The sequence below is a fragment of the Cupressus sempervirens genome, chromosome 7 (genome assembly GCF_028749045.1).
Source record: "Cupressus sempervirens isolate cs-2001-9-10 chromosome 7, ASM2874904v1, whole genome shotgun sequence".
Lineage (NCBI taxonomy): Eukaryota > Viridiplantae > Streptophyta > Pinopsida > Cupressales > Cupressaceae > Cupressus > Cupressus sempervirens.
Window position 1 is genome coordinate 791278040 of NC_143124.1, and position 144179 is coordinate 791422218.

Here is a 144179-nt window from a genome sequence, read left to right on the forward strand (position 1 = left end):
CTTTTTAGGCCTACAAATAGTTGCCCAATTAACCAAGCTCCATTTAGTACTACACAAATTACCACTCCAAAGGAATTGTCGAGAAAGAGCATCAAACTCATTGAGAAAGTAAATAGGTGCAGCGTGAACCATGCTTCTATAAGTAGGAAGAGCTTGGATAACAGCTTGAAGAAGAGTAACCCGGGCAGCAGTAGAAAGCCATCTATGAGTCCAATGATTTACCTTATCCTAAAGCTTGGTAATCAAATTTTGCCAGAAGAGACATGGCTACCTGGAAACAACAATAGGAATGCCAAGATAAGTCAAAGGAAGTGATCCTATCTGAAACCATAGGATACCAACAATCCTGTGCTGAATAGAATCAGGAGTGTTAAAAAAGTAAATGGAAGATTTGTGCTCATTAACTTTCTGGCCTGAAGCTGCCAAATAAATGTCCAAAGCATGTCGAAAGGCTTTAGCTTCCTTGATCCTAGCAAGATTGGCAAGAGCAGAATCATCAACAAATTGAAGATGGGAAAGAGAAGGTAAGCCATTACCCCACCGCCAGCCTTGAATAGAATTTTGGGACACCTGATGCTTAATGAATCTGCCCAAGCCTTCAGCCATGATGATGAATAGATATGGGGAGAGAGGGTCACCCTGGCAGAGGCCTCTAGAAGCACCAAATAGTTGAGAAGGTTGACCATTAATAAGAACAGAAAAAGAGGCAGAAGTAACACAACTCATAATCCAACTCACCCAGTCAGAGCTAAATCCAAAAGAAAGAAGAATACTCCTTAGGAAGCTCCATTTAACTCTATCATAGGCCTTAGCCATATCCAGCTTAACAAACATGGCTCTCTCCCTTGAAGTAGCCATAGAGTGAATAGCCTCAGTAGCAATAACCACCCCATCCAAAAAATTTCTGCCAGCAACAAAACCACCTTGTTCTTCTGAGATAATAATGGGAAGCCACCTTTTCAGTCTCTCAACAATCAACTTAGTAATAACTTTGTAAACCACATTACATAAGGCAATTGGTCTAAAAAACTCCAATTGATTAGCACCCTCTCTCTTAGGAATAAGAGTCAAGAATGTAAAGTTCAAAGCTCAAAGCATCTGCTTGCTAGCATAGGATTCTTTAACCACCTCCAACAAATCATGATTAATGATGTCCCAAAATTCTTGAAAGAATTCAACTGGAAAGCCATCAGGACCAGGAGCCTTCCCCTTAGGCATGCCAAAGACCACCTCCTCCAGCTCTTCCAAAGAGATAGGACGCATGAGATAATCATTCATTTCCTAAGTGATAAGGGAAGGAATACAAGACAAAATAATATTTTCTTCATTATCAGCAGGAGGAGAGTCCTCAGAGAAGAGGGTAGAGAAGTACCAAATAGCCTCTTGGAACAAAGCTGGCAAGGAATTCAGTTGGATACCTTGAGAATTAACCAAAGAAGAGACAGTGCTCTGATTCCGGCGAGATTGCACTATTTTATGGAAAAAGGCAGTGTTTCAATCACCTTCCTGGAGCTAATCAACTCTAGCCTTTTGCTTCCAAAAAATTTCCTCTCGAAGTTCCCATTCTTCTAGAGCTCTAGAAGCAAGGGATTCAGCCTTGACAAGATCCTCTGAGAAACCTCGATCTCTAATCTCCCTTGTGATGACATCAAGATCTTCTTGAGCAAGCCTCTTCATAAAGTGAAGGTTCCCAAAGCATTCCCTATTCCATATCTTGAGCTGCCTTTTAACATATTGAAGCCTTTTAGAAAATGAGAACATTGCAGTACCATATGCAAGAGCACCATCTTTCCACCAACAAAAAACAAAATCATGAAGAGAGGAGTCACGAAGCCACATCAACTAGAACTTAAAAGGAGGATGATTCGGAACATAAGCCCCTATAGCGGAAAATTTGATTGGCCAATGATCTGAACCCCTCCAATCAAGGATTTTTGAAGAGATAGTAAGGGTGCCACTAACCCAGAAGCAAGAAACAAGAAATCTATCCAGACGTTTTGAGATAGCAGCAACACCAGTCGTGTGATTATTCCAGGTATAGAGACCATTAGAAGGCTTAACATCAAAGAGATGCAAAAGAGATATGTGTTGCCGAAGAAGAGCAGAAGAAGGCCCCAATCTAGCCAAACCACCATGCTTCTCCTCCAGACTTAAAACTGAATTGAAGTCCCCTGCTAACACCCAAGGATGATAAGGATGACAATTTCTAACATATTGAATATGTTCCCAAAGTTCCTCCTTTCCCACAAGATCAACAAGTGCATACACATTAGTAACCATGATTACCTCTCCTAAGTCTAGAGCAGAAGCTACCATAGAGAGAGCTGAGAGAGAAGACATCCAGCCAAGAGGAGAAATTTTTTGAGGATCCCAAAATATAGCTAAACCACCAGCACTGCCTGTTGCCCCAACACACTGACATTGGCCACGAGACCAAATACTAGAGGCATGTTGGACCATAGACTCCACAAAGAGCTTAGTCTCTTGGATACAAAAAACATCGGGACTATGATCAACCACCAAGTTATGAATAGCCTTTTGTCTAGGGATGCTATTCAACCCCCTTACATTCCATGAGAGAATAATAATCATTGGGTAGAATTGGGAAAATGAGAATCCAAAGGTTTCACTGAACCAGACTCAATCAATATATCTCCTGTGAGTTTAATCTTCTCTTGGTCTGTTTTGCGCCCACTCCTTAGAGGGGGAGTAGAAGAATCCCGCTTAAAGGGTCGAGGCATCAACCCCAAGGGGAGAGGAGATCCCTTGTCCTTACTTGATGGTAGCACATCCTTAACCAAGTCAGCCAAAACAACATCATTATCCTCCAACACTGCAGGAGTCACCAGAGCCTCTGTCACAGGAGCTACAGGGACCTCACAATTCTGATATACTACAACTTGGGATGCCCCACAAGCATCATTAGGAACAGATCTCTCATCTAGGCAAACTAGATCAGAAGAGATAGGAGGAGGAATACCCTCCTCTAGAACCATACTATCCAGCACCTCAAAGAGGTTAAAACCTGAATCAGATAATCTTTCTTTCAAAGGCCTCTTTTGACCACATCCCTTAGCTCGAGGGCGAATAGGGGTAAATCCATCCTTATCCTGCATTTGAGCCTTACCCTTACTTGTAGCATCTTGTGGATTCATCCCCTTGGTAGTATTAGCCATTTGAGATTGTCCTTTCCCTGTAGTATCTGCCAAACCACCAGCATTGCCAGCTGTAGAACCATCCACTCCTTTGAAACTTGAGTTACAGGGGCACTAACGCTGTAAATGACCATACTCATGACAAATACAACAACAGAAAGGGAGGGATTCATAATCTAACTGCTGCACCCAAGAAGAATCCCCCAGACAAATTTCCAAAGAATCTGGTAATGGGTTATTCAAATTAATTTCAACACAAGTTCTAGCATAAGAAATAACCTTTTTATCGAGGGATTGATGTGCGATCGCAGCCGGCTTCCCCAACAAAGCAGCAATTTGTCGAAGGATGTCTTCACGCCAAAATTCCAAGGGAAGACAAGGCAAGCGAATCCAAATTGGCACCGTTGAAGGGAGATCCTCAGTAGAATTAAAACCTAAATGCTAAGGTTTGACAAATAACCCCACATGGTTGTAGAAATAAGGGCCTCCTTCAAAAACACGATCACAATCAGACATGCAAGAGAATACAAAAAAAAAAAAACTATTCCCTGCCAACATAATCTCCATATCGCCTTCCACCTGCCATGAGCGGCGGATCCATGCCTCAAGAGCGGATAGGGATCCCGGATTCCAAGAAATTTGCATATCAAAGCATGCTTGGTCCAATAATCAATGTCCTCCAATACAGTCGTTGGAGGAATAACCAGAACAGGGTGATCATGGCTACGTGAAAAACAACCATTAACTTTTTTCAGCTTGGAGCTCTCCCCTGAATAAAATGATTCAGATCGCATTGCATGCATAGTTGGAGAAGAACCATCTATTCTCACCAACGCAGAAGAAATCCCAGGCCCTACCATGCAAACAATAAAACCCCAATCCAAAATTGACTGCAGAAAATTTCCAAAAACACCCACGCAAATTATGTCCAGTAGCTAGCAATCCAAACAGAATAGAAAAAATAGTAAAGATCAAACACCAAGAACAGGCTAGGGGAAAAACCCTAGCCCAGCCGACAGCCAACGCTTCTCCACCATAGACACCATATCACTATGCTCAGTATTATTCAAAAATATGTATGTGATGACATTGTAAATGTCATCATAATTAAAGATAAAAATAAAAAATAGTCCTCAAACATCGTTACCTGAGGTCAAGCCTCCAAAATTATCCTACCAGGACCTGTGACAAATCCTAACCAAGCAGCTCCAAGTTCCTCCATGCCCAAGTACAACTTGGTTAACCAATTACTCAAGACTCCAACCCACATCTCCATTTTTGAACTATTGCAAATCTCCCCAGAGCATAAAGAGATACTCACCAAAGCCTTAGTTCCAAATGACCTAGATGTGAGTAGATGTTAAAACATGGTCAACAATCTAGTTGCCCCTCATTACGTGTCTTTTTCAGCTCAAGGCAACATGTCTGTCATCCAGCCACAAAATTCTCCTTTGCACATTGAAGTATTCATCAATAGGAACAGAGTTAAGAGAGCATTAGTCAATGGTGGGGCTGGTCTCAATATTTGCACACTCAGTTTAATGAAAGCCCTCGGGTACACAGAGGATGTTGTTGCCCCAAGAATAAAGATTACCATCAAGGCTTATGATGATGAAGAAAGATCCTCCAAAGGCATGGTCCTATTACTAATCAAAGTAGGATCACTTATGAAAGAAATTGTCTATCAAGTCTTAGACCTACAATTAACTTATAACATCCTATTGAGAAGACCATGGATTCATGACATGCAAGCCATTCCCTCCACCTACCACCAGTGCCTTAAATTTCCTTACATGGGTCAAGAGGTGACCATACCTGGAGATCAACACTTCGCCCAGTATTGTAACTCACTTGTCCCTCATAACAGAGAATAAGCTGACACACTAACAGATAACATCAGCTAGTCCACAACTACAAACACTTCACACTCCACTAACCAAATGAGCAACCACTTATCAACATCAACTAAGGGTAAAGAGAAAGTGGTTCGTTTGGGTCGTTCCGCTTCTCCACCGCCATCATCATCAAAAGATCCTAAACAACTACACTACAAAGAAATGGATAAACTGATGAAAGAATTTGATAGAAAGTGTAAGTTGCACCGTAAAGGGATAGGTGAGTACTCAGTCTCCCTATTTGATTCCCTACTTTCTCCGAGGTCTCGTGGAAAACCGTCACCCGCCAAGCCATATCATGCACATTTTATCAAAGCAAGTAGCGCACCTCCAAACTCAGTGGAAGACATCAATCAATAGAACATTGACATCTCCTCCCACCTACACGAGAAAGGCTTTGACCTAATGAAAAAGATAGGATACATGGGAGATGGTCCCTTAGGAAAAGGGACAGGCATCATCGAACCTATAATGGCACAGTGTAGGTCCAATAATTCTAAAATAGGGGTAGGGTATGATGGACAAGACTAGGCACAAACCTCTTCTGAAGCTTGCCCAAAGAATAATGATCCTTCCTCTTCTACCTTGGTGTGGGTACCCAAACAAAAGGATAGTTATACCCCAGCAACAACTGGTATCATAAATGTGAATTTGTCTTTCTCAAGTTCACATTCTGCAGGAGAACCACCCATAAATACCTCCAATAATGAAGACGATGATGATTCTACTAAATGGGAATTTGAGTCACTATTAGAGGAACCTCTCCATGATAAAGAATGTGATGTTGTCCACATACCCACCCCTGACAGTTTGGCTACACAAAGAACAACTCATAGTTCAAGAACCACTTCACCAACAAACTGAGTACATCAGGGTGGCTTAGAAGATGATGAACATGTTGAAGGGTTTCATTTTCAAACCTTATTCCCTGACTTCTTTCCAGTAGAAGTCGAAGATGATTACTACAAGTCTCTCACAAGCTCTACTTTCCCTGACACTCTAGAAGAAGTCCACATCATAGATTTGATGGATACAATGAGCCATCCAATGAAGTTATGTCTTTAAACCCCGTTGAACCCTTCCCATACTACAAATCTCTTTCCCTAGTCCATCCTAAACTCATTAACTGGGATACAATTGAGCCTCATCACCTCCCTCATTTTGACACTAACTGTGAAGTTTTCATCTACCTTAACGCAGTTGAATCATGTCATCAACAAAGAACGAAAGAAGAGCATATGGTTGGGTTAGGTATCAATCACCTCAATCACACTAGAGCAGGGCAAGCATCCCGCAACCTTATTGGCCACCACCAAGTTATGGCTAATCTTGATATAAAAAAATGGAAACAAATAGAAGTGACACATCCCAAGGGGAAAACCCAACTGTGGCACCCGCGGATGGGGTAATTGATACCTTACCTGAACATTCCTAGGAGCGATCTTCTATTTTGATTGAGTCGACAGAACCAATCAACATCAACACAGAACAAGAACCAAAGGTCATTTATTTGGCACAATCCTTGAACCTAGAAGAAAGGAAGGTATTCATCAAATTCTTCAAAGAAAGAAAAATAAACTTCACATGGTCTTATGCGGACATGCCTGACTTAGATCCAACCTTAATCCTCCACCATCTTAACATCTCTCTAGAGGTCAAGCCAATAAAACAAAAACTCAAAAAGATGCATCCCCATATAGCCCTATTAGTGAAGGAAGAATTGGAAAAATTAATCAGTACCAATTTCATCCGGCCCCTAGTGTATGCATCATGGATATCCAACATTGTCCCCATATCAAAGAAGAATGGTAGCATACACATTTGTATCAACTTCCAAGATTTAAACAAGGCCTGTCTTAAAGATGACTTTCCCCTCCCTAATATCGACACCATTGTTGATCTCACAATAGGTCATTCCATGTTTTCACTCATGGATGAGTTTTCAAGGTATAATCAAATGAGAATAACACTAGAAGATCAAGAGAAAACAACTATTACTTGTGCATGGGGCACATTTTGTTGGAATGTAATGACCTTTGGGTTAAAGAACGTTGGGGCTACCTATCAATGGGCCATGACCACTATCTTTCATGATATGATGCATATCTTCATGGAAGATTATGTGGATGACATTCTTGCCAAATCCCATAGTTGAGAAGAACATCTTCCCATACTGGCCAAAATATTCACCCGCCTAGAATCCTAAGAAATGCGCTTTTGGCATCAAATCAAGCAAACTCCTAGGATACATTATTTGAGCCAAAGGGATAGAAGTTGACCCTGAGAAGGTACAAGCCATAATTAGTATGCAACCTCCAAAGAACCTAAATTAATTATGCTCTTTGCAAGGTAGGCTTCAATTAGTTCGTTGGTTCATTTCTCAATTGGTGGAAAAGTGTATACCTTTCACACATTTGCTACATAAAGACATAAATTTTAAGTGGAATGATCAGCGTCAAAAGGCTTTTGAAACACTTAAAACCCATTTGATGAATCTACCTATATTGGTACCTCTGATATCACACAAACCATTACTATTGTATATTTCTGTAATGGATAAGTCAATCGGAGCCCTCCTAGCACAAGAAAATGACCAAGGAAAATAACGAGTCAATTACTACATCAGACATACCTTGGTCAACTATGAGTTTAATTACTCTTTCATTGAAATGGCTTGCCTAGCCGTAGTTTTTGCTTCCCAAAAACTACATCATTATCTCCTGATACACAAAGTCAAGCTCATCTCCAAAATTGATCCTCTCAAATATCTTCTTAGTAAGACAACATTAATAGGTAGATTGGCTAAATGGGTGATGATCCTAAGTGAAATTGACATTGAGTATGTTGATAGGAAGGTGATAAAAGGATAGGCCATTGTCGATCAATTGGTAGATGTGCCTATAGAAAGTTCCAATCCTATCTTAGTTGACTTCCCTAATATTCACATCCTTCAAACAGAGCCAGTAACATGGAAATTTTATTTGGATGGTTCGTACACACAACATGGGTTGGGCGTCAGTATTTTGTTCATCACGCCACTTGGTGTTACCATCCCTAAATCTTACAAATTGCTCTTCCCTTGCACCAACAACATGCTCGAATATGAAGCTTTGGTCTTGGGTCTCAAGTCGACTTTGGAATAGAAATTGACAACCCTAGAAGTTTATGGAGACTTCTAGTTAATCATCAATCAAGTTACTGATACTTATCAGACAAAAGATGAAAAATGGTTGCCTTATAAACATATAGTCAATACACTCAAGGCATGTTTTGTCCACATTACTTTCGAACAAATTCCCAAAGAAAGGAACAGAGCAACAGATGCTATGGCCACCTTGTCCTCCTTGATTCATCTCCCAGAACATCATGAGTGGTATGAGTTCCTAGTGGAAGAGGTGGTTCAACCCATGTTTACTCAACTCGATTCCCTTATCGTTTGCCACCTAAACACTCTTGATTCCCTTTGGTACAGTCCCATTATCACTTACCTATGTGATAACACCATTCCATCTAACCTCTCACGTAACCAAAAAAAAATTTCATTTGCCAAGCCTCCCATTACACCTTGGTGGCTAATATGCTGTATAGGAAAGGTCTTGACGATACTTTATTTAGATGTCTTGAAAAGGATGAGCCTAGAGCCGCTTTGTAGGAAGTCCATGCAAGGATTTGTAGGTCACACTCTAGTGGGTTCGCATTAGCAAAGAAAAGTCTTAGAATGGGCTGTTTTTGGCCAACCATGGAAAAGGATTCCATTGACTATGTCAAAACCTGCAAGAAATGTCAAATCCATGGTAATCTTGTTCATGCACTAGCCCAAGAGTTAAACCCTTTGGCCACACCATGGCCCTTTTATCAGTGAGGTTTTGATTTGATTGGAGCCATCCATCCACCCTCCTCTAGTGGGCATAAATGGATTATCACCACCACCAAATACTTCACCAAGTGGGTCAAAGTGGTGCCACTTGCCGACTCTATGGGAAAACAGATCTCCTCTTTTATTCTCAACCATATCATTTATCGATTTGGCATACCTCATGCCATCCTTACAGATAATTCCTTGTACTTTAAAACCTGAATAATTGATGATTTATGTGAAAAATTTCACATTATACACCATTCTTCATCAATTTACTATCCCCAAGGCAATGGCTAAGCAGAGGCTACCAACAAAACCATCATCAACATCCTCAAAAGAACCATCAATGATATTGGTAGGGATTGGCATTTTAAGTTGAATCCCACCCTTTGGGCCTACAGGATGAGTGTTAGGATGTCTACAGGTGCGACACCCTTCTCCTTGGTTTATGGCTATGAAGTTATTCTCCCTTTAGAGGTTGAGATCCCATCTTTGAGAGTTACTCTTCAAGACATCCTATCAAATGAGGATTACAGAGTGGCCCGTCTAGGACAACTAGAGTTGTTAGAAGAACATCAACGTACAACACATGAACATCTCAAAGTGTATCATAATAGATTATCAAGGAATTATAACAAAAAGGTCAAACCTCGTGTCTTTCAAATTAGTGACCTAGTGCTTAGAGAAAACCCTAAGAACCAAGCAACAAGGGAAAATAAAGGAAAATGGGAGACCAATTGGATCAGTCCTTACCTTATCACAAAATCCTTTGGGACTGGTACTTATTGACTTTCAGATTGTGATGGTACAAAATTAGCAGAACCTATCAATAACATCCATCTCAAATGGTTTTATGTCTAAAAAGCTTTGAGAAAAACATCAAAAATACCAAAAAAAAACCAAAAGAAAAAAAAAGTTTTAAAAAGTTTTTAAAAAATTGTACAAAAGAAGTGAGAATGCCACTTTTGGTTTGAAAAGAGGTGAGAGTTAGTGCTTTTGGACTTCCCTAAACAACACAAGTCCTTTAATGCTGAAAAACAATTAAGATAGCCCTCAAGCAACTGTCTCTGGACATATTTTTCTTGTTTCAAGTATCGTCGAGTTAATTTCACACATACGCGATTGAGAAACACTTGTGGGTTATAGCTTTGAGGTCTTTTGGCATCAAATGTGGTTCATAGCAACAAAAATAGCTAGTATGACAATAGTAGTAGAGCACGAGAAACAAAGCTCACAATAGCAATAACAATAACAATAACAAGGGCAAATCAAATCCCTTTTCCTTGATTGAAGTGGGAGTAGTAAGATTCAAGAGACACTTGTGAGTCACAATTCCATGGTTCTCTTGCATCAAATGTAGTTCACAGCAGTGGAGACAACTAGTATGACAACAACAAAGGTGAGCACAACAAATTCAACAAAACGAGGAGTCTGATTAAGTATTGAGATACCATAGACATAAATTGCAGGAAAATCAATGCACATCTCCGCTATCCACCTTGGCCAATGATCTCCAATATTTATTTTAGCCCTTAGTCAACCCATTTGACTTCATAAACTCCCTTCATTGCCTATTTAGGTACCTCACATGGTCCTAGTTACCCCAGTATTCCACCAAATCTCACTCACATACTCCATTTCACCCCCACAGACCCAAAAATCATCCAATACTACCAAAAAAATTCAAAGGTCATCCAAAAATGCCAAAAAAATTCAAAAACTGCCTAAAATTATAAAAACAAATTCAAAATTTGACAAAAGTTATCAAAAAAATTCAAAAATCATCCTAAGCTTACCAAAAAAATTCAAAAATTGCCTAAAATTATCAAAAAAAAATTCAAAAATTGCCTAAAATTATCAAACAAATTCAAAATTTGCCTAAAATTATCAAAAAAATTCAAAAATTGCCTAAAATTATCAAAAAAAAATTTCAAAAATTGTCCAAAATTATCAAAAAAATCCAAAAATCATCTAAAAATAGTAAAAAAATTCACAACTAGCTCAAAGCATTCAAAAGGGGGTCAATAATTGCTAAACATGGTCGTGAAAGCTCGAAACATTAACAACACCCCAAAATTCCTATCAATTCCTGCCTTACTTTCAGATATTTGAACCCAACATGCCCCGTTGATATTAAGAAGAAGTGTAGTAATGCCCTGAAACATTTTGTGGGACTTTGGAAAATATGACACAATGTGGATAGCGCAAGAGGTGCCCCCATTTCCCTTCTCTTGTCAAGAGCAACAATTTCCCATGAATCATTAGTCTTATTTAAGTTGCAGTGGCCACAATTAGTCTAGCCCCCTTCAACAAATATGTCAATGCTATGTTGAAAGCCTAGATATATGTTGGACTCTTTCATCCTCACTTAACTAGAGGCATAGAATAAGTAAGCATAAGTGTGCGAGCTTGGCTTCCCCCTTTAGCACCCTTTTAGGCCCCCTTTAGCGCCATTTTCAAGGCCCACGCATCCTTTTCAGACCCCTCTAGTGCTTTTTTGGGCCCCTTTATCGCCTTTTTTAGGCCTAAAGTGCCTTTGTAGGCCCCTTCAATGCCTTTTTAGGCCCAAAGTGCTTTTTTTAGCCCCTCTAGCACCTTTTTCAAGGCCCAAGTGCCTTTTTAGGCCCCCTTTAACACCTTTTTCAAGTCCTACGCATCCTTTTCAGACCCCTCCAGTGCCTTTTTAGGCCACTCTAGCACCTTTTTCAAGGCCCAAGTGTCCTTTTGGACCCGTCTAGCACCTTTTTCAAGGCCACACGTCCTTTTCAAACCTTTGTAGTGCCTTTTTAGGCCCAAAGTGCCTCTTTTAGGCCCTCAAACGCCTTTTTAGGCCCCTCAAACAACCTTTTTGACCCAAACACCTTTTTATAGGCCCCATTTTGCCATTTTTTTTTCAAGACCCCCGATGTCCTTTGGGTCCCCAGCATGTCTTGCTCGAGTTAAAGCACCTTTTCAAGGCCCTATTTCACCTACTTGAGACCCAAGTGTCCTCTTTTGGGCCCCAAACGCCTTTTCATAAGCCTCAAAGAATGTTTTTCTCATCACACACCTAGAGAAACATCCCCACGTAGAACATTCTCACTTACCGGTCATGGTTATCCTCACTCTATGGATGATATTGTTCCCATTTTTTACAAGAGTCAAACCATTCCAACATTTATCACAAAAAGAAAACATTCAAATATTAACCAAACATCCCAAAAACATTTAAATATTCGACAAAACCACAAAAACATCCAAATATATTTCAAAAATACCAAAAATACACATGATAATACATTACATTCAACACCAATTGCCACAACAACAAGCCCAAACTTTTTATTCTCCTTTGACGACAATGACTACATTACATCCCAACAATATCTAGTGGATTATTTATTCTAGCCTCTTGAGGGAGGTGGCACAATAGGGTTTTTGATCAAGGGTGCTTCTTCTAGCCTAGCTCTAGACAAAGAAGCCCCTTGCATCAACACCCTATGGGTCCACACCACATCCATAGGAATTGGAAACCTTCCGTCGTGTAATTGTGTGTTCAATAGATGTGTAAATTTCTTATCTATAAATTGTGTCTCTCATCGGTCCTCATTTGGGAATGCTTGATAATAATGTCCCATCCAATAAGTGGCTTCCCGATGTACCCTTACCGTTTGGTGCATTTCCATGAACACATTCTCTACTAGCTTACTTACCCCCTGTGTAATGATCGCTCATTAGGTCGCATCCCGCTCTTGTTGCATTTGATCAGTCATCATTCACCAACATTCTACATCCACTTTTGCCTCGCCCAAATGTTGTTGCAATTGCCTCACCTTCTCCTCACTTAACACTAACCAGTCCTGCAACTTCAACACCAAGGAGCTTGCCTCTGCAATCACCTCCCTAAACAACTCATACTGCAACTACAATAACACTAGCTCATTTTGCACACTCACCAAACCCACCTACGCTATCTTCATTGATTCTTGCAACCATTGACCGCTTGATCATTTGGCTTGCATTCCTACATCGCTTCCCTCCATTCGTGCAAGTTCCACGTGCAACTCCATCTATGGTGATTACACCCACGCCCACTCTGCATCTACCACCACCTGCAGTCATTTTGCCTCCGTTTGTGCCCTGTCCTCTTGAGCCTTCTCCATTAATCCCAGCAAAAATGTGACCTCCTGTTCTGCGTTCTCTACTCATACTGTCTCTATAGCTAATAGTTTTTGTAATCCTTCTACATCCCATGATGATTGATCACTATCTCCCACCTCTAGCTATGGCTCCCCCACATTTACAATGCTCATTCCCCCTTCTATTGAACCTCGTCCTAGCATCCTGAGGCTAATCCACTACCGCGTCCCACTCCTAACTTCACCACCACTAACACCCCCCACATCCTTCACAGTTTCTCCCATAGACTTTTTAGGAGATTTTATTTCCCCCACTTCCTCTTCTACTCCTGACATACTCTTTGTCTTCTCAGATGGACTATCCTCCACATGCGTCATTGGCCCGTCATCTGCTGCCACTTGCAACACCTATTGTGTTGTAGTCCTGGATAACATCATTAAAGCCAACAAGGGCATTTCTTCTACCTCCATTCCCACCTTTGCAGGTTACGTTGGCCCTTGCCCTGGCTAGCTTGCCTGATTTGAACCCAAAGCTAACACTTGGAGTTTTGATGCATCCACCCACTCCTCAAAAGTTTTCCTAGCACATTTCGCTCTTCGCCCTTCCCTCATCCACCTTCCCTAGTTAACGTTACTCTCCCACTGCGACTAATCTGGTGAGCCCAACATACTTGCACTTGCACAATTCCCACAACTTCTCACTGTCTCTAATAATCACATTCTACTCCTCACTTCACCTTGATTCATTATCATACTATTTGCCTCCTTATAGCCATCATTCACCCAAGCCTCATTCTATACTAGTCTTCCATGTATCCACTCTCTACATCTTGTCGCACTGGTACTTGGTACACTTGACCCTCGACTTTGACATTCAGCCACCCAAATTTTCATCTATGCAAACTGACCACTGGATCCTGCTGCTAAATCACTACTGACACATCCCATGCATTCCCATCCACCTGGTAAAACAAGTTACTCCCTGATAGACCTAAACAAAAATATTGCACACAAGTGGAAGCACATCTAGTTCACACATAATGGTTTTCTAGCTATCATGCACTTTTAGTACCTTGATGATGTGCTTGACTAGAGGTACCGAGATGAAGTCATGATGTTTTTTGGTTTTTCATTGTTTAACTCCTGTGATCCTTTGGTTTCACACATTATTGGTGTCCACCTATAAGAGCCTCCTCTTGGATGGAATGCCATGTGTACTTCAACCAATTTTGTGCGCTACCTTAGGTGAGGTCTTTCATTTGACTTGGGACTGATTAGCATGCCTATTTTTATTCTATAACTATAGCTTCTGTTTCTTAGTGGTTGTCATGTTTTCTTGTGCATTGTTCTGCTTTGCTAGTACTTCTCGATGTGACACAATATTGATATCACTATAGCTAAGCTAGTGGTGGTTGTACTTAGTCACTTTTATCATATGCTCTATGATGACAATTAGTTTGCATCTCTTTAAAAAAGTGACAATTAGTTGTATTCATCTAGTCTACATTTTTCATCTTGGGTTCCTTGCAAAACAACGGGTTAGCACATTAATTAGGATACAAGTCACTGACATTAATCAACAATTCCACAAATGGTTATCACCAAAATAGACAACAACTTCAATATCAACCTCAAAGCGAGCCTCTGAGCACTCAATTATCATGGACTTTGTTTCTTCATCCCATCCACTCCAGCATTACACTTCATGAATTCACCACTTCGTCCCCCTCATTGCATTATGTGGCCTTTGAGTCTCTGACACTTTTCGTCACTATTAGATTGCACCACCTCATCTACTGCCTTACGTGGCTTTTGAATGGCAAACAAACTCATTTAACCACCTTCCATTTCATTTGATTCATTGCATCATATTTTCTCATCTTTCATCTCCTTCATTTTGCCATTTCATCCATTAATTTTGTGGCTTTTGAATCTCAAAAGTTGACACTCCACCTCAGAGCCTTTGAATCTCAAACAATTTCATTTCCTTCCATTTTTCACCTTCACTCACACTTCATTTGTCTCTCATTAGACGTTTGATTACATTTTATTACCTATTTCATTTTAGTCCTTTTCATTACCTATTACATTTCATTTCACTTCATTTCATTTCATCCCATGTCATTTCATTCCCTATTTCAATCCATTACCTCTTACTTATCGTATCATTTCATTACATTTCATTTTGTTTCATTGCCCATTTCATTTCATTTCATTTCATTAACTATCATGTCCTTATATATCATTTCACTTCATTACGTTTCATTTCATTTCAATACCCATTTCATTTCATTACATTACATATCATGTTATCACATCTCATTTCATCTCGTCACATCTCGTTACATTTCATTTCATTTCATTTCTTTACCTATCATGTTATCACATTTCCTTTCCTTTCAATGCCCATTTCATTTGATTTTCTTACCTATCATGTTATCACATCTCATTTGATTTCATTATATTTCATTTCATTTCATTACATTACGTATCATGTTATCACATCTCAGTTCATTTCATCACATTACATATCATGTTATCACATCTCATTTCATTATCCATTTCGTTGCATCACATTACATATCATGTTATCACATCTCATTTCATTTAATGTCATTACATTCATATTATCACATCACATTTTCATTACATCATCAGTAACATACCATCTATTCTAAATCATGATCCATCTATATTAATCATTCACATATATATACACATCTACATCCACTACTGCCATAATCATCAAATCAAACAATCACATGCAAGCATAAGTCCATGATATATCAAGTGCATAAGTTTGAACATCAAAAAGCTCAAATATCTCATATATCAAAAAGATCAAATCATCAACATCAGGTCATCAACATCAAAGTGTCCTCATCATTGATGACATGCATGATACACCAATAAACTGAACACAAAAGCTCCACAAATAAACCCTGTGTCTGATCTGAAGGTCCCTACTCATTGGGGGCACTCAACCCATCTTGAACAATTGAACACCGAACACTGACATCAATTTTTCATCATGAGTGATCATCCTACATCAATCAAATCTCAACATATATCTATTTAGCTAATGGTTTTATCTTGAACCAATTAGTTGTCCTACTCTATATCCTAAGATGGACATGTTAGTTTTCCCTACTCTGTATCCTGAGGGGGGCACTTTTTCTATCTATCAACATTACCTGATTGATCCTACACATCACTTTGTGACTACACATTCCCTATTAACTGTTCTCATCAAATATTTTTAGAAATAAAATTGGAAAATCCCTATTTTGCACATCCATTTTTTCCAATTTGATTTATGAGGGAGCAGTATACTAGGACATCAATATTTTTTGAAATATCAAAAATGTCCTACCACAACCAAGCTGGGGCATCAAAATTTCCTAAAAAAAACATCCTACCCACACCAAAATTTTCAAACATCAAGTCTACCAAAACCAGGACATCCAAGCAAAAATATCGCAACACCAAATCAACATCACAATCCAATCATCAAATCAACGACAGTCAAAACATCAAATCATCAATGATCAGAATCAAGCCATCAATAGACAAAGACCACGACAATGGTGAAACGTCAAAATATCATCGAACAAACATCCAATCATCAAAATTTGACCTAAAATCAAAAAATCAAGATAGTATTTGAACTAATATGCTTTGCATATTAGCTCAAAGAGGGGCATTTGTAGACACCCAAAAATTGGCAAAGACCTGAATCACACAATTCCAATCAATCAAGTCCAAATTAAAGAGAAAATTAGAAGAAACACAACAGACTTTCAAATCAAAAATCACATCAGGTCATTAATCACCTTTCAAATCAACAAGACCTAAATCAACTTTAAAAAAGGAAGAAAACAATTCAAATTCAAAAAAATGGAGGAAGAAAAAGACAAAGTATTGAAAATAAATCATTTATTAAATCAATAAAATCATTTATCCTCACAAGATTAAAAATCTCACTTTTACCATTTAAAAGAATTTGAAAAATCTTCATATTATCCTCAAAACCAAGTCTGTTGGACTCTTCCTCCTGGCCTCTTATGAGATATTTTCAGTTTCACTTTCACCCCTAGTCAAAAATGAAAATCCTTATTCTTACCCCAATCCTTTTTGAAATCCTATAAATAGGAGGGAAATCTAAGAGGCAAGGGACCTAAGTTTTTATGCATCTACACTATAGGCATATTTAGACTCATTGCTTTAGCATTTTCATTGTAGCAAGTTCATAGCATTTTTAGCATCATTTTGTATCATTTAGCATTATTTATTGCATATTAGTTCATGGCATGATCATTTTAAGAGCATTTCTAGGAGTTGTATTTCACATATAATTTGCATTTTAGTCATAGATCTTGCATGTTTTCATTGTAGATCTTCATTTTTAGCACAATCCCATTCTAGAACTGTCACTAAGATGCTGGTCTGAGAGCTAATTTAGAAGTTTTAGTTAGGGAAACATGAGACACTTGTAGAGATTACATTATGATGATGATGTCTTGGGTCTAGTATAGTTCGTCATCAGTCCATTTGCATTCTACACTAAGGTTTCACGAATATGTGTACAACTCTAATACCACTAAAAAAATTCTTTATACACGACCTCTTCCATAATACTAACTAATTTTTTTTTGCATGGAAAGAAATAGAATTGATTAACTATAATAACTATTCATTGAAAGTATATAATTAAAACAAAGCATTTTCTTCTTAAATACGCCCAAGACTTGGCATTCCTTAATTTGCACTCCTGAAGTATTAGTAGCCAGAAGTTTCAAAGCAATCTAATGGTCATTAATTGTAACAAAACAAACACATACGACAAGAATGGAACCTGGTACTGTTTACGGTTGCCATTTTTTTCAAAGCTTGTTTCCCAACCTCCTTGCTTTTCTAGAGTCTCATTCCTTCTCTATCTTCTTGGTTTCTGCCACTTATGTCTTCTCCAACTCAAATCTTCAGTGGGTATCTAGCTCCTAAGTATTCTTTGAAAAGGCATCTCTCAAACAAGTCAGATGTTTATAGCTTTGAAGTAGTAGTGCTTGAAGTCATCAGTGGTAGAAAACACATGGACATCACCTTGGAGGAAAAGGGACTTATCTTCTTGAATGGGTAACCCTCGCTATTCAAACAATTTTTTTACAATACAATGTGGTATATTGTAATCTAATTAATGTGATAATATGGCTTAATGCAATCTTGGTATTTATATGAGGAAAATAGGATGCTCAACTTTAGTAGATGTGAACCTGATGCAATTGGGATTCAATGAAGAAGATGTGTTAAAAATTATTCACATCCATCTCTTGCATACTCATGTTAATCCCAATTCAAGGCCTACTATGTCAATAGTTGTTGAAATGATGGAAGGGAGTATGGAAACACCTATTCAATAGTCTGGGTTGGGATATCTTACTCAGTTACAAGCTTGGGAGTTGGTTGCTAGCATCTTCCATGTTCAGGAACAATCCTCAACAACCATCATAAGCCAAAGTATCTCACTCACGACACAATGGAAAGACATAATATTAAGGGTTTTTTTTGGAGAAAAGCTTCAAAATTGCATTAGAAATACCTTCTCCCACCTTCCAAGAATGTTTTCGAGTATATTTAACTACCCCCAAAATGGATGTTATATTCTATTATGAAGATAGTTAAATCCATGCCTCCATAAAAATTGATATTGCTATTATTTGTTTCATTAAGAGAAGAAAAAAATATATTACCAAAAATTAAATTCACTCATCTACATGGCAAATGAGATGCCAATTTGTTCAGACAAGGGGAAAGTGAGTTATGACATTCTTCCCCCACTTAGAAAATGCATCATACATGATGATATGTTATATATATAGAAGTTGCAATCATAGCCAAAAATTCTAAGAATTTCACAACATCATAAATTTAACTTGCATTCTAATATATTATCACACAACATTTGAAAGATAGCACTAACACAAAATTGGTGTAAACATAGTTAAAAGAAAGATAAACTCGCACTTGAAGGAAGTACATGTAATAGCTAACTATTTTAAGTACCTTTTCTAGGTGAGTGTGTGAATTTGATTGCCATCCTTTAGTTTACAAGGTTAGAATTACCTCTCTCAAACATTATTCCCCCTTTCTTATGAAGTGTCGCTCCCTCTGTTGCATTACAAGAACAACACTTGATGTTAGTCCATCATATAAGTCGAATCAATTAACCAACGAAATGTCAATCAAATACTTCTTTATCTGAAAGGTTCTCAAAATTAAGTAACATATTACCTTTAAATATCACATGATATCATTCACATACATGTGCTTACTTATCATATCTTGGCATCACATGGATTTGATCATGCTGGTAGATGTTTCATATCCGCTTCCTGCCATACTCATACATATACACTGAAAATACTTTTAGCTCATTCCCAATGTCATTAGTACAAGAAGATAAGTATTTAATTATAAATATCGAGAGTCAATGTTGTCCCTTAAACTCTTATTTAATCACACCTTAACAATGAGTATCAAATAATACACAACATATACAATCTAACATGTGGTGTTTGCTAAGTGAGCAAGAATCCACAACATTAGGTAAATATCCACAAACATAATTAGATAAAGCAATCATATTATATCATCATCAAATAAATCACCATGAACATTACATCCACAACATCATCAATGTACTCATGAACATTTGATCATCATTATGTATACAAATGATTGCATAAGTTGACATTCTACATCAATGTGCATCATTTAGCTCAAAATTAAAAACATATACATAACCAATATAATGAAGATGGATGATAGAAATCCACATAATCAAATGTACAAGCAATATTGACCCAAAAAAGACTAGGAGTCCAAAAAAGACAACTCAAGACAACCAAATCATCGGTAGATGTTCATCAACCAAGTTGACTAAGTCAAATGTGTCAACAAATTTCTATAAGTCTCACAAGGTGGATCATGACATAAACATAACACCAATGCAATATTTTCTCAAAAATAGATAACAAAAGGATCTATACATACCCTTTTGCATTCTCGTACAAAGATCACATTTCCATTCACTTGCCACATAGGCCCAAAAGTCAAGTCAAGTTAGTCAAAAGTCAACTACACATAGTTGAATCAACAAGTAGATAAGATATATTTCAATTAATTGTGTAACTTCATTCTAGTTTCCACTTACATGTCAAAATGAGAGGTATGCTAATAATTACACTTCATAAGCCAATTATCCACCAAATTATCGAACACAACATCTCGTCACATGGATATGCCATACATGAATATACTGAAGAAGTTGACCTACATGTCAAACTCTATTTCATCACATGTAAGAACCGTGTCCTACTAAGCAATTGCCACATCATCAATTGCAAGAATATAGAAATACGCAAGCGAAACCCTAGTTGAACAATCAACAACTATTTCATTCACTATAATCAAATGTTAGCAAATAATTGTCCATTTAAGAATCTAACACATGACATTATCTAGGGATGATGATCTACACGTCATCCATCCATCAAAATACATGATTTAATAAATACATGGAGTATAATCTATAGTATCATCCTACCTCAATGAGAATTAGAGAAAATGTCGACCTACATGTCGGGCATGGAACAATAAGCACATCATACAAGTGTAAAACCATCTACTATATGATATGCACCATTAAGAAAATTATCTAGGTATGCTTACCAATCACCTACAGGGATTAGTAAACCCAATTTTTATCATTTCTGTGACCTAGGCCCTCAAGCCCATCTCATCACCATAGTGTGCTTAACCAACATATACACACAAGTTATTATGTATGGCCTTCATGTCATTCAATAATAATGCAAAATATGGTTGAAGTGCTTTCTTGTCCAACCATGAAGCCTTACACTTCCTTGGGATCCTAATTAATGCATAGAATACCCAACCTTGCAATGCCCTTGAATAATACAAAATGCACTTCGTTGGGATCCTACCTAACATGTAGAATTCCCAATTTGGAAATTCCCACACAATAAAATAGGTACTTTCTTTGGGATCTTACCTAACACATAGAATTCTCAACCTGGCAATGCCTAACAATGCAAAAAATAGGAGGTATCTAGTGCAGCCATGAAGCATATTACTTCCCACATATGTCCAAGTAGCCCTAATCATGGATGTGGCAGGGAGATAAAATATGGAAAAGCATATCAAATAAACATATGCACATAGCTTTGGCCAAAGCATTATTTTTTTAGTACCAACATTACACCAGTAGGTAGAGTGAAATAGGAAAGCATCACTTCTACCCTTCCCTATCTGTCCACATTCGACACCCACATCGGAAGGTAAGCTTTCCAAAAATAAATTAATAAAAATATAAATAAATGCAAAAGGAAGAATGACATGTTCTTAACAATCTACTCCCTTATACATTATATCATTGCTCCACACTAAACATGATAGATGACATCACTTTAAAACACAAAACTAGCATCATAAAAGTACATACCCTAGCCACCTCAAGATCAAAGAAACCTTGAAATCGAGATTCACAATTCTCGAATCAAATTCCAAGAAGGAGGAACAACACCAAAAAAACAAAGGTGAAAAAGATTCAAACTAGATAGGTCACATGAGAAATCAACAACTAGGTGGTCACAAGGAAAGTTTTCAAGCTAGCTCCTCATTACATCAAAGTTCATGAAACTGAACATAATCAATGAAAACCAATTCACATAAAGCACAATGACTTTAACTAATCACCACAAGTGAGTAGATCTTTAACAACACCTTGTGTCCAAGGACCGTTAAGAACATAACCAAACTTCACATGCAATTTATCTTGATGATCGCACATTTCTAAATGCATAATAGAATATGCAATACTTTTGCAAATTAAATTCATATTCCTCCTACTTATCATACTATGTTACTCAATGAACCTCATGAATTTGGCATAAAAAATAATAATTCTTGCACCACATGAGCATGACATGTTATTTACACAATAAAATACATTTTTCATTTCTATCACAAGCCAAGTCTTGATTTGATAAGCACTCATAGCCTGGTGCAAAAGTCAAGCATCATTTGACTATCTCAATAGTTAATAAAAATTCACACCCTCCTTGCATCACACATGCAAGAAATAAATAATTCAAGTACTATACAACAATATGCATATTATATTATCACATAATTTAAATGAAAATATAATCATAACCATATGAGGTATGTAAATTACCAATCATCCCATAAACTTTCCATGTTGACAATCTTTTAAAAAAAATGCAATGTCAACCCAAAACCTTGACATATATAAAGAGCATCACATCCTTCTATGTCAAAGTAATCATAACTGGAAGACACGCCATGCAACCCATGTCATCAACTCATTTAACATAAATTAAGCTAGTTGACTTACAGTTCTATGTCCATTGTAGTGAACTCAAAGCCTGAGTGTGAAACCAAGAGCTCTGATACCATATGTAAAGATTGCCCCTGCAAAACCAATGCCACATCAATAATCCCCATAATATGAAAAAGTCAAGGAGAGCCAAAGTCATTTGAATATTGACCAATCAACATTAGCTGATTAATTATCATTAAATTTAACAAAAATGATACAAATACATATATGCTCAAATCTAAAAGAAACCATAATTCAGTTACCAAAATACCAAGATGTACTGATTATGTCAATCTTTTTGACAGGAGCTCCAGAACTTGTCTAAGAGCATCAGGGTGAGAATATTGTAGGAGTGCTTTACCACCCTACCATGAAGTTGTTAAGCTTCCCCAGAATCTTTCTTAACATGAAAGACAACCAAACTGGCATCAAGGAAGACTAAACAAGAAAAACTAAAAGGAGAGTAATGGAATTTTGTACACATTTTCTTTAATATAATTAGAAATTTTCTCTCAAAGTTTAGCAAGGGAAGCAACACAACTTTTTAAAGCCAATGAAAAATGACACATTTCAATCAATTACCTAAGAAAAACATTTTTGACTTAATAATTTCCTTCTCATATGTCCATCAGGAAACATATCACAAGATAAGAAAAACTTGTTCTAATATTATAACTTCATCAGGTAGTTCAATCTTCATTTCATAATAATCAGGTAGTAGAGCCCCGCCCTGACCCATGGCTCAATTCAATGTATGTCAGAATAGACCTAAATGGTGACCACACTCTCAATAAGCTTTACAAGGCAAAATTTTTTATGCATTATTTCCAATTATCTCATCCAAAGAAGATGAACACCACTATGGGTGCAAACAATAACATCTATTGATCAAAACTATGCAAATTGCATTCTTATAAATTGGACCTTTACTTTACAAGAGAAAAAAATAAACAAAAGTATACTTCTTCCCTTTTAATTTCACATTCTACACAAAATTTCTCATACAAGGAAATTTAGTGAGTAGTGAAGACACGTCTCATAATCCTTAATTTGTAGGAATAAATACTTCTTCACCTCTAAAATCACAAGATGGCATTTTTTTTTCAAGATACTTCTAAAATGCAACATTCATCACCCATATAATGTCACAATTTCATTTAAGAACCAAAGAGTTATACAATGATGTCTCTTGAGGGCATATAAAAGATACTTTAGCAATATGTCAACTCATCAAACACCACTCAATAAGGTAGCAATAAAGTTTTCAATTTCTCCATTCTAAATGAGCTAATTGAAAGAAAATCTCCTACTCATGCACCTGTCACAAAGATCATATTCTAGCCATTCATTTTCAAGCTAAGTGAGAATAATAACACCAAATGTTGATATTTAAAAATAATTCCATGAGTCCTAGTGTATTCATCCAAGGAATATTACACAAAGATGTCAAATTTTCAAAGGCATTCTCTCCCTCTTTAACACAATCATTTAAAATATTTAGCTTTCATGTAGACAATTTTGGTCACTAATGTTCTTGCTAAGAAGAGTTAATGCACCACCAGATAACTATTCTGATTAAGCAATTTTTACTAACCATTCCCTATCTAAGGAGGTGTGAGGTACTTTGATAGAGCTTTTGTTAAACAATATTAATTTGTAAGCATAGCATCCGATTACTATCAGAATAATAGTAAAAATGAGTCAATGGCCTGCATAGTTTAGAATCAAAGAATGAAAGAGTGGATAGACAACTATGCTGATTTAATGGAACTTTCAGGGATTACGTTAATTGTCCACTACAATAGAAATAAACATGATGTATATGCCAACAAGATGGATTTATTTGATCATGTATCACTAAGTTCAGAATGATCAATACCTGAGCATTTATAGTGGTTTTCTATTCCATTAGTAATCTAAGTTATTGAAGTATGCACACTATTAAGGTTTTACTCAATACTTTTTTTATTTTTTCAACCGATACTCTAATACTAATAAACAATTTCTTTATACATGACCTCTTCCATAATACTAACTAATTCATTTTTTCATGGCAAGCAATAGAGTTGATTAACTATAATAAATATTCACTAAAAGTATATAATTGAAACAAAGCATTTTCTTCTTAAATAAGCCCAAGACTTGGCATTCCTTAATCCGCAATCCTAAAGTATTAGTAGCCAAAAGTTTCAAAGCAATCTAAAGGTCATTAATGTTATCAAAACAAACACAAAATACAAGAATGAAACTTGGTACTGTTTGCGGTTGTCATTAAAAAAAAAAGTTTGTTTCCCAACCTCCTTGCTTTTCTAAAGCCACGTTCCTTCTCCAACTTCTTGGTTGTTTCTACCTATGTCTTCTCCAACTCAAATATTCAGTGGGTATTTGGCTCCTGAGTATGCTTTGAAAGGGAATCTCTCAGATAAGTCAAATATTTATAGCTTTGGAGTAGTCGTGCTTGAGGTCATCAGTAGTAGAAAACATACATACATCACCTTAGAGGAAGAGGGGGCTTATCTTCTTGAATGGGTAACCCTCGGCGTATATATATATATATATATATATATATATATATATATATATATGAGGAAAATAGGAAATCTAGCTTGGTCCAGTCTTGGTATTTATATGAGGAAAATAGGATACTTGAATTTGGTAGATGTGAACCTAATGTAATTGGGATTCAATGAAGAAGACATGATTAAAATGATTCACATCCATCTCTTGTGTACTCATGTTAATCCAAATTCAAGGCCAATTATGTCAGTAGTTGTTGAAATGATGGAAGGGAGTATGGAAACACCTATTCTGTAGTCTGGGTTAGGATATCTTACTCAGTTACAAGCTTGGGAGCTGGTTGTTGGCATTTTCAATGTTTAGGAACAATCCTCAACAACTATGATAAGTCAAAGTAGCTCACTCATGACATAACAGAAAGACATAATCTTAAGGTTTTTTTTGGAGAAAAGCTTCAAAATTGTATGAGAAATATCATTTCTCCCCCCTTCCAAGAATGTTTTTGAGTATATTTAACTACCCGCAAAATGGATGTTATATTATATCATGAAGATGGTTAAATCCATGTCTCCATAACGATTGATATTACTATTATTTGTTTCGTTAAGAGAAGAAGAAGAAAATATTATCAAAAATTAAATTCACCAATCTACATGGCAAATAGGATGCCAATTTATTCAAACAAGGGGAAAGTGGGTTATGACAAAATCAAAGGATGGACAATACAGTGTAAAGAAAGGATATGAGATCATTACCTCATCACAAAGATGGGACAAGATAGATATACCTCGAAAACTTTGTTGGGACTTAGCATGCCTTCCCAAGGTAGGAATCTTATAGGCTGCTATGCAACAAAAGAATATTAACAACTAATAGGTTCATAAGAATGAGATTTGAGGGCCTGTCCACATGCATTTTATGCAAAAAGAACTCTAAAAGTGTTGAACATCTCTTATTTCAATGCCCCTTTATAAGAGAATTTTGGTATTGGCTTTGTCAAAAACTCAACTGGAGCATGACTCTACCTGAGAATTTGAATAGTCATTTAAACAGCTAGCTAGCTAGTGGAGGTAAGAAAATATACAACAAATTTGAAATGTATCACCATCTATCCCACTATGGGAAATTTGGAAGGAGAGGAATCAAAGAATTTTTAAGGAAACTGAAACGACCAAGCCTTCCTTCTTTAACAAAGTCAAGGCAAGTATAATAGAAGTAATAAACAATCATCTCAGAAACACCTTAAAAGAAGAAGGATCATTTACAGATTGGGATGTAGATATGCGAAAAAATTGGAACAATCTTATTAATACCTCAATGACATATGCACAAAACAATAGGTAGGCTAGAACCAAGTGTAGATGGGAGCTACCTCCAACATGTTGGGTTAGATCAAATTTTGATGGAGCCGCTTAGAGAAATCTAGCTAAAGTAGGACTAGGGTGTATGCTTTGTATGAAATTAGGAGTTTGGATAGTTAAACAAACAAACCACTAGGAATTTCAACAAATAATGTAGCAAAAATGGAAGCATTAAGGGAAGGACTTAAAATAAGTTTTGAACTAGACATAAAAAATTTAGTCATCAAGGGAGACTCTAAAATCATTTTGAATGCAATCTGGAAAAGACAAACTCCAAACTAGAGATTATGATCCAAGCTGGAGGAAATTCTTCCCCTTCTAGATAAATTTGAGGACTTTCGAATTCAACATATTTTTCAGAGAAGGCAATAATGATATTGATATTTTAGCCAACCTAGGAGTTGATGATGAGAAAATCTTCCTAAAAAACCAACCATAAATCCCCTTCCTTTTAGATCTTATACATAAGCTCTTAACTTAACACTAGTTATAATCACCTAAAGTATATTAACAACTTCCACTTTTCAATCTCTCAAGGTGATTGTATTATCTTCCTATTTCTTAGATTTTCTCCTAGGTTGTCTAACCTTTTACCTGATCAAGGATTTTAATATCTAATTGAGATTAGTGTTATGTATTCAAGATTTGGTTTCATTATTCATCTACAAGCCTTTGATCTTTTTGCCCATAATGAGGCCTCCATATTTTTGAGAGTAGCAAGCACATCCCATCAATGATTATTCTTCTACCTTTCTCCTGTGTCTTAATCACTTTTCTCCCTAGTATTTGGGTTGCATACTTTACTATTTATTAGCCTTCTTCCTCTTACCCAATGTATTTTAGGAATGTTAAAATATAAAAGAATGGTCAGATTATCATGAAATTAAAAACCTAAAGTTAAATTATAACACCCATCTTAATTTTATTATTCAACAATTCCCATACTTTAATCATATCTATCAAATTAAAGACAATTTTATAAGTTTAAAGAATTCAACCAACAAATAAATCAAAGTTCTTAATCAAACTATTATTTAGGAATTGCTCCTCTAGGAAATTCAATAACTCTAACTCTTTCTCCTGGGAAGTTTCATAGCTAACATAATCCTAGAGGTTTGATACTAACTTGTAAAAATGAATTGGAAGTTTGTTGTGAGATGCAAAGCTTCAAGGGAGATCTTTTGATCACAACAAGAAATCCTCTACAACCAATTATTTAAATTTGCAGAAGATTTTTAGAATGCAAAATTGGATCATGAGTCAAAAGACTATTATCAAACTTGAGGAATATGTAAAGGAAGAAATTCCTTCCTAAGTCCCCATGTATAAAAGGGATATATGTATATATCTATTACAAATGTATTGAACTTATGAAGATAATAATGTAAAACTAGTGCCCCTTTTATATTTGTAATCCGTATATGACTTTTGTCCTGGGCAAGACTGGAGGTTTTCTTCTCCATTCTTTCCTACCCCCGTTTGAATGGAGGTTTTGTGATATTTTGTTATTAATAAATTTAAGGCCTCGACCTTTTATAGATTAAAAAAAAAAAACCAAAAAAATATATGCATGAAACAAATGATGATATTGTCAAGACATACCTATAAATCAAATTATATATCGCGTTGTCCTATTAATAATAGTCTCTCCCACAATGTTAACAAATTTCAGAATTGGTTTCCTTCCTTTCTAGTTGTAAAGATTACACATTTTAAAGGGTTAAATAACTTGTCATTGATGTGGAGAGATGAAAAAATTGTTAAAATCTATAGATGTTGGTTACAAGAAAGTCATTGGAATTTTTTTTAGAAGTTTGATCAAATCACATATCATTTTAAATTTTTTTTTTAAAGACAAACTTTTAAAGAATATGAAGAATATGGTTCCAAATATTTTCAAACCAAAATACAATTTGCAATTATTATTTTGAAACTACAGATTTAGTTTTGCAGAAGAAATGGACCAAAAATCATACATAAAAGAAAATGCACGAAAGCATAAATCCATAAAACTCTCACATTAGCCAATAGGACAATGCAAACCCCAAAGCTGGGTGATTAGACCAAATTACAATTGGAGAAAATTGAAGACCTTACATAATTGACAATGATAAATCACTAATCGTATAAGCTATACCAAACATTAAATGTTTTTTCACAAGAAAAGTGAAAATTGTGAAAGAACATAGGCTCAAAACAATATATTGTTATTTTAAACCAATAGTTACGAATGATTTCAACTAGAATAAAAATAATTATAAATTGAAAACCATTTAAAAATGAGTAAATGAAGTAGCAAACATACAAAAGATCTTACAAACTTACACTAGATTACCATTTTTGTGAAAATGTTTCAATCACAAACAAACTAAGACTCCAACTATCTTTAGTTGCATATATCAATGCAAGTATCAACTATAAATGAAATTTAATTACAATTTTGGTTATACACTATTAGTTATTTACCATGTCAACAATATAGTTGAAATGAAAAATTGAATGCTACTCATAGATTATTTAATGAAATTTTAAACTAAAGCTAATTGTCTTGAAAAGTTTCATGATTCTTTGAGTTTCATGACTTTTCAGAGTTTCACATACTTTAGGATCCATAATGAGATTGTAGAGCCTTTGGACTAATAATTTAAACATATATAAATGGAAAGAACTCAATTCTTAGTTTTATAATTTCTAACATCATAAAATACTAAACATATTTAAATTTGCATAGCAATCATTTATACTTTTCAAAAAGATATAATTCTTTATATATAATATCATCTTAATTTGAAAATAAATGATTATAATCCTTTTATATAGATTTTTAATTCATTTTCTTAGATTAAAGTTAAACTTGTTATTTTATGAAGAGGAATTTTTAAAATATTTCAATACAATTAATTTTCTTTTTAAAAGTTTGATAAATAAGGTGATTCTTATAATAATGAAAATACTTAAAACTTAAATCTAAATTTTTTAACAAATTAGGGTCTTTAAGTTTTATTTTTATTTTTATTCTTATAGGTAGCAAGTTTTTTGTATTGATTATAAGAAGATAATACTTACATAAGTATGCCATAGTGTAAAGTGGCCAAAATCTCAAAAGTCTTCCTAAATAGCTTCCCCCATTGACATTAAAGTCAAAACATACATACCAAGGGCATTAACACTCACAAATATAGCCCATCCCAATACAAAAAAGAATTCACATTCCATTGAGAAGCTACTAATCATCCAAAAAAGGGTCCAACACACTCAATTCTTAAACCAATTTACAACATCCTCCTTTGTAAAATTTGGGATGGAGCGATTATCCTCCACTGGTTGCCTCTTCTTGCTAGTTTCACTCATGCCCACCTCCCTTGCTAGAGACATATCCATCCAAACTCCTTCCCTCGTGGACTCCCCTACAACACCACATCCTTCCCTTAAGAGCTGATGTCTCAATGGTTCTCCAGGTGGTCACACTTTTCCTTGGTGTCATCTTCATAAAACCCCTCCTCTCATCGTCCATCACCTAGATCTTTTTCTGCAAAAAAATTCCACCTTCCTCCATCCTTTCATTGCTTTTGGTAGGTGCACCCCTTGAGGAGCTGTAGAAGACCAAATGACCGAAGGTTGTAGTGAGGAATCACCTCCCACAATCAACCTCTACGGTTCCTGCCCAATTTCCAACTCGACATCCATAATGACTCTGTCAATAACATCACCTATCCCCAATAACCATTGCGAGTCTAGACACTCAACAATGACCCTGTAGAATTCCTCTTTCGTCTCTCCAACTAACAGAGCCAAAGCCACAAAGAGGGACACTATATCCAGGTTGGACCTTCTCCTCCAATAGGTGTCCAAGTATTTCGGGCCAAACATCTCCATGATCCCCTTGTGAATCCCTAGTCATCAAAAAGAAAGATGCTCTTAAACTGCCTCGCTATGATCCTCCCTTCATTTGCCTGAGTCTGATTGTCTGATTCCAAAGTAAAGTCGGCCTACATCTCTAGTTACTCTACAACTTCCCTTATAGAAAAAAAACCCCACCCTTCTTAAAATCACGCCCTTGAAAGATCTAGAAGCCCATACTTCGAGAGTTGTTGATGAATGATTGTAGGACCTCTGTCACATGCAAGGGATAACTTCCTTGTGAGTGTCCTCCAAATTGGGGGTTAAAATTCATAATTGAGAGGTACTCCTTCAAAAGGGATGCATTCGCTTATGAAGCCACTTCAATACACTACATCCTTATTCCAAATTGAGAAATCTAAAGTCTTTGAAAATTTCATGTTGGTTTCCAAAAGAAACATTCACTCCCAAGTTGGCCAACTTATCTGCCACCTTGTTTGCCTCTCTGTAAACATGGGGTATCTTGAAGTCCTCAAACTCTGTCCACAAGCACTTTATCTGGATAATGTGCTTGTCAAGATGCTAAGACTCCATCTCCCCTTTCTTGATTCCATTTATAATAATCTCTGAATCTCCTTCCAAATGCACTTGATGGATACCCAGTTTAACTCCTAACACTAAAGCCTCCTTGGCGGTTTCACATTCTGCCACATTGTTGGTTCCATCTCTTAATCGTTTAGCCACAAATGCTACGGAGTTACCTTCATGATCTCATGCTATGCATCCACAACCAGATATGCTCGGGTTTCCTCGAGCAACCCCATCAAAATTTATTTTTATTCGTCCTTCCTCTGGTGGTTGCCAACAACATTTTTCCTTTCTTTGTTAGGGATCAACCCTTGAAGGCCCATTAGCAGGTAGGGTCTTTAAGTTTTTAACCAAGTGAAAAATTGAATCTTAAAAATATTTATATTAATAAGTATATTGTAATAAAGTCTCATCATGCATAGTTTTTACATGAATTTTTTTTTCCAAAAAAGGGTTCATATTGGTGTAATGTTTATGCCAATCAAATTATATATATATATATATATATATATATATATATATATATATATATATATATATATATATATATATATATATATATATATATATATATATATATATATATATATATATATATATATATATATATATATATATATATATATATATATATTCTTTCAATATGGTTGATTAAGAAAATTGTATTATAATTTAGTTAACTAAACATTGACTAGTTAAGTTTGTGTCCTTTCTTATAACCTAGACGAGTAACTAATAAAAATATATTTTTATAATTAAATCATAGTTTTCTTGCATATTAATATGAAAATATTAAGATACATTATATTCATTTCAAATATAGACAAGTAATATTTTAAAGTTAAATATTTATTAACTATTACATTCAAATATCACAACCAATATTAACATTAAATATTCCTTAACAATTACTTGGAGCGACCATAAATGTTTTGTTGTCTGTGATGAATGGGCGGTTAATGTTGAGGCAAACACCATAATCAAGGTCGAGCTAGACACTTTGGACATTAGGTAAACTAGATTGGCCACCTATGCACTTAGGGTTATACATTCGACTGCTACTACTTTACGCTTGATGCAAGTAGAAAATGATAAGGATGACTAGGACAATGATGCGATGAGCAAGCTATTTGCCTTCCTTAGTGAAGATTGACTCTAACTTTTGTTGACTAAGTCCAAGGAGAACAGAAAATTGAAATAATGATTTTTAATTTGTTTTTGGTGTTTTATTCTTTGACAAGCCTTAGGATCTAACTTTACATTTTTTAATCTGGCCTTGCACAACATAATACTCTAGTTACTATTATTTTGGTCTGAACTCCTTGAATAACCACAATGACTTAGATACTGGTTATAGTAGGAAGTTTGATAGTTGTTACTTTTTGCTTTCAGTAAATATTTTGCTTAGTAATAATGAAAAAGTTGTGAAGTTTCAATGAAAGATATATAGATGTACTTTAACTAGTATAAATTTCTTAAATAAATCCATCGAAAGAAATGTTAAGAAATATAAATAATAAAATATTGTAAATTTAATAACTACACTAACATATTTATATTTATGTTTTTATATTGACTCAATTTTTTAATTTTAATATTTTAATTTCTTAATTATTTATATTTCTAAAACTTATAATTTTTGCAGATATTAATTTAAATTTGAAATGTAGATAATTGTCAAATTTAAGTTAAAAATATAATTGTTAACATTAACACACCATCACACTCCCTTTCTACCATTGTAAAATCCCTATCAAAATATATGTGTAAAAGTAAATATAATACTTTGTTGAATTATAGAATGTCTATCAATATTAAAAATACATGTATAAAAGTAAATATAAAATGTTACGAACCCTTGATGTTAAGCTAACGTGTTCACTTCGGATGAGGAAATACCGTCGGTGGAATAAATACTGAAAACGGCCAAACGGCCATCAAATTCAACTCGCAGTTAGGAACATACGCTGCACGAAGATCACTCGAAAATCCTCGCGACTTTCGTGAATTGCCCCCGTCTTCAGTCTCTGATCTCTGCATCAAATTGAGCTGGTAAACCAGTAGCCATGGCGACAGCCTCGGGTACGTGGTCCTGTTCAATTCTCTTTTCTATTCGAATTCTGTATTTTTGGATTTGTCGTCTGCAGGGTTTGATGGCGAAGTTTATTATATGAACTATTCATATCTGATCTATTCATTAGCTTTTGGAACTCTCAATCAAAGTTCTTTCTTCAGGGTTTTTACGAGTGATTTATAGCTAGAAAATTGGAATTAGGGTTGAATCCTGCCGGTGTTTCTTCCTTTTAGCTATTTCCACCTTTTTGACGTGTTAAGAATATATTTAAATCAGTTTTTGTTTTCAGTTAATCTGTTTTTTATTTTTATTTTTTGTCTGGCGAACTATCCATTTGTGAGATGGTAGACAAATAAACGGTCCAGGATCTTGGAATTTGCATTTAGGAGAGGATTTTGAATTCGCAATCGTGTTGCCCAAATGTTGACGAGGACACGCTTCTCGAATTTTTTTCAACCAATTCAAATTCACTTAAGTTTTTCCTCGATATTTCAGCATTTGTAGACCTTTGCACATTCTGTTAACTGGTGATATGGCTTGTAAAACTGGAATTTATCTGTATGACTTATGTGCTGAACAAAACGCAGATCCGTAAAACAGAAATTGTCACCGCAGACCGAAATTATGTTTATCAAACAGAAGACTCAAAATATTTTGCAAGAATGTAACAGAATATTACTACGCTGAAATTTTAAGAGGCACAGGGTTAGAATACTATAATCTTTGCCCAAGAATATCTGTATAACAGAAGATATACGTGCGCTTATAATCATTGTTTGTGACTTTTTAATTGGCAGATTGTCTTGATTCCACAGTCTTCTATGTGTGCTCTGTAACACCAATCCCATTTTCTTTAACTGTTAAACTCCCATAAAAATGACAAGGAACAAATTCTCAAAACAATACAATACCCTTAATTCCTGTTGGATTAGCTGCAGTTTTCACTAGATATGCCGTTGTTCCGAGTCAGATTTTCCAGGGTTCACAGCCCCAGACCTGATGTCTTGGGGATGGGGGAATAGGGATGAAATTTTCCCCCACCTTGCCTGGATCCTGGTATCCCACAGGTTTTTGTCCCTAGGATGCTCCAGCAGAGCAGATATTTCTCTGTTTTTGGGGGACCCCTCAAGTGTCCTGGGGATGATAGGGGGTCACCATTGCGGGAAAAACCATCAGTTAAAACTTAAAATAAATAGCACAAAATGAAACATAGAGGACTTACCTTTTAACATGGACCAAAAAGTGGTAGCACCAAGGTTTTGAACCATAGAGAAAACTTTTAAAATCCTAGCATATGCTCTTTTGCAATGATTAAAAGAGAAGAAGAAGAAGAAAAAAGAAAAAAGAGGAAAACAATAGGAGAGGAACATGAAGATCACCAATAGCAACTCCTCGAGGTATGTCCCCAATTTCTATTGATCATTCTTTGTTATATTTTCAAGTTTCTATTCAATATAAATCACTCACGAAGCCACTTTTTTTGGTTCATTTTAAATTTGTGTAATATTAATAATGTTGAATGAGATTTCAATTTCTGTATATCTTTTGCTTGTATGCATCATGTGATGTGAATTAAGAGCACAAGGAATATCGCTGTGTTTGTAGCAATTACAGTTTTTTTTAAATTTAATATTTTTTAAAATTTTACATTGTCTTTATAATTTTAGATGATTGTTACTTCTGTGCTTTGTGCAGGCTGAAGTAAGAAAAATATAAGGAAAAAGTTTGTGTTTGTAGCAATTAGTTGTTATTTTTCAAGTTGCATTTGGTTGATCAAATAACATCACAAGAGGTGTAGATAACTCAAAGATGGATTGCAAGATTTGTTTATTCTCTACTATTGTCCCTTTTACAAGTTGATGTAAGAAAAATAGAAAGAAAATTCTTATACAAATTTAGAAACTGAGTCTTTATTCCTTATTTTATGCAGCAAAAGGTAAGTTTTACTTTGTTTTAGCAATATTCATGTGTAAGGAAGCAAAGGTACGCAGAAATACTTCCTACGCTAATCTTGAGATGCAAATTTCGACTTAACTATTACAAGGATTTCAAGAGACAAATAAGAGCATAAATGAAATAACAATAAACATATAACATAGTGATTATGGTGAGGAAACCCTTACGGGAGAAAAACCTCACTCTAAAACTCGCATAATGTATTATCAAATCAACAAGAGATTACTACACACCTGCAAGGCAAGTTCTTACAAGATTATCACCTCAACACAATCTTGGAGGAACTTCACTAGCATGCTTCTAGCACCTGATCTTGCAAACACAACTCAATGCCCAAACTCCTCTCTAAGCCCTCATTTTATAGGCTTCTCACAATCTGGGAACCGTTTGTGGTTTTACAATAGCATGTGCAAAACCTCCTTGATAGGTGTTGCTTATCCTTGACTTCTGTTGCCCAAGATAGGTATGAACCAAGTTAAATATAGTCTCTCACGTCCAAAGTCCCATCCCCTATTTTTGACTCTTACAGTTGTCATGCAATGTGTCATATAATCTCTAAAAATGGTCCTCCTATAGTGTACCATGGACAAGGTATTTTTGCCAACTAAGTTTACCTTTTCCAAGGCACCCACATGTAGATAACTGCCAACTACATTTTTTTTGGAAATATCTAGAAAAATTTGCAAGGTTGAGATGGATGTTTCTCAACAATATGAGTTCTTTTAGCCTGATTGTCAATGAGGAGGAGTTTGACTTGTTGGAGAATCATGAAAATGGTAGTGGGAGTGGTATTGATGTGTGTTTTATGACCTACCAAAAGTAGAATAATATATTGGAGTATTTTATTCTCTCTTGATCAAAATTCAGGGCATGCTATGATTGCAAGTAAGATCACATGAGTGATTTCCAAGGTTCCTTTTAGGTTGGATAAACTCAATGGTAAATGTGATACGCTTGTGTAATGAGGGGCCTTACGTTATGTTCTTCAAGTCAACTTCAAACAATACTAGCTATTGGAGCTTTCAAATGGTATTGCAATAAGAGTACTTTTTTGGCCTTTTCATGAATATGCATAAAGTAATAGAGAGTAGGGTTGAGGAATTCTAGTCTACCCCTAAGAATTTGAACGATGAACAATGCTATGATGAAGTGTACCTAACATTGTTTTGCCAAATTCAACAACTATGTAAATTTGGTGCAATTTTCAAAGGTTGTGCAAAGGATTTTCATATACCAATGTATACTATCATGATGAGTAGCGTGCATCAAAGATAGAAGGAAAGTATCGACATAAGGACTTAGAAACAACCTTTTACAGTGCTTAAGCATTACTTTAGAACAAAAGACATGAGTAATGTGATTCCACCGTGACAATATTATCAATCACATTCATCTAAGTACTTGAAAGCAAATGCTAAACTAAACGAGGGAACAAAGAGAACATATAAGCACCAAGACACATCAAGAAATCAATGAACTTCAACGACAACTTTATTATTTTAGTAACCCATAGCAACAATCTCCACATTCTGTCTTTTACAAACGAGAAATGAGGCCTCTATATAGGTCTCCAATTACAATGAGTGACCTGGGTTGAAACAAAATTCATGCCTATATTTTGCCACCTCAGCCCTAATTAGGGGTAGGGCAAAGAAATAGTATCTACAAATAATGCAGGGATCTACATGGACCAATCATGAGAAATCCACCTCCGTAGTGGGGTAATAAACACCCACTATGCTAGCAGCTAGCCCATTCAACAGGAGAGTGGGGGACATGAATTCCCACTATGCATTAAATGCTTATTAGCGGAGAATAGCCTGTACTTGATTCTATTCCCTAGATGCATAGTTTCTGGAAAACATTGTCTCCAACTTATCTATGTTAATGCTATAGCTGTGGTCAGAAGCCAGAAGCTAGATAATCGTCTAATTGGCCTCGACCTTAGACGATTATATGAAGTGGTTTATATGTAATGACTTATACTCTTATTAATATTAAATACGTTTAATATTTGTGTTTGACTGACTAAGCATAGTCCGCCACCTTTTGAACAAATAAAATAGCAGATCGACATACATGAAGAGATTTACTATTGAAGTCAGAGCGATAATCAATGTCAGATCAACTGATACATACACGGCTACAGACCGATTAATATAGGCAGAGTGATATACACATATTCAAGGACAGATCAATATATGTGTACAATTTAAGAGTAAAGTTCGATATATATGCAGAGATATATTTTTACAGCAACAGTCATATAACAGATCAAAACATATATATGTGTGTGTGTGTGTGTGTGTGTAAGTATATATGTATATATATATTTACACAGAGATCAATATCATATCAGGTGAATCATCACATATGTATGCAGAGACATACTATTATTAAGGGTGATCAATATTTAGATCATTCATATGCAGCGGTTCAATATATATTGTTTTTGGCATTATCCTTACTGTTACAGATCAGACTTGTGAATGGTCTTGAATTAGACCATATTGTAATCAATTACTTCTATACATATTGGAGATATTTGTTGCTGGGTTTTTCACCTTCAAATTGGAAGGTTTTCCCATGATGCATGTTGTGTTTATTGGTTTAATTTGTCTCATATTTACATTGCTACTAATCTGATCATAAAATCAACAATCTATGCCGATACTTTGTGCAAATTCCCGATTGAACTCCAGAACATTCATTTCTTGTTCACACATTTTGAAACTGTTCTCTGAATCTGGCAATGAGTCTTGGGTCGTGTGTGCGATGTTCAAGAATATGGAAATGTTCTCAAAGTCATCCTTCGTGTAGAAATTTAATTGAAAGAACTCCAATTTACTCCTTAGGTTATCTACATTTATATCATTCTTGGTCAGCCTATGCATTCATAAGGCTGCAACTGTGTTGAAGGGTCCTTGCTGAATATTTCTGACAACCTTTCTAAATCGAGTGGAATCCTCATTGAAATTTCCAAACATTTCCCTTGCTATGGTTACTGCGCTGTACCTGCTTGCGAAACTATATGCTTCTCTTTCCCTTATCACTCCACCATCGATCAATACCTGCCGGGTAGTAGCTTATAGGTGTGAGTACTTCATCTTGATAAATATTCTCATCATCCCATGACTCATCTATGCATTGTATCTTGGAAAGAATGGTTAATGCCCTTTCGTATATTTGCACGTAGTCAGCAAATTTGTACGCCTCTTTCTAGAAGTCCTCTATCCAAGCCTTAGCACTTCGAGAAATTTGTTTCATTTTCTCAATGTCTTTCACTGACTTAGCTAGAGGAATTGTAGGAGGAACAAAGGCCAAACTTTCTTCTTTTACTGGATTTATAAGTTGTTCAGATATTTACACAAAGCCACGTTCTTACTATTTGGCTTTTGGTATTTTCCTTCTAGCTTCTTCTTTTCTCCTTCATTGCTTGGGAAGACTCCTCAAATTCTTCAATGACTTGCTTCCTAGAGACATGTTCCAGATCCTATTCTATCACATTATAATCATCTGGAGCAATTTGGTCCTTAATTTTGTTGATTGTAGGCACATCAATTTGTAGAGTTCTAGATCTCGATTCCCCCCTGATGAACTTTGCAAACTTTTTCGTCTCACATTTCTCTTTTGGCCTATTGACTTGGCCACGATTTCTTGTAATTTCAATGCCAGGTCAATTTCCTTTTCATGTCTCCTATACATTCTTTGCCTTAACCAATCTGGATCGACAAGACACTGATCATGGACTGACAAATGTTCCGTTCTTGGAGCATTCTTCCATTAATTTCTTCCTCAGTGATAGGACTTTCTTGTAGGAACTTTTATCTCAATCATTTCCATTTCTAATATGGCCCCTAGGCTTCCTCAGGGACAACCTCTTGCTCTTTATCTCTTCCTTGGGCAGATTCTTGATAAGTGTTGAGGGTCTCTCTATCTTTTATCAGCATAGTCATCCGATCTTCCTGTTGCATTCTTCTCTTGCTTGTTTCAACCTCTCCCCTTGTCAAATGTCAATCTTTGTAAGTACGGAGTCCCAGTGGGCGATGATGGAGTTGTAGCTGATCTTTGACTCTTTTGCTGGGGTTCTTTACTGTGCTGGTCATGCCTATTTCTTGGTTGCACCTTGTTGTGAGGTTTTCACTTCATCACCCCATTGCAAATTGGAACCCCCTCTTTTTGCTTTAGCAGGAGTAGTTGTCTTAGTGGTAGCAGTTTTCAAGCCTCCAAGTCAAGGAAGTGATTTTTTTGCAATTTTGCGTGTTGGGAAGTCAAGTGTTAGGGACATGCGCGGAAGCTAGGCTAAGCTATCTAAGGATGTGGAGTTGAGAACTTGAAACCAAGTGATTTGCGAGGAAATGAGCTAGAGTCATTAGAAAATCTTTGTTCCAACTTCACTTTGACTTTAGAAAGCTAGGATAGGTTATGGGAGGCTAGAATGTTGAAGGCATGCTGAATCCTAAAATTTGGCTAAGTCTGGATTTTTGTTGAGAAGGCCCAAAATCTAGTCTTTACTAGAACTCCCTGTGAAGCCGAAACCTATTTCAAACATCCTAACATTATTTATATAAATATAAGTTAAAGTAACCTATACTTAAATGTTATACCCCTGCCTTTTGAGCTGAAAAAACGACTAAGTAAAGGAGGAGTTTTCCTCTGAGGCAGATTCTGCCACCCAAAGAGGAATCTCAATTCCTCTAACATGTCTAATTTCTGCGCTGTTGGGTGGGGTGGTGGTGGTGGGGGTTGGATCCAATAAGAGCGGAAACTCTGAATTCTAAATTCCATTGCTTCCATTATTTTTTGCTAAGTATTATGAGATGTAAACATGGGATGGATTCTTCAAAATTGAAGGATGATCGACAGGTAGATTCTGCCACCCAAAGAGGTATCTCAATTCCTCTAACATGTCTAATTTCTGCCCTGCCTTGTAGGCCTTCCAAATAGAGATTGAAATTAAGAAAATTTGCAAGGGGATGGTAATAAGAGATGGTGTGAGGATTTGAGGGCATGAAAATGAAGAAGGAAGAAATTTTGATACTGAAATTTTTCCTCTTGGAGTGGCGGATTCTGCCACCCTAAGAGGAATTCTAAATTACCCCCACATAAAAGCTCTGCCCCTATGAAGAGGCTCAACTAATATGATTAGAAGGTAATTTCATTAAGGATCATTAAACATTAAGATCACCCTTTAATCTATGATCAAGTTGGCCTGCATGGGTGGAATGTAGCTTTTCAAGTTTAAAACATCTATATAAGGGGAGAGAATGAATTCATTTTCACACCAAATCAAATGCAGTTCTACCTCTGGTATGTAAAGATTTTTCCTCCTAAGGCAGCGATTTCTATCATATTTTGGACAGTGAGTTTCATCATGGAAGACAGCAGGCTGTCTTGTGAAAACAACAATCTCATCAAGTTGAGACATCAAAGCATATCATTCTTGGGTCATTAAGACAGATTCTCTCTTAAAGATCAAAGACAAGGGGCAGATTTCTTCGAAAATCAGAAGTAAAGATGGAAATAACTTGTCTATTTTTCCAGATTTTGAGAGGGATTCATGTCAAAAGTTAGAACTAGAGACAGCAAGCAGAATGGAAACTTAGTTTTGGGCTTGGGGAAACTTATTTTATCCTCTCTTGCTTGAGGAAAGTCTCTTTTTGTTTTGTTTATCCCCTATCATCTCATGAGCTTAATGCTTTACTCCTTTATTTTGTAAGGTGAATTCAAAAAGGATCTAAGAAGGCAAGGAGGATATTGAAGACTTCAAGTGGATCCAGGGAGAGCTCATGCTCGAGGACTCCAAATGAGAAGAAAGATCCAAGTCAAGTTATTAAAATGCATGTTCAAAGCAAGTTCAAAGCAAGATGAAGATCAAGTTCATGAAGATGCAAGTGCAAGTTCAAGGGAAAGCAATGAGAAAACTTTCAAGTAGAAAATGGAGAAAATTTGAGAAGATGGAGCAATTCGGGAATATGCCATCACTATTAAAGGCTTTCCATTGTTGAGAATCAAGAGATATTTTCCAATCACCAAAGATTGATTAAGTTTGCAAGATGAGGATGATGAGGTGGCACCTAGTTGTCATCTACCAATCAAAAAATTCCAGTTTCTAGCATGTTCAATCATATTATGCCAAGTGTCCAGTTTTTCTCATTGGCTATCAAAAGCTATGTAGTTTCCTTATTGGCCCACGAGGTGGTACCTTCATGTAATTGGCTGATATTATGGCAACCCTATTACGGTTTATAGGGATGAATCTTGGCGCTTGATCTTGAACCGATCTTGGTGCTTGATATTGAAGACTTCAAGTGGACCCAGGGAGAGCTCATGCTCGAGGACACCAAATGAGAAGAAAGATCCAATCCAAGTCAAGTTATATAGAATGCAAGTTCAAGGCAAGATGAAGATCAAGTTCACGAAGATGCAAGTGCAAGTTCAAGTGAAGGCAATGAGAAAACTTTTAAGTAGAAAATGGAGAAAATTTGAGAAGATGGAGCAATTTGGGAATATGCCATCACTATTAAAGGCTTTCCATTGTTGACAATCAAGAGATATTTTCTAATCACTAAAGATTGATTAAGTCTACAAGATGAGTGTTACCACACTCATATTTTTCTTGTGACATAAAGCGTCTCATGCATGAGTCATTTCTTGATCGTGAAGTTGAACTTGAAGCTTCAATTGACTTCAAGTTCAAGTTGGCATCCTCCCATTGTCTTTCTTGTATCAAAATCCACATTCACTGCCCTGAGTTAGTCCTTACGAAGTTGAAGTTGGAACAACTCAAACTTCAACTTCAACTTCGATGTCGTTTTTGTGTACTAACCTAATGTTTTCATGTAGGCATTCAATCTTTGAAGTGAAAAAGGGCGAAAATGGACCCCAATGATGACATTTTTCAAGGCACGCGAAATAATAAATAAGGATGTTAAGGAGGCACGTGTCTTGATACGGCAAGATTTGGGGAAAAGGTAAATTTGTCATTTCATGATGACATGGAGCATTAATAGGCGTGCGGATCTGACGGGCATTAATAACAAATCACTTAGAGGGTCTTTTCGGGTGCGCGGCACATGAATAGTGATTATTATATTTACTTGCCATATCTGTACTGAGATTTTCTTCATAAGTTATCCCTTAAATGCATTGCTTAGCCATTCCATTGCTTATTCCGCCATTTGCAAAAGAAAAATCTCGATGTCATCTAGTAGGGAGAACGTGTTGCAGGATAAGCTTTGTCAAACTGTAAGTGCACCACCATTTCCCTCTATAATTTTACTTGTGCTTGCTTTTGTTTTGAAAGGTTTTAATTTGCATCTTCTAGACCCTGTCACCCCATAGCAAGCCATGACATTGTTTCGCCCCAAAATGCCCAAATTGGAAAAACCATGTCTCCTTAGCTCTTTACTTGAGATTTGTGACACATTCTTGGTTAATAAGAGCTTGACCGATGTAATTGAAAGAGCTAGAAATGCCTAGTCAGGTCCTATATATCAAAAACTGGTTAATAGTGGATTACTTGAAGCCGCCACATTTCCTGCAGCTATTACATGTCCAGAGTTAATCATTGAATGCGCAAACCACTATGATCCTAGCACGAGATGTGTCAAGAAAATTTCAGGGGAAGTGGTAGTCAAAATCCACAGGACCAATGTTTGCTCAGCCCGTAGGATTCCTCATAAGGAACCCTATGAACCATGGACATTTGAGGAGGCAGAATGCCTTTATGCTGAAAGGAGAAACAATGACAATAAAGTAGCCCGGTCTTGGCTCCTAAAACCAGTAGAAGGTGGTTCAAGGTTGCCCAAACCTTTAACCATTGAACATTTCATCAAAGAAATTGCAGACATTGTGCTTTTATTGAGCAGGGTCAAAGGAAAGGAGCATGCATTTCATTGGGAAACATGGATGTATTTCTTCATCCAAAAGATTGTTGAAGGGGATAAGTTCATCGATTGGGCTGACCTAATTGCTGAAAATCTGCACAAGGGTTTAGTGACTGTTAACTATTTTGGTCCATTCTTCCTATCCTCCTTTTTAGTCTACGTCTTGGCAGCATCTTAAGAATGGGAAAGCCTTCCACATTTGCCATGGACAGAGGAAATGCCTATTTACCAATACTATAGCGATTTCCAAGAGACCGCTATGTGTAAAGAGTTTAGAAGAGTAAACGATGTCTTTCTGGGAAAGCTAGTTTTTGAGCTTCAGGGTCATGAAAATAATAGACTATTTGAGGAAGCAATACAGGCTATACAAGTCTATGCCTGTTTTTATATTCAATTCCCTAAGTTCACATACCTCAGAATGGGTGGTTATTCAGGTGAACCATTAAAGCTGCCTTGTTATTGCTTAGACCCTGTTGTTTTACCTGAAATGTGTAGACAATTTGTCTCGGTGGTGGAGTCTTTTGGAATTACCAAGAGGTCTTCTTATGTTTTCTTTCCCATTGAAATTGGCCACTACAGATGTCCTAATCTAAAGCAAGCCATGTTGACAAGAGAAGCATTGACCCGTCTGTGTTTCAAGCCTTTTTTCCCTTGAGAAAATTTTGATTACACAGGATTTATCAGGAATAATTTTAAAAATGCAGTTTCTTTTATTCACATTCCACATTTAGAGGACTATTGGGCAAATTGTCTTGATGAGTTTGAAGTAAGAAAAAGGTTATGGTCGAGGTTAACAGTCAAGCAAATTAATACGTTTAATGTTGATCTTGACACATACGGGTTAAAAGAGGAAGATTCAGAAGAAGTAATTGATCCATTTTATATTGACCAAATTGAATGCATTGCCTATTCCTGAGATTGATTGGGGAAGAAGAGAGGAAGATGATTTGTTTTCTCGCACTAAAGATGTGTTGACTAGGACTGAAAATTGGCTAAAATCAAAAAATGTTGTTACCCTTGATCCGTCAGGAAAATCTTCAAAAGCCAAAAGAAAAAAAACCACCTAAAAGCAAAAAGCTACCACTAAACAAGGTTTTCATGGTCCCATTGCAGGTTCAGTTGAAGTTGAAGTTGAAGCAATCCCACAATCACTTCAACTTCAAGTTCAAGTAGAAACTCCTAATGCTAAAAGGGTGACTCATTCCAGTACAAAGAAAACATTATCAAACAAAAGCAAAGATACGACGACAGTTGATCTTGAGGCTACAGAAGTCAAGTTTGAATCACCAATGGCGGACAATGTACTAGAAACCCAGAAGTCACCAGAAAGCACTAATAGTCAAGAGGGTAACCTCGCCTTGACTAGGTTTTCCCCTGCAGCTGATAAGGAACCAGTTACATGGTTGGAGACCTTTGTTGAAAGGAAGCAGAGTATGGTGCCTCTTTCAATGCCAGTTGATGATTTGGTTAGTAAATGTTTGGGGAAAACATCTAAGGTAAAGAAAGCCAGAACAAAATCAAGAATCAAGTTTGATAAAAACTCAGGGCACTGGTTAGCTGAAATAGCCATGCCACTAGATGGAAGCTCGCAGGAATCTCTAACCCCTCAGGATTATCAAATAACAAAGGTTGACTTGGGAAAAGGAAATTGTGCAGTGGATATGGAGTTTTTTGAAACTTCTAATAAGAAAATTGCAAACAGGGTGTGGAAGGATGCACAGGATAAATGAGAGATGGAGGAGGCAATGAAGAACATGGCACATTATATCGATGAAATGTCAGCAATTGTAGATGTGACTTCTGCAACCAACCAACAATTCCTTGATAATCTACAGAAGTGCAAAGTAGTTGCAAAGACAGTAGAGGAGTGGGTGCAGTGTGTCTTAAATGACACTGTGAAACAGATAAACCTCTTGGATAAGGCTTCGAAGGAAATCTTTGCCATCACCACAAAGGTAGAGCTGAGCAATGAAGGGTACGAGAAAGAAAGGAGCAATTGGGCAAAGGTGGTAATATGGTTGGAAGATATCCAAGAATTCGGACTTCAGAAATTTCAAGTAGAGTGTCTTGTAGCTGGTTTGGATGAGAAAACCTTGTATGTAATCAAAGATTGTATTGAGTGGAGGAATGAAGCATTAGTACAAGGTATGATTGAAATCAAAGAAATCCTGTAGAGACTCAAAGTTATACATGAAATCATTCAAGGAGACCTCAAATGGTTTATCAAACATTGCACAGGTAAAGAGGATGACTTCGTTGCCCAAGCAGAGGAAGTGATTAAAGAAGTCTAGAAGAAATTCTAGGAGCTCCAGGATAAGAAAATACCAACTAAGCAGGACTTTTCAAATATAGCCCACATTGAAGCCATGCTGATAATCAACCTGAGACACTTGGAAATGCATGAGGAAAAGATAGCGGAACTAAAAAAGGAGAAAGAAATCTGGAAACAACGACTCGCGTAAATTTGCTTGCCTCATCAATCCGTTATCTCTGCATTTTCAACCGCTTATGAAGCATGGAAAGCGATGAGGAATGTGGCTGGCGTGGATGGTGCTACTTGATTAGGATGCATAGTTATAAATAGTTGCTTAGTTGTTCTTTCTGGTTTTTACTTTCATGCATTTCGGTTAACATAGTTGTGCTAACTAAAAGACTATTTTACTCCTAGCGGGGTAATTTTGGCAACTGTCCAACCCCATGCCATATATAAATGTAATAATTAGTATGGCATAGGGTTAATCTTCAGCAGACGGATAAGCAAAACTATTTTTGTTTTGGTTTAATCTTAAGTTTTCGAAGATAGCATTTCAGATTATCAGCAAACATAAATAGAACTCTACAGTTTGATTTTGCTAAAGGCTTTTTTGGAGGTAGATATTATTGTTTGCTTCTTTGAATCTGTATTCTTGAGAATACTATTTATATCAAAAAGCTTTTGCCGTGTTTGTCGTTCATTCTAAGATTGCCTATTTAAAAAATTTGAGAAGCTGTGAGAAGTGAATTTCATTTGATCTGCTTGCTTGTTTGTTTAACTTTCAATTATGGGGATAATATTGATGGTTAAGATCAAGTGGTTCTTTAGCATTCAGATCTACTTTATATTGATGAAATAGAATAAGCTGATTCAGTATTTTCAGCAAATTGTATTTTGAAAAGATCTTTTCTTTGGGGTAAAAGATCAAATAATTATTCTTTTCAATAAAGGTAGCTGCGCCTATTTTATTGAAGAAAACTTTTAGGCAGAGAATTCCTTAACATTTTGTAGGAATTCAATTTGTTGGTATGCATTTTTCTCTACTTTGAATATCAAATCATTTGAGAAAAACTGTTTACTAACAATGAGGATGATGAGATGGCACCTAGTTGTCTTCTACTAACCAAAAAATTCCAATTTCTAGCACATTCAATCATATTATGCCAATTGTCCATTTTTCTCATTGGCTATAAAAAGCTATGTAGTTTCCTTATCGGCCCATGAAGTGGTGCCTTCATGTAATTGGTTGATATTATGGCAATCCTATTAGCGTTTATAGGGATGAATTTTGGCGCTTGATCTTGAACCGATCTTGGCCCTCCATTGTATTTGAACACCTTTAAAAGGCCAAGGCCTTCTCATTTGTAAGAGTTAGTAGAGAAAATAAAAGGTTGGAGAAGTAGAAGGTTAGACTTGATTAGGCTAGCTAAGGGAGAGACTTGATCAAATTGTTGTCATAATGCTATCAAGGTGATTGATAATTCATTTTTGGGTTTTATGATGGATTACTTCATGTTGCTTTGAAGTTTCATGGTTTTTTCAATCCTCTCTTGGATTAGATTTCATTTTATGTTGAAGTAGTTTGGCTGGATGAAAGAAATTGTGGATGCTTGCTTGCTTGACTTGAACAAAACTAGGCCACTAGCCTCTTGTTGATGATGGTAGGAGTGCATTGTCGGGTGAGCTAGTAATTTGTACATAATATCAATTGATATTGAACCTTTAGTTTGAATCTATTTGATGCGATTGAAGAGGAGATATTAATTTGAAAACCATTTGAGTATTCATTAGAAGTTGACTAGGTTGGCAGAGTCGCTGATGAAGCTACATCTAGTAGAGTTCTAGTTCATCCATACTTCCTTGAATTCATAATTAAAAGTAGAGTAGTAGAGGTTAAGTTTGTGTTGAAGTGGAAAAGTTGAAGTTTAAAAAATATATTTTCATTGCACATTGTGAAGCCAAATCTTTAGAAGTGCAACTGTTGATATCCATTGGATGAATAATGTAAGTGCTCTAAGTCATTACCAACAAATCACATTATTTCATTGAGTGTGTATCCACAGTTGAAACTTGAAGGAACCTTGGAGTCGTTTCATGATCTTACTTTGCAAGCTTAACATAAGAGATGACCTTATTCAAGAGAGGATTGAGCATTTGGTGTCTCACCTAGAAACATTGAGTATTTGTTTCTGTATTGTGGAATAAAACTCCCATCAACACACCTCTCGAGCAATACTCTTACCTTTTCCTTGTTTAACACTCTTTGGTGGAATTTCTCCTTTGATTCTCACTCTTAATGATTGCCTTGGTCTATATTGCCGTAATGGTTGATGTCTCATTAATTTATGAGTCAGGCTATCCTTAAATAGCTTCAAACTGCTAATTTTATGCTTAATCCACCTTTTTTGTGAATTCTAGAACTGGTCTAGATATTGAATTGAGATCAAGTATTTCTTTTATGGAACTATCATACGACTGAATGGCGTTCTCCCTTCTGATTTCGTATTTAGACTGGATCACATTTATATCTTCCTCCACTTGATCTGGTACTTGGATGATTTTATACACTTTGATTATGCTAAGTGGCAATCTAGAAAACATCTTCCTTTTGATCTTGTACTCATCTACAACATTGATCCAACAGTCTTGAAGGTGTGCCTTGAGTTGGTATTTTGCAGGAACCATCACTTTGATTATATTGTAGGGATCATAATCTAGTCTTGTTGGATAAAATGCCAAATGATAGAAATGTAGCCCGTTTGCTGATTTTTCAGTTGCTTGTAGGCAACGACAGATTCAACTCCATCTCCTATGGCAATTGGGAATTCAAGTCCGAACTTGCCTTTTCTCTTTTGAATCTTATCAAATGTTGTCATTTGCGTGGTGACTTCTAGTAGGGCCATCTTGTCAGTTGGATGCCTTGGGAGTCTATACTGTGTGGAAGAAAATCCCTGGAGTGTAATATAGAAGGTTAGGAATTAGAGAACCACTCCATACTTCTCTATCAACTTCGTTACCTTGGTTGACAACCTCATGGGTAATCCACATTGTTGAGTCCTGGCAATACACATGGCATAGAGCTGTAATTGAGTGTAGCACTTATGCACTTTCAAATGGTGTGAACCACTTTCTATCGCTCCTTTGCTTCCTAATTCATCATACCTTTTCATCCTAGCTAGTATATATGGCATACAAACTCATGTGAATTTCTCCTGATTGCTCTAGATTTTGAAGTTGCTTATTCAGATTATTGCTAGTCATTCTAACCCTATGCATGGTGTCGAATCCCTCAATCACTTGTTCAACAAAATACCTCATCCATGGTTCAAACGCATAGGACTGTGGGATCCCAAATATCCTGCTCAACGTCATGATCAAATCACTGTACTCTTGTTGGAGCTCTAACCAAACCAATTGTTTGGGAAACTTGGAATGCTTAGTCCTATTCTCTCATAGCCACTTATGATTAATCACCGCATCACAATGGTCAATCCCAACTATATAGACTCTGAGTGCCTGCTCCTTTGATTTCAACAACATTGGTTTGTACATTGAGATTATGGAAGCTTCCAAAATCCCTAGTGGAGAAAGGTTTGCCATCACTTGGCTAGCTAGATCTCTATTTGTTTTGTCTTATAAATTGTAATGCCTCGAGTAGTCCATGGTCATCTCTGCATGTTGGAAGGTTGGAAGAAAGCTAGTTGTAGCCACAATATTGCTTTTGACGATTTGATTAGCCGAGTATGTTGGATTGCGGTCATTATACCCGAACATTCATTTGTTGAATTTAATCATGTCAAAACCTCCTAGATTTGTGTCACCCACATTTTTCTACTTGAATAAAATCCCCTCTACTCATTCTTGATTAAGGCTGAATTGGACAAACTTGCTCCTTTGAGTTCCACAATATCTCCTTCTTGCAAAACAAAATAAACAACATAAGAGCATTGGAAAAATAAAAAGCAGATTCAATTTCTCCTCTCTTAGAATGACAAAACTTCAAAATTTAGTAGAGGAATCCCTCACTCTATAAAGAGACTTTTCTCTCAATAATTTCTGCCTTTTCTCTGTTTTTCAAACTTACTCTAGAATTACCCCTCTACGAATTTCACAATCTTGACTCATTAGTGCAATGCAAGTTCAACTCCTCTCAAAAGAGATTTACTCTCTCCTGAAACTTTTCTCCCTCCCTTTCTCTTCAAAACTCACACGCTTCTTGAAATTTCTCACCTCTTCACAAAGCTTGCAAAATCCTTTGCTCTTGGCTCTCTAATTCTTGAATGTGAAAATGAAATAAAAATCCATCTCTTATATAGACATGTGATCTCAACTTGCTAAATTGGTAGATTTAATTTTAGGCAATTGCATTAAATTTTCTTCTATGTTGCCATCGTGGGGGAGATTCTCTTACGAAGATTGCGAACTTGTCTCTAAGTTTCCAATATTCTTGAAAGATGCTATTTTGAGCATTTTGGTTTCATCCACAAGCTTCGTCATGGGTGTGTGGTTGAATGAGTTGGAATTGGATTACTTTGGTCATCACATTATTTCAAACATTTTAATTAAATATTGGACATTGAAAAATTCCAATATTTAATTATTTTCCCAAATAACTTCAATATTTATTTAAAATTTATATGCTTCAAAAATTTCTTCGTAGCATTTCAACACTTGATTAAATCCATTTTTTCGCAACTTCTTTTCTCTTCACGCTCAACACATTTTTTTTATAAAATCTCCCAATACATTCTTGCTATTTCCAATGTCTTGTAAAAGTGCATCTTCAAAACCCTGTCCATTATATTTGTGAACTTTTGAAATTTGCATGGCTTTAAAGTTTGGAGACTTTAAATTTTACTTTTTCTTTCCATTGTGGTCTTGGGCATGAATATGCCATAGTTTCAGATTTTTAATTATTTATCCTTTGGTGCCAGCTTAGCATTTGAAGAAGATTTTAATATTTTAGACATTCCTTACAACCCATATAGCTCATAGAGTGCATATAAGATACATTTAGAGACTATTGTTTATAAAATTTCCATTTTGATGAGTGCGTATGAGCCATGGTAAAGGATTGACATAATTTAAATTTTTCTTGGACGTAAAAGTCGTGCTCTGAGTGCAAATGGAGTCTCCCTACACAATTTCTTGCTTGGATGAGATACCTTGATATGGGAGAAATAGTGCAAACAGTGTATATGGAGGCTCATTCTAGATTTTTCGTAGGAGTAGGCACAAATGCATAGAGAATTTGCACTCAGAGCATGATTGAAGGCATATGATGGATTTTTAGTTTAGAACGGGTTTCTAGATGCACAAAAGGAATTGCACTCTGGGTGCACTTCGACATAGAGGATGGGTTTTTGAAATCTATTCTACTTCTTCCTTTTTTGGCACTCAAGAGAGCATATTTGCTTATGTTGAGGGACTTTCAAACTTGAATAAGTTTCAATGGCACCACATGAAGTTTGCCTTTGTGTGCATCTATGCCCTGACTAGGGATTTCCATGTTGAAGACATGTTCCTTGGTGCTTTGGAACTTCTTGTGAACCCATATGGGCTACGTTAAGGATCCTCTTCCTTTTTGCATCTATAGAATTGTTTTGGCTGACTACGTGTTCTTGCTTCACACATTCTGGCCGTGTTCTTGCTTGACACATTTTGACCATTGTAGATGACTTTGAAGTTTTTAAAAACATTTTAGAGTGTTAAAACTAGAGCCCAGAAACTAAAGATGAAATACAATAATAAAGAAAACATTAGAGAGAAAATCAACACCAGAAGGTACCTTGGGAAAACCCTTCTAGAATGAAGGGAAAAACCTAGCCACAGAACAAAAGATCATTTTATTGATAATAAAAGTTCAAGTGTACAATGTCCTTTGCTTGATGCGAATATATAACAATAGGAGAGACTCTTCACATTATAACCGAAGGTCTATTGAGATTCCCATAACTCCTATAATTAATTATAAGTATTCAAGTATTCATGCCTCAATGCATGTGAATGACACATGTAATTTACATTTAATATTACAATTCAACATAAGTGTCCTTTTTAGCTAAAGGTGACGATAACGGTAATAATGTCCATATTTTTAGAGATAAAGATCTCTATCACTGCTACAATCTTCAACTCTCCCTCTTAGCCAAAGAGAGGTCTTTAGCTGAACAATCATACAAGACTACAACCAAAATGTCAACGATAAAATCTCATCATATAGAGCCATTAAAATTTACGGAATTACTCAACATGAAAACTTGAAACAATGGAATCACTCAACATGAAAACTTGTAACAATTACTCATTGTTAATAGTCACTGACTCTCTCAACGTGAATTGTTATGGAATCTCTCAACATGACATCCAACTCCCATCACGAAATCTCTTAGCACACTTTCTCAACATGATGTTCACTATCACATAGTGAAAGAGTTAGCATAGCTGATCTTACAATCTCAATTATTCACACAAGAATAGAAATAGGTGTAACAAAATAAGACTTGGTTCCATTTAAGTTTCAATTTTACAAATACCACAAGTATTACAAGCATATATGAAAATGATGGAGATTTCATAAGCACTCCCTCTCAATTATGAAGCCTCCCTCTGAAGGCTAGAAACATCTCCCTCTTAATATTTACTTTTCTTGTTGCATCTTGCAACAAAAATTAGTAAACCAATCTATCATATAAAGAGATGAATAGTGAAGGAAAACACTATCATCAACTTTATATTCTGATGTATTTCCATCCTTTGGAACTTCATTAGAATTTATATTCTTTAATTAAACTCACAAAATCATCTTGAAAAAGTCAAGTCCATAGTTCTCTTAATGACTTCCGTCATAAGAGTTCTCCAAAGATCCTCTATCAAAATCCCGACCTACATAATCCTGGCATCAAACATACTTAACACATAGGGATAAGCATGGCAAGAAGGAAAACAAACGATAACCAAGATTATTTTCAACCATCGTTCATGACGGGAAATGAAGACAAAAACATGCGTCAAAAAAAAAAAAAAACAATCGGCAGAAGTAATGAGATATGTGCAAATACAAACCGATGCACAATGCTAGCACATATGCATTGCCACAATCATCGATAAGAAAGAAATCTTTAATCCGTTCAATCTTGCAAGAAATCTTGAATCACTTTATTTGAAGGATTTGTCGTTCTTCTAACCTTAGTAATAATTCTCCAATCAAATTGTTGCAAATTCTTACTTTGACCAACATTGAGCCCATTGACTTTTCCCATTGACATTGAAGTTGCCTCAACATTCGATCAGAATTCTACCCAAGCATGCATCAAGTCATCAAGCCCCCATCACATCCAACATTTCTGCTGTGCTTTCATTGATTCTCTTCTTAGCGCATAAATCAGAGCCCTTTCAGAAGTCCAAACTAGTATACACCAGATTGAGACCCAATATATTTTGATTCCAGGCTATTCGAAGTAGTCTACACGCCTTGCAAATACATGCACTTCCCATTGAGTCGCAATAATGCACTTTTCAGATGTCATTCTTGTGCCTCGGCCTTCCATATCTCCTACTAGACTTAGCCGCTTCGCGCCAATGACTCTGCATGCATTGAATATTGTGGTCGCTGGTCCATGAAACAATCATTATGAATAATGGCGCAAAGTTGACTATATTTCCTTTTGGATGCCGACACATGTTCATTGCTCGCTTGATCACACTAACAGACTTATCTGATAAAGATAATCACAATTACTAGACACGTTTCCTGATACACAGAAAGGAAATAAAGAAACAAATCAAGTGGCATCCTCCATTGAAAGGTGAGAGATATGCCTAAATACAGAAGAACCAACAAACGATCAAATTACAAAATGACGAATACTTATTTGTTAAAAAATCATTGCAAAACGATTCAATCCAATTTGTGCATAACATGAGAGATTAATGCCATCATCCCACAAAACTCCAGACTTCTAGCGATGATAAAGAATTTTTTACAGAGATAAAAAGATAAAGAGGTTTACATAGTCTCAGCCTATGATCAAATTGTAGAGAACAAAAAACAAAAGATGTCGCAAAATACAATGTGCAAGCTGAGAGCTTTATGCTGAAGGAATCCAAATAATATATCAAAATATCAAGAGATATGAGGACATGATATGCAAAACACACATCTAAGAAAACACAAAGATTTGAACATAACAAATCAATCTGATACCAACCAGAAATTGAAGAAGATTCAAGGGTCATAAACAACAAAAGCCAACCAAAAGCATGAACAAGAGGAGCTCCTATAAATGTTGTTATTTAACCTGGCTTTGATACCATGTTAAAAGTAGAGCCCAGAGTCTAAAGATGAAATACGGTAATAAAGAAAACATTAGAGAGAAAATCAACATCGGAAGATATCCTAAGAAAACCCTTCTAGAATGAAGGGAAAAACCCAACCACACAACAAAAGATCATTTTATTGATAATAAAAGTTCAAGTGTACAATATCCTTTGCTTGATGCGAATATATAACAATAGGAGAGACTCTTCGCATTATAACCAAAGGTCTCTTGAGATTCCCATAACTCCTATAATTAATTATAAGTATTCGAATATTCATGCCTCAATGCATGTGAATGGCACTTGTCATTTACATTAAATATTACAATTCAACATAAGTGTCCTTTTCAGCTGAAGGTGATAATAACTGTAATAACGTCCATATTTCCAGAGATAAAGATCTCTATCACACCTACAATCTTCAACACAAAGTACCTATGAAGCATATTTCCTTGCCATGTATGGTTTTCTTAGTCCTTGACACCCACAACCTTGTGCTTTTGATGAAATGGGAGAGTTTTGAGCAGAATGAGACCGTTTGATGCCTGCCTGTGGATTTTAAGTCTCCAAAATGCCCTCTTGACACACGTCTGAGTGCTTATGAGTGCATTCCAGTTAAGATGAAGATTTTTCAACTCTTCACGACACTTGTGATTCCATGCCACTTGGCACAATCACATTTAAAAGGAGGGTTTTGGCAGTCTCATACATTTTGGTTGCCATGAAATGATGTCTTTGACTTCTAGATACATTCTTTGGCGCTTGCATTTGAGCACATAAACAAAAGATCTCTAAAGTGCTCAAGCATTGTTAGTTAGTATTTTTGAATGCACACTTGATCATGCGAAGGATTCCTTGGGCACATATGATCTGTTCACATGAGCTCATCTTCATGATGATTAAAAATTTCTCAGTAATTTTTGTTTAACATTTTCCCTTCTTATTGATGATCTTGAATCCCCTAAAATTAGTGAAATTTGGTGCCCTTTTCTTGCTTTTTCTTTGCCTCTTTAGTGCTCCTTTCATTTTTGATGCTCTCAAACTTTACGCCATTTCAATGTTTTTGTGTATTTATACTCAGCATTCGACCACTTTGATGAATTTTCTGCTTTTGGACCCCCTTGATGTATTTACTCAAACTTATTGAAATTCCAATATTTTTACTTAATTGGATCACAAAGAAGTTTAGGAGATTGACGCTAGAGCTGCTAAGAACCAAAACTAAACAAGCCAATCAGACCAAAAAGAAGGGGATTCCCATTTGCAATAGGACAATATGTGAAAAGGTCACAACAATGGGGAGGGTGTAATGTCACTTATTGCTATATTCCTATTTTTTGCCCTAAAGCAACAATTCCAACTTAAGATGAGGACTGCAATATATTTATAATTTTTTTTTTCAAAACTAAAAACATTTCATTATAATATTCAACCTATAATTCTAAGGATTAGAACTTATCTCCATTTTTCGTTCAGTTTGTCTTGTCAAAGATCAAATACTCAGTTCAATAATTCATGGGATCATTAATAATATTAGGATCATTATGTCATAGGATATTCCTTATAGCAAATTATATTGTGAATTTCTTATAAATATTTGAAAATAACAATATAAAAGTTGGGGGTCATCCTAAATATTGATGAGAGCATATGGGGGGGAAATCCTTACAACTCCCAGTCTACCTTGGAGGGGAACCATTCTCCAAGCTTAAGCCCATGGACACAAAATTTTGGTCATCAATTCTACGTCTTGGTCTGTGAGCATGTAAGGTTGGTCGTTGTCCATCTTTAGGTGGCATACTTGATAAGTGCATGAGAGGGAGACATCCTCTCATGTCTTGTAGATTTGGAAGGGATGTCTTGGTTTGTGAACATGTAAGGCTGGTCGTTGTCCATCTGTAGGTGGCATACTTAATAAGTGCATGAGAGTGAGGCATGCTTTCATGTCTTGTAGATTTGGAAGGGGGTCCGTCCTTCCTATTTACAAGATACTTCCTAAAATGCGAGATTGGTAACTCAAGGAATTTTCTAGAGTATTGCCAATTGCTTTATTTCTCTTAGTTGTCATTTCGTAAAGCATTGAATGGATGCTTAATTGATGCTTGTTTGCTTGATGTCTTAGTAATTGATATTGGAATGATTTGATGCTAGAATTGATGTATGAATAGTTGATGTTGAAATGATTGTTGGATTGATTTGATACTTGATGATTACTTTTGATGGATTCGTGAGTGAGTACTGATTTCATGTATTGGTGACTAATGATTGAGTGATTGCTGATTTAAGGTATTGGCAAGTGATGATTAATAAGTGATCCTTGAATGGTGGGGATGTTCTCTCTTGTATAATTGATTGGTAAAAGGGTGGCCACCTCTATAAGGCTCGAGTTACCATCCTCTGTTGTTTCTTTTGAGAATAATAAATTATTTTTCTAAATTGATCTCTCTTGCATGTCCTCTTCAATGAAGCCTTCTTTCATGTATTTTTTTCCAATGTGAGGGAGGTCACACATCTTCATCATATCCAACCTTTAAGTCACAACCTTTCACAGTTAACTCTCTTTGAAAGATTACATTATTTCATATTTTCTGCCCCTTGAAATAGTCACTTCCTTATTTTCTTCCCATTCTTTTCTCTTAATCCTTCCTTGATTCATGCGCTTCATTTTTTATTCCTTCCTCCATATCCCCTTTCAAATGAACTCTTCTTTCTTTTATATCTCATTCTTGAGGGAATCACAACTCTTCATTTCATGCTTTTTGACCATTCATTAAATGTAATGAACTGTTAATGATAATAATTTAATAAATTTTATTTACTATTAAATCCTATTTCTATAAAGGGACATTACAAAGAGAGTAAAGGCAACTGATTGGATCACTTGAAGTGGTAGCTAGTAGGAATCACTATCAATTTTAATTGCCCTTCTAGTTTCTCGGAAAAGATTGCCAAAGTTTTATTAAATAGGTCTCAGTGATGATTTGTAATGAGATAAGATGTAACAAAAGTTTTAATCGAGGGAGGGGGTTTACGGAAATGACATCTTTCTTCCTTGATTGCAATGACACCATTTTTACTGTCCATGTCAAATATTTACTAAGTTGCCGGTGTTAGAGTAAATAAATAATTATTAATTATTTATTCTATTTACTTATGCTTACTTAGGTTAATGCATTTATTTATTAGTTGTAGTCTAGGAGTTTGTTATAAGTTGTTGACAATACGGGAGTTTGTTCTCTCCTAAGTCATATTTATCCTCTCACCTTGTTCGAGGACTTTCCACCTCATGTGGATGTATGCTTAGTTGTCACACTTATCTCCTAGCATCTTCTAGCTTGTTTTAGGAGATTCCCTGAGGCCTTTATAAGCGGTCTCTCCCTCATTGTATTTTCATCACAATATCACTTCTTGCATATTGTAAATACATATTTTCTTGTGTTTGCATATCTTGTTGTCTCTCATGTCCGCTTAGGGTTTTTCCCTTGCTCCACGCTCTTCCTTCCTTAGCTTCTCTTTGATAGGTTTTCGCATCTAGGTGATCTTGGGCGTCTTCGGAGTTGGATTTCATCAACTCCAACATGGTATCAGAGCCTCCTTGTTGCTGCTTTGTTGAAAGATTTTTGAAGCCGTGATTTGGAGTCACAAACCCTAGTTTGTTTGTGCATTTTTTCTTTAAATCAGGGGAATAGTGATTTTTCGGAGCACTTTTAGCCCAAACGGACGCTGCCATTGGATTCGAAGGCGCTTTTTAGCTAGGATCCATATAAAACTTTTCATTTTTGGAGACAGGGCTCCCGGAGGCAAAATTTTTTTACTTGCAGGAGGTTCCATAAAGATCGTACGGATTTTTGAGCGAAAAAAATATAAAAAGTGGGCCGCCGCTGCGGTGCCATCGCGGGGCCACCACTGCGCCACCTGTGCGCCGCTGCAACAGGCAGCGCAACCTCACTCTCCACTGCGGCCCAGGCACCGCTGGTTTCGCCGCCTCTGCCAGCGACTGCTGCTCTTCACCGTTCAGTGCTGCTCATCTTCGTCGGCGCAGAGCTCATTCTAGCCGTTCTGCCCGTGAACGCAACTCCAACGCCGCTCATTTCTGTTGGTGCAGAGCTCATTCCAGCCGCTCCGCCCGTGAATGCAGCTCCAGCGCCGCTTAGTCCTCCGCTCCGTCTTTTGCCACCTGTCAGCCCAATTAGCGCCTGCGTCAACAGATTTTCAGTCTCGTCAGCTACAGTTTGCGTGACATGTGGCAGGGATGCCACGTCAGTCGTACCTGCCACGTGGCATTCCTTTTTTTGCCGTGACGGCCACCAAGCCGTCAAATTTATGCTAGTTGTTTGCTGGAGTCAACATGACGTCAACATTGCATCATCATACTCTTGTACATCTCCTAGGTCCTTTTTGACCTACCTTTGGTTTTTTGGCCATAACTTGAGCATATGGAAGTATTTTCCCGATCTGAAAGAAGCGTCGGAAAGCTGGTTCCGAGACAGAGACATTGGTGCAGGTATTTTTAGGTTTTGATGCATTTTTGTTGCCCGTTTTTTCAGTCAAAGTTTGAAGTTGTGTTTTTGACTCCAGCACGCTTTTCTTTTGTGTCCCATGTCAGTTTTTAAAATTTTTTATATTTTTGGAAAGCTGGTTTTCTCACCTTTTCAAAAATGTAGTCCTTTTTCTTAGATTTTGGCCCATGCTCTTTCTATCATATTTTTGGCGTTTTTGCTATATGGTGGATATCTTGAGTATTTTAGGTCGAAGATCGTTTTCCTGGCATGGTTTTCTTTGTTTTGGGCTGTACTATGTTTTATTGCAGCTTGTTTTCAATTTTGATCATTGTAGCTATCATTTTGAAGCACTTTTTTGTATACGCACTAAGATAAAGTGTCACTTTTGCATTTCGGCATTTCGGGTTCATGAACGTTGTTTTGAGTCAGTTGTAGTTGCACTATTTTTATAAAGCACCATGGGGGGGATAGTTATTTGTTGTTTTAGGCATTCTCCCTTTGTCAAGTGAGTGTCCCTTCCACGACATTAGCCCCATACAGAGTCAGTGTGACCGTGTCTTTATAGGTGTCTGTACCTCTTCCTCTCTCGTTGTTCTTGTTTCGTCTGTAGGAGACTTTGGCCCATCTTCTCAGTTGCCTGTCATCTCACCCCGTCTACATTAAGGGGGGTTTATTCTGTTGTTCTAATGTATCCATAGTTCGATGGTTCGATAGTGTGAACTATGTATTCAGTGGTTGATCCTATATACAAGGCGATTGCAGTGGCTGGCTACCTATGCATTTTAGTGAGATGGATCATCTACCATATAGACACGCTCGGTTCATGCCTTCTTCTTCCATGGAGGTTCTTCAGATCAACAGTTTCTTTCCGATGGCAGTTTTTGCGGCTTCTTCATGCTTTAGTGATGCTCTTCATGATCACTCCTTGTTCCTGTTTTAGGGGACATTCCCCTAGTTGGAGGCTTCTTCAGTTCTTCACTAGGTTACCTCTTTTTGGGGGAGGGTTTTTCCCATGTGGTTTTCTCTCTTTCCCCGTTTTCAGAGGTTGCATCTTTTGCATTTGTACATGCGTACCTAACATGGCCTTGTTGCCGAGACCCATTCTGCATTTCTTAGTTTTGTGAGCTTAAGGCATTTCCCTAAGTTGCACTTAAGGGGGGTTGTTAGAGTAAATAATTAATAATTAATTATTTATTCTATTTACTTAAGCTTACTTAGGTTAATGCATTTATTTATTAGTTGTAGTCTAGGAGTTTGTTATAAGTTGTTGACAATACGGGAGTTTGTTCTCTCCTAATTCATACTTATCCTCTCACCTTGTTCGAGGACTTTCCACCTCATGTGGATGTATGCTTAGTTGTCACACTTATCTCCTAGCGTCTTCTAGCTTGTTCTAGGAGATTCCTTGAGGTCTTTATAAGCGGTCTCTCCCTTATTGTATTTTCATCACAACATCACTTCTTGCATATTGTAAATACATATTTTCTTGTGTTTGCATATCTTGTTGTCTCTCATGTCCGCTTAGGGTTTTTCCCTTGCTCCACACTCTTCCTTCCTTGGCTTCTCTTTGACAGGTTTTCGCATGCAGGTGATCTTGGGTGTCTTCGGAGTTGGATTTCATCAACTCCAACAGCGGGTTAGGATGTGGGTTCGACATTCGTTAAATTTTTTTTTGGATTGGGTTTGGATTCGTCTGTAACAACCACTTTTTCCTGGGTGTTAACTAACAACTAACATATTAAAGAAATACGACTTTACTTCATTTTCATAAGAAGACAGTTATATCAGTTACGTTCATGTGAATGAGATTTAATGGTTACAATTAGTTAAATGAAATTCCATAACTAACAATTGAAAACACCATCAATGAATTTACTATGGAAATTAAAATCTACATACCATGCAATTCAAAACCAAAATCAATCTAGGAATGCTTCTGCAAACACCCAAGTTAGTCCACAAATACCACTTAGGATCAAATGGCGATTACCATCCATTACAACTATATCAAAATCAAATGACGATTAATATCAAATGACAATTACCATCAAATACCACTATATCAATTAGGGCATCGATTACCATTGGATCATTTAAGGCATCACATACCACTGTATCAATTAGGGCATCAATTACCACTGTATCATTTAGGGCATCTGATACCACTATATCGTTTAGGACATCAGAGACCTCTGTTTCATTCCTTTTCTTCTCATTGCTAATTGTGGCAATAACATAAGATTAGGAGTTATGCTCATAATCATTATTCTTATAAATGAAAGACTGAAATAACAATCCTATAGATATATTTCATATTTAGTTGGAAGGCCAATCAATTTAAATGATTACCAATTACACTGACGAGAAAGGTTGCTTTCATCAAAGGAAATAGCTGAATTCAATGATAAAAATTAATCCATCGTATCTTCTACTTGTATAAATATCATAAAAGTAAAAATACCTGTTACCAATAAATGTTTGAATGCTCAACTTATCTTTATCAAGTGCACATCTTGACATCTTGTGGAGAGGGGAAACATTGTTAGGGGCTTAACCACCCAACCACGGACCTTAAACTTATCCCCACATTTTTTTAAACTAGAAAGGCCTTCCTTACCTGGAATAAACATGGAACACCTTGTTAGCCACTGAGCATTCTGGTATCTAATCACACAACTCGACTTAACAATAGGAGAGAACAACAAACATGATCATGCATGAGCTATTAAATGATTCATTTTAAATATGATAAACATTGTTATGTCACATATGATGCTGTTTCATGTTGTTGCAGATTCCTTTCTCTCACCTCTTCACCCTTTTCCTTGGCTATATGGCCGGGTGAGTCCCAGGTGTTTGAATCTCAGAGTGACCAGCTCCTTCTGTTGATCCCCTCAACTGATATAAGAATGTTACATGTTTTTCAGCAAATCACATTTTTGTCACCTGAGAATATAATCTTAATACTTGCATAATAAATACCATTTGTTTCTGATTTTCAACGGCATAAATAAAATATGATATTATTTCATGGATGCTTGTTGGCTTGTATTCATCATAATTGATGATATTATAAGCAAGGATGATTTGCTTCATAATCCAGAATTGGATGATTTGCTTCATAATCCAGAATTGTATCTTACTGCTATAAAAATCAGACTATAGTAATCATTGATATAAAACATATTGCAATACTTGGGATATGGACAACCACATAACCTGGTAGAAATCTGGAAATAAAATGGAGTCTGCAGGGTGCTAATAATCAGCTTCTCCACGGAATGAATTTCAGGCGTGATTTTTAATGTGATTAACAATCATGTCTTCAGAAAAATTGATGGAAAAGGCATTTGTTGCAAGGTAAATGCAGTAGATATTGGGCGGTATATTGCAGGGATATCGTATAATATATGCATAAGTATTCGGTTGCTATGTCAAAAAGAAATTAGGTGATATGTTGTGTTTTTTTGATGGTCTCTCTCGACTTCATAATATAAGAAATATTCGAAGTCTCTTTGGCTTCCAAGAAGCTGTAACTTACCAAGAAGAGACTCAGCTCTTAGTCGCCAATAAAATATGCCAAATGTGCATTTCAGGTTTCAAGTAAACAATTGAATAAATAAGAAAAAGAATTTGAAATGTTACAAATCAAAAGAATAATATAAACATATTTATTTACTTGCACGTAAATATATCTTATTAAGATGGCCCATGGTAATTGTTTATCCAAGGTCGTACCTTTTAAATATATATATCTAAATGCATGTTTCATCTTGGAAGATTTATTTTATCTTCTTGTACATGCATTGAAATGTACGTATTAAATAGATAAAATCCTGTATAAAAATAATATTATGATGTCACCTTTAATTTATATTTGTGTATGTACATAAATATGTATATAATGATGTGGTGGAAAAGTCAACCAAAAGCCATTGAAGGTATGCACTTTAATTAAGTTAGAATCATTAATGTTTTTTTAATGTTTATCTAATAGCTCATGCGTGTCCATTAATTGTATCCTGTTATGAAGTCACTAGGTCCTCAACCATGGTGATTCACGATTCATACTCATTTGCCTAGTGATGGTGATGGTCCTTCATGCCCAATTCTTTTTTGACAATGCTTCTACCCCTTTGACGTGCTCCCTACAAGGAAATTCTCTACAGTTAAATCATATTACCATAACAAGTGATTAATCATAAATAATCATAGCGGTTAACCGCTTTTTAATTCCATTAATTCATGGTAAATAATCAATTATCATGTTATCTTCATATGAAATTACAACGACTAACCAACTTACCATTTCACAGTATTATAACAAATTTAACTGTCAACTAACTTCATGTGAACCTCAACGGCTATATGAACATTATAAATTAGGTCAAAAATTGGGATGTAACATGTCAATATAAGAATTTAAAATAAATAAATATTACACTATGCAGACCAATTGTGTTTTGAACATAATTCACATTTTCTATTTATTGCTCTTTGCTTGATACCCTTGTTGGAAGTTAATCATAATATAAACAAATAAATTATAATACTAAAAAAAAAAAAAATATAATATAATATTTTTTATTTGATCGGTAAATATAATATAATATTTTAATTATACATTAGTAAATATTAATAAACTTAATATAATATCATAACAAAAGACTACATTCAATAAATTGAGCAGATTGGGTCTCTCTTTTTCTTAAAACTGGGGCCCTCTTAGAATGATGAGTCTACAAGTCACTGGGCCAGAATCCTTAGTCATGTGATCCTTGGGTAATCTTGCAGAATGCTCGGCCTGGCCCCTCTCTAGTAGCTCCACACCCAACCCCACAGATGGAACTCTCAGGGGCACCACTTGGCCATGATTCTGATGCTTAACCGGATTGTATTGGATCCGACGACTGCCTCATACTTGTTTCTATATCCAAATAGGTTGTCGGGATAACAATAGATGCCTGTGATCAGAAACGAAACACAGCAGGCATAAGACAGAATTGTTTGAAAGTCAACAGCGCCGCTGGTCATTCCCTATGGGTTCGAAGGTTTTTGTCCTCATCCGCTAAAAAGTCGCCACGAAGTTGCGCAGGGTCCTTTCCAGCGAATGATGCTCGAATTCAGCACGTTGTAGGTGAATTTGCATAGAATTCGAATTTGGTGCGAATCAACTTCCGAATTTGGGGTTGGAAGGACGACTGCGGTAACTGAGAGTATTTATACAAATGTTACTAATATTCCTCTATCAAAATTAATATGAATCTATAGCTTTGACTTCACCTTAGTGTCCCTGACGAATATTGATGGAATTTATTAAAACCCTTGCAACAACCCACATTTTTCCTTTTACTTTTACACAAAAATATTAAGCCTTAATATTATAAGTTGGTCAAAATTAAGTCAAATATATGGCAGATCACAGTAATTATTTGAACAGACCAACCAAAACTTTCTTCATTAGTTTTGCATTCATTAATACCCTGATTTCAAATTTAGTCTACTAGATGCAAATAAATTACAGAGCTTTTATTTATTAAATAGGTGTGCAAATACCTTATAGAAATCTGTAACACTGCAGATACAAGGACATAAATAGCAGTAAGATTATATTGAACTTTTAGTGCTTAACTTGCAGTAATTAGGTTCTCAAAATGAAGAAAATACTGTAGAGCACATATTATTTTATTTGCTTTGTAATACATTTACCTGGATTTAGTAAAACTCAAGTTTTAAAACATGATTTTGTGCATTAGCAGAGGTCAAGCAGATCAGACGTGGGGTTCACAGGATGTATTATAAAGTACAAAATATCTGTTGTATGAAACCAAACTGCAATGTGCTATAATACCGTGCTGTAGCAGCAGAGGAGGAAACACAATGCTTACTCCCACGATGGCTGTAAGCATTGTGCAGATTCAATATCATTGATATCTGCTACCATTAAAGTGCAACTGTGACCTCTAGGTGAGACCATTCCTTTCAGCCAAAGTGGTTTCATCCTCTGATCTGAGAGATCCAAAGGGCTTTCATCCTTAAACCTTCTGCAAATCTGCTGTTTTTGATCCACACTGTAGATGATTGAACACATATGCTTACAACAAATTCCAGTTAGGGTTTTTGTGTATATTTAAATCTCTCCATCTTGTCTTTTGGCCCAATATACACCCAAAAAGATGTTGAACTCTGCAACAATGGCTTCAATCTCATCATTGTTACATGACTGAGAAAGCCCATACTTATTTATTGCCCTTTGCCTTTATAAGACATCTAAAATTGTGCACGTGTGTTTAGTTGTATTTGGAGGCATGGGGGAATGTCGTGTACAAATTATAACTTTCCTCCACAATAATGCCATGGGCTCTTGTAGGGTTTGAAACCACTAGCTCATAATGGAAGTTTTCAAGTTTATATTATCTTCATTGTTTGCATAATTGGGTGTACCTTTGGATATATGTCCCTATTATTAAATGATTACAAGCTAGAGTTGCCATTGCACCAAAAGATTGACATTTTAATGCCTGATACAACCACTAGACTTATAGAACACATGTGACGGTTAAGCCATGTCACGAATCCCGAAGGGGAAGGCTGGCGGTTAGTCCAACAATTCCCCTCTCAGCGTTACCCGAGGAGATTCAAACTTGTGACCAAGCTCTGATACCACTAAAAACTGATATGTTACATTCATGACAAAGATAGATAAGTCAGACCCTTTGATAGGCAAAAATGGAAAGTGAAGTTGGGAGAAAATGCATGTCAGGATGTGGAAATCCAAAAGTTTGGTAGGGCCATGGATGTTTAAGTTACATAACTGCGAGAGAGATCAACTATCTGTGATGACCTGCAGTATGGTTCTTTAAACACTGTCATATGTTTCTCTTATGCTCGAGCACTTCCTTGGAAGTTCTCTGTATATGATATAAGTTTGGGTTTCCAAATGGCATCATGTAACACATCTAATTGGCATTGTCTGAATATTAGGTATGGTCCGTGTTGGCTGTGTGAGTTACTTAAGTTACATTTGATGGGAGTTCGTTGGTCTGGCATCGATTCTCTTTTCACTCTCCTACTGTCTATCTTGTAACTACTGTATTTGCAATGACTTGGCATCGTCGCATCATTGTTCTCTATCACTGGTTCTTGTCATGGAGGTCTCAATGAGCTGTATGGTCCATTTCACATTTATCACCAATATTGCGTAATGGTGGTCCTTTGCCTTACGTGCGTCTTTGTGGTTGCAATTGAAGAGCTGTTTCAATGAAGAGAAGTTTGGTAGTCTTCTGTGGCGAATTTAAGTAAGAGCCTGTTCTTTGGTTTTGGCAGTATGTGTATCAAGAGCTCTCTGCTTGGGTGTGTACTGGGAGCTGCCTGCCTGGGTGTCTATCAGGAGCTGCCTGCTTGTTTATATACTGGCAGCTGATTGTGTATATGGATACCAAGTTTTGATGATTCTTTATTTTCAATTTTTGCATGATCAATACTATTGAGGATCATTATTCTTGTGTTAGTAGTCTCTGTGAGATGCTTAAAGCATTATATATATTTAGAATTCAAATAGTGATTATAGCAGGTTTATTGGGACCGTGAAGAAAGGCATTTATTGATTGACCATTAATCATATGCTTGAGATCATTGTATTTGTTTTTGATCATTCAACAAGGGATTGTTGTTCAAACAGTGATTATAGCAGGTGTACTGGGACCGTGAAGAAAGGCATTTATTGATTGACCATTAATCATATGCTTGAGATCATTGTATTTTTTTTTGATCATTCAACAAGGGATTGTCCTTTCTGTGAGTGTTTGGGTTTTTCCCTCGAGTAGGAGGGTTTTCTCAGGGTATATAATTGTGTCATCTGTTCATATGCTTTTCAAGTTTTCTGTATATTGCATTTATATTATTCTGGTTCGAAAAATTAACAATGAATAAGTATGGCTTAGATGGGAAATCATGTTTGGATGAGGACCTGTGAAACTTAAATGTATGGTTTAGATGGGAAATCATGTTTGGATGAGGACCTGTGAAACTTAAATGATTGACAAACACTTAGAAGATTGTACATGCCTTTAGCCTTGTCCGGTTGTCACAACATCACCCCATTGCAAATGGGGATCCCCTCTTTTCACTTTAGCAATTACATGTAGTTAGTTGGAGTTAGTTTTTAGGATCAGAAATGTAAGCAATCAGAAAAAGCAATGCATAAGATGATGAGCACCATGTTTACCCTAGAAAACACTCTTACTCAAGGGAGAAACAACCCAGCTTCAAAGATCAATTTATTAATGATAAATAGGAGTCTAATTCAGAAGACATACTAAAGCAATAATGATTTCTCCCCGAATCTGCAAACACTTGACAAAGAATACAAGGAATACTGTAAACAAGAATATTGAACCACAAATGATCATCACAGCAAGGAACATAACAAACGGTAACCACGGAAGATCCAAGTGTCATCTAATATAATGAATACATCTTCCACTTGACAAGGTGAACTCTTCATTGTCTTTCCAATGAAGAGTTTTCTGTAACACATGAAGGGTTCGCTGAGACAACTGAAGAAACTTGTTGATGTGCATTTTATGACTCACCAACAGTAGAACAAAATACCAAGGTATCTTATCCTCTCTTTATCAAAGTACTGTGTATGCTGAGATTGCAAAAATATCATATGGGTTACTCCAAGGTTCCTTTTGTGTTAGGTCTTGACTTTGGAGAAGCTTGATGGTAAAATGTGATTTGCTAATGTTATTTTCTGTTAATCACAAGGGGCCTTATGTTTGTTTCCCTTGGAGTGATTTCAAATCCCACTAGATGGGAGCTATCGAAAGATATTGCAATAGGGTAATTTTAAAAAGGTTTTCAAGAATAACGCACAAGGCAAAGGAGAATGGTTTAGGAATTCTACTCTATTCCTAAGGGTACGACAACAACAAATACTGCTTTGATGGACATATTTCCAAACAACCAAGCTTTGCTTTGCCAAGTTAAACTACAACTACGCAGGAACCAGTGCAATCTTTAAGGGGTTATGCAAATGATTTTCATTCTACAACGGACACCATCAAAATGAACAATACACATTGAGTGAGAGAAGTTAAGCATATATAGAAATGGGTTGAGGCTAACTCTGGGCAACGACTTACAATGAGTAAACTGTCAAAGGTATGAACCAAGGAATTCATCTAAACACCATAGCATTCTCCATTGAAATTACAACACTTTATCTATCAATCTGATCTAAATGAGGGAATAATGAAACCAAGCAAGCAACAAAATGTATCAAGCAATCACTATGATAACAACAATGAAAACTATATTTTCTTGGTAGCTCCTAGCAACATTCTCGAAATTCCACTGCTTACAATTGAGAAATGAGGTCTTTATATTGGTCCTTGGCTACAACGAATGACCGGGATCATAAAAACCAATGACCCAAATTTTGCCACCTCTGCTCTAATTAGGGTTAGGGTAAGAAGAATAATCTCCAATAAATGCACGGGTTCACATGGACCAATAAAGAGAACCACTAGTGGGGTAACAAATTAAAAAGGGCTGGCCTTGGTGACAAACAATTTTTTTGAATATTCTGATTTTATGTTTGATATGTGTTTTTCAGTTGCTTGGATAAGACTTATAGTGAAAAGATAGACACAAATATAGCACTAAATAGTGATATTGCAACTTACAAATTTATGAACAACAATATAATAATAAAACCAATACCATCTACTTATTCAAAACCCACTGTTCTGATAATTATTAACAGGAAACCCTCACTAAATTTCTCCAAACAAATGTAAAACATTACAATGCTTGCATACCCCAAATGCTGCTCCAGGTATGGTATTGTTTTTTGAGTCCAACAATAGCATTCAAAATCCTTTGTTTTGCATTACAGCTCTGTAAGATGCAACTCCAGGCAGATTTGATTCTTTGTAGTGAATAACCAGACTATACTACTCCCTGTCAACTGCAACACCAGGCCTGTATGTCCTAGTCTAAGGTGGTTGCGGACTGATATAAGTGTACCTCTGATGTTTAAAGTCTCTGCAGCCTGTGCTATGGACTTCAAAACTTGTACAGCAGTAGCAGACCACTCTTCAAGTGGTACCATCTAAACTTTGGCTCAAGCTCAGTATTATACAGTTGGTAATAACCTTCCCAGCTGACGTAAAATATCTTTTAAGCACCCAACAATCTGCCTGACTGTATTTTTTCAACAGCGAAGAGGGAGAGCCCTTGAGAGAAATTCTCCAAATGCTTTCATCAATTTCATATATTTTCCTAGCATGTTGAATGAGGACAAACATAGCATTTTCATATATAGCATTTTCTAAGAGCCTTTTCATTCATCTTTACAACGTGGGATAAACATAATCACTTGCATTACCTATAATTTTGAGATTTTTTCCCGTTTGCCTCTATTTTCTAGCAGCTACTCTTTTGACCCCTATTCTTTTGCGATTGCTTTTTCTTTAATATTTTCATGCCATATAACATGATGTTCCTTCACTTTAGTCCTCACTAACCTTTATTTATGCTTCCAATGTATTATAGAATAAAGGGGGTCATTTATTTAAATATTTCCCTCAAATTATAGACTATCAAAATAACTTTAACACAAAATAAAATATGTTGATGATAAATAGATGAACTTATCGATATTAAAGTATTTGTCATCAACACCTCTGCCATTGGATGTTCAGATATGCCCATCATGACTTAGTATAGATAGTAAGTTTGTCCAAAATTGCATCTAGGCACCTCTGGTCGACCTGGAACTGAAATTGTCTAGGTGAATTGGCCTCAAAGTTCCTTAAATGTCCTGGTTGGCCTAAGCAACCATGGAGAAATAGGTTAACAAAAAACTCATTTAACTTTTGCTAAAAAAGGGGAAATTAATAAATGCTCACTATGCATGTCCATTCTGTAGGAGAGTGAGGCGACCCACTAGGAATTAAATGCTTTGTCTTCCTTGAATATGTTATTCTCGTTTCCTTTCCTTGAATGCAATGAACTTTGACTTGGGGATCTTTGATTAGTTGGTGGAGATGACTGGCACCATGTTAGCATGTTGGGTGTCGTGTAGGCTCGGGTCTTTTCTGACTGCCTCATTTTGTAACCCACATCCAACTTTGAATACTCCTTTTGAAACTCTCTTTTTGAACATTTTCATCCTTCCATGTACTTTCTTGGCAATTTATAATTTGGAATCCTTAGTTGATGATTATGTCATTCTGGAATTTTTTCCATAAAACCTCCCTTGGCTATGCTCATGGATTTTTGGATTGAACTTATCTTTTAAAGTCTTGAACCTTGAATGCCTTGAACTAGGGTCACTTGAAAGTTGAGCATCTTTAACACTACAATTGGAGTTTTGGAACTTGAATGTCATTCTTGATCACGCGGGACTGAAATTCTTCCTCTTGCAAAATGAAATAATCGATATAAGAATCACATAAAAACTCTTTCATATTTTCTCTTTAAGAATCACATAAAAGTTATTTCATATTTTCTGACATTCTCATGCCACTTTCTCCGATTCTTCAAACTCTTTGCAAGTTTATCTCTCTTTACTTTTGGAAAGATAATTTCTCTCTTCAAAAACTCTCTTTCTCCCCCTTCAAACCTCATATCTTCCTCTAATGCTTTAAATTCACTTTGTCATGCTTTTTCTTTTATTTCCGAAGAATTCCTCTTTTGTTGTTTATCTTCATCAATCATTTCTGAACCCATGGGAGCACACTTGAAGAGTTAGAAATTGAGATATGGAGAGAGAATTTTCATACTTTGCCAGATTTTATCTATTCCTTGCAATTTCTTCCATAGAGGAGAAATTTTCCAACATTTAGCCATTTTTTCATCTTTCCTTACAATTTCTTCCATGGAGAAAAAACTTTCAAACACTCGGCCATTTTTCCATCTTTGCTTACCATTTCTTGCATGGAGAAGAAACTTTCAAACATAAATTTTCTAGCACAACTATTTTTTTCCCACAAAGAAGAAATTTTTCAACACAACCTTTTTTCTTCCATGAAGGAGAAATTTCTCAACACTTGGCCATTTTTTCATCTTTGAAAGAGAAAATTTTCAGCACAATCTTCCATGGAGGAGAAATTTTTCAACACAACCATTTTTCCTTCTATGGAGGAGAATTTTCCAACACAACCATAAAGCTTCCAACACTTGGCCATTATCTTCCATGAAGGAGAATTTTCCAATGCTAAGCCATTTTTTAATCTTTGAAGGAGAAATTTTCCAGCTCAACCATTTTTTCTTGCATGGAGGAGAAATTCCAACACTTGGCCATTTTTTCATCTTTGAAGGAGTTCTTTCTTTTTTTCAATTCAAGCAAATTCCTTTACTTTGTGGAGTTGGCCTTCTACAAATTCAGAGCCTAGTGGAGGAATTTCTTCAACACAAGGAAATTACTTGACTTAGTGGAATTTTGTCTCGTTTCCTTTGCTATATATATATTTTCAGAGGTTCTTTAAACATAACCATCTTTTTGGTGTTTTGTATGCCTTTCCACTCTAATATTTCAAGGGTGTTTCGAGAGTTAAACTGTTTTTGAAACTGTTTTTTGATTGATTGCCTCATTCACTCATTCTTCTGGGTATAGAACTAGATACACTTTTGTATCTTTATTAGCCTTAGCTCACTTCTTATTTTTTTGAACCATAGCTCACTTGTTGCAAAATAAACTTGCCAAAAATAGTAAGTTGTTCCAAAGTCCAATTAAGGCCAATCTGGGAGTTGGTGAAACCTACTAAAAATAGAAATTTCTAAAATTAGAAAGTATGCCAAGATGTTCAAAGACCTAATTCATAGATAAACGTAGTTTTCATTCTAGGCACAAGGTGGACAACAATCTTCTAGACATAGCCAATGTTACCAATTCTCATTCACAACAAGGGAACTTGATGGGACTGAGCCCAAAACGACCTAGAACAAAAGCCAAAAAGACATGCCAACAACAAAAAGAGGGGGTCCAAATTTGCAATGAGCGTTGTGTGAATAGGTCACAAGTTGTCGTCAAAGATCATTTTCTTCAAGTACCCGTTGAAACGATGAAACCGTTGTTATTGCAAGGAAATATGGTCGACTATCAGAATATGAATCAACAAAGACTACTACACCAGCCATATATTTAATTGAAAATGAAGCTATATCTCCAACACTCCCTCTTAGCTAAGGAGGTATCTTTCCAGATATCGATGCCATGAGAGCTTACCCACAATGGCCACACCAATTTGTGGAAAAGATTTATATCACATAATTTCTCAACATATAACATCATGAAATTACTCAACATGACATCCACCATGGCTACTCCGATGTGTGGAAAGAAACATACAAGCTCACATCATAGAGTCACTCAACGTGATGTCGTCATGGAATCTCTCAACATGTCATCCACCATGGCTTCTCCCATGTGTGGAAAGAAGCATATACATAACTACTCGCTACAGTATCACCCAACGTGATGTCGTCATGGAATCTCTCAACATGATGTCTACTATGGTTACTCCCATGTGGGAAAAAGATACATCTCTCAAGAGTTTTCTCCATCTTAGAGAAATATGCGTTACAAGGGCTTTTACCTCATAGTTCTCTCTCATAGAGAAATATACACTGCAATGGCTTTCGCCTCATATTTCTCTTTCATAGAGAAATATACATCACAATTGCTTCCACCTCATATTTCTTTCTTAGAAAGAAATATACATTAGGAGGGCTTTCACCTCGTATATCTGTTTGACAAAGAAACATACATTATGACAAATCTTCATGATGATGTAAATCCCTTTGAAGCTTCAAGCACTTGCATTAACCTCTTGACCTCCTCGTTCAAGATTGGCTGCAATGCTTTCCTTAGAGGAACAATTTTCAACATACACCTCTAAAACTTTTGACGTGCTAGAGTCTAGGACTGTCCTCCTTGACCTCACCCTAGATTACCCTATTCTGAATAAGTATGTAGAGCTACCAATGTCAAATCCAGATTGTCTATGCAAATCTGTTCTCTGCACGTAAGAGTTTTTTCCAAGGACTTCAACACTTGGCCTTGGAACACTATAACCCGCTTAGCTGACATCTTTTCTTCTTTACTAAACTACCTCTTGTTCCTGGCCTGAGAGATTGCAAAGGAATTCTCTAGAAGTGAACTCCCCTCTATTGATCTTAATACCTTAATGCTCTCAACTCGTGCCTTGAATTCTCAGAATTTAATTCCCTCTAAACGTCATTTCCTCATCTTAGAAGAAACTGATCAACGACAATAAGAATAGGTTATTCTTTGAGATTTTTTTAATTATGTGCCACCAATTCAACCCTTTGACAACAAGTTGTGTCTTTATTCTTCAGCTCGTGTGACTTCTTCACATGATGCATCAAGCTATTCCTCCCTTGGATGCATCTCTTATCATCCTTATGCTCCTCAATCCGTCTTGAAAGCATTTTACAGAGATTGCTAATATTTCAGGATCAACTTGTTCCGGGATTAAATACCTAATGTTCTGGGATGAAGCATCGAACACTCGATCCTCTCTTGATATAAGATCATCGCTAATGCTAAGCTTGTAAAGTAGGATCATGAAATGACTTCAAGATTCATTCTTTTGTGGAAACTCGTTCAATGAAATAATGTGATTTGCTGGTAATCACTTAGGAGACTTGTGCTATTTAATCAATGGATATCAACTACTTGCGCACTTCTAGAGATTTAGCTTCATAATGTGCAATGAAAATATAGTTTGATCTTCAACTTTTCCACTTCAACTCAAACTTAACTTCTACTACTACTTCTATGTCTAACCATGAATGCGAGCAATTATGGATGAACTTGGATTCTACTAGATGCAGCTTGATCAATGACTACACCCACTTAGTGCAAGCTTCTAAGAAACACTCAAATGGTTTTTAGATCAATGCTCCCTCTCCAATCCCATTAAATAAATGCAAAATAAAGATTCAATATTAATTGAAGTTAAGTGCTTCCAATCATCAGCTAACTAGATAAGGCACTCTAACCATCATCAAGAGGCTAGTGGTCCGGATATGTTCAAGTCAAGCAAGCAACATCCATAATTAGTTTCGTTCAACTAAGCTACTTAAAACATGAAAAGAAATCTACACAAAATGTAAGATTGTGGAAACCATGCAACACTTAAAAGAATTATTAAGTAATATACCATGAGAGCCACCAATGGAATATCCATTACTTAGAAAGCATCATAATAACAATTTAATAATAGCAATTTAATCAAGTCTTTCCCTTAGCTAGCCCACTCTACTTTTAGTCTTTCTAATGCTTCCCTTCTATCCCAATGAATCTAACCCCTTACAAATGAGAAGGCCTTAGCCTTTTATAGATGTCCACTTACAACGAATGGCCAAGATCAAATAAAGATCAAGGGTCGAGATTTCTTCCCACAAACCGTAATTAGGGTTGCCCAATTTACAACCAATTACATGAGGGCATTGCATCCTGCGCCAATAAGAGAATTACAATGATTATGATAGCAACAATGACAAGATAAGAGTCACTTGGTTTTATATGCTTGAATGTGCTTGCAACTTGAATTTTTTGATTGGAGAAGATAGCTGATTGCCATCGCATCATCTTTATCGTGGAGTTCTGTTTAACTTGGTGCTTGAAGTCTTGGCTTGAAAAAGTGTCTTTTAGAACTACAAATATTTTTTGCTCGATTGTTAGAAAGTAACCCTTGATTAAGAAATTCTTGATTCTCAATCCTTCTAATTTTGATTAACTCTTCTGAAACTATAAAACCTCTGATGGATGATTGTGATGGTTCATGTTCTTCGAGTGCTTCCTCTTTTTCGATCTTCTCCATATTAGAATAATGAATAACCAGCTGCACATGTGGCAACTCAAGTTTGAGTTGTTGGCAACAAGAGTCTAGTTTAATTGTAGTTGTGTCATAGAGTTCTAGTTTGAACAAATGACTAACTGTAGATTGTCCCTTAGATCCAGTTAGTTGTCTAGAGTAGTCCACTTGTCTATTACTCTCATGTGTTGTCAAATCCTCTTAGTATGTTGTCAAACTCTTAACAGTTGGTTGTCAATCTCCTTTGCAATATTTTAGGAATGTAGGTTCTTCATTGAGCTGTATAAATAGGCTTCCATTATTCAATAATATTAAGTTGCTAGTTCTTTTATCTGTTTTCTTCTTGTGTATTGCATTTTTGTTTTTCAATATGGTATTAGAGCCAAGTTTGAGATTCATTTAGTGTTGTTTTCAAAGTTTTTGGAGTGCTGAAGATGCAATATGTTTGCAAAAGGAGCTGCTGCAAGTTATATCAGCTAGTGTGCTGATATCATTGGTGTTATTTGGGAAGAGTACTCATTGCAACAATACTCACAAGTGTAATAATTTTTTTTTTGGTAAAAATTTCTTGTTAGTTTTCTCTTGTTTTGTGATGGCCAATCTTGTAAATTCTTATCTAACTGAATCAAATACGCTAGATGGTAACAATTATGTTAATTGGAAGTTCAAGATGCAAACTCTAATACAGGGGCATAATATTTGGGCCATTGTAAATGGAATAGAGGCCAAGCCTACATCACCTACAACACCACCAACTATTGTCCAAGACTGGGAAAAAAGAGAAATAAAACTCAAGATTCTCTTATGCATGTCAGTAAAAGATTCGGTTATCCCTCACATAAGAGACATTACTACTTCTAGTGGTACATGATCAGCTTTGAAAGGTTTGTATGAGATTACAAACTCAAATAGAAATTTGTTTTTAAAGAGAAAATTATTGTCTATCAAAATGTAAGTAAATGAAAGTGTCAGTGAATTTCTATCAATAGTTTAGGAATTGACAGAGAAGTTAGCTGATGTTGGTGAACAAGTATCTAGTAATGGTCTAGTAACAGTTACTTTGAATGAAATGGTCAGTGACTCAAGTTTTCATTATTGGTTTGGTTGCAAGAGAAAATACACCTTTTGAGAATTTGATAGGTATCCTTCTACAAGAAGAGGAGAGAAAGAAGCATGTGAATAACAGATCTCAAAGTGTAGACTCAGCTTTGATTGTGAAAGACAAGAAGCCATATAAAGGAAAGCAATGGTCAAAGAACAAAGGATGGGGTAAGTTCGACAACCAAAAGAACAAAGAAGATAAAAGGTATCATGTTGGGGAAGCATCAAAATCAAATGTAAAGAAAAATAAAGATTGTAATTATTGTGACAAATTTGGTCATTATGCATATGAATGTTACAAAAAGAAAAATAACGAGTCCAAAAACAACAAATATGAAGTTAATTTTGTAAATAGTGATAATACAATAAGTGATAACCTTCATGATTTAAAGTTGTCTTTGATTATGCTCTTTTAGCTGAATCAAGTGATTGTAATGATTGGTTTATAGAGTCAGGGGCATCAATCCACATGTCATGTCATAGAAATTGGTTTAAAAAATTTCAAGAGAAAGATGATGGTAGAAAGATCTATTTAGGAGATAAAAGGTCCCATGATGTAAAGGGATGTGGTGATATAAGTATACAACTGCCTAGTGGTCATGTAAAGCAACTTTCTAATGTTATGTACGCTCCAAGAATTAAGAATAATTTGATTACAGTTTCAGCAATTACTGATCAAGGTCGAAAAGTTGAATTTTTGAAGACAGGTTGTCAAGTTAAAGATAAAGAAAATCACAATAATGTGAATGTTGAAGGAATCAGGATGGGAGGTTTGTATAAACTTATGCCAAAATGGTAATGTCATCATGGAATGAATGCTACATGTGTATCTACTGAAGAGCTACGACATAAGACATGGTTATTTAAATTCTTAGTTCTCAATTCATGAAACGGATCTCATTCGGGCACATGAATTGGATCCGTGGATTCGTAATTTTTTTTATTTTTACCAATTATGATTTGTGTATATATATATATGCATTATATATACTAAAAAATGAGAGAAATATACATAATTCTAAAACTAAATCATTTCAAAGTATGAATCTATGATTCTAAATCATTTCATGGTATGAGTCTCTGATTTTGGTATGAATCTATGAATCAAATCCATTATGATTAAAAAAAATTCGAAAAAAGAAAAAAAATCGAAAAAATTCAAAAAAAAACTAGAAGAATCTAGACGAGTCCAACCACAGATCCAGATTTGGATCGGGTCCGAATCCGGATCCAGCCTCTAGGGCACGAATCCGATAACTAAGTTTAAATTTAAAAGATCCGATTTCTTGATAAAAAAAAGAGATGGTGCAAGGTCTTCCAATATTTAAGGATGAAAAAATCAGTTGTGATGAATGTGCATCAGGCAAACAACATAGAAATGAATTTCCAATAAGAACCAACGTGAAGGAAAGAACTATTCTTGAATTAGTGCACTCAGATGTGTGTGGTCCCATGCAAACTCAATCACTTGGTGGAGCGTCTTGCTTTCTTATATTTGTTGATGATTGCACTAGATACACTTGTGTGTATTTCTTAAGGAACAAGAGTGAAGTTTTTGAATATTTCAAAGAATTCAAAACAATGGTAGAAAAACAATCAGCTTACAATGTTAAGATTCTTAGATTAGATCAAGGTGGGGAATATACTTCTGAAATTTTTGTGAAATATTGCAAGGAAAATGACATTCTTAAGCAATATGCAGTTGCCCATATTCTTGAACAAAATGGTGTACCTGAAAGAAAAAATAGAACAATAGTTAAATGTGCTAGTAGTATGTTGAAAGAAAAGAATCTCCCAAATAATGTGCGGGATGAAGTAGTTAATATAGCTACGTATTTGTTAAATAGAAGACCTACCAAGTATCTTGCAAACAAAACTCCTTATGAAGCTCTTCTTGGAATTAGCCAGTTGTTAGTCATTTGAGAATTTTTGGAAGTGAGGCATATTGTCATATTCCAAAAGAGAATAGACGAAAACTTGATGCAAAGTCATTCAAATGTATATTTGTTGGTTATTGTATTGATCACAAGGCCTATAGGATGTACAATCCTACTACTCGTAAGGTATTTGCTAGTAGAGATGTTATATTTCATGGATTTGTAGATGATGTTCAAGAAGAAGAAAAGGTGGACAAAACCATTTCATTGAAACTACTTGAAGAAGACAATGAAAGTTTGGATATTGTAGATAAAAGAACTCATGATCAAAGTGGGCATGAGACAAGTCAAGTTGAGGCCACTCCATCCAATAATGAAGCAGTAAGAAGATCTACAAGGCAAATCAAGGCACCGGTAAGGTATAATGATAATGGTATAATGACTCAAGTAATGAGTGTAGATGAATGTCACATTTTTGAAGAAGCTAAGAATCTTAAAGAATGGATGAATGCAATGCATGAAGAATATGTTTCGATTATGAATAATGACACTTGGGAACTAACTGAACTACCAACAAGCAAAATTCCTATTGGTTGTAAATGCTTGTTCAAAACAAAGCTTAATGCTGATGACACTTTTGATAAATTCAAAGCTAGATTAGTTGCAAAAGGGTACTCACAAAAGATAGGAATTGATTATGAAGATACTTTTGCACTAGTAGGTAAAATGAATACTGTTAGACTAATGATTGCACTTGCTACTAAATTTGATTAGGCTCTTCATCAAATGGATGTTAAATCAACATTTTTAAATGGTGATTTAAGAGAAGGCTTTTATCTTCAACTTGAAGGTTTGTAAAACAAGGAAAAGAACATTTTGTATATAAGTTAAAAAAGGCATTATACGGTCTCAAGCAAGCGCCAAGATCATGGTATGAGAAAATTGATAAATTCTTCTTTCAACAAGGATATATCAAGAGTAAAATTGATCCAAATGTGTACATAAAGATTGATGAACATGGGAATGTTGTTTTGATTTCTTTGTATGTGGATGACTTAATCATTATGGAAAGTACTATAGAGTTGATTGATACAATCAAAGCAGCTCTATCACATGCATTTAAAATGAAGGATCTTGGCAAAATGCATTATTGCTCAGGGATTGTAGTGTGGAAACAAAATGGTAGGACTTTGATTACTCAAAGTAAGTAAGCAAAGAAGTTAGTCCAAAAGAGTAATATGCAAGATTGTAAAGTAGCATGTACCCCATTGGAACCAAATTTCAAGTTCTCTTGTGATAGCGACACTTCAGAAGTCAATGGGACATTGTATAGGTAGATGGTGGGAAGTCTAATCTGCTTGACCACTACAAGACCTAATATCCCATATTCTATCAGCATACTTAGCTAATTCCTGACTAATCCTCTTGAGGTTCATTGGAATGTAGCAAAAAGAGTCCTTTGATACCTACATGGCAGCATATCTTTTGGCATCGAATATACTAACCATTTGAATGTTAAGTTGACAAGTTATTTTGAATTTGATTGGGCAAGAGATTCAGATGATCGTAAATCAACAACTGGTTATGCATTTAACATTGGATCAGGGGTTATCTCTTAGAGCAGCAAGAAGCAACCAACGATTTCTCTTTCATCTATTGAAGCTGAATACAAAGCATTATGCAGTGCTACCTATGAAGCAATTTGGCTAAGGGGAATTCTTGATGATATGGGACAAAAGAAAGAAGGGTCTACTTCAATCAAGTGTGACAATCAAAGTACAATCAAACTTACAAGCAATCCTATTTATCATGCAAGACCAAAGCATATTGAAACACATCATTTTGTAAGAGAGAAAATACAGTCTCAAGAGATAGAGCTGAACTATTGTAATACCAATGACAATGTAGCTCATATATTTACTAAGTCCTTAATAAAAATAAAGTTTTTTACAATTAGAGAGATGTTAGGGGTCAAACAAAATTTGGTTTTTCCTCAAGGGGGAGTGTTAGAGTAATGAATAACCAACTACACATGTGGCAACTTAAGTTTGAGTTGTTGGCAGCAAGAGTCCAGTTTAATTGTAATTGTGTCATAGAGTTCTTGTTTGAACAAATGACTAATTGTAGATCTGTCCCTTAGATCCAGGTAGCTGTCTAGAGTAGTCCACTTGTCTATTACTTTTGTTGTGTTGTCAAACTCTTAATAGTTTGTTGTCAATCTCCTTTGCAATATTTTAGGATTGTAGGTTGGTCATTCAGCTGTATAAATAGGCTTCCAATATTCAATAATATCATGTCGCTAGTTCTTTCTTTTATCTATTTTCTTCTTGTGTATTGCATCTCTGTTTTTCAATACTCTAACCTTTGAAATTCCCCCCCACGGTTTGACTTGGATTAGTATCTTGTACATGTATTTTGGTCTGATTTGAACTTGATGATTTTGTTCTCATGTAATTGAATTCTTCGACTTCATCTTGAACTCGAACTTGCATTTAACTTGAATTCATCTTTGTGATATCCCCGTTAAAATAAAATTTATATAATTAAAATATAAATGAATGATTAATTAAAAGGAATAATATAATATAAATAATGATATAATTGTATTATAATATCATATAATATAAATCATTATGATAATAATATTAAAGTATTAAAATGAATCAAATGATAATTAAATATTATCAAATAAAACAATAAAATGTAATTCCAGATACTGATTAAATTAATTTTCAAAATATATAAATTGAAGTATAGATAATATTCATACATATATAATAATAATGGCCTATTAATGGGCCTTTGAGGGTTAAACCTTAGTAGTCAGATGGTGGTAGGGTTGTTTGGTCACCTCTGGAGGAAGGATGGATCAAGATTAACTTTCATGGTGCATCCAAAAACAATCTAGGACTGTTAGGGATTGGATTTGTTGCACGTGATGACCAAGGGAGGATCCTAGCTATTGGAGCTAAAAGGGTAGCAAACGTGACAAACAGCAAAGCAGAATACTAGGTAGTTATAGGGGCAATTTTGATGGCCAAAAAATTGGGAGTACAAAGAATTCATCTTGAAGATGATTTGCAACTTGTTGTGAATGACATTGTCAAAGGGGAGATGGATACATGGTATCTCAACAAACATATTAGGAGGATCCAAAGTTTGTTGGGAGAATTTGTTGATTTTCGAGTATCCCATGTCCTTAGGAAAGCTGATTCCATGGTAGATGAACTATCAAATGCTGGGGTGTTGGGCTCATTGGAGGAAAAATTTGATGTGTTTGAAGACTTTTTGTTTTTGGGCAATGAGGACAAGTCTACCATGGCTCTTGTCAAATTAAGTTAAAGTTGACGGTGTTATGAAGTTGGAGGCAAGAGTAAGATGAATGTGATGTTTTTAGTTGGCCGAAGCTACGTACGATGGTGTCGTGGTAGTGTGAGCTCATGTTTGGGCTGTTTTTTCTCTATCATGTATCTACTTCGGTACTGATTCTGTCATCATGACATGTGATGGGGTGTTCTTCCCAGAGGAAAGAGAGTACTTTAAATGGAGTGGTGAAATGATCAAGGATGCATTGTTTTTTGCCCTTTTGTCTGTTGGTGTTTGGCTTAAGCAGGAGTATCCATGGAGGCCAACTTTTCTTTGGTATCACAAGGCCAGTTACCTGGTTTTAGGGGTGCGATCTTAGTACACCTAATGAAGAATGTCTTCAAATTCGAGAAGGTGGAGTTTTGGGAGGTTGTTTTTCTTTTGTTTGTGAGGAATTCTTGAATAATAATGTGAGGCCCAAGACCAACTTGGATATATCCTCACTGTTTCTGGCCTTGGCTATGTTGGTGGGTTCCTCAAAGAATGAGGTGTTGTGGGTTTCCAGGGCTTGTTTGGAGCTCAAGTGAGCTGGTGGTTTGGCAGAAATAGTGGCAAGGGCGGAATTGGGGGCGGGCTTGCATATGGGTCATGGCACATGGAGACTCATCGGTGGTGGTGACAGGAATTTGCAGCCACTTGTGGTCTGATCCTTGTCTTGCCCAATGTGGGTACATTTGGTGGATGCTCGGAAAGGATGGAGAGATTTGTAGGTCTGTTTACAACACAAGAGGTGGCGAAGAGGGAATTGGTGGATGGAAAATGGAGGGTGAAGTCAACCCCTGTGAAATCTATCGCTCCACAAATTGACAGTGTCCCAGCTCTGCAGCATTAAATTATTCCAAAACGAGCTGTTTGTGGGTGTGAAATTAAGATTGGTGGCAGTGGTGCCAAGGGCTTTGGTGGTGGTGTGGATGGGGTTTCTTTCCCCAACTTCTCCAGGTAGGAGGTGCCTGGGTGGTTCGGTTGATAATTTGGTGGTGATGTCGGTCTTGCAGGATGGTAGTATGGGCTAATGGGTGTTTGGATGGGTTGCTGTTTATCTGCGGGGTGGTTTTTGAATGCATGCCAGGTCTGGTTCGTAGATCGAATGTTTTGGTTCCAGTATGGGAATGGTGGTTTCAAATCTGCCAATTACAGTGGCATTGTAATACTTTTTTGATATTAATATAATTCTAAACTACTGATCAAATTTTTTTTAATAGTAATAAAAATATTATCAATATTAATAAATAATATCATAATAATACAAACATAATAATATTAATATTATTAAATAATAATATAATAAAATTAATCAAATGAAAAGATGCCTTTTCTCATGATAAAGAATATAGAGGGAACTTTTATATAGAAGAAATCTGCAAAAACTCAGAGAATCAGATTGGGTACATTAAACTCTTCCCATTTGAAGTTTTGGAGCTAGAGTTCTCCTTTGTGTAGCATCTACTTGCAATACTGAGGTCTGGAGAATCGCCTTGCCTTCTAACTTCTTCTTGAGCTCACCTTGCAAAACAAGGGAGAACAACATTAAGTTCACCAAGATTGATAAGAGAACATGAAGGAAAATGTGAAAGTTTACATTGCATTAATATCAAATAAGGAGGCAAATGAGAAAGACTTGAAATGAATTCATTTGTTATTCCAGAATTAAGAGATTTTGGTTTAGGTTGGTGACTGCACAGGCCTCCATTGATACTTAATGTGGCTATTCAACTCTCATCATAGGATTGTAATTGCTTTGTTTGAGAGAAATTGATGTATATATAGCTTCATCCACCCTATTTAAAGGAACATGGTTACCTCTAGGAGAGTAGAGAAGCTTGTGGCTGTATGTATTGCCCAGTGTCTCATGGATAACAATAAGATTGAGCACATAGAGAAGCTGCTACAGTCGAGGATAGGGGGTCTGATGAATGTTAGCTTTCTCCTTTAGCCAGCACCCATGACATACGCACAAGAGGTTCAACAATATCACATGCAACAAATCACATACATGCCAACACAATGATTTACTCAATAATAGGTCTGATTGTATCAATACACAAGATATAACTAAGAAATCATGTATGTTATTAAAAAATTTAGTCTCCATAAGAATTAGAACTAAAGTTTTATCTCTGAACATTAAACCTTAGCTTAGCTTTTACGACTCTTTTATAGATCACATAACATAAGCCATTACAAGAATTAATTCCCTAGACTTCAAATTTTTATACAACACTCACTCATGCTTTTGGGGAAATTACAGCATTTGCAAGCTGCAAAATCAGTTGCATGCATGCAACTTCTCACTTATCCAGTATGTGCAACAAAATCCACATCTTGGCAACCTTCAGTATCCATATTTGAACTTCCTAGCAACCGGCAAACAGAGAACACCACTTGCCTTTTGTTCCTAGCAATCCCCTCTTGGGAGCTGGCTCCTCCAATTTCCAAGTATTATTTAGTTTGTAGTTTTCCCATTCAATTGGGACCCAAATTCAAAATTGAATGTATGGTCTAAGTTTAACCCTTTCAGCCAAAGGCAACTTCATCAGCATTTAAATAACCTAATTTGTGCCCTTTTCGACATGCATTGACATTCAAATGGGGTGCTTCAAATCTCAAGGCTAATTTGGACAAGTCAAAGATGACTCTTATATTAACTCATCTATGATGCCTCATAGACTCTCTTACAGTTTTCCAATTTTATCATCTGTAAGCTCCATTTTGAAATATCACAATCCTTCATTAACCTGCATGCGAAGGTATGAGAGGATCTGCAATGTTCCCACCAGGTAGGACATTCTAAATAACTAATAATAATTAAATGTGTGTAAAAATGACCTCCCAGAAGTTTTCTGCACCGTAGGAGCCTAAGCTTCTTATTCTCAAAAAAAATGCAGAGAATTTTATTTTGGTTGATGCTGGTTGTGGAACACCAAGATGCTTCTGCATCACAATGTAGCAGCATAGTGGGATGTATAGCTTGAGGAGTAAATGCAAATTGATGAGAATCAGATTACATAAAAGGTTGTTCAGGTTCCAGTTTTAAAAGCTAGATGAATCTTGTTATATAGGCAATGATAAGTGTGCCATGACAGGTGCATCAGACAACGAGTTAGATTTGCCACTGTATTTTGTGTGCCAGTTTGCTTTTTAGTATTGTACTGTGTGCTTTGTATCTTTTAGTTGACCAATTAATCTATAATATAAATTGTATACTACTGATGCGTGTCAAACTGATTGACAAATTGTCAAACTTCGTACAAATTTTTGCTTTTTTTATTAATGAATGTTGTTTAAATAAAAGATGAATGCAACTTCTATCATTTAATTAATTTTTCAAATATCAATTACTATGCATCATTTAAATCATAGTTTGCAGATTTGGACTCGGAGAGTGCTCGGCAAGCGCAAAATTTTCAACTCGGCAAAAACTCGGAATATACTCGACAACAGAAAGTTCTAAAAATTAAAATCTCTTAAAGAAACATAATGTTTTTGTAGAATTCAATTACAAAATGTATTAAATTAGACATTGACATCTCAATAGAGAAAAGGCATATTTTTATAGCACTAACATCATGTGAAAAACACATCTTAACCAGCATTTTACCTGCATTGACATTTTTACAGACATTTTTTTACATCTATAAAAACATGAGAGTTAAACTGGAGGGTACTAGCCTAGCAAAAAAATGAAATATCCCAAATGGATATTTGCTCTGCTGCTACTATTTGTTTAATTATATAAATTATATTTTCCTGTAGATTTTTCTTTGATCTTATAGAGCTAGAGAGAAGTTACAGAAGAAGGTTGTTTCTTTTTGTATTTTTTAGAATATATGTATTACAATGAATAAATAACAGTAACTGATAAAATAGAAGTGATAGAAATCATATGTAGAAATACATACTATTTTGGAAATGATTCCAAAACCGTACTAGCAGAGTCCGATTAATTTTAGAATAGTACCAATACAGATGTACTTCAAACAAGGTTGACGCCCGCTGAAAATGGGAACCAGCTACAGCCAAACAAATTCAAATGATAGAGCCCAAGCTGCGGCAATAAAACAACTCCATTCTGCTCAAATAAACACTCTAGAATTCCTCCCGTGAGCTGCTATAAGGAAAAGCCAGGCTGAACCAAAGTGGCCGCCTTCCTAATAAATCCATTGCCTACAAAGTGTGACTGCAATACTAGAAATTGATCCTCTTTCGTGATCAAACTGTATGGATAAGAACTTTCAAATTTGATCTTGTTGAGGGCTACATCCCAACAAATCTGCTCTCAACACTAGGGTTTGCGTCCTAAGTGAGGAATGCTCTTCCAGAGCAATGGCATCCAAAATAGGTTTACCAAATGATAAAGACACTCATTTTTAGGTTGCCTTCTCCTTATATCCCCTCTCCAAGGCAATTCGAACCCTAAAAGAACCCTAAAGTGGATTTCATTTAAACTTTATAATATTACATTATTTTCCCAATAAAGGCGTCCAAATAGAAGGAAATCATTACTTTATTAATGATAAATAACTCTAAGCATCAAATAAGTCCTGACAAGTAATCAAATACTAGAGACTGAGCTCTTTCCAACGAGCTATCGCACATAGGGATATAGATCCAAATGGTGCCAGAAAACTCCTTATTACTCCAAAATGGCTAAACACTTAGCCTTATTTAAATTATTAAAATGCTAACTTAGGAGAATATTTAAATATATTAAAATATTTCCCAAGTAGCCGAGGAACAACCCAAACACCTCTAAAACATGAAACTGAGTTTGTTACCTGCTTGTGATTGATGCCAGACAACCTAGGCCAATTGGTAGTCAACCCTCAAATCTAGGGATACTATAGGGAACGCACCCAAATCTCCTGAAATTGAGACCACGGGGTGATCTCATAGAACCTCAACTCTGCAAATGTCATGATCTCCTAAAAGGTAGGAATCTTCTCCTACAATCAAGGAGCTGCCCCCTAAAATCAAGGAATTGCTCTCAACTGATCTACTACTGCCTGTAATACCAAATCCGGATGCTGAAAACCCTGACTGAGTCTTTGATCACCACTCCCAGCCTACGAGACTCCATAATAGGCTAACTCTCATGTCACTGCTAGACAGAGCTAAAAAGGGGACATGACAAAAAAATTGAGAGTACTCGTAGAGTTTGCAAAAAATGTTTTAAATAGCTGCCCCTTAAACCTATCCTTCACTTGCCAAATTCCTAGACCATAGCTCTCTATCATGGATTTCTGTTTATTGGGATTCCATGATGAACAAAACATAATTTTGCCATCAATTACAATAGTAGGGGCATGTAATGGATTGGGGTATCTGCATTCTTCATTAGGGATGGCAATTCTCACTTTATTTGCAGACCTGAAAAGTTTGCCTTATATTGTCATGCTGTACTCTAAGATAAATTCTGGGAAAGTGAGGCCATAGTCTAGCTGCAAGGGAGATCAATTGCCATAATGATGACTCGCTTTCAACTCTTGTTGTATGCTCCCTTATTTATGGAGTCTGGTTTGAAAAGGGCAAAAACCCTGGTGATCCCAGCTGGGTTATGAAAGCAGACTACCACCTGCTTTATCCCTTCATCTGAAAGGAAGTTTTGTGTTCGCAATGTACAAAATTGCCATGTTAAGGTGTGGTGACCCTTTTTCATATCAAAAGACTCCTCAACCAAGAGGGAAAATCTGTGCTTTGCATGTTGCATTCTTCAAATATGGCGGAGTAACATTTTCCTGTTAAAAGGGGAATTTTAGAAAGCCATGAATAGACAAAAGCTCACTCAGAATCAAATATGTTAGTTATATGATTTGTGTGCTACCTTCCTCTAGGTGGGTAGCATTTTCATGTTTTCCCAGCTGAAGAAAAAGATAAACTTTAAAATCCATGTTTAGGTTGAAGCAGTCAGAATTGAATATTTTAAGCATAGTTGGCATAATCGTGAATAATCGGCGAGTTTCTACTAATTGCCGAGTTTTTGGGACTGGCGAGTTTTTCCCAAATTTAATCGCAAGAAAAAATTGCCGAATTTTTGCAAAAAATTGGCGAGTTTTTAAGGAAAACTCTTTTTAAATTTTTTATTTTTATTTTTGTTTTTTTTTTAATTTAAAAAAAAAAAAAATTGTTAAAAACAAAAGGCAAAAAGCCTATATATATTATGTAAGATAGAGAGTTACAATATGCTAGTAGAGCTAGGAAGAAGCAAATGTGATTGTAATGATGTTTTTACTTCTACTTTGACACAAATTATTTACTATTATGCTTCCCGCCATCAGCATTCAGCATGAGAATGTGATTTTGTACCCACTATGCATTTATATATATCTAAACTCCTGCTTCTTTCTTTTGTGTTCTCTATAATGAACTCATTAGATGCATCTTCTCATTGAAATTTGCAAAAAAATGTATTTTGTATTAAATTTTAGCAGTTTTTTTAGGTTTCCGAGTTTTCCCGAGTTTTTTTTTTTAAATGGCCGAGTTTTTCCCGATTAAACTTTTGGGGGGCTCGGCGAGTTTTTGGATTTTGCGAGTTTTCCAACTATGATTTTAAGTGTTATCTTCTGATTGTGGTTTTGAATTTCAAGCATTCTTGATCTGGGCTTTGATCTGGGAATGAGGCAAGGGAGTCACCTCTCTCACTGAGATGACAGACGCCTAATGATTAGGAATTTTGAATATATTTGCTTTGGAGGCTTCATAATTAAATGATATTTGTACAATTTTAAAATATATCATTACTGCTGTTCACTTAAGATGTGTGAGGAAGAAAGTACCTGTTCATGCCTACTGCAAGGACACTTTTGTCTGCAATAGTGCTAATGGTTTTTTAAACTACAGGGTCTTTTAAATCAAGAGAAGATCACAGAAAGCAGTTGGAGTTAGAAGAGGCCCGGAAGGCTGGACTTGCACCAGCAGAACTTGATGAAGATGGAAAGGAGATCAACCCTCACATCCCTCAATATATGTCATCAGCTCCATGGTATCTCAATGCAGAGAGGCCGGTAATTATTATTTTTAACTCTTGTAGTGCTGATTGCACTGTTTTTATGTTGTAATAACACTATTATCCCAAGATTTCTTATCTTATTGCCACTATTTTTTTCATCAGAGTCTGAAACATCAAAGGAAATGGAAGTCAGATCCAAACTATTCAAAGGACTGGTATGACAGAGGTGCCAAGGTCTACCAGGCTGATAGATACAGAAAAGGTGCATGCATAAAGTACGTCTAAATCACGTGTATGCTTTTACAAAAAGTTATATTCTTAGACGTTCTCTTCTGTACTGAAATGGCAACTAGCATTGTTCCCAGTGGGTTTACTTGATCAAATGATAAGATAAAAATTAAAATCAAGAGTAGAGCTTTTTGGATTATCAAATATTGTATTTTTATTTTTATTTAATTTTCCAAAACTGATTTTTTGTGCCAGCTGTGGGGCAATGACACATGATAGTAAGTCTTGCATGGAAAGGCCTCGTAAAGTTGGAGCAAAATGGACAAACAAGCGAATAGCACCTGATGAAAAAGTTGAAGCCTTTGAGCTGGATTATGATGGCAAACGAGATCGTTGGAATGGATATGATCCAGCCACATATGCCCGTGTTATAGATAGGTATGATGCCAGGGATGATGCAAGGAGGAAATTTCAGAAAGAACAGCAATTGATAAAACTGGAGCAGAAAAATAATAATCCTGAAGAAGAAGGTGAGGACAGTGACGAGGAAGATGATGAGGATGCTCTAAAGGTTGATGAAGCTAAGGTTGACGAGAGCAAGCAAATGGACTTTGCTAAGGTAGAAAAGCGTGTGCGTACCACAGGAGGTGGTAGCACAGGTACAGTCAGGTTAGTTTCTATTTTGATCTTTATTGTAATCAGCTTTTTGGCTTTTTAGTTGATGGTATATGTTTCACTTTCATTTGGATTCTGATTCACTCTTACATGCGTAAATGTACACCAGAAACTTACGAATTAGAGAAGACACTGCCAAGTATCTTTTGAATTTGGATGTCAATTCAGCTCATTATGATCCAAAGACTCGGTCCATGAGAGAGGATCCTCAACCTGACAGTGATCCAAATGAGAAGTTCTATGGGGTATGCTGCCTGTTATAATTTATAAATATTAAATATTGATGCTCTGAATGGTAATCATATTCTTATTATGATGCTCTGGTTTGATTTGCATTTCACAAAATTTTACAGGGAGATAATGAATATAGAACCACTGGCCAAGCTCAGGATTTTAAGCAACTGAATATACATGCATGGGAAGCCTTTGAGAAAGGACAGGATATTCACTTACAAGCAGCTCCATCCCAAGCAGAACTGTTGTACCAGGAATTCAAAATCAAGAAAGAAAAATTGAAGTCCCAAACGAAGGAGGATATCATGCTCAAGTATGGAAATGCAGCATCTGAAGAAAAACCTCCGGTTGAGCTACTAATGGGTCAAACTGAGAATCAAATTGAATATGACAGAGCAGGTCGTGTAATTAAAGGCCAGGTAAGCCGTATTGGAACTTCACCATTTGTTCTGTGATGAGATGAATTGGTTTGAAAAAGCTGATTGTGAAATTCTTGACTGGTGAAATATTTTAATTGAAAGACTAGTTTTTCCTTTCCTTCTGTAGGCTAGACATGAACTGTTGATTCAAATCTCTATTTTCAGGAAAAAGCTGTGCCAAAGAGCAAGTACGAGGAAGATATTTTCATTAACAACCACACTTCTGTTTGGGGTTCCTGGTGGAAAGATCACCAATGGGGTTACAAATGTTGTAAACAAGCAATAAGGAATAGCTACTGTACAGGGTTAGCAGGGATTGAAGCTGCCGAAGCAGCAACTGATCTAATGAAAGCTAACTTGATTCGAAAGGAATCTGTGGAAGGTTTTTGCCCTTTGCTTTGCTCATAATAATTTTGCTATCAAAATATTAGTTTAGATACATAGTTTTCTTTTATTTTTGCCATAGCATTTTATTCATTCCTTTTCCTGTTACAGAAAAGCCTCCACAACATGAAGAAAAGAACCTCGCAACGTGGGGTTCTGATGTTCCTGAGGATCTTGTTATTGATCAGAAACGTCTTACAGAGGCTCTCAAAAAGGTATTGATTGAAAATGTTGTTTGCGGAACTTCTTTAACTTAATAAACATTGTAAGATGAATTCTTACTTCCGTCTATATACAAAATAACAATCAAGTTACAGGATTGTTCTGACCCATAACTATGCATATAACAGTCAAGTTACATGATTGTTCTGACCCAAGTTATAAGGAATGTATCTTGGTGCTTGCGAAACTGATTCCATTTAGGAATATGATTCTGAGGGCAAAGGTTTAATTGGAACTTTTAAGATAAATTCAAAGCATACTGTTTGTGGCAAAATAAAACCAATCAATAAACCTATTACAAGATAATGTTAACAAAAGTGCAGTTACTACTTTTCAATGGCAACAAGGTAACATTACAAATCAAGTGTTGCAAATTGATGGCATGACCATCATACCAAGAGAAAGCATAAATGAATCAATATACATTTGTAATTGACTTTGACCGAAGCATGTTTTTGCTAACAATTGTATTGAGTTTAAAAAAGGTGAAATTGACCATTCTGATTAGTCAAACCTGCACCTTGTCAAATTGTATTAGAGTTTTGACAAACGCCATGTAATTGTCAAGTATCCAATCTTACAACTATTGATTTGCTATGCTTGATCTTACCAGGAGGATGAGAGGAGAAAGGAAGAGAAGGATGAAAGAAAACGTAAATACAATGTTAAATGGAATGATGAGGTAGGAACACTTTTTGCATTCTTGTTTTTCAAGTCATGATTGTGGATTAAATGGACTGTCCCATGCCTCTGTTAGAAACTTATTTATGTTTGTGCTTTGCTTCTTGCAGATCACTGCTGAGGACATGGAGGCATATCGAATGAAAAGAATTCATCACGATGACCCAATGAAAGACTTTCTACACTGATTCTTGTCTCTATTTCTATAATTTTCTGCTTCATCATTTAGAAAAAATGACAAGTTAGATAAAAAATTGTGATTCACATTGTATTTCATAAAAAATTGTGATTCACATTGTATTTCATATCTACTATTGCAGTCTAAATATTGCACAGGACCAGAAACACAATTTATTATGCTAATCAGATAGGGATTCGTCAGTTCTCTGTGTGTACTCATGAAAGCAGAATGTAAAATATTATGAATATTGAAGTACTGCCATCGATAAATTCCTTGTTCTTAACAAAGTGTCAAGGTCATCAGAATTGATTGATTCTAGCAGGTTTTGCCAATATTTATAATCAATGGAATAACATGCATTTTATAGCAATTGAGCTTTATAAACATTCAGTCATGGCAATCCTCATTCTGATATTATGTTTAGTTAGCACCGGCCTGTTTGATGCCTGCAGAAGTGTGACAAGAATTTCAATCTCCTCATTTAGGTTTTACGGTGTACTCACCAGTAGCATGAATTGCAAAACTCACCAAGTACTCTCCAAACTCATGAGTACTCACAAGCCAATTTGTTAGGCAAGTTACCCACCAACTAACTTGTTGACAGTTCTTCGTATAGCTTGCAGCTTTTTCCCCTAAAAATTTTGAAATGCAGAAAATTGGGAATTTTGTTTTAAAAACTTGTCCAAATTCATGTAATTTTTTTGGCATGGAGTTTAGAAAACATGGTGTGGCAATGAAGCTTTCAAGTCGCAAGTTGCCCTCGAATCCTCCCTTAACTTCAGCATGAGCAGGTGGGGCTAACTTTGTTTTCTTAGGTTGCTTTATTTCAGGCATTGCACTTTTGCCTTTGCCTATGTCCAGTTCTGTTTGCTTTTGATTTGTTTTCGTTTTCATGTGGTACTCTTCTAGTTGAGTAGCAAGCTTTGACCATATCTTTTCAGCATTCTCATATGCTTCCTTTTCCTCACCGGTGGTGACTAGGGCTATATTGCCTGGCATGTTGAAGTCTTTCTTGTATGCTGTAATTAGTGCCACCTTTTCTTCCTCAGTATACTGTCATTTCATTTTAGATAATGAATCATTTATTATATTCCTAAACTTAAAAATTCCTTCATTCCATTTCTTTGCAATTATTGGGTCCAAGCCTTTGGGCACCAATGGTTTAATATCTTATGGGAGTCTGCTGAACGTTCTCATAATTATCAAAACAACATTTACTACTTTATTCGTATTGGATTCATTGAAGTTTGAGAACCTATTCTTCTAAGTGTCATAGTTGCCATTATGCAAGATATCATTTAATACATCATTAAAGGTAATCTGTTACCTTCTTTGGGTGACTTCGGTGTCTCAGCTTCAGTTTCTTCTAATAGTACACCTACCTCCGGTGTTGGTGAAGGTTTTTTTTTTCCTTCCCATTCTTCTTTCCTCTATAAGTCTCAACTGTCGGGGGTTTGACAGTGCCAGGGTTCTTCCTCGTGGTGGTGTCTCTTGACATTTCTGGTTCTGTTGATGACTCAACTTCAATGTCCTCTTGAGTCATGGGTTCCTGAGTTTCCCCAGTTGGTTTTGCCTCTTGACTTTCTTCATGTTGCTTGTCTGGAGGCCTGACTCTTTACTCTTCTTCTTCTTCAATCTCCTACTCTCTGCAGCTATCTCTTACTACTTCCTATGGTCTTTGATTACTGCACTGGTTCCAAATGTCTTGCCCTTTTGGTCAATGGGCATTGCAAACGGTTTTTCAATATAATCCCCTAGTTGACACTTTGTCAACTTCATAAGGTAGCTCTGTCAGCCAATAGGTTTGTGATTGAACTACTTGAATCATACATCTGCCTATATTAGCGAGGAATCATACTTCTTGCTTATACTCTTCTACCCGTCTGAATGGGATCCTCTCCCTTTGCTGCATCTCCTGCTGGAATTTCTTGAAATATTCTTCCAACAAGTCGTCTCCATCACCATCCAATTTCTTGTACAACCTAGTAATCCGGGCAGTGATATGTCTCTTTCTTCCTCTCAAACTTATTGAACCTAGGGAATTCTTCCCTAATATAAAAAAAATACACACAAATATAAAACCCTATTTTAGAACGTGCTTACTGTAATCCCTTTTGATTTTTTGTAGATTTTCCAGTATTTGCATTTGCAACCACCCACTCAAGTCAAATGTTACAAGATTGTTGATGATCTGATGTGCTCCGTACACAACTTTACTTGGAACATTGTTGCTCCCACTTGATTAGTAAATTTTGTATGTAATCACCATTGCCACGAACCTCATCTCGGCATTGGTGATGTCTTCTGCAGAGCACATACATCTGTCATGGTGACATCCAGTCAGCTTTGCTGCTCCCATTGGCGAGAATGTCTTTGTGTTTAGCTCCCTTCTAGTTCCACTAAACCCTATAACCCTTTGGATTAGATCCTTAGTGATTTTGTACTGTTTTTCTAGCCATATGTATTGATCGTGCATCCTGCTCAGCACAAGTATGACCCAATCATCATGAAAGAAATTGGGAATGTCCACAACATGTAGCGTAGTTGTCTCCAAATGCTTGAATTGCAGCTTCAAGACTTTCTCATGATAGAACATTTGATATTTCACGAGTTTCTTCATCACCTAACTCATTAATCTTCACCTTTAGAAATGTACTCACTTTCTCAGATTGCAAATTTGATATTTTTCTTGACCAGCGATCTCTAGCAAGATGTCCAATTTTGTGATATTTGTAGCAAAACATACTGATGCTTCTCCATGGTCTGGTGTTGTTTCTTTGACTTGTCCTTAACTTGCAGTATGCTGCAATATGACCATCATTACCATAGATGGAACAAACATGTGTGGAAAACTTATTTCTTCCAGTGTGTTTTGTAGTCCTTGGAGGTGACTGATTTGATTGAGCCTTTGATCTACAGTCTCTTACTTCATGTCCACATTTGTTACAATAGTAACATCACCCTTCTATCCTTTTCACATTTTGATAGGCCTTGCTCTCTTGTGCGACATGTCCATACCAGTGGCAGTTCTTTAGTAATCATTGAAGGTGTACCGAGTGTCGGGTGCTGCTTGTCTATGCCAACATACATTTGCAGTGTGTCCTACTTTACCACAACAGTAGCAAGTAGGCTTGTTAGGCTTCTTACCTCTTGGTAATGTTCTTCTCTCCTCCTTAAAGTTTGTGCCTTTCGTTTCAAAGGACTTAACCTTTCTCAATTTTGCTGACTACTTCAAATCTTAGATCGATTGTGTTATCAGTCTTCCTTTGAGCTTTGAGTTGTTCATCCAACTTTTAGGAGCTTTCATCAGACTTTTTCAGTCTCTCATTTCTTTCATTTGGGTTCTTCAACTCTTTAGTTGGTGCACTTGTTCAGCTAGTTGCTTGCTTTCCCTAGCCAACATTCCAATCTGTTCTTTGTTTTCATGATCATGCTTCTACAAGACACTATTTTCTTGTCTAATGAAGCGGTGCTCTTCTTCCATTTGAGCCATCTCAGCTTCCTTTTTCCTTAGTATTTCTTCATCTTGTTGTCTAGCTTCTTGGGCTATTCTTAGTGCTTCAACAACTTCATCCCTTGCATGAACGGGATTGCCTTTCTCATATTGAGCTATCCTCACTTTGATCGATGTTCCCTCTTGTTCCTTATTCATTAGTGTTATCTTCTTGGTTAACTTCTCATGTTCTTTCATGAAATCAGTTATTGCTTCTTCAGATTCATCTGACCCACTTTGCTCCTCAAGTTGTTCATTCAGTCATGATTGTCATTAGTTTCTTCATCAACTTCTTTCTCTTGTTTAGTGACTCTCTCAACTTGTCCTTCAAAACCTCAATAGTGTCAAATGCTTTGTCAAGTTGTTTCTGTAGTTTAAAGGATTCCATTTTATATTTCTGTAAGTTGTTAAGCTCTTCATTGTTTGGGCTTGCGCTTTGATGCCAATTATTGTCCCAAACCAGTATCGAGAGGGGGGTGAATTAGTACTAACTTTGAAACCAGTCACTTGAGCAATCACTTCAAATAATCTATATACTAGTTCTTTTACTAATAGAAAAATGATGAAAGTCGCACGATAAAATAACACAAGCTCACACAAAGATGCATACATCAATGACACATGGATTTTTGTGTGTGCAAACCCTTGATGAGAAGATGAAAACCACGGTGGGAGTAATATACCCACTAACCTTTCCTTGACAGTAAAATGGTTTCCTATTAAAAGCTACAATTGTTCTTTCTGAGACCACATCATGTTAGGTATGCACATAATCTATTACGATTACACAAGCCTATTAAAGCTATCTTGTTAGAGGATTTAAGATCTCTTTCCGAGAGACCTTGCTAGAGAATTTACAAAGACTTGCACTCAAGTCTGCTTGGTTAATGGCTTACAATAGTTGCGATGATGTGAAAGTAACTTGAAGTTTAGATGTAAGATGTGACATACCTTGCCTTGTAGATCTTCTGTGAATACCTTGAAGACTCTTCGATTTTCTTTGTATCTGTGTTGGCTTGCCGTGTGATCTCTCTATATCACTCTTCCACACTTGCTACAACCCTCCTGGTAAATGCAACCTGTTTGCTGCTTGACTCTATTCTCTGCAACTAGTTTTCTTCTCTTATCTGTCACAACCTAGCTCCTCTCTCTCAATAATTATCCATGCCACACTTGTGTTTGAATACTTCCTTTTGTTATAATGTATTGGCACCAATACTCAATTTTTTCAAGACATGAATTCAAAAATGAATCCCATAGACAAACATGTTGCATAATATCTATGACACCAATACATAGGCACCTAGCCTTGTCCTTCTGTCTTGCAACTGTTTTGAGTGGGAAAGCTGTTACATCTCTTCCTTAATTTGTCTTTTTGTCATGTCACATTATTGAGGATCTACCATGCTTGTTACTTGACTTGTTGTACACTTTACTTGTCTGTCTATTGCGACTCCGACTAAGTCATCTTTGCATCCTATAATTGGTGCATTCTTCTATTGGAAGTTGCATTGACTTGCAACCACTCCATCTGCTCTAACTAGTTGCGAATCAATGACAACACTAATAGTCTTTCGCAAAATCTTTGTCATATTAGGCAATAGACAATCTCCCAATTTCTTTGGTTGATATTCACCCACTGCTATCCCCAACACTATTACTACACCTTTGCTAACACTGCAAGACTATTTGCTATCATTGCAAATTCATTTGCTAATAGTGCAAATGCTTCTCAAGTTTGTGTTCTCCAAATGCCCCCCTAACCCCCTTTTATACTATTCATATTGGAAAACCAATGTCCGAGATTGATTGTCAATCAACGGTTGAGATTGAAACAACCCAACAACCAATAACAAAATTAGTTTCTAGTTGCTTCTAAAAGCGGTCAATTATTTAACAAATAATTGTGCCTACACTAATAGAGTAGTTAGGAAAACAATCATTTACTAAATAATCACATATAGACAAACAACTATCCAAGCTAACTTAACTAACACTCCCTCTTAGTGAGGAAGCTATTTTGCACGACACCCAACTTATCTCTGAAGAAGATGAATTTTGCCTTCCCCAATGCCTTAGTCAGAATGTCTGCTACTTGCTCCTCTGTAGGTATGTACTGTAGTTGAACAACCCTTGATATACAAAATCTTTGATGAAGTGATATATGATGTCTATATGTTTAGACCTATCATGAAACATTGGATCTTTAGACAATTTGATGCAACTCTGATTGTCACAGTTTATCACATAAGTCTCAACTCTCTTACCAAACAAGGCTACTAGCAACTTCTAAAGCTATAAAGCTTCACATGTCGCCATACTAGCTGCTAGGTATTATGCTTCTACTGAACTCAGAGCTAGAAACTTCTGCTTCCTGCAGAACCAAGATACAACTCCTAATTCCAAATTGAAACAACACTCTGAAGTGCTCTTTTTGTTTGTTGTAATTCTTGCCCAATTTGTGTCAGTATAGCCTATCCACTTGATTCCTTCACCTCGAACATATCTAATCCCATACTCAACTGTACTACACAAGTATCGTGACACATGCTTAGCTGTTGTCCAATGCATTCTCTTTGTTTCGACCACGAACTGACTAAGAGAGTTTACTGCAAATGTTATATATGGCATGGTGTTGACCAAATACATAAGCGAACCAATCAACTGCCTATATAAGGTGGAATCTACATTCTTTTCCCTAGATGTATCTACTTTCCTCCAATTTATGATCATAGGTGTAGACATGACTTTGCAATCTTCCATTTCGAATCTCTTCAAGATTTCAATGCAATATTTCCCTTGACCAAGGAAAATCTCTCCATCTATCTGCTACACCTCTATGCCTAGAAAGTAGTGCATAAGTCCCAAATCCTTCATCTCAAACTCTTTTGCAAGGTCCCTCATGCGATCCTTTATGAGCCCTCTTTGTTGTGTGTTACAAAGCCTTTTGGTTACTCGATGTATACCTCCTCCTTCAACTCACCATTAAGGAATGTTGTCTTGACCTCCATTTGATGGATCTGCCATCCCATCTATGTTGCAAATGAGATCACAACTCGTATAGAAGTATACCTGGCCACGGGAGCAAATGTCTCCTCATAGTCTATTCACTCTTTTTGAGAGAACCCTTTTGCCACAAACCTTGCCTTGTATTTTGATGCTACCATTTGCACTGTGCTTTATCTTATAGATCCAATGTGATCCAACTATTGCATTTGTTGGTCTAGGCACTACCTCTCACACATCATTCCGTAGTATTGAGAAATATTCCCCACCATAGCATCTTGCCATACTCGATGCTCTGTAGCCCCCTAATAGTTGAAGGCTCACTATCTACCAATTGACTAACTAGTGGCACACAGTCATTGAACTTGGTTGGTTGTCTCTGCTGTCTAGTAATCTTCCTAGAAGCTCCCACAAACTCATGAGTATCCCTTGTGTATCTTGATCCTCATGGTTCTTGCTGCCAAATGTAGAGGATGAAATATCAACCTCTATTTCTTCTTCATGCATGTACTCTTGCACTGGTTGCTCCATATTCCATGAATCTTCACCACTTGATCCCACACTTGTACTAATAACAATACTTGAGCTTTGCTACCCTTGAATTGGCCTTGGAGCTTATATTGGCTACTCACTCTGATCATCTATTGGAAAATCTTTGGACCTTTTAAATTCCTTGTCCTCCATGAACTTGACATCACATCTGACACTAATTCTTCTAGTCCGTGTAATAAAAATCCTATATGCCTTTGAGGTTTTAGTGTACCCAACAAAGTACCCCCTCTTTGCAGTCTGATCTAACTTCGTATGTGTATCATTTGGAGTATGACAATATGCCAAACTCCCAAATATTCTAAAGTGACCAACATCTGGCTTCTTCCTTGTGAAATCTTCCCCTAGTGTCATCTTCCCTAGTACCATGTGTGGAACCCTATTCTGAATATAAACTATTGTAGTACACTCCTCTACCCATAAGTAGTGGAGAATGTCCTTGTCATGTAGCATAGCCCTTGCTGCCTCTCATATAGAACAATTCTTCCTCTTAGCTACTCTATTCTGCTGTGGATTGTAAGGAACAATCCACTCTCTCTTGATTCCTTGTCTGGTACAAAACTCTTAGAAGACATTTCCTTTGTACTTACCTCCATTGTTTGACCAAAGAACCTTTATCTTCTTTCCTGTCGAGTTCTCCACAAGAGCCTTGAACTATTGGAAGCGACTGAAAACCTCCTCCTTGGTCTTCAAGAACTAAATCGAGGTATTCCTAGAGAAATCATTAATAAAAGTAAAATAGTACTCATATTCTTTGAGAGATTTTGTCAACATTGGTCCACATACATCTGAATGTACTAGATCAAGAACACCCTCAAATCTAGTGTCTCATTGGAAAAGATGCTTTCACAAGCTTCTCCAAAACACATCCCTTACATACATTGTCACGCTCTGTGCTCACTTTTGGAACACGTGTCACTGTCTCGCGAAGCAATTTAAGTTCTTCATGATGAATATAGCCATCCTCCTATGCCATAACTCTCCAAGATCTCTAGGATTACTATTGCTAATAAGTGTCTTAGGAGTATCAAATTGTAACTTGTAAAGATGACCACTCCTAACTTCAATAGCTATTGGTCCTTATGTTTGATCAACACATGTGGCCCTCTAAAGAGTACATTACTCACATAGTGCCATACTCATGAGAACCAAAGCACTTGATCTTAGACATGTCCTTCTCACTTTGTGAATTCGATCCTTTGCTAGATCCCTTCTTTGCTTTTCTTTTCCCGCTAGGGAAACGTTCTCTTATTCCACCTCACTTTTTTGACTCTTGTTGGTCCCATTGAAAAAACTTAGTCTAAACTTATCTCGAGTGAAAGCACTCCATAGTCATTCCCAAATTGGTAAGTGTTAGGATTAATGAGGCATAAATAACAAATACATGCAAATATGACCAATATTAGAAAATAATAAATTGTATAGAAGAGAACACAAGACACAAAGATTTAACGTGGTTCACCCAATCTCTGGGCTGCGTCCACCGAACAAAAAGTCCAATATTCTTATTATCCAGTGATTACAACCTGATTACAATCTCTAATCCCTTACAACTCATACCACCACAAGAAGCTACAATCTCGTCATACATAATATAATCCCTAAATCTTTTTATACAAGATTTTTCCACTTACAAAATTAAGACTAGAATAAGCCATCCAATAGAAAAATATAACTCCTGATGCCTTTTACTATATTAATGTCATTTTTTACTTCGGGGGCGCTACTCCTTGACGCCACCCTATATGGTGTTAGGGAATGTGCTTGAGGCCATTGACCCCAGGTCCTCGCCTAGGGTGCTGCCCTAGGATCCTGTAAGGGGCATTGCTCCTTGACCTTTAGAGCTTAGGGGTGCTACCCCCAGACCCTTGTAATAAAATATGGGGGGAAACCACGTCGAATGAAGTGGGGAAAAATTAACCTCCAAGTTTAATTAGGCTCCACATCACAATAGTAAGGTGTCTCATCTACTGATAACTTGAGCAAAGACACCCCATTGCTTAGTAAAACCATTTAGGGCTATTCGTACTAGCTCATCATCATTGGGAATATCTCTGATAGCTACTAACTCATCCTTGAAAAGTCCAAGCCTGCTGAGGTAACGTTGACATCTTCTCCCTGGTTCATCCAAGTATTCTTCAACTTTTCTCTGAGAATCATCTTCCTATTGGTGGTAGCATTCTAGTACAAATTTACAATGGCATTTCATATCTTCTTCGCGGCATCTAACTCTGAGATATGTGGAATAATATGATCCTGGACACCATCAATGATTATCCTCCTTGCGTTGACATCGTCATTGTATGCTACAAGCTATGTCACATCTGTGGGTACAACTACAACACTGGTAACATAATCGTTGATACTATTCTCTTCCAACAATAAAGAAAGTCTGGCCTTCCAAACACCAAAATTTGAGGTACAATCCATTATGTTATGATCTCTCAAGCCCGTTGAAGCCATCTCAAGAGATAAAAGCAATAATAAATCGAAAGAGATCAACCTAGGTTTTATAAACCCTCAATTTCTTTGCTAGGACAAAACTTTTCTACCCTCAACACCACTCTGTACCATGTGAAAATTACTATTGCAGTAACTGATTATTAATCTCCTATTTTAAACGATTATTGAGCTGCCAAAAATTAATTCACGACTAATATAAAAAAATAACACAATTGCAACTTCACCACTAAAAAATACGAAAAGAAATTTGCAACACAATGACATAATATTTTCAAACAAATTATCCTTGGAAAACCCCCTAAGGGAAAGCCAGTTTTACAAATGAGGAATTATATTAAATTTTAGCAAATCAAGAGGTACATAAATTGCTTGTCTCTTATTGGCAGAGCTTTGACAATCTCTCAATTTCTTCCGTTGACATTTCTCCACTACTATCCCCAACGCTATCACTGCGTCCTTGCTAACATTGCAAGACTAGGTGCTATCACTACAAATTTGTTTTTTAACACTGCAAATGCTTCCCAAACTTGTCTTCTCCAAATGCTCCCCTTATCCCCTTTTATACTACTCTTGTTTGAAAACCAACGACTGAGATTCATTCTCAATCAATGGTTGAGATTAAAACAATCCAACAACCAATAATAAAATTAGTTTCTAGTTGCTTCCAAAAGTGGTTGATTATTTAACAAATAATTGTCCCCACTCTAACAAATTAGATAGGAAAATAATCTTTTACTAAATAATCACATATGGACAAACAACTCTCCAAGCTAACTCAACTCACATCTCTCATGTTTTTTAATAAAATAGGAAAAAACATTATTAGAAAGGAATAAATCTTTGAATTCTTAATTGCTTTTTGAAAAAAAAAAAATTTTTAAAATATTTTTTTCATCTTTTTCAAATTTAAGTTTAACTTAATTTTACAATATAAAATGACTTATAGATAAGAATAACATTTTTAATTTTTTAAAAAATGCCTTTATGTTTAAGTTGATTTTTTAACAGTCATATTTTAAAAAAAAACATTTTTTTTAAAAGTATGAATTTAATTTAGCAAATTTTAATATTAAAAATTATTTGTATATATTATATATATTTAACGTAAATTATTTTAAAAATATTTTAGTCTAATTATTTTATAAGATATTTAAATTATGATTTATATATTCAATTGTAAATTATATTATATAATTATATATTTATTTTAAAATGAATTTGTATTTAAACAAAAACTAGAACAAAAAAAATGTAGATGTCAAGATATAGGGTTTTTATTAAGAATTCTATGAACCTTAATAATATTTATGAGGGCACAACTCAAGACAAAATGAACACAACAGGAAAGATGAATTTTATTATATGAAATGATAAACTATTACATGCATTACAACAAAAAATGACCCAACTACATGTCCTATGGGCTATAATATTATTAGATTCTAAAAAAAAATCCTTCTCATAGTATCTTCTCTCAAACTCCACCAAAAATCACCTTTACACCTCAAGAATGAGCCTTAAGTAGCCTATTTTAGGTTTTGGGTTAGGAATAAATTTTACATCATGCCATTTGGTTGCCACTGCCAAAATATAAAACTTTAGGATTCGAATTAGAAGTCGGTGCAAAATTAGAAGATTTCATAATATGTGGTCCAACTCTCAGGAGGCATAACATTTGATTTGGGACTCCAATTGATGAACTGTTTAAATTTTTGTAAAGCTCTTTAAGCACTCTATAGCTTTATGGGTCGACTTTGTCTTCCCCCCACTTTTTGGCGCAGTATGAGGATGTTTAGTGCCTCAAAGTGGGATTTGAAGCATTTTTAGGACTCTAGGCAACTTAAAATTTCAATAACTATCAAGTTGTGAAACCTTTTGACTTGATTCTTTTTTTGGAGCACTTGAAATTTCAATTACAAAATCCCCTTCAACTTACACACTTTAGCTCTTCACAATTATGTCTCTATAACAAAATAACATATTTTCTACACTTGTACATATCTCGAGGTGCACAAAAACACTAACCCAAAAAAGCAAGCATGGAAATTTGAGAGTTGGAATCTCTATTTGGCCCAAATCGATATCCATAAAATAAACACATTAAACATAAACTATCACCAAGCATATTTTTGGGTGATGTAAGATTGCCCTTGCATTATTGGATGCTCCTACATCAAATACATAGGGTAATTGGAAAAATGAGCTTGACATTTCTTAGCTAGTCGAGGAAAACCTAAACGGTCAACTTTTGCCAGATAACCAGGTCAAATCTTCCACCATTCACCCTTTCCACTTCACTAGGCAATCCTTATACTCTTTGTTTCTAGTACTCCTTCCCCTAAAACTATCCAAGATTTCTTCAATCTCCTCCTTCTTAGAGGTAGGAATTGGGCATGCCTCAAGTACCATCTCCTCCTCTACACCATCTTCACGATATTATGTTAAATTGACAATATTGAAAACACGAGAAATGTGGATTTCGTCAGGAAACTCCACCTATATACATTCCTTAAACCATGTTTCTTCGAAATCTTTTAGGGACCAAATTTCTTCATCTTCAGCTTATTGTAGGTGCCCACTAGAAACCATGCGTTTCTCAAGTATACTATAACTTGACCCCAACTTGATGCCTCCTCTTTTGATTTGTGTTAGCCTTATACTGCATGTTCATCTTGGTAGGTTCTTGAGATGTTCAAAAAAGTCTTATGTCTCAACACTAGTCCTGCCTCCTTGCTCCAACTTCCTCAAATCTAGTGCAATCCTTAAGACTACTCCCATACACAATTTGGAATAGTGAGCTACCAGTACTCCTATTCATAGAATCATTCTAAGAAAATTCATCTTGTAGTAGAATCAAATCCCATCCCTAGGGCTTATCCCCTACTAAATACCTCAATAGACTACCTAAACTTCTATAGACCACTTCAATTTTACCATAAGCTTGTGGGTGATGTGTAGAACTGAACTTCAATTCTATCTTCAACTTCTTCCATAAGGTTCTCTAGAAATATCAAACAAACATTGTATCTCTGTTTGAAACAATACTCTTTGGGAGATCATGTAGCCTCACCACCTCTCTAAAAAACAAATCTACAATGTGAACAATATCTTCGGTCTTGTGGCAATGAATGAAATGCACCATCTTCAAAAACCTGTCAACCACCACAAATACTGAATCATTACCCCTTTCTATCCTTCACAACCCAAAAAAAAAATCCATACTTATGTCTTATCAGGGCCTTAATGAAACAAACAATGGCTGGTAGAGTCCACTATTTTGACTATCTCCTTAAGTTGTTTGACACACTTGAAATCTATATACAAAATTCTTCACATCTTGGGATAGTTGAGGCCAAAAATAAAGTTCATTAATAATAGCAATGATCTTATCTCAAACAAAGTGTCCTTCAATTCCTCCACTATGTTTCTCTTTGATCAAGTCCTCCCTCATGGAACTCCTTGGAATGCACTATTGATTTCCTTTGAACAACATACCATCTTGGGTCATTTAATCCAACTACTTGGTCCTATCTAGAGTAACCGGTTCCTTTCAAGTCTTCCAAGCCTCTACAAAGTTAGGATCCCTAAGGTACAGATTCATGAGTTTATTAAACCGAACCACCTCAACCCGCTTCGCTGTCAATAAAATTTTCCTCCTGCTTAATGCATCTGCAACCCTATTAGATCTTCCATTTCTATGTTTCAATACAAATGTATAGCTCTACAAGAAATCTACCCATTTCGAGTGCCTTTGATTCAATTTACCCAACTATTTAGGTACTATAATGCTTGATGATCACTATACAAAACAAATTCTTTTGAAACAAATAATGACTTCATTTCTTTAATGCTTGAACTATTGGATAAATCTCCTAATCATAAACATAATACTTCTTTGCATCATTCAACTTATCACTAAAGTATGAAATAGGTTTACCTTCTTGGCTTGATAAACTCCAATGACACTACCACTAGCATCACAATCCACCCGAAACACCTTGTTAAATTCGGGAAGTGCTAATGTAGGTTGCTCTATCACCACTTTCTTTAGCAACTCAAAACTCCTTGCAGCTCCTGCAGCCCACTTGAACTCTTTCTACCCCCTCCCATTGTTTTAGTTAGGGGTACAAAAATACTACTAAAATTTCAAATGAATTGTTAGATAACAGAGAGGTGGGGGAGTGAATATGTTATCTCCAATTATCCTATAGTCCCTTTAAACATTTCAGTACCAATTACACTTCATAAACATAAAAAAAATTCCCTTGATGACCTCATTCAACTTCACAATTAACACTTATAATCAACTTACTTCAAACTATTAACTCACTGCTTCTTACTTTACCAATTATCAATAATCTAACTTTACTATTATATAGTTGTTACCGAGTTGTAGTAAAAATTAGATACCATGAAAATAAACTTGCAACATAACAAAAATCACATACTTAACACCATGATTTTTAACATAGAAACCTTGTAAAGGGAAAAAGCACTTAGGACTGGCAACCCAAACTCTTCGAAAGTGAGCTTTGCTAGGAGCCAACCTTGTTAAAGTTTTATAGACACATTATTAATGTGACATGGTTGGAGGATTTACACCAAAATATCATCTAGACCTTACCACTCCTTGATCATGTCTAAAGAGTGTCTGACTCTAAAGGACTTACAAACATTACTAATCAATGTTACCATATAGGATTTCATAGACTTTTAGGTCCATTCGGTTAAAAGATTTTTCTGCTACAATGATTAGAAAGTAACAGTTTAAATCTGTTAGGTTTAGCACTACCTTACTTGCTCAAATCTCTGTTATGCTTAGTCTCCTTCTGATCTCTTTCCTTCAATCTTTCTTTGGCTCATTCATACCTTCAATCTTTCAATCTTTCACTTAACTCTTCTTGATCTTCCTTCCGCTCTGCTCCGTTCTCCTTTCTCCTTTCAACTTATGCTCCAACAATAATTCACATCCATTCAACATTCAACCAACAACCAAAAGACATTCCAAATCCTCCTTAAATAGTTGTCTCTCCACTTCTAGATTCTTCTAGGTTTTGTAGCTTAACTACAATCATTGATCTCAAATTCACTACATTTAGTCACTTAAAAAATATAACTTTTATAAAATTTTGTATACATCCTTATCCTTCTTCAATCTCCACCATTAGATTTTTATGAATTTTCTTAGCCATAGATCTTGTAATGAATTTTGAATCGTGCCCTTGAACTTTGTTAGTGAACAGATTGTCCTCCAAGAAAATACGTGCAAATACAACCCTGAATGCCCAAGTGAGAGGACTAATTAGCACCAGCATTTGGATAGGTTATCATTGGATTGATAACCTTCCTCTAAATTTTTTCGAGTATAGCTCCCTGTGAAAGATATACAATGAATTAAATAGATGCTTTTAACCAGAAAGCACAAAAGGGATTTCAAACATCTACCTATAAACACAAAGTAGATGTGGAAAAAACTAAACAATTGCAAGAAATAAATGACAAAAAGTCCATTCATGCCGACATACTACAAAGGATGAAAAGAAGAAACATATTTTCCCTCTCCTTGAGAAAGTGCAGAAACAAAGCTACGAAGATGTCTTGTAACCAGAATGTATACAAGAAATAGTGATAGTAAAAGCATATTTTATAGAAAACTAAAGTGACACAAAGATCACAATTAGTGGAAAGAGGATTTCTCAAACTCTAAGTTTTGATATACAATCAACTTTCAAGTCTCCCTTCCCTAAAGCATAAAAGATACAAAGACCTTATTATGCATTTGCAATTACAATCACCATTAAAGAAAACTATAACTTTTTCTCTGTAATACATCAACAAGTCAAAATTCTCCTATTGCTAACACACAGTTTAGAATAGGAAAATGAAAACTTTCTCTGCCTCCCACAACCTCACAAGAAAATGGAATAAAAATTGGAAAACGTCTCCTCCCTACTGTAGCACATAGTCCCTAGTTTCTGAGAGAAAAGATGGAATCCCCCCTACTTTGTCTTCCGCTAGCCCTTCTAAATCTATTTCATCATCTTTATTTTCATCCAAAACGATATTTGGGGGTTTAAGGTTTTTTGAACCACTCATATTCATCATTTTCTCTTTGATGTCATATTCCCTACCAACATCCCAGAACAACTCCTCTTTGAGTTTTGATATCAATTCCTGAAAACTTGTGGATTTTCTCTTAAACATTCCTTGGCATTCTCCTTACCATTAAAATATTGACCATTTACCATATAAAGAGACCATATTTTTATGAAAAATTTGTGATTACATCCTAGATCCAAAACCTCGCCTTCAAATAAGATGCCTCTGCCAAATTCAAGTTCAAATTCTGCTGTCTTCAATGGAGGTGCCAACTTGTTCTCAACAACTGTAACTATAACCTGACTTCCAACTATCTTGTCTCCTTTTCTTAGCAATCCATATGTTCTTTGAGCATAAGACTCTATTTATTCACCAATGCTTTTAAATAAATATAATAGGCAGACACTTTGTGAGATGATTTGAGCATCTCATGCAAAGACGATAGCCACTATGACATCGACATTCTATTGAACCATTCATCATCACCCATTTGTTTGATAGATATTATGGCTAGTAGTTAGCACATCATTCCTATGTGGTCACATTCAAGACTTGTGATTCTCCATGTGTCTTTGTACAAGCTCGAGATGGGTACTTTCAAAGCTATGAGGAAGCACTAGTTTTATCTAACTTGTTCAGTTGACCAACCAGAAAGAATTCTTATCTATATATTGCCAAGAGACATAGGCACATGATTTTCTAAACATTTTGAACCATCTATGACTGAAATCAAATTTGATGAAGTTTCCTGTGAAGTTTGAATCTGAACTCAATGGTTTCTATACCCTTGCACTAGATCATCGAACTTGAAGACATTGAGCCTGAATCTTACTTCTGAATCTGTATGTCAAAATACTGAACAAATTTGAACTTCTAAACCTGTTCGAACTGTTTTGAACTTTCAAATTGCTTCAAACCACTTTGGCCCAAGTTCGAAGTAGTTCAAAGAGCTTCAAAACCTAAAATTGAAAGTTTAAAATCTGGATCCATATGCGTACAAACAAGGGCTCTAACTATGGGACTATTTTTTATGCAAAAATAGAGAACTCCAACAATCTATGGCACAAGATGAGTCCCTTATCCATTGGGATATAGAGTCATCAATCAAACTGAGAGCTACCTATAGAGAGGGCAGAGGGGAGCAGGGAAAAACCAACAAGCCAAAACTCCTAAACTACCAGCAAGCAAGAAGCTTGCACATTATTCCAACTACCACTACGCACAACAAAAACTTATTTACAATATTTATAAAGGTAGGAAGAGAACCTACCAAAAGAACCAGGAGAAAGAAGGAGTTATGCAAATCCATTTACCGGTTGGGAGAAGTAGGAGCCCTTCCGAATCAGCAAATTGTACCTCAATGGAATAGCTCCAAACCATTGGTTGCTGACGACTCTTTCAAAGCCAAACTTCAAACTGATAGCGTACATACATATGCTGAACCAACACTCTTTTCCAAACAACCATAACTCATCATAGTATTCTCCTTCACTTGAGAGTTGATCTTTTACATTCACAAGTGTAGATTCTACTTCAGGCTGAAAAGCATACAATGTAGAAACCTCACCCAAAGACGATATGTAATACTTGGGAATGCTGTCATGAAGATTCAATTCTTGCACATGGTCCTGGTCAACTTGCAGCTATAGAGATGCCTCATTCAACATGGGATCAACCCTTGGATATATGTTTTCTCCATTTCTTTCAAGGAACCAACTGTCATCAAGCATGTAACAAATTTTATCCCTTTCTCTTTCCAAAATGCTATCACATGTTTCAGTATTTCTCCCACAATCCAAATCAGCAAAGCTATTCATAGATGGATGAAAAGAAAAATTGCCAATGAATGCTTCATTCTCAATCTGATTTAAACAAATACCTAAGACATCATCAAAGGAATGATTCGGCTTGAGTAATAACAAGAATGTGTCTATGATTTCATCTTCTTCATTGAGAATTGTATTCTCCAACACATCAACTGAGTCACCGCTAGTTTGAAAGTCAACTTCATATTTCTTTGTCTCAACAAGAAATTCAGTGGAAGTATCGTCATCCAAAGGCATCTTTGCCTCGTCTCTATGAAGGATTAAATCACCATCAAAAGGGCTGATTTGAGAGAGGTCTTCCGGTTGAAGATATAACAAAAACTCATCAATGATTTCTTCTTCTTGATCAAGTGACGTTCCTCTCCATGCTTCAGCTAGATGGTTTACAAACTGAGTATTAATTTCAGCATCTTTATCATGAGAAAGAAGCTTTTCTTCATGCACTTTCACCTTGTTATCATTATATATTTCATCATCAAACCAAACAAATCTTTGCATGGGCTGATTACTGGTTTTCAAACGCAAGGAATCATCTTCATTTTTCATGAAAGTGGGAAGTTCATTTCAAGGATGCATGTTATTCTTAATCCTTTCATCAAGAAGACTTTTCAAAGAAAGATGATCAACATCAAAGGTGAAAGATTGAAATTTCGGAGGCAAATTGTTTGTTTTCTCACCAATAGGAACTTTTGAAATAGGATGACTATCAATATTCTCAAAATTGGAACTTTCAAGACATGGAGAAAAAGATTTAGATGCACCTCCATTAAAATTAGTATTACCTATAAGATCTGCTGCTGCAATGTCTTTAGAATGGAAATATTCAAGAATAGGGTCTTTTTCAGCATTCACATTCAAAGAGCCAGTTCCCTCACAATCTCTCATGACATTTAAAGATTTATTTTTAGATAAAGCACCACGAGATAGCATTTCAATAGAATCTTCAAGCAAAGAACGATCACCATGATCCTCTACTATAAAAATTTCTACATGAGATGAAAAAAGATCTTGAGACAAGATTTCATCATTATTGCTTACCCTTTCTCCATTGTTGGCACATATATTCTCATCCGTTGAAGCTAGATTAGCATGTGGTTGGAGTAACTCTGGTCGTAGCTCTTGGTCATTCATGACAAGGAGATTGAGATACATGGGTGAAACTAAGATAATGGGAGGTTCATCATCATCTACCTCTAAGTGCTTCTTCAATCGAGCCACTTTCTCTTCAAGATTTTGCAAGTCTTTCAACTTGTGAAGTCTTCTGCAGAGGCCTTTCCAAAGTAGCCAAGATCTTGCATCATCTTCAAATCTTAGATTTTTCTGGATACCCTTGGGAATACTTTCTCTCAATCTATCCACAAAGTCACGAACACTTTATCATTAGTTTGACAAAGTTCCAGGAGAGAAGGGTCTAGCCTTGGTTCTCTCATGACTTCTATATCTGGCGTGGTCTTTGTATAGAGTTTCCAATCTCCTGCACACAAAGATAATTATAAAACTGAGGAGGCAAATATTAGGCACTTAAATCTTCACTTCGGTCCCCAGTAGAGTTGCCAAAAATCTATTAGTGAACAGATTGTCCTCCAAGAAAATACATGCAAATACAACCCTGAATGCCCAAGTGAGAGAACTAATCAACACCAACAGTTGGATAGGTTATCATTGGATTGATAAACTTTCTCTAAATTTTATCAGGTACAGCTCCCCGTGAAAGATATACAATGAATTAAATAGATGCTTTTAACTGGAAAGCACAAAAGGGATTTCAAACATCTACTTGTAAACACAAAGTAGATGCATGAAAAACTAAACAATTACAAGAAAATAAATGGCAAATGACACAAAGTCCATTCACGCCAACATACTAAAAAGGACGAAAACAAGAAACACATTTCTTGAGAAAGTGCAGAAACAAAGCTATGAAGATATCTTGTAGTTAGAATGTATACAAGAAACAACGATAGTAAAATCATATTTTAGAGAAAACTAAAGTGACACAAAGATCACAATTAGTGGAAAGAGGATTACTCAAACTCTAAATTTTGATATACAATCAACTTTCAAGTCTCCCTTCCCTAAAGCATAAAAGATACAAAGACCTTATTACACATTTGCAATTACAATCACCATTAAAGAAAACTATAACTTTTTCTCTGTAATACATCAACAAGTCAAAATTCTCCTATTGCTAACACACAGTTTATAATAGGAAAATGAAAACTTGCTCTACCTCCCACAACCTCACAAGAAAATGGAATAAAAATTGGAAAACCTCTCCTCCTTGCTGTAGCACACAGTCCCTAGTTTCTGAGAGAAAAGATGGAATCCCCCCCTGCTTTGTCTTCTATTGGCCCTTCTAAATCAATTTCATCATCTTTATTTTCATCCAAAACAATATTTGGGGGTTTAAGGTTTTCTGAACCACTCATATTCATCATTTTCTCTTTGATTTCATATTCCCTACCAACATCCCAGAACAACTCCTCTTTGAGTTTTGATATCAATTCCTGACAACTTGTGGATTTTCTCTCAAACATTCTTTGGCATTCTCCTTGCCATTAAAATATTGACCATTTACCATATAAAGAGACCCTGTTTTTATGACAAATCTGTGATTACATCCTAGATCCAAAACCTTGCCTTCAGATAAGATGCCTCTGCCAAATTCAAGTTCAAATTCTGCTGTCTTCAATGGAGGTGCCAACTTGTTCTCAACAACTATAATTGTAACCTGACATCCAACTATCTTGTCTCCTTTTCTTAGCAGCCCATATGTTCTTTGAGCATAAGAATCTATTTATTCACCAATGCTTTTAAATAAATATAATAGGCAGACACTTTGTGAGATGATTTGAGCATCTCATGCAGAGAAGATAGCCACTATGACATCGACATTCTATTGTACCATTCATCATCACCCATTTGTTTGATAGATATTCTGGCTAGTAGTTAGCACATCATTCCTATGTAGTCACATTCAAGACTCATAATTCTCCATGTGTCTTTGTTCAAGTTTGAGATGGGTACTTTTAGAGCTATGAGGAAGCACTAGTTTTATTTGACTTGTTTAATTGACCAACCAGAAAGAATTCTTATTTGTATATTGCTAGGAGACATAGGCACATGATTTTTCAAACATTTTGAACCATCTATGACTGAAATCTTGAGCCATGTGTTTGCATCCTTGAATACTAAAATTTGAATTGATATACCTAGAAGGAACTTGATAAATTTGACAAAGTTTCCTGTGAATTCTGGATCTGAACTCAATGGTCTCTATACCCTTGCACTGGATCATCGAACTTGAAGACATTGAGCTTGAATCTTGTTTCTGAATCTGCATGTTAAAATAGTGAACCAATTCAAACTTCTGAACCTCTTCGAACTGTTTTGAACTATCGAACTGCTTCAAACCACTTTGAACCAAGTTCAAAGTAGTTCAAAGAGGTTCAAAACTTGAAATTGAAAGTTTAAAATTTGGATCCATATGCGTACTAACAAACTTCTCGAACATTCTTTATTTTCATCAAAAGTCAGTATCAAATTCCATCTTTGTAAACTTGTACTTCCATCTATTACTCGATGAAGTTAACATTTCACTCAGGTAAAACATCACTCAGTCAATACTAAACTTACTCGATTAATATTGATCTTAAACTTTGCTTTGCCAACTCCTCGATGACAACTCTAGTCACTCGGTGAACATTGTCTTCCTTCCTTCACCTTGTCACTCGGTGTAGCTTGTATAGCTCATTTTGTCACAAAATTCATGATTGCAAAGAAATCAAACCAAAACTACATTATCACTGTCAAACTCATTCAAGTGCCCATTGAATATCAACTCTGTCATCAACATACTTTCTTCAAATCCTCTTCATCAATCAAGTGACATAACAATCTACTGAATCAAGATAAGATCAAATCAACTAAGACTTGACATCAATGACAACATACCAACTAATATGACTCTTTTACATACATTCACACCATTATCAGTTGGGGCTAACAATTTCCCCCTTTGGCATTGATGGCAATACATAACATATGATTTTACATTCAAAACTATTACATAATATAATCAAATGTATGCATTGATAAAAATACATTTTTTTAGCTCATAAACTTCATTAAGGTGTACTCGGTCTATATCTTCAACATTTCCCCCCTTAGGATATGATCTTAACATCATCATCATCATCATCATTTACTCTCTTTGCATATTCTCTCCACACTTGATTGTTCTCTTCATTAGCTCCCCCTTTTCCTATCCATCCTTACTGATTTTCTCCATCTCATATAGATTCTATCCCCCTTTAGTTTAATCTTACTTAATAATTCTCTCCCCCTTTGACAACAAAGCCAGAGGTAACTATAAGTTCCAATGCAAAATGCATAAGACCTTGTAGTTATCCTTCTACCTTGCATGTACTATTTACATTAGTTTCATCATAATCATCTCCAAAACTTCATAAATCTCCTAAAGAGTGAACTCTTGCATCAACTCCACAAAGTTGTTTCTGTTCATCCATAAATTGATGCAACATGCATCTACACTTAGTGAATTTTGGATAGGGGTAGGACCCCCAGTTTACCTCTTAGATATTCAAAATCATCCTTAGGCAATGAATTAGTAAATATTTTTACAATTTTCTCTTTATACTTCACATATTCAAGCCTAATTTGTTTCTCTTATATTTGCTCCCTCAAGTAGTGATACCTAATTGATATATGCTTTATCTTTGCATGCATCACTAGATTCATTGGTATATTTATTACACTAGTGTTATCACAATAAATAGTAACAGGCTCAATTATCTCTTCTTGCATACCTTCCAATAGTTGCTTAATTTATACAATATTTGAGCAATTGATTGCAACGACAACATAGTCAACTTCAACATTAAATTGTGAAATACAACTCTATTTCTTATTTATCCATGTTATTAATCTTTCTCCTAAAAAGAAAGCTCCACCACTTGTGCTTTTCCTATCATCAACATTACCAACCCAATCTACATCGGTATAGACTTTAAGTGTAAAGTCATTCTCTTGTTTATACCATAGTCCAATATCTTCAATACCATTTAGATATCTGAATATCCTTTTGACAAAAATCATGTGTGTTTCCTTTAGATCAGATGAAAACCTTGCAACAATTCCAATAACATGTGCAATATCTAGTCTACTATGCACAACATACTATAATTTACCAATCATTGATCTATATTGTGTTTCATTTACCTCTGCAGTAGTGTCTTCATTTGATAATTTCGCTTCAGTCACTATAGGTGTGCCGACTAGTCTTAACTCATTCATCTAAAATATTTTCAATGTTTCCTTTATATACTTAGAGTGAGTCAAATATATACCATTTTTTGTTTGATGAAATTGCAATCCAATGAAAAATTTGATCTCACCAAACATAGACATCTCAAATTCCTTACTCATCTAATCAACAAATGTCTCACATAACATGTCATCAACAAATATTTCAGCAATCAATCCCATACTTTCATATTCATATTTCAAATACAAATTACTGTTCTCACTTGTTCTAGCAAATCCAATCTTAATTAAATTGGAGTATAACCTTTCATACCATGCTCTCGGTGCTTGTTTTAGTCCATACAATGCCTTGTTCAATTTGTAAATCATGTTCCTTTGATAAGGTTCAATGAATCCTTCAGGTTGTTCTATATAGACTTCTTCTTCAAGTATTCCATTAAAAAATGCAGATTTTGACACCCATTTAATATACTTTGAACTTCTTGTAGGTAGCATAGGCCAACAATGTTCTTACACCTTCCAATCTTGTCATAGGTGCAAAAGTCTCACCATAATCTATTCCTTCTTGTTGTGCATATTCTTTGCAAACTAGTCTTGCCTTGTTTCTTACCACTTCTCCATTTTCTTTTAAATTATTTATGAAAATCTACTTTTTTCATATCACATTCTTATCTACAGATCTCAGAACTAATGCCCATGTGTTTTTCTTCTCTATTCGATCAATTTATTCATTTATAGCATTAATCCAATCTTCATTTTCAAGTGCAGCCTCAATTATTCTTGGTTCAAAATCAGCTATCAAACATAACACTGATTCCTTTAAAAATTTTTCTCAAAGCATTGTGCTTTGATTCCAATTTTTAGATAATTGAGGGGGAGGGGTGAATCAATTATCTCTAGTTATCATACTGTCCCTTCAAACATTTAAGTACCAATTACACTTCATAAATATCAAAAGCATTCACTTGGTGATATCATTCAACTTGAAAATTCACACTTATAATCAACTTACTTCAAACTATTAACTCATAGTTTCTTACTTACCAACTATCAATAATATAACTTTATTGTTACCTAGTTGTTACCAAGCTGCAATAAAAAGTAAATATCATGAAAAATTAACTTGCAACATAACAACAATCACACATTTGAGACCATGATTTTTAACGTGAAAATCGTATGAAGGGAAAAATCACCTGTGACCCATAACCCTCACTCTTATGAAGTGAGCTCTACTAGGAGCCAACCTTGTTAAAGGTTTACATACACATTTTTAATGTGACTTGATTCGAGGATTTACACCAAAATATCATCTAAACCTTATCACTCCTTGATCTTGTCGAAAGAGTGGCCTTCTCTAAAGGACTTACAAGCATCATTAATGGATGTTACTATATAGGATTTCATAGATTTGTTAAGTCTACTCAGTTAAGACATTTTTTTAGTATAATGATAGAAAGTAATAGTTCAAACAATCTATTAGGTTTAACACTACCTTGCTTGTTTAGATCTCTATTCAGCTTGACTGCCTTGTGATCTCTTTCCTCTAATATTTGTTTGGCTGATTCATACCTTCACTCTTTCACTCTTTCACTTAACTCTATTTGATCTTCCTTATTCTTTTCTTGGTTCTCCTCACTTCTTTCAACTTCTTCTCAAACAACAATTCACATCCATTCAACATTTAACAAACAACCAAAACTTGTTCCAACTCCTTAAATAGTAGTCTCTCTTCTTCCAGAATCTTCCAGGTTTTTCCACTTAACAACAATCATTGATCTCAAATTCATTACATTTAGTCACTAAGAAAATATAACTTTCATATAATTTTATGCTCATTATTATCCTTCTTCAATCTCCATCATCTGATCTTTATTGACCTTTATTCGCTGTAGATCTTGTAACAAACTTTGACTCGTACCTTTGAACTTCTCGAACATTCTTTATTTTCATCAAAAGTCATCCTTAGATTCCATATTTATAAAATTGTTCTTCCAGATATTGGTTAGTGAACATAACGTTTCACTCAGGTAAAACATCACTTGATCAATGCCAAACTTACTCGGGCAATACTAAACTTACTCGGGCAATATTGATCTTTAACTTTTCTCTACCAACTGCTTGGTGAACACTGTCCTCCTTCTTTCACCTTATGACTCGGTGTATCTTGTATAGCTCATTTAACTACAAAATTCATGATTGTAAAACAATCAAAACAATATTACATTATCATTTTCCAACTCATTCAAGTGCCCATTGAATATCAACTCTGTCATCAACATACTTTCTTCAAATCCTCTTCATCAATCAAATGATATGGCGCTGAATTAGCATCATATCTAATCAACTAAAAGTTGACATCAATGACAACATAACAAGTGATATGACTCTTTTACATACATTCATATCATTATTAGTTACATCATTAGTTAGGGCTAACATGAACTACTTGTAGAAATTAACTATCCAAACCATGGAAAGATCTCACCTTAGTGACAAACCTTGGGGTAGGCCATTCTGGGATGACCTTCACCTTCTTTGGTTCCATTTTGATACCCTCAAGGGAAACAACAAAACCTCAAATATACTAACTTTTTTTTGATAGAGCTACACTTCAAATTAAACAAAAGTTTCTCTTCCCTTTAACTTTTGAAAGATATTATGAATGTGCATCAAGTTTTCATATAGAGCTTCACTAAAAATCAAAATATCATCTAAATAGACAATAGCAAAATTTCTCAAAAATTTCTTTAGTACCTCATTCATAAGATACATGAAGGTTCTCAATGCATTGGTTAGTCTAAAGGGCATGACTTACCACTCAAATAGACCCTACATAGTCTTGAATGCAATCTTCCATTCATCCCCCTCTTTTATTCATATTTGGTAATATCCACTCTTGAGGTCTATATCTGTGAAGTATTGAGCTTCACTTAAGAAATCCATGACATAATCCACCCTTGGTTATGCAAACCTCTATTTGATTGTTATCTTGTTTATGACCCTAGAGTCTATACACATCCTCCATTATCCATCCTTCTTTGATGCTAGTACTTTGAGTACTCCACCTGTACTCAGGTTCTCCCAAATTAGACCTTTCCTCAATAGCTCCTGAACTTTTTTGTTCAACTCCTTAGTCTTAGTGGGAGTCATCCTATGAGGAACTTGATTCAAAAAACTTTCTCGAGGGACTAAATCTACATTATGACTGATTTGCCTTGTCGACGACAAACCCTTAGGGACATTATCAAATACAATATCTTGAAACTCATTCAACATAGCTAAAACTTCTACTAGAAATTCTTTATGACCTTCCTCATCCACCCTAGGAATTAAAGAATAACACAAGTGTTGATGTTTCATACTATTCACATTTTTTATTCCATCAATAAGATAAACCCTATCACTACCACATACCTTTTCTTCTTCCTTCATTAGGGGTTTGAGCTTGTGGTGTACTCCATCCTTTGTCAAAGAGTAGGTGTTTGAATGCCCTGTTACAAGATAGAGTTGTCATTGCACCAAAAGATCAACCTATCAATGCCCAATACAACCACTAGACTTATAGAACACAGGAGGTGATTAAGCCATGTTACGAATCCTGAAGGGGAACATTGGAAATTAGTCCAACAATCCCCCCCTCAGCATTATCTGAGGAGATTCAAACCTATGACCAAGCTCTGATACCACTTGTTACAAGCTAGAGTTCCTGTTGCACCAAAAAATTGACCTATCAATGCTTGATACAACCATTAGACTTATAAAACATAGGAGGTGGTTAAGCCACATCACAAATCCTGAAGGGGAATGTTGACAGTTACTCCAACATGCCTATTATACTACCACAATCTTTCCATAAACATATGCCATGCATCCATCAATATGATGTCATAGAGAACCTCATCATGGTAGCTTTCAATCTTAAACTTCACTAAACACTACTCATTGACTAGGACCTTATGGTCATCCCACACCTAGGTAATTAGATATGGACTTGGGACATTTCTCTCTCATGAACTTTAAATTTGTGAACATCTTCTCTCACACCAAATTGGCAGTGCTCCCACCATCAATGATCACATAACAAAATTTACCCTCACACTTGCACTTGGTACGAAATAGACTCCTTCTTTTTCCATGTTCACTCTTGCCACTCAACAAGATTTTTCTATTAACTAAGACTTATCCTTTTTCAACATCTTCTAAATGTGATGACTTGGCATCGTCATCCACTCGGGAAACCTTTTCCTGACCTTTGGTCTTTCCTATTAGTCCTTCCTTGGTGTTGAGGAAACTCATAAGCTTGATGGCCTTCTTCTCCATAGTAAAACAATGTACCACAAAAGCTTCCTTTTCCTTGACCTTTTTCTCTTCCTCTTTGGTCTCCATAATTTTGATCTTGGGAGCACTTGAAAACCTCATTTCTCTGGCTTTGAATGATACCTACATCTTTATTTTTCTTCTAGCCCTCATTTCAGCCTCCAAAGGACCTCCGCCACCTATTTCTCCTTAGCCTCACTCTCTTTACTTCTCATCAAACTTCTTTTTTATCTTCTCATCAACCTTCAAGGTAAATTGGCATGCCTCTTCAATGTTGATCATTCCAACAAGACTTAGCTCTGCTTGAATGATTGGTCTTAACCCATTAAGGGAACTTGAGACCTTCTCCTTTTTAGCTTTTGCATGCCCTATTCTAATAATGACTTGGTAGAACTCCTTTTTGTATTCTTGAAAAGATTTCTCAACTTTCTTTAACCCTTGCATCTTCTTGAAAAAATGAAGATCATATTCAATAGGAATGAACAAATTCTTTAATTTCCCACCATAAAATCCCACCTTGTGATTTTCTCCTTTCCTCTCCTATTCCTTCCTAATTGAATCTCTTGCCACCAGATTTTGGCGCTATCCTTCAGTCTGGTCTTTGAAAAATTAACGCTATTAGGGTCCTCAATATCCTCATACTCAAAATATTCCTCCAATTCATTGATCTAGTCGATCAATTCATATGGGTTAAGATTTCTCAAAATCATGGGGACCTTGAGCTTAGGTCTTTTTCCAAGCTTCAAAATGGCCTTAAAAAATCTTTTCTCTTATCAACTCAAGATTTTCCTTCTTTTTCTCCTTCATGCACAACATTTCCTTCTTCTTTTTCCTCCTCACTTTCATCCCTTGCTGCACAATTCATTCCTTTGTGAATCTCTTCTTGTAGTGCTCACATTTGCCTCTGGAGGACTCTAACCTTAGGCGGAACACCTCTGGCTCTTCCACCACATTCTCTTTGTGGATGTATTTTCTTAGTCTTTCAAAACCCACAACAACACAATCCTAATGCAAACTATCTTACAATCATTGACCTATCTACACACATAGGAACTCCTGTCGTGATACCACTTGAGGGCACAACTCAAGACAAAATGAACATAATAGGAAATGAGACTTTTATTATCTGAAATGATAAGATACTACATGCATTACAATAAAAAATACCCAAATACATGTCGTATGGGCCACAATATTATTAGATTATGGAGAAAACAACCCTTCTCATAGTACCTTATCTCAAATTCCACCAAAAATTGCCTTTACACCTCAAGAATGGGCCTTAAGTAGCTTGTTTTAGGTTTCGGGTTAGGAATACATTTTAAATCATCTTATTTGATGGCCACCACCAAAACAGAAGGCTCTAGAATTTGAATTAGAAGTTGGTGCAAAATTAGAAGATTCTAGAATAGGTAGTTCAACTTCTGAGAGAAATAACTTTTGATCTGGGACTCCGATTGACAAATTGTTTACATTTTTAGAAATATATTTGACCAATATGTAGTCCTATGGGTTGAATTCATTTTATCACCATTTTTTTTGGCTGTACAAGGCCATGTAGTGCCTTAAACTGGGCTCCAAAGCATTTTTAGGAGGTCTCTAGACAACTTAAAATTGTAATAATTTTTAAACCGTGGAATACTTTGACCTAATTCTTTTTCTAGAGTACTTTAAATTTTAGTTACAACATTCATTCCATTTTAAACCCTCTAACTCTTCATAATTATAGATCTATAACAAAATAACCCATTTTCTACACTTGCACATATCTCAAAGTGCACAAAAACACTAACCCAGAAAAGTAATTATGGAAATATGAGAGTTGAAACCTTTATTTGGCCCAAATGGATATCAATAAATACACACACATTAAACAACAACTATCACTAAGCATATTTTTGGGGGATACATGATTTCCCTTACACCTCCAGATGCTCTTGCATCAAATATTTTATGTAGTTAAACAATTAACTTATCATCCATGTTTCAATAATCATTCGTTATAGTTTGTTACTATAAAGATGATTGAAAAATCACCAGCTGAGCTAATAACTATTCAATGGTATACCTATTAGTTGAAAAAGAATCAGACTAAGTATGCAATTTTTTTAATATCAATAACATTCAATAAATTTTTTGGTAGTCAAAATAAACGATTAATGGGGCAATGGAGAATATATGTATTAGACGTCAACTAAAAATGGTCACTTTTAAACCATTGTATGTATAATAAACTAGACAAAGTTAGGTATAAATACATTAAAAAACCTATAAAATCTCATACAAATAATCCAATGATGTATTGTGTAGTCATTTAAGACACCCCCAAACTTTTCACACAAATAACTGTATAGGTGTAGATTTGTTTCGATATGAACTATGATTTCTTTCCAAGAACACCAAAAAAATAACAATTTTCTAAAACCTTGGTAATTAAAGTTTTTGATTAAGGTAAAAATAGGTTTTGAAGGGACCCCAAAACCCTTTACAACTTATCACCATAAAATTTTTCATCTATGCACATATTGTACCATCTTAAATTGGACACACTCCAATTTAATGAAGGTTTAACACCCATTTAATGCGAGATCATCAATCTCTTTATATCTCTCCTCTTTTCTTCCCCTTTTTGTCCTTCCTCCTAGGTGGAATTAGGGTAAAACCTAATAGATCCTTTTTAAAGTTGCTATTTTTATGGTGTTAAGATTGAGGTAGGATCTATCCTCTTAGGTTCTCCCTTCCCTTCATATATCCTCTTAGAATCCACTTTCTACACCAAAATGGCTACATTACAAACCGTGGGCCTAATTTTGACAATCCAAGACCTATTTTGATATCCTGAAGGTTCTGGGGCCTGTTACCTAGAGGTCAAGTGCGTCACTGGTCAATCAAGGTTGAGTGAGCCCCTCATTGGGCCCCATTTTGGGTCCTCTACTTGGATCCTTTGTGCAATTAGTTTCAGGGTGCAAAATTCTAGGAAGGTTGGCCTGCAGGAGTAAGATATTTTGAGCTCTATGTAAACCCTTCCATTTTCTCCATTTCTATATCTCACACACAATTTCTCAAGCATCCATAAGCTCTAGCTCTCAAGTGCTCTAGCATTCAAGTCTTCAAGCATTCAATCAAGTTCCTCTATTGAAGATCAAGAATTCAAGCACTCAAGAAATTGAAGGAGTTTATCTTCAAGATCTTCTTTAGTCCATCATTTGTTGCATCTTCTACATCCATTCATCTTCATCTTCTTGGTCTAGATCCATTGGTAAAGTAAGCACACGATTCAAAAGATTCAACTTTTATACGATGAACTCATACATTTAATTTAAATTAATGCTATTTTAATTATTTCAATTCAAGATTAATTCTTAAATTGGGGTTTGACCAAAGAAACCCCCCCATCAATAGCAAAAATATTTTTATTGCAGGTTGCAAATATCGAATTGATGAACATGTTGCAGATTGGAGTACCATTTTCGGCTTTGTTTGAAACCAAAAAATCATAATCAACATTATACACCATAATTAGGGGTGCACTACAACCCTAAAGATTCCATTTCACCTCTGAAGATCCAATTCACCCATAATAGTTTACTGAAATAATTTTGGGTTTTGTCTATTGCATAGTTTCAGGCCTAGATCTAACAAATTCCACTCATTTTGATCATATTAACAAGAAAAAAATAGACTTCAAATATGGTTTCCTTTACCTTATTTTTCCTTTCATCATATCTACATATATTTATTTTTCATCACACACATAGAGGGTTTTTAAGGAATAGGATATCTTTCCCCTATTCTTCCTAGACATAGTTTGCAATAGTGCGCCTTACTTATTCAATTAGCATTAATCTCTCTAGACCTAGTTCTCTAGAATTTTGATTGAAAGGATTCTTCTGCTTGTCTTCTCTCCTTCTATATGCATATGTATGTGTAGATTATGTGATGAACTTAGAGTTTTATCCTTGACTCACATTTCCTCCACCACACATACAAATAAAATAATTGCAAAGAGAAGTGTAACATCTCAAAAGAGGGACCAAGAAGCTTCCACATAAAACATGACCAAAAGAGACTAGCAAATTGTAATGATCTCATGTTTTAGCCTTCACGTTCTCCAAAGTCTAAGTGGAGGATAAGAAGAAATTAAATTAATTTCTTATAAAGTCATTCAATTTAAAGGTGACTTTGTATTTAATTAATTTAATTATTAATTACAAGGGAGTAGCTTCTAGGGTATGTATTAATTATTGGAAGGACAGAAGCCTCTCATCATTTAATTAATTATTGCTAGGGAGGGATTTCTAGAGAATGCATTAATTATTGGAAGGAGGAAGCTTCTAGCACTTGCAATTAATTAATGTTTTAGTTCTTTCTAGAAGGGTGAAGGAATAGGATAAATAGGGGTGAGAGTCTCATTGTTTAGCATGGGATTATTGTATTGGATGATTATGACTTGCATTTGATAAGAGCTTGGATGTGTGAATCACACTCCCTTCTTTTGGCAATAGAGGACGTTCATTCTCTGTTGTAACATTCTAGACGTCATTCCCTTAGGGTTTGGCCTTTGGAATACAACTCTTTGTGATTGATTGCAGCATTCTCAGCATTAATATAATTTCAGTAGATGATTCAACTTTTGGGCATTCCTGGGTGTCCATTACAGTGGTATCAGAGCTATAAGTCCTGCCATCCTGTGGAGATCATATTGATAGCCGGATAAAGATGTATATTAGTCTAGATCAAGATGTGATGTTCACACAGTTATTGGGTACATTAGAGAAGAGGCAACGCATGCAACAGGAGCAGAATAGGCGAATGGATATGATGTTGCAGCTTATGGCTAGACAGATGGGCATCAACATTGATGATTTGTATGTTGCTCCAGAGCAGAAGGTAGTCAATTTCTCAGGTGGGATCGAGACACGTATAGAGCCAGCCAGCTATGATGTTGGTGATGTGGGCATTTCGGCAGAGTCAGTAGAGACATGCGTGCAAAGTCAGGAGACCACATATGAAGCCTTGTTAGGGGATGATGACGTAGCAATAGTAGAATTAGGAGAATGCGAGGATACTATCATATCAGCAGCCACTTCTATGTCAGTTGAAGCATCCAATGAGGAGTTTAATGGTATAAATGTAGTGGTTGATGTATTTTCTAATGAAGCCACACAAGTTGTTGATTATGAGTTTTCATCAACTACAAATTCGGTTCAGTTTTCTGTTGCAACAGTTAATGTTGTTCCTATGTCCATATATTTCGATGCGGCAACACCTATTGTTGATACAGTTAGCATGAGTACATATGGTTCACCTGCAACTACATCTTTTTCAATGCATGATAGTGATAATATGCATTCCAATCCAATATATACTATGTGGATGGATACAAGGAAGAAGACATTTCATAGATCTTCCATGGAGCCGCCTTCTGGCGACATTCAGACTTATACTTCATCAACACAAGTTTTGGGAGCTAATTTGCAGGACATGTGGTTGATCTTAATGATGTTCATTTGTAGTTTGTTTAATGTCCATATGGATATCACACATTACTTCAATTGGGATCCAGGTGGAGGTTGGAGTTCATTATGTTACTTAATTGCTTGAGGACAAGCAATTTCAAGGAGGGCGGATTTGTAATGATCCCATGTTTTAGCCTTCACGTTCTCCAAAGTCTAAGTGGAGGATAAGAAGAAATTAAATTAATTTCTTATAAAGTCATTCAATTTAAAGGTGACTTTGTATTTAATTAATTTAATTATTAATTACAAGGGAGTAGCTTCTAGGGTATGTATTAATTATTGGAAGGACGGAAGCCTCTCGTCATTTAATTAATTATTGCTAGGGAACGATTTCTAGAGAATGCATTAATTATTGGAAGGAGGAAGCTTCTAGCACTTGCAATTAATTAATGTTTTAGTTCTTTCTAGAAGGGTGAAGGCATAGGATAAATAGGGGTGAGAGTCTCATTGTTTAGCATGGGATTATTGTATCGGATGATTATGACTTTCATTTGATAAGAGCTTGGATGTGTGAATCACACTCCCTTCTTTTGGCAATAGAGGACGTTCATTCTCTGTTGTAACATTCTAGACGTCATTCCCTTAGGGTTTGGCCTTTGGAATACAACTCTTTGTGATTGATTGCAGCATTCTCAGCATTAATATAATTTCAGTAGATGATTCAACTTTTGGGCATTCCTGGGTGTCCATTACACAAATAATAAGATAATAACAATAGGCCCAATTTTCCCTGAGGGAAAGAAACCAAGATCCATCATCCTACTTAAGACAAGGAATAAATACTAGGATTTTTTTGTTACCTCCCTTCTTTTGGGAGCATAAAATTATGTTGAAATAAGTAGATAAATTTTTATTGTTATTTTCAATAATTGGGATCCAACCCTCCTCAACCTTAGAAATCTCCTCCTGCGAATCTTGAAGAAGTGAAATTGCTGCAACAAAACCAAGAGGAGAATTTTTGACAAACCCAACAAAAATAGTTCCATCAATCTAGAATATAACAATAAAAATTCTAGTATGAGCATAATTCATGGAAAACCCCACTTCTACAAGCATGAGAGAATTGTCAAGAGTAGTAGATAGATCAAGAGTTTTGTTTAGAGATTGTAAACTAGCAGAGACAGTAGGGAAACTAGGAGAGTTACCAGTAGACCCAATAGGAAAAACCTCAACACCAAAACCAATATCAACTGCAAACATTCTAGTTGCTGTACAACGAAAAGTTACACTAACAGTCTCAAGCAGAGCAAGACCAGTAGGAGAGATCACATCAAACCATTAGGCTTGTCAAAAGGGCACTTCTGCTCCATAATATAGGAGGAGCTATTCTTAGCAACATCGTAATGTTCAAAAGATTCTTCCTTCCACCAAGAAGTAGACTTTTTTGTCTTAACCTTCTGTAAACTGCATTGAGCTACCAAATGACCTGTCAAAATACATTTTCTACATCTAAAAGGAATCTCGTCATAGTCCAAATTTTCAATCCAAAATATTTTAGGATGCTCTAACTTAATCTTTTCAGACAATACCATAGAGGATTCCATCTCCATTAGGATCCTCGCATAAGTAGAATGCACACACTAGTACTTTTCAGGCTCTTTTTTGATGACTATCTGTTGATATTGCAATGCCTACTCGTCAAATCCATTCCATCACAAACATTTGTAACAGTTGGTGTCATCATTGAACATTTAATGGTAAATGCCATCACAAAACACATACAAGATTCCAAAAATTTGCATCACATAAAACTTCACAAAATTTGAGCGTCTATCGATCTTGCGATGACCAAGCATCACAATAATTGAGTATATTTCTTGGCACTCTCCGCCGCTAGAGTTAAATTTACAATACCATTTTTGACGATGATCTTGTATGGCCGATGGATTTCCATAAAAAAATTTCCAATGTCTAACTACATCAATCATATAGCATTGTCGTTGAAGACTACGTCACACATATTTTATTTGCCGTCGATATTGACATAACTAGGCATGATTTTTTATAGAAAAACAACATGCAATTCGGATTGCCTGTTGAATGATCATGTTTTATGATCATAGTGTAGTTTCTATATACTATAATATGGTATAGTTAGTACTATTACTACTAGTGCATAGAGGCAAACTATAGTATGATCATAAATAATAACTAGGCCTAGGCCTATTCATGACCATCATACAATCATGCAGCAAGAAATCAAAATAATTCTTTACTGATCTTACCTATAACCCCACAAACTCTATTATGTTCCATTGTGACCTAATTTTGCATTCACTTACTTTCTACTATTACCAAATCTTGATGATATTATAATCCTATCTTGCATTTTAATTTGATTTCTCGATGATATAATAATTTTTGTTAAATAAAATCAATGCAAGATTAATAACCATAAAAACAAAGAGAAAATTGTACTATTATTGATTGAAGGTGGTGGAAAATAAGGATTCAAAGATTAGAATGAAATAGAATTTAACATGAACATAGTCAAATGATTTTTATAAATAAAGTCTAATGGAAAAAAACTAAATGGTTAAAATTTCACCCTTCAACTTAAAATTTCAATGTAGATGGAATGTGGAAGTAAAGCCAAGAGCTTGGCCTATAGAGTCAACCCAAGTCATAAAATCTTATGTTGTGGAACTCTAGTCAAACATGGGATCACTATATCAACAAATTCTCCATACGGTCCTCATGATGACACTATAATGATAGAAGGTCCTTTCACCTATTGATTCCCTTGTGCAATCAAAACAACTCGAACATAAGCTAGACACTCCATAACAAGTGAATGTTTCACAATGAAATATGGACAAAGATATTAAAGCTATTGAGCTTCTACCACTGTGAACTAGAAGTAGAAAAGTAAGCTTATAAATAAGAATCAGCTTCACATTGAGATTGCAATGTGTTGTACATAGAATGTACCCACCAACAATGATACACCTAGATGAACTATGGCGGAGGTCCATACAAAAAAAATAAATTATGGAGATTTGATGAAATACAAAATGAGAAGGGAAGAAATGATGAATCAAATTCATAGTGTGAAACCCCCATTTTAGTGTTTCCAACTCCATAAAAATCCAAAGAGATATGAATATGACTATGCTCAGGAACCCAAGTGGAATAACCTAACATGATTCAATGTTTACTGAACTTTTTTAAAAAAAAGTTTAAACAATACACGATAGCAATATGGAAGTAATATACACATACACATCAAGTACACACAAGTAACTAAATATATAGTTTCTAATTCCTCAAGGGTTCCTTCACGTTGAGTCACGTTAAGAAGTGTATATTAATCAGTTTAAGTCTCAAGCACAATGTTTATGATCATAAATAAATAACAAATACATCATCTCATAAGAAAATACATAAGCAATTGATACAATGAAAATACATCCAATGAATAACATCCACTGCACATGTCATAGGGTATGCGAGAATAGATACAAGTGCATAAGAATACAATATACATGATAGCATATATATATATATATATATATATATATATATATATATATATATATATATATATATATATATATATATATATATATATATATATATATATATATAACTACAAAGAAGTCTCCAAGATAGGAATAATAATGATAAAGGTACAACTACTGCAATGAACATCCAACATCCACAAATATGAGGGGGACCCAAATGGTAAGAAGACACTACCTCTCCACCACGTGGTCACCTAGTGAGGCTTCTGCTCCCACCATGCACGGAAGATAATGAACAATCCACAAATGACTAATCAATCATAAAACATTCCTAGGAAAGGAATCTTAATAGTCAAAACTACCTCAAGGGTAACACAAACTACTCAAGAAGAGATAATCAAAATTGAAAGGACACTCATTCCATTACCAACATCACACACCAAGTCAACATCCAGATACCAAATGCAATACCGTATCAAATCAAGATAAAGTCAATGAAAGATATCTACCTTAAGTCACAAGTCACATGTCAAAAGTGCATCAACCATAAATCACCAATCACCATCAATGAAAGTAAACACCAACAATAAGTACACCACCAACAACTACACCACCAAAGGCAAAACAAAATTGATAGAGGAGACTCAAGCTACATACTAGGGAGTGCCATCATATTGTCAAACTACATGAGTTAACCTAGACTGGTATTTTATTAGACCTTAGACCCTCAAACATTGAGTTACCTTGGATTGGTCACTTTGGACCCCAAACCCTCGACGTGACACATGCAAAACTAGAATACCCTTTCATAAAGACAAGGAAAACTAGTCATATGTCTCACTATGTATCATCTCATTCCCATCCTTAGCCTCTACAAGCACTCAAGGCATGGGCGAGAAAAAATATATCTCTAACTTATCTTTTTAATGTGTTTCCCAAATATTAATTACTAGATTATCACTTATTACATAACTTACAATAGGTTATCCTGGTATTGACCACTTTGGGCCCCAGACCCCTATTACAAGCCACTCCCAAAAACATGCGCGTAGACAAACTCGCCTAAGCATACAAATCATAGTTGTGTCCCATACCATAATACCCATAATGATTGGACTTGGTTCCTTATCAGGCAACCCGAAAATGAATTAGTTTTCAAAACCCAAATCCTCATAAATACTCACCAAAATAATTCTCATAAATATAAATCTCAATTTGAATCATAAAATACATCATGACATCTAGACAAATGGTTATCGTACAATAAATGTAATGCCCTGCCAAGGGATCCAAAAGAATTAACCTAAAGTTTTACTAAGTTTGCTAAACATTTTTTTTAAAGAAAGAATAACACACACATCAAACATAAAGTAGCAGAAACAATAACATACAATCAAACATAAGCAAACATGACACATTCCTTAATGATCCCAAGACATTGAATCACATTAAAATTTAAATATACTAAGTCTAATAAATACCAGATCCACATGAAAGAATAATTATAAGTCCAAGTCTATTTAAATAATATACATTTGTTCCGAATGCCACTTGGCAATAAAATTTGGAATGCTCAATCATCCACTATACATGTCATAGGGTATGAAAGGCTGAAAGAATATACATTTAAAATAGGTTACATCATCCCTTTCAGATCCATGAAACAAAGTGCAATAAAACAAGTAAAGATCATCCACCATAAAGATATAACCATCCATCATAATGATATAACCATTCATCAAAATACACAAAGATAGAATGAAAGGAAAACCAGACAAAGAACTCCAGCCATGACATCAACAGATGGATCTCAATAGTAAGTAAAAAGCACTACCACCTAACTGCGTAGTAACTCAAAAAGGTCCACGCCCACCACACTAAGGAGACAGTCTGAAGACCCAAATAGGATATCAATCCAAAAATCAAAAGTAATATCTAAGTCAAGGAAACCCTAAAAGTAATCTAACTCAAAGGTTTCAAGATAAATCAATATCTAGACCTAGAGGCAAACACAAACACATAGGAAACTTACTATGTAAGCAGGCAAGTGTCATCACACGAATCAATGCTAGAGTTACCCTGGTAGTCTAAATTGACCTCGGCCCCTAGTGACTCTATGTGGCACTAGTATCCTCTCATACTGACAAGGCATACTAATGATGCATGGTCACAACCAAGTGTTCTCTCTACTCCCATCCTAATCTGTACTAGCACTTGAGGCATGGGTGAGAACATACAAAGACTCTTATTAGGTTCATTTTACTCTCATTTGTGTAGTGTTTTCACTTATTAAACAACTTACAATGGGTTACCCTGGCAGCTACTTAGGGCTCCGACCTCCGTTGTAAGCCACTTCCCAACATTACATATAGATAACCGACCCTAGGCTCATAAAATCACAAATCAAATAATCATAATATTTCCTTCAGTCCTATACAAGTTACTGGAAATCATCAAAAGATAAATCACAATAACCTATCAGTTCTCCACAAGCAACTGAAAAGTCTCCCAAAAATACTGATCGAAGATTCAAAATGGTTAAGTCAAGTATGTCATAACATCCATCTTGTCATCCCACGATAACACTAAAAATAATAACCAACAATATAAACAAACTCATCAAAGAGCATACCAACACATTACCATGTTTGAGTTTAAAAGATCAAAATCAATTCAACATAATACCACAATCACAGAATTCCCAAGCCTCTGGTAGATGTCTTAAAACTAGTCAACACTCTAGTCAACCCAAACCCAAAACATAGACAACATAGTAGTTTCATAGTTTGGTTTGATTTTGAAAAACACATAGTTGAGTTAACAGTAAGGTTTCAATTTTTGTTTTCAATGGAAGTTTTCAAATACCTACGATTTACCATTTAACCCTTACAATTTACCCCATTCTTATATTTGAATAAAAAGTATAATTACCCTAATTTGGTTTCAAGTCAATTAATCAAAAATAATTTTAAGGGTAATTATTTATTTAAATTATCAAAATAATACTTATTGATTTCAAGTAAAATAATTTACAATTTTATTAAAATCAATATTATTAATAATAATTAAATAAATTTAAACCTTCATGGAATAACCTCATTATTAATTAAACTTAATTAAACTACATTTTAATTAACTTAATTAATAATTATCTAAATTAACTTTATTAACATACATTTATTATTTATTAATTAATAAATATTAATAAAATTAATAATAAATATTAATTTAAATTTAATATGGTTAAAATTTAATAAAACAATTTAAAATAATCAAGTGCTTATTTGAAGGCCCACCGGCCTTAAAAAGGCACGTGGCCTACCCTATGGCTGTCGTAGGGGCCTGTGGCTGTGATAGTACTCTGAACTACCATTGTCGTAGTACTTTGCATCAATGGCAGTTAAGCCGCTTAAAAAGGTAAGGGGGGAGGCGGGGTAAAACCCTCCTCCCTCATTTAATATATTTAAAAAAAAAATTAATTTTTTTTTGTTATTAAGATTCGTTTTAATAAAAAAAATTCCCCTCTATGCTCACACACACACACACACACACAATTCTTAGCAATTCTCTAATAGAGAAAATATGGAAAACTAATCAAATCTTCAATATAAAATTTCTATTCCATTCAAACCCTTCCTGTTAAATTTTCTATTTTAAATCTATTGAAAAAGGGTTTTAACGATACTATAATCTCCACGTATTCAGTAGAAACCCACAAGCATTCTAGTAAATCCAAAATGTAATATTGAAGGATTCGTCATAGGGAAATTTGAACAAACAATTCTCAGTCACGAAGAAGACAAGAAAAATAAAGAACGTAATTAACTAGGTGAATCAAAACACAAGAATCTACCTGGTTCTGATGTTAAAATCACAAACACCCAAAATATTTGTGAGAGAAATTTCTTCTCTCAAAACCCTCTCTCTGAAAATTCCTTCTCCAAAATTTGCGGTCCTTTGAAAATGAACCCTCAATTGTTGATATAGAGTTCTCTCCTAAATTCGAGGCAATAATTGTGCGATCACCCGAGAAGACTCCTTGGTCACAACTCTTTAACTCTTTATTATCTTTCTTTTACATTTTCATGCACCTTTATTACAATATAAAATATCTTTAATTAAATTCACTTGACTTCTCTTTTTAATTAATTTATTAAATTTTAATCTCATGCATACTTTATGCAATCTTAAAACTCTTTAATAAATTAATATCTTTTCCATTCTTTAATTTATTTTTGAAGTGTTAATAAAATATTTATTAAGTAATAATAATATTTAGCATTTATTTAAAAATAATCTCCTAAATATATTATTATTAAATTAAATAAATATTACGCTCTAAAATTAAACTTATAATTTTATCTTTAAATTTAATTCTTTTTATTTAATTAATTTTCTAATTAATTAAATATAATTAAATATTGAAAATGTCATAATAATTTTCCATTAAATTAAATCATTAATTTAATCTTTTAATCTGACTTAATTAATAGAAAAATCACCAAAGACCTATAGGACGAAATACAAAAACCCATCATAGAAAACCACATACAAGATCAAACTAAAGAGTTATAATCACGAATTTATGTCATACGACACATTCAGAAGGTAAACAACTCAGATTCTTGTCCTAATTTTCTAGGACAAATGGGTTTAAAGGTTAGGATTTGGACTTAAGAATTTATCTCCCCTCTCTTACCATTGAGATAATGCGATAGGGTACACTCATCCTAGCAATTCAAGGAAGTCGATACTCGGTACCTACAATCTGCATAAAATCCACACATGTACAAACACATATATGCTAAGCTAAACAGGCAATGACAGGAAGTGGTGCATCGTGTAGATCCCGACTAGCTAGTGACTATGACACCCTTCCTTAATCACACTAAAAACATCATACATAAAGAAAATACACATGCACACCATACACATGCAGTATCAGGTAAGTATCCATAAGAAAACACATATGATAATCCATCTAACTAATCATCATCAATAACTGAAATCATTGTAATAATCATCATGCATACATGAAGTATAGAGTACCAAGTAGTTTCATTATAAAATCAATTGAATATGAAACAATATCTGATAATCTAAAAAATAATGCTACTAATCATCAAGCATAAAACTGGCCTAAAAGAGTTTGGCAATAAAAAAAAGGTAAACTAGAGGTAGGCACTACAATAAAATTCGAAAGATGCCTCTAGTACACATCCTAATTTGGCTAGCTAAACAACTCAAAATACCTCACAATATAATTACAACAAAATTCCAAATCAAGCATGCATACATGTCATTTCATACAACCAAATATACCAAAGAAAACTTAAAATAATTTTGAATTTAGTTGATTAAAAAGAAGCACTTTGCTATTTGAAGTCCAATTTAATTATAAATATGTTCATTAAAATTTTCCTACTAATTTAGTACAAATAAGTAAAGCATTGCTCAAATCTCAAATAAAATAAATAAATAAATATGTACACTCCTCTTTTATACATGCTTTTCTCAATTAAAATAAATAAATATTTCATAGACTTCTATTTTTATTTTTATAACAAAAAATTACATATATATAATAATTATTAAATAATAACTAATACTAAATTATAATAAATATAATGAATTTAAACTAAATAACAATAAAATATGTACTCAATAATTATAACATTCAATTTAAACCATGCATAATATTTTAAAAATAAATATCTTATAATGATCTCAAATAAGGAAACTCCCACGTGAATCAAGGAACTAGGATGCTTTTGTTTTAAAATAAGTCAATAAATGGAGAGGGAGTTGGGCTCACCTCCCAATCCCCTTTACTCACATGAGAATTGAAGTGTAAGTTTAACTAAAACAAGAGCTCTTTGAACCTGAATCCCTGCCTTGTGATTGTTAGAAAGCAGATTTTATTAAAAAAATATAAATAAGTGTGAGATTTTGTAAATCGCTTTCAAAGTTATGAGTTAGAATAACAATATAGATTTTAGATTTATAAATATCTACATAAAGTTTTAAAACATAAAATGATATTTATAAATAAGAAAATGTGCAATATATATTCAAATTGAATTAAAAGACACTTAATAATTTAATTTGAAATATCTAAATGATGCTAATATTAAATTATAAGATGCAAATATTATTATCAAATTAGAAGAAATATTTATTAATGCCGATGAGATGCTGTGAGGTGTTAATGTTAACTTTTATTCTTCTAGATTAAATTTGACAACCATCTACATATCAAAAGTTTAAATCTTTTTCAAAATAGAATATACTTTAAAATTTTTTTTGGTAAATACCACATAAAATATCCGTTTAAATTATAATATTTGGAGATATAAATCATTCATTTTTTAAGAAATTAAAATAAAAAGCTTAAGTTAGTAAAAAACTAAATAAATGAAGATAAAGGAAATATAAATAATTTTAGATATAGTAAATTAAATTATAATTATTTTATAGTGGATATCTATCGGCATTTCTTTAGATAGATTTATTTAAGATATCTATACTAGTTATTTAATTTTTTTTGTAATATTTAATATATGATTCTTTATTAGTAGTTGTTGTTATTGAAGTAATTTAGTCAATTGTATTTTATATTATTTTTAAATTTGACATATTCTAGTTATTAATGTGATTGTAGTTCAATAAATTCAAATTTGTGAATATTCAATAGTAGATCTTAGCAGTATTGAAATTGATGAACCTAAATTTTTTGATGAGATTGGTCCTAAATTGGAATTGATCACACGTTTTGGAAAACATCTATTTGACATACTATGCTCTAGTTGACAAAAATGCTAGTTGCTTTTTCAATTTGTGTACAAGTTAAGACTTAGTTTATCTTTTTAATGTCATCCTCACATGGATAATTTTACTTTCAATTAGTTTTATATAAATATTTGTGACTATTTAAAAACAAAAAAAATTACAACAATATTAGAAAGGATTATAAATAGAGAAGTAAGAAACCTTTTAACAAGAAAAAAAAAATCAATAAATTTTGAATTTTAGAATTATTTGCATGCAATACAATTTGAAGATCCATAACTTTGGCTTTGGATGAGGAAGGAAAAAATAAGAATGATAGTAAAAAGTATAAAGACATAATTTAGATGTACTTGAATTAAAATTAAAATTTGTTCACTAAATTTTATAATTTGATTAATTTTTCATTTACATATTGTTATTAATTTAATATTATTTAATCCAACTTTCTACAAAAATTATACACGAATCTTTAGAATGATAGCATACACTTTGCTTAAAATATCAAAGAGATAAGTCATATGCATGAATCTAGAATGTCCTATATAGTTTTTATGTTGTGAAAGTGACAATAGAAATTTTTTTTTAAAAATAAACAATAGAAATTTAAATTTTTTAATAAACAATAGATCTTCACCATCCCCAATGCTACAAGACTACATATTGCCAATATAAAACTACTAGGGTTTGCACATTTATAAATTTTTCTCATTTCCTTTATTAATGTCATTTTTCTAAAATTGAATTGTTTCTTAAAAGCTATGATTCTTCCAAAAATTTGAAAATAAAAAGATAAGAGCCCATAGAAAAAAGGCACAATGTATTAGATAGAACAATAGGCGGTAGATATTTTAGAGCAGGAGGTGCGACTGGGATTATAAAAAAGATTATTAAAAATCAAATAAAAAATGCCCTGGACCCTTTGGCTACATGCATGAGGCACTGATCATTTGAAATCTATGCTGACATTCTAGAGTTTTTTCAATTATTAAAATGTCAAATGAGAGCATTACAAGTCCTCACGTTCAATGCTTGTGTGTCCGTGCTTGCCCTACGTGGTAGTAATACATTAGGCACACAAATCAAATGAAAATCAGTAATAAATGTTGCTGTTTGTTCAATAAATATAGTTTTTATCATTGCAAATTTTTCTTCAATTTTTTGTCTTTATAAATAAATTCAACCCCCAGGAAAAATGCCTCTAGCCAATCACGAAAAAGAAATTATATATGAAAAAATGATTTAAAAAAATTACCATTAAAACCTTAGAAATGTGAAATTTATTTTCCATGCTAATAAATGAAGTGGAAGTCTAATGAAAACATTAGTTCCCTACCTATAAATAGGTAGAGACTAACAAATATAAATGCCCTCCCTATTTTTTTAATAGAGTTTACTTTGCTTAAAGTGGGCATGCTTTTCAGTGTATAGTTAAAGTGGGACATGAATAAGATAAGCTTTAGAATCATAATTTCTATGTTATTATAGAATTAGAAACTATGTTTAACATATAGACTTTTCTTTTTTTATCACTTTTTAAAGAAGCTATCAATAAATTTTATACGATTACTATTTTTTTCTTTTTCAATATTGAGTTCTGATTTTTTTCTTTCCCAATATTTCCATCAAATATGAAAGTACATTATTATTATTTTCTTATTGAAATTTGTCTAATAAGTTTTTCTAATTAAATTAATTTGATGTATATATATATATATATATATAGGAAGAAATTCTTTAGGCAATTAAAAAATCAATCTATTTGTTTGAAAATGAAGTGCATGGTAAGTGATTTTTTTTTAACATTCCAAATGAGGATTTTTCCTGTTGGAGTTTCCTAATTGAATCTTGTTCAAACTCTAATTGTAATTAAATATATTTCTCCATCTAAATTCTTCTATTGACTGATGAATTCCATTAAACCAATATACATTCGATTAAAACAATGATTCAATTCACAAACACCTTAGAAGACAGAATACAAAATTTCCAATAAAATTCTACAACAGGTTTTCAAACCCTACCTCAAAATAATAGCTAAAATCTGACACAACTATGAATGCATGTGAATCCAAGCTCTTCGAAACTTTCAACAATTCTTTTGCTCCAATTCCAAATTTTGATCCCCAAAACCTGTGTGTGAAATGATGAACAAATAAACTTATAATATAGAGCCATAACTTCTCTTTAGGGTTTCCATCTCTAAAAGCCCTAAAATATAACATCTTTATTTAATTATCTCATTCATGCATATTTACTCACTCTTTGATTTAAAATATTCTTTTTATTTTATTGCTCAATTTATTATTTAATGCACACACGTTAAAAACAGTTATTTATTATTTTAATCAATAAAGATAATTAAAGTGCATTCTTTAAATGCAACTCTAATTAAATCAATATTACTAAATATTTATACTAAGACAACATTTAATATTTACTATTTAATATTTAAATTCTTTTACATTTAATTTCCCAAATTAGGACATTAAATTAAATATTTTAATTTAGCAAAATATTCCAATAAATGAAATATCATCTTATTTTAATTTTTTTTTCTTTTCTGTTTTTAATTAAATAACATTTAATAATCCAAATATCAATGATTAATCCAAAGATCATAAATAAGAATTCTACCAAGCAAAACATAGGGTCGAACCACATGAAATGCATAAGGAAAATCAACCAAAGCGAAAATCAAACCACATGTGCGCAAAAGGACTCCCATGTTTAAAGAGGGTAGCCAATCAATTACAAGTATTTAGGCTATAGTTAGGGATTAGACTTGATCATTATCTTCCCATTCTTGCCATTGAGTTATTGCAATAGGGCACACTCATCTTGGCAATTCAGGGAAGTCGATGCCTGGTAGCTACATCCTGCATAAAAGACGTGCATGTACATGTGCACACACACACACACACACACACACACACGTATAAACTAAACATGCAATGGCAGGGAGTGGTACATCGTGTAGATCTTGAGTAGCGGGTGACTATGACTCCCTCCCTTAACCACATCAGACACGTAAGACATAAAAGTAAAACATATACTCACACGATATACATGCAAGTATGGGGTAAATACCATAATAAATCACAACTCAAATCATCAAATTCTCACATATAACAATGCATCACTATGAATATAAAATAATCATCGTTTGGAAACCTATAATATGACATTATCATGAGAGCAATCACATTTACTAAGAATCATTAAAGAATTATTAATGCGCTAAACATAATCATCAATCAACATGTGAAATATAATAAACTAAGTAACCATCTTTGATATATATGTAATTGAAGTCATGAAATAATGCCATGTAACTATAAATAATTTTTTTCTTCTGAAACATGAAATAGGCCTAAAAGAGTTTGGCAAACTGAACATAAAAGAAACATAAGGGTGGGGATTACATCCACCCCACTAGAATCAGGCTTACTCTTGGAAGCCTATTACTATGACTAGGGAAACTAAAAGTCAAAGCGTACTATCCACAATGTCATACAAAAGGGCCATTTAAGAAACTAATACAAAAAAGTTATACACTTTAAGTCGCTAAGAACAATATGATTATAGTTTAAGAATAAATTGAAAACCATATTGATCCAACATTCATCTCTTTATAAATTACTGAAATAAATAGATCTATACCTAGAAGTCATCTCTCCTACAACACCCAAGCACAAGACTCCATCTCAGAATCCATTAGAAAACATAAGAGTACAACATATAGGCATAAAGCAATAATCTAGAACAAAAGTGTTATGAGTTTTCAAGTTTCATGTTCATAAAATTCTATAGTTTCAAAGTTTCTTGTTCAATTGTTTGGATACAAGTTTTGATTTCAACATATGCTTGTTGTTTAATCATGTTACACATTTACTAATTGTTCAAGTGATGGCGCACAATATAGCTAGGGTTCCCAATGTTGAAACTCGAGCTCTAATAGCAGAAGTAACGCCCCACTCGGGAACCTAAGAGAAATAACCTAACATGATTCAATATTTACTGAACTTTGTTCTTTTAAAGTTTAAACAATACAAGATAGAAATTTAGAAGCAATATTCACATACACATCAAGTACGCACTACTGACCCTATGGCAAGACATATTGTCAATTAATGAAAAACCACTTAAGAATCCAAGAAGGTTGGTTAATACCACAACTAAGCTTTCCATCAGTAAGGATATTTCAGTGTATCTTGAGTGGATGAAGGATATACTATTTTAACCAAGATCACAATATTAAATTGAGTCATTCAGTGTTATTAGTGGAAACCTAGTTCCTAGTGTGAACCAAGTTCATAGTGTTAGCCAATCTCTCTATGCGAACCGAGCTACCAGTTTCAAGTTAGTATGCTCTAGTGTCACCCAAGTTCTAAAGTGTTTCCCGATCATCTAGTGCTAGCCGAGTACCATAGTATTAGCCAAGCTAATTGCATTGCTCGAGTATCAACAATTTACTAAAATGTATAGTGTTTCTCGAGCATCAACATTTGGCTAACTTGAAGGTATATTTTGGAAATTATGAAGATATCTATTGTGTGAGCCGACTTGGTATAAAGTTATTGACTGATGGGTATATAAGGAAGATAAATTCATTTTTCTAAGTGTGTCAAGTAGTAATAAGATGTAATTTGAAGACAAGAAGCAAATATGAAGCAGATCGAGTAAGCATGCTATAAAGCAGTATAGAGGAAAAAGTAGAGACTTATCCATCACAATAAGTTGATCATATTATTCAAAGGATCTACATCAGCAAAAGAAGTTGAAAAGCAGAGATCAACTTACTGATTCATCCTAATAGGTGCATCAGTCAAATCCTCTAACTAGGTGGATCTAACAGTCCTTTGCTAAATTTCTTAACAGAGCACATACATCATTGTATTGTAAAATCCTTTCACAAGGTGGACCTAACAGTCCTTCATACTCCTAATAGAGTAAATCACCAGAAGTGATCAATTGTAAGCCCTAACATGCCAACTTTATTACTATAGTAGTGAAGCATTGTGGGTGTAATCCCACCCCAATTTTACCTTCTCATTGAAGGGTTTTTGGGTTACCACATCTTGTGTCAAAGTGTAATGGTGTGTTGTAATACTTTAGAATAATTGAGGGGGTGGGGGTGGTGAATCAGTTATCCAAGGTCCAAATGTCCAGATAAAACTTTTCAATACTTAAGAAACTTATATCTATATATATCCTTATCATGTATCATGCATGCATCTAACATGCTGCTAATTTTCACTCTTCTAAAGTGATACCCTATGAAAGACCAACCTTGTTAAAGGTTACAATACACAATGTTAAATGTGACATGGTTAAAAGATTTCAATCACATTGTTAGGAGTGAGCCTTGTTAGAGGAATTTAGAACATTCCATTAGAATGTCACCCGATTAAAGGATTTACAAATGATTGTTAGGTCAACCTTAATCCAAAAGATTTATCTTATAATGGTTAGAATTAATATTCAAGACTTGATCTAATAACAAATCACAACTCACTTGCAGATTACAGATCTCTGGTTTAGTCCTCCATTCTGCTTGGCATTCATACTCTTCATCTCCGACAACTTGTTCATCCTTCAAGCATTCATCCCTCTTAAGCCTTCTTTCTTTGTATGCCAACTGTAGACTCTTCTATTCAGCCACCATATGAAGCAACACTCTAGACTTCTTGTCTTCCTTAGGTTCTTGCACGTGCCAACTATTGCTTCTAGCCTTATATCCCCTTATAAAGAGAATTATGATATTTTTCCACTTAATCACAATCGTCCATCTTAGGGTTAGGTTGGATTCATCAAATCCTCCCTCTTTCCATTTTCTTCCCTCTAGAAATTTCTTCTACAATCCTCTTTGAATTCACCTCAAAATGGTTTATCTTGAATTTTGTGCCTCCATCTCATCAAGCTTATCTTCCACACAGTTCACACAATTAAAGAAACCAACTTTGTTATCTTAGATTCAGTGAATCTTTGATCAAACTCTTATTGTTGTCACTCGACAATAGCTAGTTTCTGATGTTTGACACACATTGGGTTGCTCAACATCCATTAAAATTTACTTAGCACATACTATTTTTTTACCGTCACTCGACACATACTAAATTTACTTAGCATACACTATTTCTTCACTTTGCTTGGCACTAAATGATTTTATGCTCAGTTTAAACTAACATCGCTCAGCTCCAACGAATCATTCGGTTAAGCTTAGCAGACACATTTTGTATTCCTTGTTCTTCTAGACTTAGCTAGTGCACCCATCAATTCCAACCTTAAGTAGATAAATAATACATCATATCATCCATGTCTTACTTGGTCTTAGTGTTCCTTTTATACACCATATAAATCAACCTTTCTCTAGGTACTCTTGTTATCCTTCCTTTTCAAATCCTCTTCATCAATCAAACAAATGATAGCATTCAAACCAAAAAAGAAATTGTTTCACTAGCAAGTAGAAAATTTGACATAATTGATAAAATAATGATTGTTCTATGATAGGTTGAATACTTCAAATAATCTATTTTCAACAATCTTTCTCTTTGGCATTGATGGCAAACAGATACCAACAACAATACCAAAAAGAAAATTAATACCTTGTATTAAAATTTCCCCCTCTATCATTATGTGTCCTTCTATGTAGGGTAATGTGAAGTTTGTCAATCTCCTTCAATGTATCTCTCTTATATCTCCCTCTTTCTAAATTCCTTTCATATCCTCAGTGTCTATCTCTCCTCTTTTCAGGTATCTCTCTCTGTAGATTTTCCATGTAGATTTCTCTATCTCTCTAATCTATTTGTCTCTTTAGGTTATCTCTCCCTCTTTCAATGCATATCTCCCTCTTTGTTAATAATGCCAAAGACGTCATCTCAACACACAAATCTTATCAATTCAGTTTATCCCTCTATCACCTTACTTGTGACTGATTTTTTGTTCTAGCTCCTTGATTACTTTAGGTAGCTCCTAAAGTAAGATCCACTATACCAAATTTTAAAATATGACATTCAACTCTGTTTGATGCAGCACACTAATCTTTCTTCTTAAGTAGCTTTGGATAGGGGTATCACCCCTAGCTTACCTCTTCGATACTCATGAGCATCCTTAGGTAAGGCTTTTGTGAATATATCTGTTAGAATTGCTTTAGAATAACTAAGAAGGGGTGGGGGGTGAATCAATTATTCAAGGTCCAAATGTCTTATTCAAACTTTTCACTAAGTGTAGTGAACCCATTCAACCATTCATTCATCCAAACTTTAACTTATCTAATCAACAAGTTACTGTAAATCAACATGCAAGTATAACACATAAGAAATCAACACATGACACAGTGATTTACGTGGAAACCCAATTTTGGAAAAACCACCAGTAACATGCTACTCAATTCTCACCCTTCTGAAGTGATGCCTTGTAAAAGGCCTACCCTGTTAAAGGCTTACAACATATTGTTAAATGTGGCCTTGTTAGAGGATTTAACCACCCTGTTAGAAGTGGGCCTGATTAAAGGACTTTAGAACATTCACTTGAAATGCCACCTTGTTAAAGGATTTACAAATGGCTATTAGGCCAACCTAAGTTCATAGGATTTTCATATCTAATACAATTGCTAGAGAGTATTAGAAAATCTTGACCTAACTACAACATACAACTTATCTTGCAGATCTCAGATCACTTCTTAGCTCATACCCTTGCCTGGCCTTCAATCTCTGCAACTCTTGACAACTTTCCCTCCTTTCAAGCTTTGTCTCCTTGAGTTTCCATACTCAATGTACTAGTGCAATCATCTCTTCATAACCACTCATAGAAGTAGAGCCTCTGTGCTCTTCCTTCTCCTAGATGTCTCCTCCTTGATAGCCTTCTAACTACTTTGCGAATTTGGCTCTTTAGCAGCAACAGTATCAACAACTCTTTTCTTCTTGGTCTATGACTTCTAAAATAGAAGTCTTGGAGTACCATTTTCCACTCGATTATTCCATTTTTCAATTTCAATTCACATGGATTAGGTAGGATTCATTGCATCTAACCGATATTATGTTTCCTCTAGAAAATTCTTAAATAATCCTTTAGAATTCGCCCAAAAATGGTTTGTATAGGATTTTGTTCCACCAAATCATCATTCTTATCCTCCAACTCATTCACAAAATTCAATGTAACCACTACGTCGGCTTAGATTTGGCGAATCTTTATCATTTGAAATAATGCAACAGCTCAGCACTATTGAAATACTGATGTTTGGCACACACTGTGTTACTCGGCATCAATTGTATTTTTCTTGATGCTCGACACCTAAAGATCACTCGGCACCAACTAAATTTTTTTTGATGCTCAACACCTGATCTTTACTCGACACATGAAGATCACTTGACACACACTAGAAATGTCTGTTACTCGACATCTACTGAAAATTCACTCAGCTTCAACTAACTTGCTTGGCACTCACTTATGATTTTAGTTTAAGCTTTGCGATCAACCTTGTTACAACTTCTTCCTCCAATAATTCTAAGTGTGTCCAACCTCTATATCTTTGAGTATGTCATCAATACATTACTTAACCATTGTCTTAACTGATCCTTGCACTTCATTACAACATCATAACTCAACCTTTCCCTTAGGTTCTCTTGTTACATCTTGTTGATCAAATCCTCTTCATCAATCAACTAAGTGATAGTACTTGGATCTTATAAGAAAATATCATCCCTACAAATAGCAGGTTTGACATCAATGACAAAACAATGATTGAAAACATTCTTTTACAATAATCTCCCTCTTTGATCTTCAATAACAATGAGCTTTTCAATCAGATTTCCAACAATCTCCCTCTTTGACATTGATGGCAAACCAAACCGATCAACCATCAGACTAAAATATTCAACCACAACAAGCTTACTAGGTTAGAACAATAAGTCAAATGCCAAAAAGTAAATTGTAACATCACATCTCCTTGTACTATTATGATTGCTTCATTTCAGCTTCTCCCTCTTTGTTGTTGTATCCTTGTTCTTTGTCTTTCTCCCTCTGTATTGCTCATCTTCTGTTGTTCTGATCAACCTTAAACATCTTTTACCTCATACTATTGATCAATTGTCTATTTCTCCCTCTTTGAGAACAATGCCAAAGACATATCATCATCTTAATATGTAGATGTAGCTCTTATAGGTTCATTCAATTTCTCCCTCTGTCACCTTGCTTGTGACTGATTTGGAATTTCAACACGTCTACTACTTTAGGCATGGATCCCAAAGTAAACATCCTCTGCATCAATGTATAAAATCTTCAACATTTAGCTTATTTGATGCAGGGCATACTTGCTTTTTGGTTCAAGTAACCTTAGCTAGGGGTATCACCCCTAACTTACCTCTAAGATACTTAAAAACATCTTTTGGTAGTGCTTTTGTGAAGATATTAGCAATTTGTTCCTTTGAGCTAACATATTCCATCTTCACTTGTTTGTCTTCCACCAACTCTCTTACATAGTGATACTTGATAGCAATATGCTTGGTTTTAGCATGCATTACTAGATTCTTTGATATATTGATAGCACTTGTATTATCACAATAAAGTATCATAGTCTCATTTAATTATTCCTTCATACCTTGCAGCAAATGTTTGATCCATACAATATTGGTGCAGTTTATAGCAGCTGCCACATATTCAGCTTCAGCAATAGACTGTGAGGTACAACTTTGCTTTTTGCTTGTCCATGTAATCACCCTTTTTCCTAAGAAAAGTGCTCCTCCATTGGTTCTTTTTCCATCATCAATGTTACCTCCCCAATCTACATCAGTGTAGGTTTTCAGTTCAAACTTCTCATTCCTCTTGTAGTATAAACCAAAGTCATCAGTTCCTTTCAAGTATCTCAATATTCTCTTCACTGCGATTAAGTGATTTTCTCTAGGATTTGAAAAAAATCTTGCTACTATTCCAACAAATAATACAATGTCTAGTCTACTATGTTCAACATATTGTAGCTTGCCAATCATTGACCTATATAATGTTTGATTTACTTCAGTAGACTCATCATTCTTAGATAGTTTATGGCCTGTTGCCAAAGGTGTGCTGATTGGTTTTGAGTCTTCTAGCCCAAATGTTTTGAGTACTTCCTTGATGTATTTGGATTGGGTCACAAATATGCCATACTTCAATTGATGTACTTGTAATCTAATAAGAATTTGATTTCTCTAAACATTGACATCTCAAATTCATGCTTCATTTGATCAGCAAAATCTTTACATAAAACATCTTTTCCTCCAAATATTATATGATCAACAAAGATTTCTGATATCAAAATGTCTTTTCCTTCCTCAGCTTTGATGTACAAGTTGCTGTTGTCATATGTTCTTTCAAATCCTGTTTTCACAAGATATTTATGCAACCTCTCATACCATGCTCTAGGTGCTTGCTTCAATCCATAAAGTGCTTTGTGTAGCTTGCAGACCATGTCCTTGTTCTTCTCATCAAAAAATTCATTTGGTTGTTCTATGTAGACTTTCTCTTCTAGTATACCATTCAGAAAAGAAAACTTCACATCCATTTGGTAGACTTTAAAACCTTTGTATGCAACATATGCAAGTAATGTTCTTACTCCTTCCATTCTTGCAATAGGGGAAAATGTCTCTCCATAATCCAGTCCTTCTTCTTGTGCATAGCCTTTGCAAACTAATTTGAGTTTGTTTCTTGTTATCTCACCATTCTCATCAAGTTTGTTTCTAAACACCCATTTTGTACCAATCACATTCTTATCAGCTAGTCTAGGAACTAGAGACCATGTTTTGTTCTTCTCAATCTGATCTATCTCTTCTTTCATGGCTTTATAGTAGTCATCATCTTGTAGTGCATCTTTTACTATTTTGGGTTCAACCTTGCTTAGCATACATGATTCATTCCTGAGCCTATTCCTTGTCATTGGCCTTGCATCCTTATCACCAATGATTTGATCTACAGGGTGATGTCTTCTTACATACTTGGCCAATCTGGGTTCAGTCCTTCTTTCCATGTTTGATCCTTCAGCTTTAGAGTCATTTCATTCTTCTTCATATAAAATTTCATCATTCCTTTCTTGCATACTATTTTCATAATCAGAATGTGCATTTTTTACATTCTGTAGCTCGGCTTTTGAATGTAGCTCGACACTCGACAAATACTAAAGTTTGTTGCTGATTCCCAACTTGATTTGTAGCATTGTCTTCAACTGTCATTCCTTTATAGAAGTACACAAAGGATCTATAATTCTCTGTTTTCTTTGACTCATCAACTTGAACTTCTGCATGCTCATCAAAATTTACATTTGCACTCTCCACAACTTTGTTAGTGTTAGTATTCAAACACTTATAAGCCTTACTTCTAGTGGAGTATCCAAGGAATATGCCTTCATCACTTTTTGCATCAAACTTTCCATTTCTAGTATCTTTTAAAATATAACATTTACAACCAAATACTTTGA

At 35.2% G+C, this 144179-nt stretch overlaps 1 protein-coding gene across 1 annotated transcript; it reads left to right on the top strand.

Moving 5' to 3' along the window:
* The first annotated feature begins 32693 nt into the window (after positions 1-32693).
* LOC149549718 (pre-mRNA-splicing factor SLU7-like) lies at positions 32694-90206 on the top strand. Its single transcript, XM_089793014.1, has 10 exons — positions 32694-32836; positions 86787-86950; positions 87058-87170; positions 87379-87792; positions 87908-88043; positions 88152-88451; positions 88617-88833; positions 88947-89050; positions 89671-89739; positions 89849-90206. Exons 1-10 carry the CDS (start codon positions 32821-32823, stop codon positions 89924-89926), a joined length of 1611 nt encoding a protein of 536 aa, XP_089649140.1. The 5' UTR covers positions 32694-32820; the 3' UTR covers positions 89927-90206.
* Positions 90207-144179: the final 53973 nt, after the last annotated feature.

Coding starts and splice junctions, on each gene's coding strand:
- LOC149549718 (XM_089793014.1), top strand. Junction 87,171..87,378: donor AGAAAAGGTGCATGCATAAA/GTACGTCTAAAT, acceptor TTTTTGTGCCAG/CTGTGGGGCAATGACACATG. Junction 87,793..87,907: donor GGTAGCACAGGTACAGTCAG/GTTAGTTTCTAT, acceptor AATGTACACCAG/AAACTTACGAATTAGAGAAG.